The 144,179-nt window shown below is 40.3% G+C and overlaps 1 protein-coding gene and 1 pseudogene across 3 annotated transcripts; both read right to left on the bottom strand.

The window, feature by feature from the left end:
• Nucleotides 1-38,780: 38,780 nt before the first annotated feature.
• On the bottom strand, nt 38,781-123,621 carry RALA (RAS like proto-oncogene A). 2 transcript variants are annotated; one of them, XM_081244437.1, is made up of 6 exons: nt 123,404-123,621; nt 70,095-70,169; nt 59,345-59,497; nt 56,672-56,880; nt 52,613-52,787; nt 38,781-40,737 (listed from the first exon to the last, which is right to left on the bottom strand). In XM_081244437.1, exons 3-6 carry the CDS (start codon nt 59,456-59,458, stop codon nt 40,615-40,617), a joined length of 621 nt encoding a protein of 206 aa, XP_081100563.1. In that variant the 5' UTR covers nt 59,459-59,497; nt 70,095-70,169; nt 123,404-123,621; the 3' UTR covers nt 38,781-40,614. The 2 variants fall into 2 exon arrangements, with proteins under 2 accessions (XP_081100563.1, XP_081100564.1); XM_081244438.1 differs by lacking the exon at nt 70,095-70,169.
• Nucleotides 123,622-127,241: 3,620 nt separating this feature from the next.
• On the bottom strand, nt 127,242-128,072 carry LOC308622964 (translationally-controlled tumor protein-like; annotated as a pseudogene). The gene has a single exon. The product of its transcript is annotated as a translationally-controlled tumor protein-like (transcript).
• Between the last annotated feature and the right edge of the window lie 16,107 nt (nt 128,073-144,179).

The raw sequence follows: 144,179 nt of genomic DNA, 5'->3' as shown, positions 1-144,179 counted from the left end.
CTGACTTTCCTCCCTCCCGTTTTAGTATAAAAGAAGCCTGAGTTCTAACTTGGGACATGAATCCACCATCTTCTGTCTCTGCTGGCTTTCCAAATGAAGTAGCTACTCCTTGCCCCAACACCTCCTCTCTCGATTTATTGGCCTGTCATACAGCAAGCAGTACAAGATTGGACTTGGTAACAAGACTTCATTCACCTTACAGCTGGAAGTTTGTTCTGTTTACCCACCCCACCCTATTTCCCCCACACCCCAGCCCCTAGCAACCACTTGTCTACTCTGTTTCTATGAGTTTGACAGTTTTAAAGATTCCACATGAAATTGATTCCTTGTTTCCACGTGGTATTAGTCTTTCTCTGTCTGGCTTATTTCACGAAGAAGGTATCCTTTCTTGATGCATCCTGACTGCATCCTGAAAACAGCCCCTGGGGGCTGTGCAGGGGCTGCCTCTCCAGGCCCCTGGATGGTATCCATCCCCCACCCTCCCCTCAGTATGTTCTGTTCCCTCTGGTCTCAGACCAAAGGATTCACCCAGGAAGACTGGGTTCAAGGAGCCCTCCTGAGCTGCCGTCCCTGGAAGCAGTCAGTGGGGCAAGGCCCTGGGACACGATGATGAGATTCAAGGGGCTTGGGGGTGATCAGGGGAAAAAAATATGACCACGTGGGAAGCAGTTGTACCGGAACAAGTGTGCACATGCGGAGAAGTTCATCACAGTATAGACCGTGAGAGGCTTTTGGTGAGTGGGCCACCCTCCAGAAGTGGAGGAGAACAAGGGAAGTCCCAGGGACTTGGGACTGGGAGAGAGGGGTCGTACATGGCTCAGAGCATGGTGAGGAGTGTCCGGGTCAGAGAATGCCAAAGGTCACTTGGGGGCTTCTAACTACCAGGCTCTATCTTATCTATAGCTGGCAGATGTGAAGGAGCCCCGTCTTGCAGGGTATGCAAAGTAGGCAGCCTCTAAATTGCTAGAAATGTGCTGGTTTGGGCTCTGTTTAAAATAACTGGACATGTAAAATTTTGAGTTTCTGACTGGCAGGCTTTGGGCTGGTCTTAGTCCGCAGTGAAGAAATACACCTGGCAACCACGACACAGGCTGTCTTTGGCCCATTTATGTAACACATGAACTGAAGGAGGAGAGAAAGGGTTTTCCCGATGGCCTTGCCTTCAGGCACAACCTTGACACAGGCTCCTCTCAGATAGGAAATGAGGGCATCTGATTATGGGTAATTTCCACCCTCGGAGGACTACCAAGGCTGCTGTTCAAGGTCCTTCAAGGTCTGGTCTCTGCTGGCTCTTAAAGTGGCTGCTAAGTGTTCAGTGGCTCACTGGGTAGATAGTCTCCTTAAAATACAAATTTCTTCCTGCTGTTATCCCACCTGAAAACCTTAATGCCCCCTATTGTCCACGTTGTCCTACAAACTGGGTGGCTTAGAACAACAGAAACGTATTGTCTTACAGTTCTGGAGGCTGGAAGTCTAAAATCAAGGTGTCACAAGACTGCGCTCTCTCTCTGGACTGGAAGGGAGGAATGCTTCCTTGCCTCTGCTGCCTTCTGATTTTTGCCGACAACCCTTGGGTTCCTTGGCTTGTGCAGGCATCACTGCAGTCTCTGCCTCTCTCACCACATGGCTGACCTCTCCCTGTGTGTGTCTGTGTCTCTTCCCTTGGTACAGGGCACCGGTCATATCAGATCAGGGTCCACCCTTACTGACCTCATCTTAACCTGATTACATCCACAAAGGAAGTCCCATGCACAGGTACGGGGGTTAGGACTTCAACCTATAGTTTTGAGGAACTCAACTCAACCCATAATACCAAGCGGCTAACTTCTGGTTAAACATATGTGGTGGAAATATACAGGAGCTTCTGTAGACCTTTCTTAGGAAAGAGCATGTGGGTTCCTTTGCTCTTTCTCTGTCCCCTCCTCCATCCTGCTGCCCAGGACTTGGACTCGGATGTTAAGGCCACATGAGGCGAAGCAACAACACAGAGGGGCTTGGGTTCTTCATGGTGTGGAGCATGTTTCCGGTCTCGGACACTCAACCCGGACTTTAAGGAGAAATCCAGGACTTCCCTGGCGGTCCAGTGGTTAGGACTCCGAGCTTCCACTGCTGGGGCCCGGGTTCGGTCCCTGGTTGGGGAACTAAGATCCGATAGCCATGGGGCATGGCCAAAAAAGAAAGAGAGAGAAATCAATGCCTCAGTCTATTGAGGGTTTGTATCCCTTGTGGCGAACACAGTTCTGATCAACACACTTGGTGCTGTCCTGGACTTGTGGCTTCTCCATGAGGTTTGGATTCCCCTTCGAGTTACCAAGGGGAAGTGAGCACGGGTCCTTCTGCTTTTACATCTTCAAACTGACTTGGGGATTCTATCACATGCTCCCTTTCTCAGGGACACTCACCTGTGCCTGATCTCTCTCCTCTTTTTTTTCTCCTTTCCTCAATCAGAGGGCCTTAATCTCTTCTAGGTCAGGAAAAAAGTATTCTCTTACACTCATCCAAAGCTATTCATCCAAAGCTACTTCCTGCTCTGAGTCCCCTGGGGCTTTGACTTTTGAGATTCAAAACTGTTATTTCATTATGTTGTCTCAAAGATGTAGCTTAAAAGTCAGAAATCTAAAAGACACTTTCGTGTTGCTGTAACCCTCTGTTTCTGGGGCTGTGAGCCCGGAATGCTGTAGCTGATGCCCCATTAGGGGGAGGATCACAAGGGACCAGGGATGTCCAGGAATGAAGACACGTATTCGAATTTATCAGCTGTGACCCAGCCATGTGAGCATTTACCTAGATAAGGTGCCCGAAAATGCCAGTACTGGAAAAAGTCTTAAAGGAATCCCCCCCCAAAGAAGAGTTCTATGTTCAAAAAGTTTGAGAAACACTCAGAACGTTTTTTTCAATTGAAGTATAGTTAATTTACAATGTTGTGTTAGTTTCAGGTGTACAGCAGTGATCCAGCTGTGTGTGTGTGTATATATATATATATTCTTATATTTTCCCTTATAGGTTATTACAAGAGATTGAGTATAGTTCCCTGTGCTGTACAGTAGGTCCTTGTTGTTTATCTATTTTACATACAGTAGTGTGTATATGTTAATCCCAAACTCCTAATTTATCCCTCCCCCTTTCCCCTTTGGTAACCATAAGTTTGTTTTCTATGTCTGTGAGTCTGTTTCTGTTTTGCAAATAAGTTCATTTGTAGTATTTTTTTAGATTCCACATATAAGTGATGTCATATGGTATTTGCCTTTCTCTGTTTGACTTCACTTAGGATGATAATCTCTAGGTCCATCCATGTTGCTGCAAATATTTTTCATTCTCTTTTATGGCTGAGTAATATGTCACTGTGTGTATTTATATACCACGTCTTCTTTATCCATCCATCTGTTGATGGACATTTAGGTTGTTTCCATGTTTTGACTAATGTAAATAGTGCTGCTATGAACATTGGGGTACATATATCTTTTCAAATTAGGGTTTTCATCTTTTCTGGATATGTGCCTAGGAGTGGTATTGCTGGATCATACGATAACTCTAGTTTTAGTTTTTTAAGGAACCTCCATACTGTTCTCCATAGTGGCTGTACCAGTTTACATTCCTACCAGCAGAGTAGGAGGGTTCCCTTTTCTCCACACCCTCTCCAGCATTTATTGTTTGTAGATTTTTTGATGATGGCCGTTTTGACCAGTGTGAGGTGATACCTCATTGTGGTTTTGATTTCCATTTCTCTAATAATTAGTGGTGTTGAGCATCTTTTCATGTGCCTCTTGGCCATCTGTATGTCTTCTTTGGAGAAATGTCTATTTAGATCTTCTGCCCATTTTTTTGAGTGGGTTGTTTGGTTTTTTGATATTGAGCTGCATGAGCTGTTTGTATACTTTGGAGATTAAGTCCTTGTCGGTTGCTCCGTTTGCAAATATTTTCTCCTATTCTTAGAGTTGTCTTTTCATTTTGTGTATGGTTTCCTTTGCTGTGCAAAAGCTTTTAAGTGTCATTAGGTCCCATTTGTTTATTTTTGTTTTTATTTCCATTTCTCTAGGAGGTGGGTCAAAAAAGGTCTTGCTGCGATTTATGCCAAAAAGTGTTCTATGTTTTCCTCTAAGAGTTTTATAGTGTCCAGTCTTACATTTAGCTCTTTAATCCATTTTGAGTTTATTTTTGTGTATGGTGATTTTACATGTAGCTGTCCAGTTTTCCCAGCACCACTTATTGATGGCCATTCTGACCAGTGTGAGGTGGTACCTCATTGTAGTTTTGATTTGTGTTTCTCTAATAATTAGTGATATTGAGCATCTTTTCATGTGCCTATTGGCAATCTGTATGTCTTCTTTGGAGAAATGTCTATTTAGGTCTTCTGCCCGTTTTTTGATTGGGTTATTTGGTTTTTTGATGTTGAGCTGCATGAGTTTGGACATTAATCCCATGTCAGTTGCTTCATTTGCAAATATTTTCTCCCATTCTGAGGGTTGGCTTTTCATTTTGTTTATGGTTTTCTTTTTTTTTTTCTTTTTTTACATCTTTATTGGAGTATAATTGCTTTACAATGGTGTGTTAGTTTCTGCTTTATAACAAAGTGAATCAGTTATACATATACATATATTCCCATATCTCTTCCTTCTTGCATCTCCCTCTCTCCCACCCTCCCTATCCCACCCCTCTAGGTGGCCACAAAGCACCGAGTTGATCTCCCTGTGCTATGTGGCTGCTTCCCACTAGCTATCTATTTTACGTTTGGTAGTGTATATATGTCCATGCCACTCTCTCACTTTGTCCCAGCTTACCCTTCCCCCTCCCCATATCCTCAAGTCCATTCTCTAGTAGGTCTGTGTCTTTATTCCTGTCTTACCCCTAGGTTCTTCATGACCTTTTTTTTTCTTAGATTCCATATATATGTGTTAGCATACAGTATTTGTCTTTCTCTTTCGGACTTACTTCACTCTGTATGACAGACTCTAGGTCTATCCACCTCACTACAAATAACTCAATTTTATTTGTTTATGGCTGAGTAATATTCCATTGTATATATGTGCCACATCTTCTTTATCCATTCATCCGATGATGGGCACTTAGGTTGTTTCCATGTCCTGGCTATTGTAAATAGAGCTGCAATGAACATTTTGGTACATGACTCTTCTGTAATTATGGTTTTCTCAGGGTAATGCCCAGTAGTGGGATTGCTGGATCATATGGTAGTTCTATTTGTCATTTTTTAAGGAACCTCCATACTGTTCTCCATAGTGGCTGTGTCAATTTACATTCCCACCAACAGTGCAAGAGTGTTCCCTTTTCTCCACACCCTCTCCAACATTTATGGTTTCTAGATTTTTTGATGATGGCCATTCTGACTGGTGTGAGATGATATCTCATTGTAGTTTTGATTTGCATTTCTCTAATGATTACTGATGTTGAGCATTCTTTCATGTGCTTGTTGGCAGTCTGTATATATTCTTCAGAGAAATGTCTATTTAGGTCTTCTGCCCATTTTTGGATTTGGTTGTTTGTTTTTTTGCTGTTGAGCTGAAGGAGGTGCTTGTAAACTTTGGAGATTAATTCTTTGTCAGTTGCTTCATTTGCAAATATTTTCTCCCATTCTGAGGGTTGTCTTTTGGTCTTTTTTATGGTTTCCTTTGCTGTGCAAAAGCTTTGAAGTTTTATTAGGTCCCATTTGTTTATTTTTGTTTTTATTTCCATTTCTCTAGGAGGTAGGTCAAAAAGGATCTTGCTGTGATTTATGTCATAGAGTGTTCTGCCTATGTTTTCCTCTAAGAGTTTGAAAGTTTCTGGCCTTAACATTTAGGTCTTTAATCCATTTTGAGCTTATTTTTCTGTATGGTGTTAGGGAATGATCTAATCTCATACTTTTACATGTACCTGTCCAGTTTTCCCAGCACCACTTATTGAAGAGGCTGTCCTTTCTCCACTGTATATTCCTGCCTCCTTTATCAAAGATAAGTTGACCATATGTGCATGGGTTTATCTCTGGGCTTCCTATCCTGTTCCATTGATCTATATTTCTGTTTTTGTGCCAGTACCATACTCTCTTGATTACTGTAGCTTTGTAGTATAGTCTGAAGTCAGGGGGTCTGATTCCTGCAGCTCCGTTTTTCATTCTCAAGATTGCTTTGGCTATTTGGGGTCTTTTGTGTTTCCATACAAATTGTGAAATTTTTTGTTCTAGTTCTGTGAAAAATGCCAGTGGTAGTTTGATAGGGATTGCATTGAATCTGTAGATTGCTTTGGGTAGTAGAGTCATTTTCACAATGTTGATTCTTTCAATCCAGGAAAATGGTATATCTCCATCTATTTGTATCATCTTTAATTTCTTTCATCAGTGTCTTATAATTTTCTGCATACAGGTCTTTTGTCTCCTTAGGTAGGTTTATTCCTAGATATTTTATTCTTTGTGTTGCAGTGGTAAATGGGAGTGTTTTCTTGATTTCACTTTCAGATTTTTCATCATTAGTGTACAGGAATGCCAGAGATTTCTGTGCATTAATTTTGTATCCTGCTACTTTACCAGATTTGTTGATTAGCTCTAGTAGTGTTCTGGTAGCATCTTTAGGATTCTCTATGTATAGTATCATGTCATCTGCAAAATGTGACAGCTTTACTTCTTCTTTTCCAATTTGGATTCCTTTTATTTCCTTTTCTTCTCTGATTGCTGTGGCTAAAACTTCCAAATCTATGTTGAGTAAGAGTGGTGAGAGTGGGCAACCTTGTCTTGTTCCTGATCTTAATGGAAATGGTTTCAGTTTTCCACCATTGAGGACGATGTTGGCTGTGGGTTTGTCATATATGGCCTTTATTATGTTGAGGAAATTTCCCACTATGCCTACTTTCTGCAGGGTTTTTATCATAAATGGGTGTTGAATTTTGTCGAAAGCTTTTTCTGCATGTATTGAGATGATCATATGGTTTTTCTCCTTCAATTTGTTAATATGGTGTATCACATTGATTGATTTGCATATATTGAAGAATCCTTGCATTCCTGGAATAAACCCCACTTGATCATGGTGTATGATCCTTTTAATGTGCTGTTGGATTCTGTTTGCTAGTATTTTGTTGAGGATTTTTGCATCTATGTTCATCAGTGATATTGGCCTGTAGTTTTCTTTCTTTGTGACATCCTTGTCTGGTTTTGGTATCAAGGTGATGGTGGCCTCGTAGAATGAGTTTGGGAGTGTTCCTCCCTCTGCTATATTTTGGAAGAGTTTGAGGATAGGTGTTAGCTCTTCTCTAAATGTTTGATAGAATTCTCCTGTGAAGCCATCTGGTCCTGGGCTTTTGTTTGTTGGAAGATTTTTAATCACAGTTTCAATTTCAGTGCTTGTGATTGGTCTATTCATATTTTCTCTTTCTTCCTGATTCAGTCTTGGCAGGTTGTCCATTTCTAAGAATTTGTCCATTTCTTCCAGGTTGTCCATTTTATTGGCATAGAGTTGCTTGTATTAATCTCTCATGCTCTTTTGTATTTCTGCAGTGTCAGTTGTTACTTCTTCTTTTTCATTTCTAATTCTATTGATATGAGTCTTCTCCGTTTTTTTCTTGATGAGTCTGGCCACTGGTTTATCAATTTTGTTTATCTTCTCAAAGAACCAGCTTTTAGTTTTATTGATCTTTGCTATCATTTCCTTCATTTCTTTTTCATTTATTTCTGATCTGATTTTTATGATTTCTTTCCTTCTGCTAACTTTGGGGTTTATTGTTCTTCTTTCTCTAATTGCTTTAGGTGCAAGGTTATGTTGTTTATTCGAGGTGTTTCCTGTTTCTTAAGGTAGGATTGTATTGCTATAAACTTCCCCCTTAGAACTGTTTTTCCTGCATCCCATAGGTTTTGGGTCATCGTGTCTCCATTGTCATTTGTTTCTAGGTATTTTTTGATTTCCTCTTTGATTTCTTCAGTGATCACTTCGTTATTAAGTAGTGTATTGTTTAGCCTCCATGTGTTTGTATTTTTTACAGATCTTTTCCTGTAATTGATATCTAGTCTCATAGTGTTGTGGTCGGAAAAGATACTTGATACAATTTCAGTTTTCTTAAACTTACCAAGGCTTGATTTGTGACCCAAGATATGATCTTTCCTGGAGAATGTTCCATGAGCACTTGAGAAAAATGTGTATTCTGTTGTTTTTGCATGGAATGTCCTATAAATATCAGTTAAGTCCATCTTGTTTAATGTATCATTTAAAGTTTGTGTTTCCTTATTTATTTTCATTTTGGCTGATCTGTCCATTGGTGAAAGTGGGGTGTTAAAGTCCCCTACTATGAATGTGTTACTGTTGATTTCCCCTTTATGGCTGTTAGTATTTGCCTTATATATTGAGGTGCTCCTATGTTGGGTGCATAAATATTTACAATTGTTATACTTCTTCTTGGATCGATCCCTTGATCATTATGTAGTGTCCTTTGTCTCTTGTAATAGTCTTTATTTTAAAGTCTGTTTTGTCTGATATGAGAATTGCTACTCCAGCTTTCTTTTGGTTTCCATTTGCATGGAATATCATTTTCCATCCCCTCACTTTCAATCTGTATGTGTCTCTAGGTCTGAAGTGGGTCTCTTGTAGACAGCATACATATGGGTCTTGTTTTTGTATCCATTCAGCCAATCTGTGTCTTTTGGTGGGAGCAGTTAATCCATTTACATTTAAAGTAATTATTGATATGTATGTTCCTATTCCCATTTTCTTAATTGTTTTGGGTTTGTCATTGTAGTTCTTTTCCTTCTCCCTGTTTCTTGCCTAGAGAATTTCCTTTAGCATTTGTTGTAAAGCTGGTTTGGTGGTGCTGAACTCTCTCAGCTTTTGCTTGTCTGTAAAGGTTTTAATTTCTCCATCAAATGTGAAATGAGATCCTTGCTGGGTAGAGTAATCTTGGTTGCAGGTTTTTCTCCTTCATCAGTTTAAATATGTCCTGCCAGTCCCTTCTGGCTTGCAGAGTTTCTGCTGAGAGATCAGCTGTTAACCGTATGGGGATTCCCTTGTGTGTTATTTGTTGTTTTTCCCTTGCTGCTTTTAATATGTTTTCTTTGTATTTAATTTTTGACAGTTTGATTAGTATGTGTCTTGCATATTTCTCCTTGGATTTATCCTGTATGGGACTCTGTGTTTCCTGGACTTGATTAACTATTTCCTTTCCCATATTAGGGAAGTTTTCAACTATAATCTCTTCAAATATTTTCTCAGTCCCTTTCTTTTTCTCTTCTTCCTCTGGAACCCCTATGATTCAAATGTTGGTGTGTTTAATGTTGTCCCAGAGGTCTCTGAGACTGTCCTCAGTTCTTTTCATTCTTTTTTCTTTCTTCTTCTCTGCAGTAGTTATTTCCACTATTTTATCTTCCACGTCACTTATCTGTTCTTCTGCCTCAGTTATTCTGCTATTGATCCCTTCTAGAGTATTTTTAATTTCATTTATTGTGTTGTTCATCATTGCTTGTTTCATCTTTAGTTCTTCTAGGTCCTTGTTAAATGTTTCTTACATTTTGTCTAATCTATTTCCAAGATTTTGGATCATCTTTACTATCATTATTCTGAATTCTGTTTCAGGTAGACTGCCTATTTCCTCTTCATTTGTTAGGTCTGGTGGGTTTTTATCTTGCTCCTTCATCTGCTATGTGTTTTTCTGTCTTCTCATTTTGCTTATCTTACTGTGTTTGGGGTCTCCTTTTCACAGGCTTCAGGATCGTAATTCCCGTTGCTTTTGGTGTTTGTCCCCAGTGGTAAAGTTGGTTCGGTGGGTTGTGTAGGCTTCCTGGTGGAGGGGACTGGTGCCTGTGTTCTGGTGGATGAGGCTGGATTTTGTCTTTCTGGTGGGCAGGTACACGTCTGGTGGTGTGTTTTGGGGTGTCTGTGGACTTATTATGATTTTAGGCAGCCTCTCTGCTAATGGTTGGGGTTGTGTTCTTGTGTTGCTAGTTGTTTGGCATAGGGTGTGCAGCACTGTATCTTGCTGGTTGTTGAGTGAAGCTGGGTGTTGGTGTTGAGATGGAGATCTCTGGGAGATTTTCGCCATTTGATATTACATGGAGCTGGGAGGTCTTTTGTGGACCAGTGTCCTGAAGTTGGCTCTCCCACCTCAGAGGCACAGCACTGACTCCTGGCTGCAACATCAAGCGCCTTTCATCCACATAGCTCAGAATAAAAGGGAGAAAAAGTAGAAAGAAAGAAAGAGGATAAAATAATATAAAGTAAGATAAAATAAAATAAAGTTATTAAAATAAAAAATAATTATTAAGAAAAAAAAATTTTTAAGTTAAAAAAAAAAAGGACGGACAGCACCGTAGGAAAAATGGTGGAAGCAAAGCTATACAGACAAAATCTCACACAGAAGCATACACATACACACTCACAAAAAGAGGAAAAGGGGAAAAAATAATAAATCTTGTTCTCAAGGTCCACCTTCTTAATTTGGGATGATTCGTTGTCTATTCAGGTATTCCACAGATGCAGGGTACATCAAGTTGGTTGCGGAGATTTAATCTGTTGCTCCTGAGGCTGCTGGGAGAGACTTCCCTTTCTCTTCTTTGCACAGATTCCGGGGTTCAGCTTTGGATTTGGCCCCTCCTCTGCGTGTAGTTCGCTCAGACAGGATGGGGTTAAAGGAGCCACTGATTTGGGGGCTCTGGCTCACTCATGCCGGGGGAGGGAGGGGTACGGAGACGGGGCGCGCCTGCGGTGGCAGAAGCCAGCATGACATTGCACCAGCCTGAGGCATGCAGTGCGTTCTCTTGGGGAAGTTGTCCCTGGATCACGGGACCCGGGCTGTGGCGGGCTGCACAGGCTCCCCGGAAGGGGGGCGTGGACAGTGACCTGTGCTCATACACAGGTTTCTTGGCGGCGGTAGCAGCAGCAGCAGCCTTAGCGTCTCATGCCCGTCTCTGGGGACCACGCTGATAGCCGCAGCTCGCGCCCGTCTCTGGAGCTCCTTTAAGCAGCGCTCTTAATCCCCTCTCCGTGCACACCAGGAAACAGAGAGAAGAAAAAGTCTCTTGCCTCTTTGGCAGGTCCAGACTTTTCCCCGGACTCCTATGGTTTTCTTTTCTGTGCAAAAGCTTTTATTTTTGTTTTTATTTCCATTCCTCTAGGAGACAGATCCAAAAAATTATTGCTGTGTACACTCAGAACTTTTAATATGCACTGTGCAGCAGATAGGGTGCAGTATCTGCTAAATGAATCTTGTATCTTTCTACCCAGAACCCTTTACAAACACATTGAAGCACACGAGGGTCTGTCTTCTAAAACGCATCTCTACATGAGTATATGCGTGTGTGTTGCTGCAGAGTGTTCAGGAGGAAACACCAGCTGATACAAATGGTGGCCTCTGGGGAGCCAGGGTGGGAATTAGACTTTCTTTTCATGGGACAGCTTTTGGTGTTCTAGGCTTATGTTTACTATGTGCATGTGTTAAGATAGATACAATAAATTTGTGGAAGCTTAGATGAGCCCAAAGCTGGATGTGCAATTGACATCATATTTAACTGAATCTTTCTTAGGAATGACAGCTGCCACCCTCCCCTTGAGAGCCAGAGTAAGAAATAGCCCTCAGAAACTCATTATCCAGCCTGACATAAGAGTAATATTAAAGATGCTATAAAATAGAAAAGCAAAAGCAAAAACGAACACCCAAAACTGATTTAACTGCTTTAGTGTGGAACTGGATCTGCCACATTTTTAAAAGCTCTGATGTGCAGCCAGAGTTGAGACCCACGGGGACTGAGTGATATTTAAGACGTGCTCCTTTGCGAACCATTCCCGTGTTGGGCAAGGCACTTGGCACGGGGAATCCAAAAGTGAGTGAGACTCAGTCTCTAACTTCCAATGGCTCCTGAAGCTGTAAGTTGCTTTTGATCTTAGAAAAGAATTTTCCAGAAAGAGCCTTCTCCCAATCCCCTTAGCTTCACTGCTTGTACTGGGGCTGGGTTTGCCCAGAGAGAACTGAGCTGAGTGTATCATGTCAGCCTCGGAAGATAAAGAGCTTTGGGTCACCTGGAACCCTAAGGGCAGCCTGGCCCGTCCAGGCACTTCTGAGAGCCTCTGCATTCTAGATCCCATTCTCAGGCCTAAGAACTAAAGAACTATACAAGCCCTGGCTTGTATAACAGCCAGATCCAGATTTGGCTGTAGAAAAAAGCTTTCCAGTTGCCAGCCTGCTACAATTTTTAGCATCCCAGATGCAGGTTCACCCAGTCCTTTTTAATTTTTTAAATTAATTTAATGTAATTTAATTTTTTATTGAAGTATAGTTGATTTACAATGTTGTGTTAGTTTCTGATGTACAGCAAAGAATCTATGTATTTTTTGTATTCTTTTTCATTATGGTTTATTACAGGGTATTGAATATAGTTCCCTGTGCTATACAGTAGGACCTTGTTTTTATCTATTTTATATGTAGTGGTCTGTATCTGTGAATCCCAAATTCCTAATTTATCCCTCCCCCAGCCCCTTTCCCATTTGGTAACGATAAGTTTCTTTTCTATGTCTATAAGTCTGTTTTTCTTTTGTAAATAACTTCATTTGTATCATATTTTAGATTCTGCATTATAAGTGGTATCACATGCTGTTTATTTTTCTCTGACTTACTTCACTTAGTATGATAATCTCTAGGTCCATCCATGTTGCTACAAATGGCATTATTTCATTCTTTTTTTTTTTTTTACTTCTTTGTTGGAGTATAATCGCCCCACAATGGTGTGTTAGTTTCCGCTCTACAACAAAGCCAATCAGCCATAAACATACACATGTTCCCACATCTCCTCCCTCCCGCATCTCCCTCCCTCCCACCCTCTCCATCCCACCCCTCCAGGTGGCCACAAAGCACCGAGCCGACCTCCCTGCGTCACGCGGCCGCCTCCCACCAGCTATCCACTTCACGCCTGGTAGTGTATATATGTCCATGCCACCCTCCCACCCCGTCACAGCCTACCCCTCCCCCTCCCCACATCTCCAAGTCCATCCTCTAGTAGGTCTGCATCCCTATTCCTGTCTTACCCCTAGGTTCTTCATGACATTTTTTCCCCTTAAATTCCATATATATGTGTTAGCATATGGTATTTGTTTTTCTCTTTCTGACTTACTTCACTCTGTATGACAGACTCTAGGTCCATCCACCTCACTACAGATAGCTCAATTTCATTCTTTTTTATGGCGGAGTAGTATTCCATTGTAGCAATATACCACATCTTCTTTATCCATTCATCTGTCAATGGATAATTTAGGTTGTTTCCATGTCTTGGCTATTGTAAATAGTGCTTCTATGAACATTAGGGTGCATGTATCTTTTTGAATTATGGTTTTGTCCAGATATATGCCCAAGAGTGGGATTGCTAGATCATATGACAACTCTATTTTTTGTTTTTTAGGGAATCTTCATACTGTTCTCCATAGTGGCTGTACCAATTCTCATACCCACCAACAGTGTAGGAGGGTTCCCTTTTCTCCATACCCTCTCTAGCATATTTTAATTGTGAATTTTTAAATAATACCCAGTCTTTTTTTAAACTCTGGCAATGGAAAAATCATTTCATGGGTGAAAGCATTCCAGTTTTGGACAACTCTAATTCTATCTTAAAATGTTTATCTTGAAATAATTGCAGGCTTGTAGGAAACTGCAAAACTAGTCCAAAGAGCCTCCTGTACCCTTCACCTATCTTCCCCCAGTAGTGACATCTTACATGGGTGTAGTACAGTATCAAAGCCAGGTTACCATGCTGGACTACAGGTCTTAATCAGTTTTTATCACTTAAAGACAAAACCAAACCAAACACTGCATTCATTTTTGTGTGTGTATATTCTATGCAGCTTGATCACCTGTAGAAACTCCCATCACCATCACCACAATTAAGATACAAAACTGTTCCATTGCTGAAAAAAACTCCCTCCTCCTGCCTTTTTGTATTCACGGCCACCCCTTCCTGGAAACCACTAATCCATTCTCCATCTCTAGATGGAGAATGTTATATAAATGGAATCATACAGTATGCAGTCTTTATTTTAAAGATAACACCTTTATTGACATATATTCACATACCATTGCAACTCATCCATTTACAGTGTTCAGTTCAGTGGTTTTTAATACATTAAAAGAGTTGCACAGCCATCACCACAGTCAATTTTAGAAACTTTTCATCACACCCAAAAGAAACCTTATACCCATTAGCAGTCACTCCCTATTTTTCCCAAACCCCCAGCCCGCCAACCACTAATCGGCTTTCTGTCTCTATAGATTTGCTTATTTGGGACATTTCACATAAATGGAATCATATAATGTGTGGCCTTTTGCAACTGACTTCTTAGCATAATAGTTTCAAGGTTCATCCATGTTGTAGCAACTGTAGGACAAGCTTAAACTGGTCCCACTCTGTCAGTAACAAGATACTGAGTTTTTCAGACAACAGAGCAAAACCATAAATCATGCAAAGCATGCACAGAAGAGAAAATTTTGACCTCAACACCTGGAACCAAAGTCCTCCCCCACCACCCCCCAGAACTAAACTGTGGGGACATGACTGGAACTTGAACACTGGAACCCTTTCGGAAATGAAGCGTCCATTGCCCAAGAAGATCCAGTGCCAAAGTCTCCTACCATATCTTCCCATAAATGCCAAGTTCCAAAGCCCTCCAGTCGAAACCTGCCCTGCCAGCGTTTCTGCTTACCAATCCCTCCTCCTCTAACTTATAAAAGTTTGACTGAATCCCAGATTGAGGAGACAAATTTGAACCATGGCTCCTGGCTCCTTGCAGGTTGATGTTGCAGTAAAGCCTTTTCTTGCCTCAAAAGCCACTGCCACACTCTTGGCCTCTATGCACATAGACGGCAAGCCTTTTGCTCAGTAACATTGTAGCATGTACTTCATTCCTTTTAATTGCTGAATAATATTCCCTGTATGGATATAGCACTTTGTTTATCTATCCACCACTTGATGGACATTGGGTTGTTTCCACTTTCTGGCTGTGATGAATAATGCTGCTGTGAACATTTATGTACAAGTTTTTGCATTGATGTATGTTTCCAGTACTCTTAGGTATACACCTAAGAGTGAAATTGTTGGATCATAGGATCACTGTATGTTGGACCTTTTCAAGAACTGCCAAACTGTTTTCCAAAGCAGCTATACTATTTTACATTTTCACTAGCAGTGTGTGAAGATTCTAATTTTTCCACATCCTCACCAATACTTATTATCTGTCGTTTGGATTATAGCCATCCTAGTGGGTGTGAAGTAGAATCTCACTGTGGTTTTGATTTGAATTTCCCTAATGACTAAAGATATGGAGCATTGTTTTTTGGGTTTTTTGGCTTTTATAAAGTCTTTAATTTTATTTCCATCAGAAGTATATGAGACTTCTAGATTTGATATAACCTTGCCAAGCCTGCATATTATATATGCATATATATGTATATATGTATATGTGTATATATATATATATTTAGTATAGTTGATTTACAGTGTTGTGTTAGTTTCTGGTGTACAGCAAAGTGATCCAGTTATATAATTTTATTACAAGATATTGAATAGTTCCCTGTGCTATACAATAGGACCCTGTTGTTTATCCATTCTATATATAATAGTTTGCATCTGCTAATCCGAAGCTCCCAATCCATCCCTCCCCCACCCGACCCCTTGGCAACCACAAGTCCATTCTCTACGTCTGTGAGTCTGTTTCATAGTTGTTTGTTTGTTTGTTTGTTTATTTATTTGCTTTCTTGCTTGCTGCACTGGTGGCTTGTAGGATCTTAGTTCCCTGACCAGGGATCAAACCTCAGCCCATGGCAGTGGAAGCGTGGAGTCTTAGCCACTGGACCACCAGGGAGCCTTGTGTCATATTTTAGTTTTTAATTTAATTTAATTTTTTAATGATTATTTATTTTCTTATTAGTCATCCATTTTATGCACATCAGTGTATACATGTCAGTCCCAATCTCCCAATTCATCCCACCCCCACCCCCTGCTGCTTTCCCCCCTTGGTGTCCATACGTTTGTTCTCTACATCTTTGTCTCTATTTCTGCCTTGCAAACTTGTTTATCTGTACCATTTTCTAGGTTCTACATATATGCATTAATATACGATATTTGTTTTTCTCTTTCTGCCTTACTTCACTCTGTATGACAGTCTCTAGATCCATCCATGTCTCTACAAATGACTCATTTTCGTTCCTTTTTATGGCTGAGTAATATTCCATTGTATATTTGTACCACACCGTCTTTATCCATTCATCTGTCAATGGGCATTTATGTTGCTTCCATGACCTGGCTATTGTAAATAGTGCTGCAATGAACATTGGGGTGCATGTGTCTTTTTGAATTATGGTTTTCTCAGGATATATGCCCAGTAGTGGGATTGCTGGGTCATATGGTAGTTCTATTTGTAGTTTTTTAAGGAACCTCCATACTGTTCTCCATAGTAGCTGTATCAATTTACATTCCCACCAACAGTGCAAGAGGGCTTCCTTTTCTCCACACCCTCTCCAGCATTTGTTGTTTGTAGATTTTCTGATGATGCCCATTCTAACTGGTGTGCAGTGATACCTCATTGTAGATTTGATTTGCATTTCTCTAATAATTAGTGATGTTGAGCAGCTTTTCATGTGCCTCTTGGCCCTCTGTATGTCTTCTTTGGAGAAATGTTTATTTAGATCTTCTGCCAATTTTTGGATTGGGTTGTTTGTTTGTTTGTTTGTTTGCGGTACGCGGGCCTCTTACTGTTGTGGCCTCTCCTGTAGCGGAGCACAGGCTCTGGACGTGCAGGCTCAGCGGCCATGGCTCACGGGCCCAGCTGCTCTGCGGCATGTGGGATCTTCCTGGACGGGGGCACGAACCCATGTCCCCTGCATCGGCAGGCGGACTCTCAACCACTGTGCCACCAGGGAAGCCCTGTTTGTTTTTTTTAATATTGAGCAGCATAAGCTGTTTATATATTTTGGAGATTAATCCTTTGTCCAATGATTCATTTGCAAATATTTTCTACCATTCCGAGGGTTGTCTTTTCGTCTTGTTTATGGTTTCCTTTGCTGTGCAAAAGCTTTGAAGTTTCATTAGGTCCCATTTGGTTTTTTTTTTTTATTTCCATTACTCTAGGAGGTGGATCAAAAATTATCTTGATGTGATTTATGTCAAAGAGTGTTCTTCCTACGTTTTCCTCTAAGAGTTTTATAGTGCCTGGTCTTACATTTAGTTCTCTAATACATTTTGAGTTTATTTTTGTGTATGGTGTTAGGGAGTGTTCTAATTTCATTCTTTTACATGTAGCTGTCCAGTTTTCCCAACACCATTTATTGAAGAGACTGTCTTTTCTCCTTTGTATATCCTTGCCTCCTTTGTCATAGATTAGTTAACCATAGGTGTGTGGGTTTATCTCTGGACTTTCTATCCTGTTACATTCATCTGTATTTCTGTTTTTGTGCCAGTACCATATTGTCTTGATTGCTGTAACTTTGTAGTATAGTCTGAAGTCAGGGAGTCTGATTCCTCCAGGTCCTTTTTTTTCCCTCAAGACTGCTTTGGCTATTCGGGGTCTTTTGTGTCTCCATACAAATTTTAAGTTTTTTTGTTCTAGTTCTGTAAAAAATGCTATTGGTAATTTGATAGGGATTGCACTGAATCTGTAGATTGCTTTGGGTAGTATAGTCATTTTCACAATATTGATTCTTCAAATCCAAGAACATGGTATATCTCTCCATTTGTGGGTATCATCTTTAATTTCTTTCATCAGTGTCTTACAGTTTTCTGCATACAGGTCTTTTCTCTCCCTAGGTAGGTTTATTCCTAGGTATTTTATTCTTTTTGTTGCAATGGTAAATGGGACTGTTTCCTTAATTTCTCTTTCAGATTTTTCATCATTAGTGTATAGGAATGCAAGAGATTTCTGTGCATTAATTTTGTATTGTGCAACTTTACCAAATTCATTGATTAGCTCTAGTAGTTTTCTGGTGGCATCTTTAGGATTCTCTATGTATAGTGTCATGTCATCTGCAAACAGTGACAGTTTTACTTCTTCTTTTCCAATTTGTATTCCTTTTATTTCTTTTTCTTCTCTGATTGCCATGGCTAGGACTTCCAAAACTATGTTGAATAATAGTGGTGAGAGTGGACATCCTTGTCTCGGTCCTGATCTTAGAGGAAATGCTTTCAGTTTTCCACCATTGAAAATGATGTTTGCTGTGGGTTTGTCATATATGGCCTTTATTATGTTGAGGTAGGTTCCCTCTATGCCAACTTTCTGGAGGGTTTTTATCATAAATGGGTGTTAAATTTTGTCAAAAGCTTTTTCTGCATCTATTGAGATGATCGTATGGTTTTTATTCTTCAATTTGTTAATATGGTGTATCATATTGATTGATTTGCGTATATTGAAGAATCCTTGCATCTCTGGGATAAATCCCACTTTATTATGGTGTATGATCCTTTTAATGTGTTGTTAGATTCTGTTTGTTAGTATTTTGTTGAGGATTTTTGCATCTATATTCATCAGTGATATTGGTCTGTAATTTTCTTTTTTTGTAGTATCTTTGTCTGGTTTTTGTATCAGGGTGATGGTGGCCTCATAGAATGAGTTTGGGAGTGTTCCTTCCTCTGCAATTTTTTGGAAGAGTTTGAGGAGGATGGGTGTTATCTTTTCTCTAAATATTTGATAGAATTCACCTGTGAAGCCACCTGGTCCTGGACTTCTGTTTGTTGGAAGATTTTTAATCACAGTTTCAATTTCATTACTTGTCATTGGTCTGTTCATATTTTCTATTTCTTCCTGGTTCAGTCTTGGAAGGTTATGCCTTTCTAAGAATTTGTCCATTTCTTCCAGGTTTTCCATTTTATGGTATAGAGTTGCTTGTAGTAGTCTCTTAGGATGCTTTGTATTTCTGTGGTGTCTGTTGTAAATTCTCCTTTTTCGTTTTTAATTTTATTGATTTGAGTCCTCTCCCTCTTTCTCTTGATGAGTCTGGCTAATGTTTAACAATTTTGTTTATCTTCTCAAAGAACCAGCTTTTAGTTTTATTGATCTTTGCTGTTGTTTTCTTTGTTTCTATTTCATTTATTTCTGCTCTGATCTTTATCATTTCTTTCCTTCTGCTAACTTTGGGTTTTGTTTGTTCTTCTTTCTCTAGTTCCGTTAGGTGTACGTTTAGACTGTTTGAGATTTTTCTTGTTTCTTGAGGTAGGCATGTATAGCTATAAACTTCCCTCTTAGAACTGCTTTTGCTGTATCCCATAGGTTTAGATCATCGTGTTTTCATTGTCATTTGTCTCTAGGTATTTTTTGATTTCCTCTTTGATTTCTTCAGTGATCTCTTGGTTATTTAGTAATGTATTGTTTAGCCTCCATGTGTTTGTTTTTTTACATTTCTTTCCCTGTAATTGATTTCTAATCTCATAGCATTGTGCTCAGAAAAGATGTTTGATATAACTTCAATTTTCTTAAACTTACTGAGGCTTGATTTGTGACCGAAGATTTGATCTATCCTGGAGAATGTTCCATGCGCACTTGAGAAGAAAGTGTAATCTGCTTTTTTTTGGATAGAATGTCCTATAAATATCAATTAAATCTATCTGGTGTATTGTGTCAATTAAAGCTTGTGTTTCCTTATTAATTTTCTGTTTGGATGATCTGTACACTGGTGTAAGTAAGGTGTTAATGTCCCCCACTATTATTTTGTTACTGTCAATTTCCTCTTTTAGAGCCGTTAGCAGTTGCCTTATGTATTGAGGTGCTCCTATGTTGGGTGCATATGTATTTATAATTGTTATATGTTCTTCTTGGATTGATCCCTTGATCATTACTTAGTGTCCTTCCTTGTCTCTTGTAACATTCTTTATTTTAAAGTGTATTTTATCTGAGTATTGCTACTCCAGCTTTCTTTTGATTTCCATTTGCATGGAATATCTTTTTCCATCCCCTCACTTTCAGTCTGTATGTGTCCCTAGGTCTGAAGTGGGTCTCTTGTAGACAGCGTATATATGGGTCTTGTTTTTGTATCCATTCAGCAAGCCTGTGTCTTTTGGTTGGAGCATTTAATCCATTTACATTTAAGGTAATTATCGATATGTATGTTCCTATGACCATTTTCTTAATTGTTTTGGGTTTGTTTTTGTAGGTCCTTTTCTTCTCTTGTGTTTCTTAGAGAAGTTCCTTTAGCATTTGTTGTAGAGGTGGTTTGGTGGTGCTGAATTCTCTTAGCTTTTGCTTGTCTGTAAAGCTTTTGACTTCTCCATTGAATCTGAATGAGATCCTTGCTGGGTAGAGTAATCTTGGTTGTAGTTTCTTCCCTTCCATCACTTTAAGTATATCATGCCACTCCCTTCTGGCTAGTAGAGTTTCTGCTGAGAAATGAGCTGTTAACCTTATGGGAGTTCCCTTGTATGTTATTTGTCATTTTTCCCTTGCTGCTTTTAGTAATTTTTCTTTGTCTTTAATTTTTGCCAATTTTATTACTATGTGTCTCGGTGTGTTTCACCTTGGGTTTATCCTGAATGGGACTCGCTGTTCCTCCTGGACTTGGGTGGCTGTTTCCTTTCCCATGTTAGGGAAGTTTTTTACTATAATCTCTTCATATATTTTCTCTGGTCCTTTCTCTCTCTCTTCTCCTTCTGGGACCCCTATAATGCGAATGTTGTTGCATTTAATGTTGTCCCAGAGGTCTCTTAGGCTGTCTTCATTTTTTAAAATTCTTTTTTCTGTTCTGTGGCAGTGAATTCCTCCATTCTGTCGTCCAGGTCACTTATCCGTTCTTCTGCCTCAGTTATTCTGCTATTGATTCCTTCTAGTGTATCTTTCATTTCATTTATTGTATTGTTCATCTCTGTTTCTTTGTTCTTTAATTCTTCTAGGTCTTTGTTAAACATTTCTTGCATCTTCTTGATCTTTGCTTCCATTCTTTTTTCGAGGTCCTGGATCATCTTCACTATCATTATTCTGAATTCTTTTTCTGGAAGATTGCCTATCTCCATTTCATTTGGTTGTTTTTCTGGGGTTTTATCTTCTTCTTTCATCTGGTACATAGTCCTCTGCCTTTTCATCTTGTCTGTCTTTCTGTGAATGTGCGTTTTGTTCCACAGGCTGCAGGACTGTAGTTCTTCTTGCTTCTGCTGTCTGCCCTCTGGTGGATGAGGCTACCTAAGAGGCTTCTGGAAGCTTCCTGATAGGAGGGGCTGGTGGAGGGTAGAGCTGGCTGTTTCTCTGGTGGGCAGAGCTCAGTAAAACTTTAATCCACTTGTCTGCTGATGGGTGGGGCTTGGTTCCCTCCTTATTGGTTGTTTGGCCTGAGGCAACCCAACACTGGAGCCTACCTGGGCTCTTTGGTGGGGCTAATGGTGGACTCTGGGAGGGCTCACGACCAAGAGTACTTGCCAGAACTTCTGCTGCCAGTGTCCTTGTTCCTTGGTGAGCCACAGCTTCCCCCTGTCTCTGCAGGAGACCCTCCAACACTAGGCAGGTAGGTCTGGTTCAGTCTCCCGTGGGGTCACTTCTGCTCCCCCTGTGTCCCGATGCACACACTACTTTGTGTGGGCCTCTAAGAGTGGAGTGTCTGTTTCCCCCAGCACTGCCGAAGTCCTGCAATCAAATCCCGCTAGACTGCAAAGTCTGATTATCTAGGAATTCCTCCTCCTGTTGCCAGGCCCCGAGGTTGGGAAGCCTGACGGGTGGCTCAGAACCTTCACTCCAGTGGATGGAGTTCTGTGGTATAAGTGTTCTCCAGTTTGTGAGTCACCCACCCAGCAGTTATGGGATTTGATTTTATTGTGATTGTGCCCCTCCTACCGTCTCACTGTGGCTTCTCCTTTGTCTTTGCATGTGGGGTATCTTTTTTGGTGAGTTCCAGTGTCTTCCTGTCAATGATTGTTCAGCAGTTAGTTGTGATTCCGGTGTTCTTGAAAGAGGGAGTGAGAGCATGTCCTTCTATTCTGGTATCTTGAACCAATCTCTCTGGGTGTCATATTTTAGATTGCACCTATGAGTAATATCATATGTATTTGTCTTTCTCTTTCTGACTTCACTTAGTATGACAATCTTCAGGTCCATCCATGTTGCTGCAAATGGCATTATTTCATTCTTTTTTATAGCTGAGTAATACTCCATTGTATATACATATACCACATCTTCTTTACCATTCATCTGTGCAGGGACATTTAGGTTGTTTCCATGTCTTAGATATTGTAAATAGTGCTGCTATGAACGTTGGGGGGCATGTATCTTCTTGAATTATAGTTTTGTCTGGAGATATGCTCAGGAGTGGGATTGCTGGATCATATGGCAACTCTATTTTTAGATTTCCTGAGGACACTCCGTACTGTTTTCCACAGTGGCTGCACCAATTTACATTCCCACCAACAGTGTAGGAGGGTTCCCTTTTTTCCACACCCTCTCCAGCATTTGATGTTTGCAGACTTTATTTTTTCTTTTTACATCTTTATTGGAGTATAATTGCTTTACAATGGTGTGTCAGTTTCTGCTTTATAACAAAGTGAATCAGTTATACCTATACATATGTTGCATTATCTCTTCCCTCTTGCATCTCCCTCCCTCCCACCCTCCCTATCCCACCCCTCCAGGCGGTCACAAACCACCGAGCTGATCTCCCTGTGCTATGCGGCTGCTTCCCACTAGCTATCTACCTTACGTTTGGTAGGGTATATATGCCCATGCCTCTCTCTCGCTTTGTCAAAGCTTACCCTTCCCCCTCCCCATATCCTCAAGTGCATTCCCTAGTAGGTCTGTGTCTGTCTTTATTCCTGTCTTACCCCAAGGCTCTTCATGACATTTTTTTCCCTTAAATTCCATATATATGTGTTATCATACGGTATTTGTCTTTCTCTTTCTGACTTACTTCACTCTGTATGACAGACTCTAGGTCTATCCACCTCGTTACAAATAGCTCAATTTCGTTTCTTTTTATGGCTGAGTAATATTCCATTGTATATATGTGCCACATCTTCTTTATCTATTCATCCGATGATGGACACTTAGGTTGTTTCCATATCCTGGCTATTGTAAATAGAGCTGCAATGAACATTTTGGTACATGACTCTTTTGTAATTATGGTTTTCTCAGGGTATATGCCCAGTAGTGGGATTGCTGGGTCATATGGTAGTTCTATTTGTAGTTTTTTAAGGAAACCCCATACTGTTCTCCATAGTGGCTGTGCCAACTCACATTCCCACCAACAGTACAAGAGTGTTCCCTTTTCTCCACACCCTCTCCAGCATTTATTGTTTGTAGATTTTTTGGTGATGGCCATTCTGACTGGTGTGAGATGATATCTCATTGTAGTTTTGATTTGCATTTCTCTAATGATTAATGATGTTGAGCATTCTTTCATGTGTTTGTTGGCTATCTGTATATCTTCTTTGGAGAAATGTCTATTTAGGACTTCTGCCCATTTTTGGATTGGGTTGTTTGCTTTTTGTTATTGAGCTGCATGAGCTGCTTATAAATTTCGGAGATTAATCTTTTGTCAGTTGCTTCATTTACAAATATTTTCTCCCATTCTGAGGGTTGTCTTTTGGTCTTGTTTATGGTTTGCTTTGCTGTGCAAAAGCTTTGAAGTTTCATTAGGTCCCATTTGTTTATTTTTGTTTTTATTTCCATTTCTCTAGGAGATTGGTCAAAACGGATCTTGCTGTGATTTATGTCATAGAGTGTTCTGCCTATGTTTTCCTCTAGAGTTTGATAGTTTCTGGCCTTACATTTAGGTCTTTAATCCAGTTTGAGCTTATTTTTGTGTATGGTGTTAGGGAGTGATCTAATCTCATACTTTTACATGTCCCTTTTACATGTCCAGTTTTCCCAGCACCACTTATTGAAGAGGCTGTCCTTTCTCCACTGTACATTCCTGCCTCCTTTATCAAAGATAAGGTGACCATATGTGCGTGGGGTTATCTCTGGGCTTTCTATCCTGTCCCATTGATCTATATTTCTGTTTTTGTGCCAGTACCATACTGTCTTGATTACTGTAGCTTTGTAGTATAGTCTGAAGTCAGGAAGCCTGATTCCTCCAGCTCCGTTTTTCGTTCTCAAGATTGCTTTGGCTATTTGGGGTCTTTTGTGTTTCCATACAAATTGTGAAATTTTTTGTTCTAGTTCTGTGAAAAATGCCAGTGGTAGTTTGATAGGGATTGCATTGAATCTGTAGATTGCTTTGGGTAGTAGAGTCATTTTCACAATGTTGATTCTTTCAATCCAGGAAAATGGTATATCTCCATCTATTTGTATCATCTTTAATTTCTTTCATCAGTGTCTTATAATTTTCTGCATACAGGTCTTTTGTCTCCGTAGGTAGGTTTATTCCTAGATATTTTATTCTTTGTGTTGCAGTGGTAAATGGGAGTGTTTTCTTGATTTCACTTTCAGATTTTTCATCATTAGTGTATAGGAATGCAAGAGATTTCTGTGCATTAATTTTGTATCCTGCAACTTTACCAAATTCATTGATTAGCTCCAGTAGTTTTCTGGTAGCATCTTTAGGATTCTTTATGTATAGTATCATGTCATCTGCAAACAGTGACAGCTTTACTTCTTCTCCGATTTGGATTCCTTTTATTTCCTTTTCTTCTCTGATTGCTGTGGCTAAAACTTCCAAGACTATGTTGAATAAGAGTGGTGAGAGTGGGCAACCTTGTCTTGTTCCTGATCTTAGAGGAAATGCTTTCAGTTTTTCACCATTGAGGACAATGTTGTCTGTGGGTTTCATATATGACATTTATTATGTTGAATAAAGTTCCCTCTATGCCTGCTTTCTGGAGGGTTTTTATCATAAATGGGTGTTGAATTTTGTCGAAAGCTTTCTCTGCATCTATTGAGATGATCATATGGTTTTTCTCCTTCAATTTGTTAATATGGTGTATCATGTTGATTGATTTGCGCATACTGAAGAATTCTTGCATTCCTGAAATAAACCCCACTTGATCATGGTGTATGATCCTCTTAATGTGCTGTTGGATTCTGTTTGCTAGTATTTTGTTGAGGATTTTTGCATCTATGTTCATCAGTGATATTAGCCTGTAGTTTTCTTTCTTTGTGACATCTTTGTCTGGTTTTGGTATCAAGGTGATGGTGGCCTCGTAGAATGAGTTTGGGAGTGTTCCTCCCTCTGCTATATTTTGGAAGAGTTTGAGAAGGATAGGTGTTAGCTCTTCTCTAAATGTTTGATAGAATTCTCCTGTGAAGCCATCTGGTCCTGGGCTTTTGTTTGTTGGAAGATTTTTAATCACAGTTTCAATTTCAGTGCTTGTGATTGGTCTATTCATATTTTCTCTTTCTTCCTGATTCAGTCTTGGCAGGTTGTCCATTTTTAAGAATTTGTCCATTTCTTCCAAGTTGTCCATTTTATTGGCATACAGTTGCGTGTAGTAATCTATCTTGATCTTTTGTATTTCTGCAGTGTCAGTTGTTACTTCTCCTTTTTCATTTTTAATTCTATTGATTTGAGTCTTCTCCCTTTTCTTCTTGATGAGTCTGGCTAATGGTTTATCAATTTTGTTTATCTCCTCAAAGAACCAGCATTTAGTTTTATTGATCTTTGCTATTGTTTCATTCATTTCTTTTTCATTTATTTCTGATCTGATTTTTATGATTTCTTTCCTTCTGCTAACTTTGGGTTTTTTTTGTTCCTCTTTCTCTAATTGCTTTACGTGCAAGGTTATGTTGTTTATTCGAGATGTTTCGTGTTTCTTAAGGTAGGATTGTATTGCTATAAACTTCCCCCTTAGAACTGTTTTTTCTGCATCCCATAGGTTTTGGGTCGTCGTGTCTCCATTGTCATTTGTTTCTAGGTATTTTTTAGATTTCCTCTTTGATTTCAGTGATCACTTCGTTATTAAGTAGTGTATTGTTTAGCCTCCATGTGTTTGTATTTTTTACAGATCTTTTCCCATAATTGATATCTAGTCTCATAGCATTGTGATCGGAAAAGATACTTGATACAATTTCAATTTTCTTAAATTTACCAAGGCTTGATTTGTGACCCAAGATATGATCTATCCTGGAGAATGTTCCATGAGCACTTGAGAAAAATGTGTATTCTGTTGTTTTTGAATGGAATGTCCTCTAAATACGAATTAAGTCCATCTTGTTTAATGTATCATTTAAAGCTTGTGTTTCCTTATTTATTTTCATTTTGGCTGATCTGTCCATTGGTGAAAGTGGGGTGTTAAACTCCCCTACTATGAATGTGTTACTGTCGATTTCCCCTTTTATGGCTGTTAGTATTTGCCTTATGTATTGAGGTGCTCCTATGTTGGTTGCATAAATATTTACAATTGTTATATCTTCTTCTTGGATCGATCCCTTGATCATTATGTAGTGTCCTTCTTTGTCTCTTGTAATAGTCTTTATTTTAAAGTCTGTTTTGTCTGATTGAGAATTGCTACTCCAGCTTTCTTTTGATTTCCATTTGCATGGAATATCTTTTTCCGTCCCCTCACTTTGAGTCTGTATGTGTCCCTAGGTCTGAAGTGGGTCTCTTGTAGACAGCATATATCTGGGTCTTGTTTTTGTATCCATTCAGCCAGTCTGTGTCTTTTGGTGGGAGCATTTAGTCCATTTACATTTAAGGTAATTATCGATATGTATGTTCCTATTCCCATTTTCTTAATTGTTTTGGGTTTGTCATTGTAGTTCTTTTCCTTCTCCCTGTTTCTTGCCTAGAGAATTTCCTTTAGCATTTGTTGTAAAGCTGGTTTGGTGGTGCTGAACTCTCTCAGCTTTTGCTTGTCTGTAAAGGTTTTAATTTCTCCATCAAATCTGAATGAGATCCTTGCTGGGTAGAGTAATCTTCATTGCAGGTTTTTCTCCTTCATCACTTAAGTATGTCCTGCCAGTCCCTTCTGGCTTGCAGAGTTTCTGCTGAGAGATCAGCTTTTAACCGTATGGGGATTCCCTTGTGTGTTATTTGTTGTTTTTCCCTTTCTGCTTTTAATATGTTATCTTTGTATTTAATTTTTGACAGTTTGATCAATATGTGTCATGGCATATTTCTCCTTGTATTTCTCCTGTATGGGAGTCTCTGTGCTTCCTGGACTTGATTAACTATTTCCTTTCCCATATTAGGGAGGTTTTCAACTATAATCTCTTTAAATATTTTCAGTCCCTTTCTTTTTCTCTTCTTCTGGAACCCCTATAATTCGAATGTTGGTGTGTTTAATGTTGGCCCAGAAGTGTCTGAGACTGTTCTCAGTTCTTTTCATTCTTTTCTCTTTATTCTGCTCTGCAGTAGGTATTTCCACTATTTTATCTTCCACGTCACTTATCCGTTCTTCTGCCCCAGTTATTGTGCTATTGATGCCATCTAGAGTATTTTTAATTTCATTTATTGTGTTTTTCATTGTTGCTTCTTTCATCTTTAGTTCTTTTAGGTCCTTGTTAAATGTTTCTTGCATTTTGTCTATTCTGTTTCCAAGATTTTTACTATCATTATTCTGAATTCTTTTTCAGGTAGACTGCGTATTTCCTCTTCATTTGTTAGGTCTGGTGGGTTTTTATCTTGCTCCTTCACCTGCTGTGTGTTTTTCTGTCTTCTCATTTTGCTTATCTTACTGTGTTTGGGGTCTCCTTTTTGCAGGCTGCAGGTTCGTAGTTCCCATTGTTTTTGGTGTCTGTGCCCAGTGGCTAAGGTTGGTTCAGTGCGTTGTTTAGGCTTCCTGGTGGAGGGGACTAGTGCCTGTGTTCTGGCGGATGAGGCTGGATCTTGTCTTTCTGGTGGGCAGGTCCACGTCTGGTGGTGTGTTTTGGGGCATCTGTGGATTTATTATTTTAGGCAGCCTTTCTGCTAATGTGTGGGATTGTGTTCCTGTCTTGCTAGTTGTTTGGCATAGGGTGTCCAGCACTGTAGCTTGCTGGTCGTTGAGTGAAGCTGGGTGTTCGTGTTGAGATGAAGACCTCTGGGAGATTTTCGCCATTTGATATTTCGTGGAGCTGGGAGGTCTCTTGTGGACCAGTGTCCTGAAGTTGGCTCTCCCACCTCAGAGGCACAGCACTGACTCCTGGCTGCAGCTCCAAGAGCCTTCCATCCACACGGCTCAGAAAAAAAGAGGAAAAGGGGAAAAAATCATAAATCTTGCTCTCAAAGTCCACCTCCTCAATTTGGGATGATTCGTTGTCTATTCATGTATTCCACAGATGCAGGGTACATCAAGTTGATCGTGGAGCTTTAATCCGCTGCTCCTGAGGCTGCTGGGAGAGATTTCCATTTCCCTTCTTTGTTCTCACAGCTCCTGTGTCTCAGCTTTGGATTTGGCCCCGCCTCTGCGTGTAGGTTGCTGGAGGGCATCTGCTCTTCGCTCAGACAGGACGGGGTTAAAGGAGCCGCTGATTCGGGGGCTCTGGCTCACTCAGGCCGGGGGGAGCGAGGGGTACAGAGCGGGGCGAGCCTGCGGCGGCAGAGGCCGGCGTGACATTGCATCAGCCTGAGGCGCGCCGTGCGCTCTCCCGGGGAAGCCGTCCCTGGATCCGACCCGGCCAGTGGCACGCTGCACAGGCTCCCCGGAAAGGGGGCGTGGACAGTGACCTGCGCTCGCTCACAGGCCTCTTCGCGGCGGCAGCAGCAGCAGCAGCCCCAGCGTCCCACGCCCGTCTCTGGGGTCTGTGCTGTTAGCCGTGGCTCGCGCCCGTCTCTGAAACTCCTTTAAGCGGTGCTCTTAATCCCCTCTCCTCGCGCACCAGGAAACAAAGAGGGAAGAAAAAGTCTCTTGCCTCTGCGGCAGGTGCAGACTTTCCCCCGGACTCCCTCCCGGCTGGCCGTGGCGCACTAACCCCTTCAGGCTGTGTTCACGCCGCCAACCCCAGTCCTCTCCCTGCGCTCTGACCGAAGCCGGAGCCTCAGCTCCCAGCCCCGCCCACCCCGGCTGGTAAGCAGACAAGCCTCTCGGGCTGGTGAGTGCCGGTCGGCACTGATTCTCTGTGCGGGAATCTCTCTGCTCTGCCCTCCGCACCCTTGTTCCCGCGCTCTCCACCACGGCTCCGAAGCTCCCTCCCCCGCCACCCACAGTCTCCGCCCACGAAGGGGCTTCTAGTGTGTGGAAACCTTTCCTCCTTCACGGCTCCCTCCCGCTGGTGCAGGTCCGGTCCCTATTCTTTTGTCTCTGTTTTTTGTTTTTCCTTTTGCCCTACCCAGGTACGTGGAGAGTTTCTTGGTTTTTGGGAGGTGTGAGGTCTCTGCCAGCGTTCAGTAGGTGTTCTGTAGGAGTTGTTCCACGTGTAGATGTATTTCTGGTGTATCTGTGGGGAGGAAGGTTATCTCCGCGTCTTACTCCTCCGCCATCTTTCCCCCTGATCTGGAACTATGATTTAAACCTTGTGCAATTTGGCTTCCCTGCTGCCTTGCAAACTTCATGTTGTGTGTGAAGAAGGACGTTTGTAGACTTTTTAATGATGGCCATTCTGACTGTTGTGAAGCGGTACCTCATTGTAGTTTTCATTTGCATTTCTCTGTTAATTTGTGATGTTGAGCATCTTTTCATGTTACTATTAGACCATCTGTTGTCTTCTTTGGAGAAATTTCTATTTAGGTCTTCTGCCCTTTTTTTTTTTTTTTTTCACATGCTTCTTTTATTTTTTATTTATTTATTTTTTTGCGGTACGAGGGCCTCTCACTGTCGTGGCCTCTCCCGTTGCGGAGCACAAGCTCCGGACGCGCAGGCTCAGCGGCCATGGCTCACGGGCCCAGACGCTCTGCGGCATGTGGGATCCTCCCAGACCGGGGCACGAACCCGTGTCCCCTGCATCGGCAGGCGGACTCTCAACCACTGCGCCACCAGGGAGGCCCTGCCCTTTTTTTTGATTGGGTTAGTTGGTTTTTTTTTTTTTGGTATTGAGCTGCATGAGCTATTTGTGTATTTTGGAGATTAATCCCTTGTTGGTTGCTTCATTTGCAAATATTTTCTCCTTGTCTGTACGTTGTCTTTTCACTTTATGGTTTCCTTTCCTGTGCAAAAGCTTATAAGTTTAAGTCCCATTTGTTTATTTTTGCTTTTTTAAAAAAATCTTTATTTTATATTGGAGTATAGTTGATTTATAATGTTGTGTTAGTTTCAGATGCACAGCAAATTGATTCAGCCATACATATACATATGTATGGTTAAAGGACACATAGATGGAAAGAGAGGAGATGGAAAAAGGTATTTCATGCAGATGGAAATGACGAAGTGGGGGTAGCAGTACTCATATCAGACAAAACAGACTTTAAAACAAAGACCACAAAGAAAGATAAAGAAGGACAATGAAACAGAGAAGGAGTCCCTTATAGGCAGCTTACTGTAGGCTCTTGGTTTTCATCCCATCTGCCACTCTGTCTTTTGACTGGAGCATGTAGTCCATTGACATTTAAGGTAATTATTGATAGATACGTATTTGTTGCCCTTTTAAACCTGTTTTCCAGTTGATTTTGTATTTCTTCTTCCTTTCTTTTTCATTTTGTTTCTCCTGTTGTGGCTTGATAGTTTTCTTTTGTATTATGCTTGTGTTCTTTTTGATTTTTGTGAATCTATTGTATGTTTTTGATTTGTGGTTACCGTGTTTCTCAAGTATGTTCATCCCTTCCTATGGCTACTTGCTTTAGACTGATAGTCATGTAGGCTCAAACACATTCTAAAAAAACCAAAATCTACATTTTCTTACTCTCCTCCCCAATGTTTTATGATTTTGATGTCCTCTTTTACATCTTCATGTTTATCCTTTTGCTGTTCATTGTGGTTATTGTTGCTGTCACAAAAATATTTTTATTTTTATTTTTTTTAATTTGTGTACTGTCTTATTTGAGTGATTTAGTTTCCAATTGTGATTTTCTCTTTCCCATAGATTCTTGCTGCTTTTCTATTTAGAGAAGACCTTTCAATATTTATTTTAGGGTAGGTTTAGTACTGCTGTATTTCTTTAGTTTTTGCTTGTCTGAGAAATTCTCTTTCTCTCTCCTATTCTAAATTATATTCTTGCTGTGTAGAGTATCCTAGGTTGCCTATTTTTCCCTTTTAGGACTTTGAATATGTCTTACCACTCCCTTCTGGCCTGCAACGTTTCTGTAAAGAAATCAACTGATGTCCTTATGAGGGTTCCCTTGTAATTAACTCTTCTTCCCTTGCTGCCTTTAGAATCCCCTCTTTAACTTTGCCATTTTAATTACAGCATGCCTTGGTGTAGGTCTGTTTGGGTCCATCTTGTTTGGGACTGTCCTTCCTGTGCTTGGGCATCTGTTTCTTTCTTTAGGTTAGGGAAGTTTTCAGCCATAATTTCTTCAAATACATTTTTGATCCCCTTTTCTCTTTCTTCTCCTTCTGGGCCCCCTATTATACATAGATTGACATGCTTTATATTATCCCATAGGACTCTTATATTGCTTTCATTTTTATTATTTGTCTTTCAGCTGTTCTGATTGGTTTATTTCCATTATTTTATCTTCCAGATCACTTATTTATTCTGCATTATTCAATCTTCTATTCATTGCCTTTAGCATAGCTTTTGTCTTGGCAAATGAGTTTTCTAATTTTTCTTGGCTGTTCTTTATATTTTCTAGCTCCTACAGTAATCTGCATTTCTACTGGTAACCTTTCTTAATTACTTCAGTATTTTCATTATCTCCTTTTTGAACTCGGTATGTATTAGACTGAATAGTTCTGTTTCATTATTCTTTCAGGAGAATTTTCTTGATCTTTTAGTTGGGAGTGGTTTCTCTGCTTCTTCATTTTACTTACATTTTTCTTACTCTATGAATTTAGGAGAAACAGTGATCTACTGTGGTCTTAAAGTGCTGCTTATATGTGGGAGTGTCCCTATGTGGCCTCCGTGAGTCTAATATTTTTGTTGTGAAGGCTGTTTTTAGTAGGGGTGTCTGCTGCATCTTTCCTCAGTGTGTGCTGGCCATTATCCCATTGATGGGGGTTTGACTGGTGTTTTGATGACCACAGCCTGCACTGGCTATTGAGCAAGGCCTCCTCTTTGCTCTGTGGTTGTCACAGCCCTGTCAGGGGCAGGATCTGCTTCCCAGCTGTTGGAGTAGAAGCCTCCACATCTGTTTCTGAGCTTCAGTTTGAGGCAGGAAGGATTGGAGTGCTCCTGCTGGGACAGGAGCCCCAAGGATTCCTCTGCTGGAGATTTCCACCCAGGAGTATTTTCTGTGCTGTCACCTGACACCTGTTGTGTGGACTTACACAGGACACTGTTGTTCACACTGCCCTCGGCCTCACCTCTACTGTGGGGATACAGGCAGTTGGCCTGGGTGTCCCTCAGGTGCTGTGGTCCCAAAGCCACCAGCGCTGATCTGTAGGCACAGACCCACTGAAGTCAGGTATCAGGATCACAGGAGTCACGCACCTGGATTTGCTGTGGGAGCTGTGGAAACAGCCCAGCACCCAGCCCACCCTCCAAGTGTGTGTGCCCACAGTGCCCACAGCTGCTAAGGCCAGACCCGTCCCAGCCAAGGGAGCACCCATAGTCCACTTGAATGCCCACAGGCACTGAGCTTACAAAGTTGCTGGTGGTGGCATAAATCCATGGATGGCATGCTGTGGGGAGAGGGCTCAGATTTCAGCCCCGCTTCCTAAGTCATGCGGCCCCTCAGCTCTGATTTCAGCCCCGCCTCCACGTGTGGGCCAGCCCCTAGTGCTTGAGTGATCCCAAAGCTCGTAGAGGTGGCACCATGCCAGCTGAGAGCACGCTGAGACATAGGCTGCTATGGAGGGCCCCGCCCCTCCCTTCGTGTGCTCCTTAACAATGGTGTTTCGCTTCTGTGGTGGGCCTGGTCTTCTTCCACCTAAGCCACCAGTTGTGGCCTGTGCCATGCTCTAGCCCCTTCAGGCTGTCTCCATGCAGTCAACCCTGTCCTCTCCCTGGGTCTGTCCTCTGAAGCCAGAGTTTCAGCATCCCGCCCCTGTATGTACCAGCTGATGTGAGTCTCAGGCTGGGGAGTGCAGAGAGGTGGCCGGGCCCTCTGTGCAGGTCTCGCTCTCCTCTGCCTGCCTCAAACCGGCTGTTGCACTCTCCTCCCAGCCTCAGAAGCTCCCTTTCTGTCCTGGCTGATTTCCCTTCCAGTGAAGGGCCTTCCCAGGGTGCAGGAACATTTCCTCTTTCACACCTCCCTCCCAGGGGTGCAGATCCTGTCCTGATTCTTTTCCTTTTCTTTCATCCCACCCCTTATGTGGAGATCGCTTGCACTTTTGGGTGTCTGAGATACGTTGCCAGTGTTAAATAGCTATTCTGTGAGAATTGTTCCACATGTAGATGTGTTGGTTTTTTCTAATTTTTTTTTAATTTTTTAAAATATTTTTATTTATTTCTGGCTGCATTGGGTCTTCATTGCTGTGCACGGGCTTTTCTGTAGTTTCAGTGAGCAGGGGCTACTCTTCATAGCCCTTCTCATTGCAGTGGTTTCTCTGGTTGTGGAGCACAGGCTCTAGGTGCGCAGGCTTCAGTAGTTGTGGCTCGTGGGCTCTAGAGGGCAGGCTCAGTAGTTGTGGTGCACGGGCTTAGTTGCTCCATGGCATGTGGGGTTATCCCGGACCAGGGCTCGAACCTGTGTCCCCTGCACTGGCAGCTGGATTCTTAACCACTGCACCATCTACAGGGAAGTCCCTGTAGATGTGTTTTTGATGTATTTGTGGGAGGAGGTGAGCTCCACGTCCTTCTAGTCCACCATCTTGATTCTGTCTCTGAGTATCTTTTCATGTGCTTATTGGCTATTTGCATTTTTTTCTTTTAGGAAAAAATGTTTTTGGATCTTTTATCCATTTTAAATTGGGTTGTCTTTTATTGTTGAATTTTTAAAAATATAGCCTAGATGCAAGTTCCTTATCAGGTATATTATTTGCAAATATTTTCTTCCATTCTGTGGGTTGTATTTATGTTTTCTTGATGGTATTCTTTGAAGCACAAAAGTTTTAAATTTTGATGAAGTTCAATTTTGTTTTCTTTTTTTTTTTTTGGTGTGTGTGTTATAGTGTAGAAGGCTTTGCCTAATCTAAGGTTATAAAGATTTACTTCTCTTTTCTTCTAAGAATTTTGTAGTTTAGTTTTCACATTTTAGGTCAGTGATCCATTTTGAGTTAATTTTTGTGTATGGTATGAAGAAGGAATACAATTTCATTCTCTTATTTGTGGCTATCCAGTTGTCCCAGAACCATTTTTTGAAAAACTATTCTTTCCCATTGAATTGTCTTGGCACCCTTGTTCAAGAGGGATTGACTATAAATGTGAGGATTTGTTTTTTGGACTCTCAATTCTATTCTGTTATCTATTTGTCTGTTCTTATGCCAGTACCACAGACTTGATTATTCTAGCTTTGTAGCAAGTTTTGAAATCAGGACTTTTTTTTCCAAGACTGTTTTGGCTATTCTGAATCCCTTGAATTTATATATAAATTTTAAATTTTTTCTTTATTTTCTTTATTTTTTTGGCTGCGTCAGGTCTTCGTTGCTGTGCACAACCTTCTCTCTATTGGTGGCGTGCGGGCTCTCTCTCTAGTTGTGGTGCACGGGCTCCAGGGCATGTGGGCTCTGTAGTTGCAGCACATGGGCTCCAGGGCACGTGGGCTCTGTAGTTGCGGCGCACGGGCTCCAGGGCACGTGGGCTCTGTAGTTGTGGCGCATGGGCTCCAGGGCAAGTGGGCTCTGTAGTTGTGGCGCACGGGCTCCAGGGCACGTGGGCTCTGTAGTTTGCGGCACATGGGCTCTCTCATTGAGGCATGCAAGTTCAGTAGTTGTGGCGTGCTGGCTTAGTTGACCCGCGGCATGTGGGATCTTATTTCTCCGACCAGGGATCGAACCTGCGTCACCTGCATTGGTGGACCAATGGTGGTGGTCTTTACTACTGGACCACCAGGGAAGTCCCTGTCATCTGTTAATCTTCTTTGGTGAAGTGTCTGTTAGGGTCTTTGGCTCATTTTTAAAATTGGCTTATTTTCTTTTTGTTGAGATTGCAGAGTTCTTTGCATATTTTGGATAACAGTCCTCTAACAGGTGTGTCTTTTGCAAATATTTTCTCTTGGTGGGCGATTTGTCTTCTAACTCTCTTGATAGTGTATTTAATTTGTATTTCCCTAATGGCTAATGATGATGAACATCTTTTCATGTGTTTATTTGCCATTTAGTGAAATATCTGTTTATGTCTTTTGTCCATTTTCTAATTTTTTTTTTGTTTAATGTTGAGTTTTGAGAGTTCTCTATATATTCTAGTTATATGGCCTTTTTTGGCTACATGTAATCATATATTTAAGAAAGTTAATTTCAATTATATGCATAATACATGATTGCATTCTTCATTTAAAAATGAAGATAAAGTTTAAACCCTCAAATCCTTTGCCTTTTCACCATCCTCTCATGGGTAACCATTATTACGTATTTCAGGTACATCCATCCAGATTAAAAATAGCTTTCTCAAGATAAACTCAGAGCATGTATATGGTGTTGTTTGTATATGGGTTTTGCCAAAAAGTTGTAATGTTTGTATCGTGGTGCAAGATGCATTTTTGACCCAAGAATACTGTAGAGATCTCTCTGTGCTGATAAATATCTCTAGTCTGTTCCTTTGAATTGCTGTATAGCATTGATTGTCTGACTATGTTAGGTTTATTCAGCCATTCCTCAGTTCCTAGACATTTAGGTAGTTCTCAGTGTTCCTTAGTAAATAATGCTACAGTAAACCACCTTGTGCATGACTCTGGGCACATGTGCAATTGTTTTCTCAGAGAGAGAGAGAAAAAAAGGGAATTTTGTGAATATTGAGGTATGTGCTTTTTATATTTGAGTAGATCCTGCCATATTGCCCCCCCAGAATGTGTTTTTCCCCCCACCTTGGCCAACAGCCACATATCTTTTGACTATAAGACCCACCCACTACTTTGTATCCCAACTGTCTACCAACTGCAAAGAGGAGGGATATCTGAGGTGGGCCTTGAACAGGAGTGGGATTTAGACATGTTGCTGGTGAGAGTCACACTTACTGAGTGCCTTCTATGTCACAGGGTGTGTACCCAACATGCTTTCGGTCCATCTCTACTTATTAGGAACTGTCATTGACTGGAGGACACTAAGGAGGCATGGAGAGTAAGTTCATAGTGAATTCTAAGGTCTGACTTCTAGGGTCCAGGAAAACCATCTAAGTAGCTTTCCACCGAATTGGCGTCCTTCACAAAGATCAGTCCATAAACAACAAACAGATTTGGCATGTGATGGTGCAACACTCAGGGCGACAGCCTGCAATTCCTTGCGCTTCCTCCGTAGAGAAGCCCTCTCCCAGCAAAGGCCCAGAAGTTAGCTCTCATACCTGCTCCTTTCTCTTCCAATTCAACAAGGCTTGACTCCTACTTCTTTGGCTGTTGCGAACATTTTGCCCTTAGGAGCATTTCCTAACTGCTAGGAGCTTGTGAGCACCTAAACGCTTCAGCTGTTTGCTTTCCTTGGGGCTTTTGATAAAAGTGATCTTGTTTTTCTATCAGATTAGTTGTGCAAGTTATCACAGGTCTCAGGGCCTCTCTTCAACAGATTTTTTTTGGCCGCGTGGCTGGAGGGATCTTAGTTCCCTGACCAGGGATCGAAGCCATGCCCTCAGCAGTGAAGTGTGGAGTCCTAACCACTGGACTGTCATGGCTTCTCTTAAACAGACATTAGATGCTCTCTGGGCCCCTCTCTCTCCCCATAAATGGTGCTTCTGTAAGGACTGAGAATACAGACGGCTGAATTTCCCTCCCCGCCCACCTCCTGTCTATAGGCAGTTGTCCACAACAGCTGCACTCAGGGCTGCTTGAGCAAAGGACTGGGAAATTATTTTGCTGTTAAAGACATACGGGATGAAGGTTTCTGGCCTGCCAAAGAATGCTGCCTCTTTACTGATGTTACGGAAAAAGCACTGTAAGGCTGACTCCAGAGCTGAGCTCTGCACAGGGTTTTCCTTCCCACACTTGATCTTTCTCTTAGCAACCAGGCTGTAAGCGCAAGAGGCCTCTTCTGTTCATAGCAACCTCTGCAAACTCTCTGAAGGCAATCATTGACTAGGTGGCTGCAGCCTTGGGGGAATCCTGGATGTTTCCCACAATAGTACGGGCCACTGAAAAATTAATTCTAGTCTCCACTCTACTCTGTGCGGTGATTCAGAGCATGGACTCGGGAGCCAGACTTCTTTGCTTCCAATCCCAGTTAATAATTTTACCAGTTTTGTGGCCCTGGGCAGGTTATTCAACAGCTCTATGCCTCAGTTTTTCCATCTGCAAAATGGGGGCTAAGGACAGCACCTACCTCACAGGGTTAATATTAGGTTAAAAAGTACAGGGAATTCCCTGGCAGTCCAGTGGTTAGGGCTGTGTGCTTCCACTACAGGGGGCCCAGGTTTGATCCCTGGTCAGGGAACTAAGATCCTGCAGGCCGTGCACGGCACATACAGAAGACACTGTGTTTGCTATTATATGAATTTACAAACATAATAGGGGGTCTAGCCCCATGGAAGGAGACCTAGACATCTCTTAATTCTTTAAAAACTTCTTTTCCTTTCCTTATGCATGGCACACACAGGTACTTTCTTCAGTGTGAATGTCTGTACTTGTCCCAAACTCATGTCTGTCCTTCCATCTGTTGCATTCCCAGCAGTGCCCACAGTAGGTGGTCCATAAAAACCTATCAAACACTAAGGGCATGAAGGAAGACCTCCACTGACCTGCCACTCTTCACTTCCAAAGTAATTTGCTAAACGGGACTTTGGTTCTCCATTAGCTTCAGGTGCAATTCAGACTCCTTAGCCCATGCCAACCCTTAGGACTTCATGAGCTATCTTCCCCTCCTGTGTGGGCAGCCAGGTGAATCTACTCTAACACTGGATTAAATAAAAAGGATTACTCTGAAAACTTTAGAGGACGTTTTGGTAGTTTTACTCTCAGGGCAGTTAGAGGTTGCCGAATTTTTTTACATCCTTGTCACAGAATTTTGAAAATGACATTACAATTCACTGAGACAACTTAATCTAAGCTTTGTTTGGTACCTAACATCTAACATCATGCCCATTATTGGTGTTAAAAATGGGTCCATGGGCTTCCCTGGTGGTGCAGTGGTTGAGAGTCCGCCTGCCGATGCAGGGGACATTGGTTCATGCCCCGGTCTGGGAAGATCCCACATGCCGCGGAGCGGCTGGGCCCGTAAGCCGTGGCCGCTGAGCCTGCGCGTCCGGAGCCTGTGCTCCGCAGTGGGAGGGGCCCCAACAGTGAGAGGCCCGCGTACTGCAAAAAAAAAAAAAAAAAAAAAAGGTCCACACAGTGAGATGCCATTTATAACTTAAATGTGTTAATTCTGGCACTGCTTATGAGTTAAGTAGGAACTTAAAATGAATTGGATTTTGAGGGGCTGTGTTCAGTATTGGGCCAGATCGTTTCTAACCCACAGGCTATGTGATGATTAATAGGCCACAGTTGCCCAGCAGACATCAAATGAGAGAGAATGGCCTGAAGTGTGATGAAATGGTAAGGGGGTGGTTTCTCCTGCCACAATTTGGAAATTCAAGCATCCCTGGAGCTCATTGTGATTTAGAAAATGAATCTAAAGCTGCCACCTACCCACTCCAGAGTGGAGTAGCATTCTACCAGCAGTGTATACATTTGTGACTTTTGTGACAGATGCAGTTCTGCACATGGGGCTCCTCCATTTCTGAGCCTCGATTAAACCTGAGTACTGACGATCCCGACGGAGGAAATCTGGCACAGAATTCTTCTCACACAGAAGTCCCTAAACTAATGGCTCAAAAGATTTAGTTGTAGTCGTCTCTGGTAAGGATGCCCAGGTTGATAAATCTGAATTTTACCTGTTATATTGTAAACATCAAGTAACACCACAAACATTTAAAAAAAGAAAGTTTATTGGTCTTTAAATGGCTCAAATTGCAAATAAACCGATCGGGTAGTGGCATCAGCCTAAGACATGTGATGCATCTTTGTCATTTGGCTTCATAGCACCTCAGTACCCAGGAGAGGAAAGGTCTCAAAGCAAAGTCACAATGTTAGTGGTTAGGACCCCTGGTTAAATGAGACTGCAACAAGTACACACAGAGATCGCTGGGCCCACGGGGCCGCGCTTACATTGGTAACTTTAATTCTGCACATGGCACAGCCTATGAAAAATATGAAAGATGTACATCTCAAACCCTTTAAGGACAAATATTTAATATGACAAGCCGGATGTAATATCTAAAGAGTTCAGTTCCTAAATAGCCTATTTTTGTTAACTTTACGTACACATCTGTCACCTGGAATGCCTGAACACATCTTTGACTTGCTGAAATTAGGACTGAGCGAAAAGAAACAAAAACTTTGTTGAATCAAACTGTCCTAGTCCCATTACAAAGAAAAGAAAAATCTGACAGTGGTAAATTTCCTGTTGAAATTATGGCCCTCCAGCGGGCACCCCATACAGTGGGGACACAGCCTACTGTTTGGTGCCAGACACGTTTTCTGCACTGTCCTCGGGTTTGGTTGTTCGATGTTAACTTTAGGAAAACGTAGAACCAGTGCTCTTCATTACGAACACAGCCTACAAATAATCCCAGTAACTCCCGGACAAGCTGTAACCTCGGGAATACAAATTTAGAAGTTAACAGATGGCGAGCACGACTTTTCCGAAGTGTTCTAGTGCAAAACGCATTAGCACTGTCCACGCTTTTCCTGTGCCCTGCTCCAAGGAGATCAGAATCTTAACACACGCTCACCACTTGCAGAAAGGGACTTCCAGGGACCAGCATCTTAAAGAAAGAGGGTTCACTGAGACATAACTGGTACTAAATGCTCATAGTCTAAACTTATTTTACAAGTAGACGCTGGTCCTTCATTTTAAACTACCTTACACTTAATTAAAAGCAATCAAGAAGCTCTGGAACCTTACTTTCAAGAACCAGAGTATGGCACACAGTTTAAATTTGGACAGACTCCTACCAGTAATTTCTCGAGAATCTTCTATACAAACGTTGTCCTCCATCCTGACATCTATTCTCTCACCAGGACACATGGGCAGTGGGCCCACAGCACAGTGAGGACACACCCAGAATAATGTAAGTGGGTATCTTTAGGTTTCTAAATTAAGGCATATTAAAAAATTTCCATGTACAAGTTTACACCACTTTTCTAAGTTAATCACCGGGTAATTAATGCAGGTTCACAGATGAATTACTCTCAATTGAACTATATGCAACAATCATGCCAGTAACTTTCTCTTCTATATTTTGCATAACAATGGTTAAAAAAAGTGGTACAGTTTAACTATCATGTTCACAATTGTCATTTGTCAAGGCAGTAGAATACCAAGACATTTTAAAATGATATAAAATTTAAGCTTTATAATAAACCAGAGGAAGTAGCCTTTCCTCCCATTGCCCACCCCCATCTCACCTCTTGAATAGTTCAAGAAAGACTGCCATCAAAACACAAGTGCCCACGCTACATTCAGGACTGTGATACATGTAGGCAATTATGAAATAAGTTGAACTTTCTTTCTTGGTGAAGCCACACTAATTTCTTTTTTAAGTGAATTTGACTTTCAGTGCAGTTCCAATTCATGCTTTTAGAGATACATAACAATTTCCAAAATGTTAAAGTAATTTCAGTCAATTGAGCCTTCAGTGGCAAAGCTTATAAATTATATTTCTTAGTATGGTCAAGATAAGAAAGGAGTTTGGGCTTTGATTATAAAATGCAGCATCTTTCTCTTATTCTCTTGGCTAAACTTTTCCTCTTCTTTTTCCCATTCTTTTCTTTGCTGTCTTCCATCTTTCTGGCTCGAATTTCCCTCATTAAATCAAAAAATACCTAGAAAGAAGAAAATAGGATAAATAAACCAAGTAGATCATATGTGCCTGGAATTTCTCTGAATCACAACAGTAAACCTTGGGAATATTATATGAATATTCAGGAGCTCTTGTTTGGGGAGTACAGAGAGAGGAAAGCACCCAACTAAAGGCTGCTTCTCCAAGTATATTGAGAAAATGGGAAAAATGAATTTGGTAAAATGTGTTTACATAATATAACCTAATCTTTCCATCTGAATTTTCAAGGTAAAAATGAAAAAAGCACTACAGTAAGTGAGGCTAGCTCCAAAGATATAAAACTCAATGGATTACATTTGAGTAATTTATAATTAGTAAATGTATTTTATCAATTAAATTTTAAAGTAATTTGTGTTTAATAAAATTTACATTTAATAACCTGGTTTTCTTCAGCCCTGTTTTAAAAAACAGCTGTGGGAAATGACTGCTTCCTTTATCGTTTTGATACCAGACACTAGAAAACAATTTTGTTTGTTGTACTATATTTGAGGATTTATCAATTCTTCTTTGATGTCTAGAAATTGGCAAATAATGGGAGATATTAGCATAATAATTTTAAAATTACTACTGTAACAATTCAAAAGTTCAATATCAATAACAAATGTCTGAGTACACACTGAAGGGCCTAGAAGGATGTGGACTCACACTGTACACAAATAGTGATGAGTGGATGAATAACTTTTATGTGTCACACTTTTGCATTCTGGATTTAAAAAATGATTACTTCTAGAATAAAACTTGATAAGACTAAAAACAAATTCAAGAAAACTGAAATCATATCAAGCACCTTTTCTGACCACAATGCTTAGAAATCAAGTACAAGAAAAAAACTGTAAAATAACAGAAACATGTGGAGGCTAAACAATATGCTACTAAAACAACCAATGGATCACTGAAGAAATCAAAGAGGAAAGCAAAAAATGCCTAAAGACAAATAAAACAAAAGCATGACAATCCAAAATATATGGGACACAGCAAAAGCAGTTCTAAGAGGGAAGTTTATAGCAATACAAAATATATCTTGTATACAAAATATAGAAAAATCTCAAACAACCTAATCTTACACTTAAAGCAACTAGAGAAAGAAAAACAAAACCCAGTTAGTAGAAGGAAAGAAAAAAAGATCAGAGCAGAAATAAATGAAATAGAAACAAAAAAAACAACAGAAAAGATCAATGAAACTAAAAGTTGGTTCTTTGAAAAGATAAACAAAATTGATAAACCTTTAGCCAGACTCATCAAGAAAAAGGGTTCAAATGAATAAAATTAGAGATGAAAAAGGAGAGGTTACAACTGATACCACAGAAATACAAAGGATTGTAAGAGACTACTACAAGTAACTATATGCCGGTAAAATGGACAACCTAGAAAAAATGGACAAATGCCTAGAAAGGTACAATCTCCCAAGACTGAACCAGGAAAAAGCAGAAAATATGAACAGACCAATCACAAGTACTGAAATGGAAACTGATGAAAAAACTCCCAACAAAAAAGTACAGGACCAGATGGCTTCACAGGCAAATTCTATCAAACATTTAGAGAAGAGTTAACTCCTATCCTTCTGAAAGCACTCCAAAAAATTGCAGAGGAAGGAACACTCCCAAACTCATTCTATGAGGCCACCATCACCCTGATATCAAAACCAGACAAAGATATCACCAAAAAAATTACAGGCCAATATCACTGATGAACATAGATGAAAAAAATCCTCAACAAAATACTCAGAAAACTAAATCCAACAATACCTTAAAAAGTATCATATACCATAAGCAAGGGGGATTTATCCCAGGGATGCAACGATTCTACAGTATCTGCAAATCAAAACAGAAATACAAATGAATGGAACAGGATAGAAAGCCCAGAAATAAACCCACACACCTGTGGTCAATCTATGACAAAGGAGGCAAGACTATACAATAGAGAAGACAGTCTCTTCAATAAATGGTGAAACTGCACAGCTACATGTAAAAGAAAAATTAAAACATTCTTTATCACCATACACAAAAATAAACTCAAAATGGATTAAATACCTAAATGCAAGACCGGATACTATACAACTCCTAGAGGAAAACCTAGACAGAACACTCTGACATAAATCACAGCATTATCTTTTTCCATCCATCTCCTAGAGTAATGGAAATAAAAACAAAAATAAACAAATGGGGCCAGATTAAACTTAAAAGCTTTTGCACAGGGAAAGAAACCATAAACAAGATGAAAAGACAACCCACAGAATGGGAGAAAATAATTGCAAACCATGTGACCAACAGGGGATTAATCTCTAAAATTTAAAAACAGCTCATGTGACTCAATATCAAAAAAAAACAACCCAATGAAAAAATGGGCAGAAGACCTAAATAGACATTTCTCCAAAGAAGACATACAGATGGCTAAAAAGCACATGAAAAGATGCTCAACACTGCTAATTATTAGAGAAATGGAAATCAAAACTACACTGAGGTATCACCTCACACCAGTCAGAATGGCCATCATCAAAAAATCTACAAACAACAAACACTAGAGAGGGTGTGGAGATAGGGAACTCTCCTACACTGTTGGTGGGAATGTAAATTGGTGCAGCTACTATGGAGAACAGTATGGTGGTTCCTTAAGAAACTACAAATAGAACTACCATATGATCCAGCAATCCCACCCCTGGGCATATATCCAGAGAAAAACATGGTTCGAAAGGATACATGCACCCCAATGTTCATTGCAGCACTGTTTACAATACCCAAGACATGGAAGCAACCTAAATGTCCATCAACAGATGAATGGATAAAGATTTGGTACATATATACAATGGAATATTACTCAGCCATTAAGAATGAAATAGTGCCATCTGCAGCAACATGCATGGACCTGGAGATTATACTAAGTCAGAGAAAGACAAATATCACATGATATTGCTTAATGTGGAATCTAAAAAAATGATACAAATGAACTTGTTTGCAAAAGAAACAGACTCACAGACTTAGAGGATGAACTTATGGTTTACCAGTGGGGGAGGGATAGATTGGGAGTTTGGGATTGACATGTACACACTGCTACATTTAAAACAGATAAACAACAAGGACCTCTTTATAGCACAGGGAACTCTGCTCAATACTCTATGATAAGCTAAATGGGAAAGGAATTGGAAAAATAGATGCATGCATATATATAACTAAAGCACTTTGCTGTACACCTGACACTAACACAACATAGTTAATCAACTATACTCCAATATAAAATAAAAGTTAAAAGAAAAAAAACAGGACTACCAGACTAATGGGTTGAGTTAAAAGGACGCAGGACCAACAGAAAAGGACACGGATAATTAAAGAAGGGGAAGGCTGAGCATAAAAGCTCAGAAAGAAGGTGATGTGGGCTTCCCTGGTGGCGCAGTGGTTGAGAGTCCACCTGCCGATGCAGGGGACACGGGTTCGTGCCCCGGGAAGATCTCACATGCCGCGGAGCAGCTGGGCCCGTGAGCCATGGCCGCTAAGTCTGCGCGTCCGGAGCCTGTGCTCCGCAACGGGAGAGGCCACGACAGTGAGAGGCCTGCGTACCGCCAAAAAGAAAAAGAAAAAGAAAAAGAATGCAATGTACTGAAACACGTGGGTGACAGTTCAAACCCCATGAATTCTTGCCCCACTTGCTGCAGCTTGACGGCCTGAAGGCTGGGGATTTTGGAACACCTCTGATTCAAGTCCACAGCTGACCAGCTGGGGCAGGAAGCCTCCAAACTAACTACGTGTGATTAGCAGAAAACTCCCAGTACTGCTTTCTGATGTGAATACATCACTGCAGAATGGATATTAGAAGATGTGATTTCTAATTTTAGATGAGTATCTGCAATAAACTGCAAACGAATCCCTATTGGAAACCACCAAGGTCATCTTAACTAGCAAACCCAATGGAAAACTTTTAAACTTTACATCAGCTAACTTAATGAATTAAGGTAAAGGAGGCCTTGTTTCAACCGCCAAGTGGAAGGAAATAAGTAATTTGGAGTAAGAATGAAGAATTGGTTTTGATAAACTCAGACAAATGATAATCCCAAAAGTACAGAGCTTCTTCCAACTTTTTAAAAATACACTTTCAAAATTTCTTCTCGCCCTCACTTCCTCCCACCCTCTTTCCTCCTGTCCCCTTCTTTCTCTTCCCCCCATTTTCCCCCCTAGCACGTACAGAATTTGACTCTTCTAATTCCAGAGTAGAGATCACAGAAAATCCCTGTTCTCACGTAAATGAAAGTGAAACGAAACTAGACAGACACAGACTCAAAATGCTTAGCTCAGAATACTTACAGTTGAAAAAATATAAAAATTATTAGAAATGACAAACATCTCTCTTAAAGCATCACAGGCCCTTAGCTTTAATTGTAAACCTTTGCCTTCACCAGTTTCTTCATTTTAAGTACTTAACAGCCCCTAGTTCACAACACAGACAATACTAAATTTTCAAAAGGATTAAAGATCTACTATAAAGGCCAACACAAAAAGGAAGCAAAAATTATACATTAAGTGTTTGTTTGTTTTTTTAAATTTAGTTATTTTTTACTTTTATTTTTGGCTGCGTTGGGTCTTTGTTGCTTGCGCGGGCTTTTCTCTAGTTGCAGTGAGCAGGGGCTACTCTTTGTTGCAGAGCACAGGCTTCTCATTGCGGTGGCTTCTCGTTGTGGAGCATGGGCTCTAGGTGTGCGAGCTTCAATAGTTGTGGCACACGGGCTCAGTAGTTGTGGCTCACAGTCTCTAGAGCACAGGCTCAGTAGTTGTGGCGCACAGGCTTAGCTGCTCTGCAGCATGTGGGATCTTGCCGGTCCAGGGCTTGAACCTGTGTCCCCTGCATTGGCAGGTGGATTCTTAACCACTGCATCACCAGGGAAGCCCTAGGTAAGTGTTTTTTAAGTTTAGGATGGGAGAGCTTTTCTAATGAAGCCACAGAACCCAGAAGTCTCAAAGGAAAAACACTGACAAATTTGACAACATAATCAGACAACATAATCTTTAATGTTTTTTCCGTGGCAAAAGGTAAAAATCAGCAAAGTTAAAGACATGGTATGGGGACTTGCCTGGTGGCACAGTGGTTAAGAATCTGCCTGACAATGCAGGGGACACGGGTTCGAGCCCTGGTCCAGGAAGATCCCACATGCCGCAGGGCAACTAAGTCTATGTGCCACAAATACTGAGCCTGCGCTCTAGAGCCTGCAAGCCACAACTACTGAGCCCGCGTGCCACAACTACTGAGCCCATACTCCGCAACAAGAGAAGCCACCGCAGTGAGAAGCCTGCGTACCAAAACGAACAGTGGCCCCCGCTCGCTGCAACTAGAGAAAACCCAGGTGCAGCAACAAAGACCCAACGCAGCCTAAAGAAATAAATAAGACATGGTATGGAGCAAATCAATCAGTGTGCTATACCACATCAACAAATGGAAGAATAAGAACCATATGACCAACTCAATAGATGCAGAAAAAACTTTTGATAAAATTCAGCACCCATTTATGATAAAAACTCTCCAGGAACTGGGCACAGAGGGAACATAATAAAGGCTGTATATGACAAACCCACAGCTAACATCATACTCAACGGTGAAAAGCTGAAAGCATTTTCTCTAAGATCAGGAAAAAGACAAGGATGTCCCCTCTCACCACTTTTATTCAACATAGTTTTGGAAGATCTAGCCACGGCAATCAGACAAGAAAGAGAAAAGGGATCCAAATAGGAAAAGAAGAATTAAAACAACTGTCAGTCATTGTTTGCAGATGACATGATACTATACATAGAAAATCCTGAAGATGTTACCAGAAAACTACAAGAGCTCATCAATGAATTCGGTAAAGTTGCAGGATACAAAATTAATACACAGAAATCTGTTGCATTTCTATACACTAACAATGAAAGATCAGAAAGAGAAATTAAAGAAACAATCCCATTTACCATCGCATCAAAAAGAATAAAATACCCAGGAATACAACTACCTAAGGAGGCAAAAGACCTGTACTCCAAAAACTATAAGATGCTGATAAAAGAAAACTGAAGACAACACAGATGTAAAGATCTAACGTGTTTTGGGCTCAGAAGAATCAGTATTGTCAAAATGACTACACTACCCAAGGCAATCTACAGATTCAGTGCAATCTCTATCAAATTACCAATGGCATTTTTCACAGAACTAGAACAAAAACATTTTTAATTTGTATGGAAACACAAAAGACCCTGATAGTCAAAGCAATCTTGAGGAAGAAAAATGGAACTGGAGGAATCAGGCTTCCTGACTTCAGACTATACTACAAAACTTCAGTAATCAAAACAAATATAGATTAATGAAACAGAATAGAAAGCCCAGAGATAAATCGACCATAGGTACGTGGGTTTATCTACAACAAAGGAGGCAAGACTATACAATGGAGAAAAGACAGTCTCTTCAATAAGTGGTGCTGGGAAAACTGGACAGCTACATGTAAAAGAATACAATTAGAACATTCTTTATCACCATACACAAAAATAAACTCAAAACTGATTAAAGATCTAAATGTAAGACTGGATACTATACAACTCCTAGAGGAAAACCTAGACAGAACACTCTTTGACATAAATTGCAGCAATATCTTTTTGGATCTGTCTCCTAGAGTAGTGGAAATACAAAAATAAACAAATGGGACCTAATGAAACTCAAAAACTTTTGCACAGCAAAAGAAACCATAAGCAAGATGAAAAGACAACCCACAGAATGGGAGAAAATAACTGCAAACCATGTACCAACAGGGGATTAATCTCTAAAATTTACAAACAGCTCATGTGACTCAGTATCAAAAACAAACCCAATGAATAAATGGGCGGAAGATCTAAATACACATTTCTCCAAAGAAGACATACAGATGGCCAACAGGCACATAAAAAGATGCTCAACGCTGCTAATTATTAGAGAAATGCAAATCAAAACTACAATGAGGTATCACCTCACACCAGTCAGAATGGCCATCATCAAAAAGTCTACAAACAATAAATGCTGGAGAGGGTGTGGAGAAAAGGGAACCCTCCTACATTGTTGGTGGGAATGTAAATTGGTGCAGCTACTATGGAGAACAGTATGGAGGTTCCTTAAACTAAAAACAGTCACCATATGATCCTGTAATCCTACTCCTGGGTATATATCTGGAGAAAACCATAATTCAAAAAGATATGTGCACCCCAATGTTCATCACAGCACTATTTACAATAGCCAAGTCATGGAAGCAACCTAAATGTTCATTGACAGAGGAGTGGATAAAGAAGATGTGATATATATGTGTACACACACACACACACACAGACACGTTACTCAGCCATAAAAAGAATGAAGGAATGCCATGTGCAGCAACAGGGATGGAACTAGAGATTATCATACTAAGTGAAGTAATAAGCCAGACAGAGAAACATAAATATCATATAATATCACTTATATATGGAATCTAAAAAAAAAAAAAGATAGAAATGAACTTATTTCCAAAAAAGGAGACTCACAGACATAGAAAACAAACTTATGGTTACCAAAGGGGAAGGGGTGAGAGACAGATAAATTAGGAGATTGGGATTAACATATACACATTACTATATATAAAATAGATAACCAGGAACAGTGCTTAGAGCTTTCTGAGATGCTCTACGCAGTTATAATCCTCAAATTTGGCTCGAATAAAAATTTCTATTTCTTTTGTAGGGGAAAAAAAAAAAGACAACTAACAAGCACCTGCTGTATAGCACAGGGAACTATCCTCAATATTTTGTAATAACCTTAAGGGAGAAGAATCTGGAAAAGAATATACATGTGTATAACTGAATCGTTCTGCTGTACATCTGAAACTAACATGATATTATTGTAAATCAACTATACATTCAAAAAAAAAGATAAAAACAGATATGGTATGCATTAGGAGACACTGTCCACAACGGATATAGTGGACAAAGGGTTAATGTCCTTAATATAAAGCAGGCTTATGAATCTAAAAGATAAACCCCCCATTAAATCAATGGGCAGAAGAAAGTAATTTCAGCCTTCACAGAAGATCTACAAACGGCCAATGAATCAACTACAAGATGCCCAGCCTCAGTAGTAATCAGGAAACACAAAAGAAATGATTTCCCCGTCTCGTTGGCGACATTTAAAGGCTCCTTTAATTGGTACTGGCAAGTAGTGGGGAAAGGGTTTCCTCACACTCTTGGTGGGAGTGTAAGGCGGCCTCTCTGGAGGGTGACGTCATTAAAATTTAAAATCACCCTTGCTTTTAGTCTTGTGTGGATGCACGTTCACACAGTTCACTGTATTATGTTTGTAATAGCCCTGCAGACGATCTAAATGTCACTGATAGGCTTTTTTCATAATTCAGCCATTTTCCTAACTATGGAACATTTTGTAGATTTTAAAAAGAATGTGGTACATCTATATGCAACAACATGGAAAGAACTACGAGATCTATTTACTGTGAAATTTAAAAAGCAAACCACAGAAATACACTATACACACACACACACACACACACAAATCCTATTTATACAGATGGAAAACAAGCAAATACAACCCTTCCCTTAGGTTCTTTTTTTTTTTCCCCTTAGATTCTGTATGCCTGTCTTTAAATGCAGGTAAATGTCTGGAAAGATACACACGTGTTAGCAGTGGTTACCTACAGGTAAAGGAGGTGAGTGGAATCTGGGTGGAGTGATAGACTCACTTTTCCTCCTTATACTTTTTCCTCTGCATCACGAATTTTTCTTTATACAATGAGCATACGTTCATGTATTACTTGTATAAAGAAAAAAATTTAAAACATTTTCAAAAACAAGACACTACATTTCTAACAAAATTCTTTCCCCAACATAAAACTGGCTCTCTTGACATTATAAATCATACTTTCATTTTGACATCTACTTGCCTCATTTCTTTCCATTTCCCCCAAGATGTTCCTTAAAATTAAGAGCAACCTTGGAGTTGCGATTTAAAGAGCCAGAGCATTTAGCTAGAAGGGTACTGCAAGGTCATCAGGTGACCTGGCACCCAGTGAGGACCCAAGCAGGTTTCCCAGATGGTCCTCTAGCCTCTGAGTGATTCCTCTGAGACAGGCCAGGCCTCAGCTCAACAGTTCTGATGGTCATGAAGCTTTTTCACAGGGTAGTTTTAAAATCTGCTTCTTTGAAACTTCTACCCAGTGGTCTATTTGGAATCCTGATAAGGATAAGGCATGGGCGTTTAAAGTCTTGTGGGAGCTAGTATTTGTTTTCTGTGACAACACAAGATACCTCTCAATTTAATAGAAGGAGACAGTGTTAACACTTAATCCTGGAAAATCTGATCAGACTTCTGGTAGTGGATGGCACACAACATGGGAGATGCCACAGGTATTCCAACCATTGTTTTAAGTAAAATAGAGAGGGAAGAACACTGGCTCCAGAGCTGGCCACACCCAGAGCCAGCAGGTGCCACTACGACATGGTGACCTTGAGCCAGGTATGTAATCTCTCCACACCTCAGTTTCCTCATCTAAAAAGGCGAAGGCGTCATGAGAGGAGTATCTATGCTTCATAGGGTTAAAGGTGAAACAGTGACTGCTCACCACAGCGCCTGGCTGTTGCAAGCACTCAAGAGTATTAGCTCTTATAACTATGTATTACATCATTGCCTCAGCAAACAAACCCAAAAAACAAAAAAAAATAATCCAAACGTAACCAAATTTAAGAAACTGAAGAGTTGCTGCAAGTTACTTTTCCTTAGCCACTGAGGTACTTTATCTGGTAGCCACTCTTCAGGACACAGCAGTGAAAAATGCACCTGTCTGTGACTTAGTTCTCTGGTGGCAACCACAGGTACTAGAAGCTTACATACTCCCCTGATATATACATACATGTGCGCTTGTGTGTGTGTGAGTGTGTTTCAAACACAGATGGCAGCAAACTAGATGCTGTTCTATACTTTGCTTTTTCATTTACTGATGTTGAAGATCATTCCATATCAGCACATTTAGCTCTACCTTCATTTCTTTTCAGCAGTTGTACAGTATTCCATTATATGGACGCACCATAATTTAAAGCAGTCTGTTATTGGACACTTGGATATTTCCTGTCTTTTGCTTCTACAAATAATGCTTCAATGACTACTGCTGAACATACACTTGTGCATGGATGTATAATTTTATCTGTATAATAAATTTTTAGAACTTGAATTGTTGGGGTCATAACTTTGATAGATAATTGCCAAACTGCCCTCCGTGAACATATGAGAGTTCCTTTTTTTCCCATACTCCTGTCAACAGTATTATTATCAACCTTCTTGCCCTTTTCCAATTGACAGGTAAAAAAAATATGTCATTATATTTTAAAATTGCACTTCCCTTTTTATAAGTAAGACTCATAAGCCTCTTTGCAAGTTTAAACGTGATTTGCATTTCTTTTCTGTGACAGGGCTATCTGTTTTTCGACCATTTTCCCATTGGGTTGTTGGTCTTTTTCTTACTGTCTAGTGATATCTCTAATAATGCACACTACCGTATTTTCCCAGGGCCTCTGATGCCAGCAGGTGACACTACAGGACTGCTTCAAGCCTCAGAGCTTGGACAGTTATTGCTCCCCACTCCCCTTAGATCACGAAGGTTTGTTCTATAACCTGCTCAAGACATCAAACAAAGTATACATATGCTATGACAATCTTCATTGGTGCCTTTCAAAACCCCAAACATGCTGAACCTTAAACTGTATTTCATCAGTACTTTAAAAAACATTTGCCATAACTTTAGAGGAAACTGGTCTACTCAGTAGAAATCTTACAGCAATTTGTACAGATATCTTGGACTTACAGGAATCTGACCGTGTGACTAAAAAAAAAAATTAATCAGTTTAAGACAGTAATAACACTGTCTTAAAACCTACAGTAAACAGGCAGAAACAATCTCTAAATTTTTAACATCATGATTTCTGGACCAGGGCTGCAAATCTACAGGCACAGCAGACGAGCTCACAAGCACCTGCGGCCACCTAGGGCAGTTACTCCAAGTGTGCCGCAGCACCGCCCGTTTGCACATCCGGGAGCTCGCTAGACAGGCAAATTCTCAGGTCCCACCCCAGACCAAGCGAATCAAAATCTCTGGGGAAGACCCAGGAATCTGTGTTTATCAGGCTCTATAGGCAATCCTCCTGCGCGTTAATTTTTGAGAGGCACTCAGTACAGCCTAGATACTTGGGGGCTGAAAAGGCCCCGCCTGGAGGGCTCTCAGAACCTGTGCTGCCCCAGCGCAACCGGCAGGCTTCCTAAATACTGATGATGGCGTCCCGCAGCAGGATGAAAGGAACCTGGGAAGGCTTCTAGAAACGAGGTAAGGGTGTTCTTCACCTGGTCTCCAGGAAGGGCCAATCTGAACACAGTGTGAAGATGAGGGGAGAGGGCACAGGAGGGGGAGAACAGAGGCTGAGGGTAGGGGAAGCAGCTGTGGTGACAGAGATTTCAAAATCCTCTCCCCTGGGTCTGGGAGAATGTAAGTGAGTCTGGGCAGGTGTCAGCTCAGAGGACTTACATAGTTCCTTCTAGATTCTCCAGCCAATCAGGATAAGGAGGAAAAAAAAAAAAAAAAAGGCAGGGATTCAGGTCAGGAATCTATCAGTGCTTTAAAAAAAAAAAAGGTACATCTAGCTGCAGTGTCTCATGTTTTAACACCTCTCGGGAACCTGTAAGGACAAAGTGAAGTAAGAAATTCCTAACACATTGTACTTGAGCATTCAGGGCCGATAAAAAATCAACACGTATTAAACCTCAATTTGAAAGTCTCACAGAATCTCTAGACTAACAGAGCCAAGTTAAAGCACATCAACCTGTTTTTAACATGACGTAGCAGTAGAGCCATCTCTTACCTTGTCAACATTAGCGCGCGTCTTAGCAGATGTTTCCACGTAGTTAACATTCCACTGATCAGCTCTGGTTTTTGCCTCTTCTACAGAAACCTGCCTTTTATCTTCCAAATCTGATTTGTTTCCAACAAGCAGAAATGGAACATTCTCATCTTCTTTTACTCTTAAAATCTGCTCCCTGGATAAGAGAAAATGAGCAAGAAATATTAATGTTATCTCTACATGTTAAAATAACAAAACATGCAATTAGCAGTTATTTATGTTTCTATATAATAACAATTAGCTCACTTATTACACAGTAGGAAACAAGCAGCACTTCTTCCTTTTTCTACCATCAATGAGTTGAGCTCCACATCCACTTCATTCGGAAAAATACACCAAAGAAAAGTATAAATATGGCAGTAGACGTACGAAGTGAATATAAATGCAACTTCCTCCGAAATGCTTTTTTTAAAATAAACTTTTTATATTAGAATGATTTCAGATTTACAGAGAAGTTGTGAAGATAGGACAGAGAGTTCCCATATACCCCACATCCAGTTTCCCCTACTGTTAACATTAACATGGTACATTTATCACAATGTGTAAACCACTGTTGATACAAGTATACCTTGTTTACTGTAATCTGCTTTACTGTGCTTTGTAGATACTACTTTTTTTTTTTTTTTTTTTAACAGACTAAAGGTTTGTAGTCACCCTGCATCAAGCAAGTCTATCAGCGCTATTTTTCCAACAGCATTTGCTCACTTTATGTCACATTCTGGCAATTCTCGCAACATTTCAAACTTTTCCTTTATTATTATATTTGTTATGGTGATCAGTGGTTTCTGATGTGACGATTGTAATCATTATTGGCATTTTTGCTTAAAGTGATGCTCCCTTTAAATAGAGTTTGAGAGGCTGCTACAGAATTTTAGAAGAGGAAAGCACCTTTACAAACTGGTCCAACTTCATTCTTATCAGAAGGAAAGTGAGAATGAAAAAACGTTAACAGAGCTTTCTAATATTTCTATCAAACACTTACTAAGCACTACAAGTTATATGCCAGCAACTGTGCCAAATAGGGGTACTAGGGACACTGAAATGGATAAGAAGAGTTTTTACCATATCAGGAAAAACACATATAAATCAATCTCATGTAAGAGTGGGGCGAGTGTGCTGTTGCAGCTGTGGTAAGCATACCGCGCACACACACATGAGGAAACAACGGATCCTGCCTGGGTGACAGGAGGCCCAGGAAGGCTAAAGGGAGGAGCTGACAATCGCAGAAATGCAAATCAAAACTGCAATGAGGTACCACCTCTCACTGCTTAGAATGGCCATCATTAAAAAAAGTCTAGGGCTTCGCTGGTGGCGCAGTGGTTGAGAGTCCGCCTGCCGATGCAGGGGACACGGGTTCGTGCCCCGGTCCGGGAAGATCCCACATGCCGCGGAGCGGCTGGGCCCATGAGCTGTGGCCGCTGAGCCTGCGCATCCGGAGCCTGTGCTCCGCAACGGGAGAGGCCACAACAGTGAGAGGCCCACGTACTGCAAAAAAAAAAAAAAAAAAAAAAAGTCTATAACAAACGCTGGAGAAGGCATCAACTTACACTCCCACTGTTGGTGGGAGTGTAAGTTGGTGCAGCCACTGTGGAGAACAGTATGGAGGCTCCTTAGAAAACTAAAAAGAGAACTACCCTATGATCCAGCAATCCCACTCCTGGGCATGTATCTGGACAAAACTCTAATTCAAAAAGTTACATGCACTCCTACGTTCACAGCAGCACTATTCACAATAGCCAAGACACGGAAGCAACCTAAGTGTGCATCGACAGATGAATGGATGAAGATGTGGTATATATAGAGACATATATAGATATATATACACACAACAGAATACTACTCAGCCATAAAAAAGAATGAAATAATGCCATTTGCAGCAACATGGATGCAACCAGAGATTATCATACTAAGTCAGAAACAGAAAGATAAATACCATATGATATCGCTTATATGTGGAATCTAAAATATGACACAAATGAACTTATCTAAGAAACAGACCCACAGACATAGAGAACAGACTTGTGGTTGCCAAGGGGGAGGGGGTTGGGATTGGCAGATGTAAGCTTTTATATATAAAACAGATAAACAACAAGGTCCCACTGAATAGCACAGAGATCTATACTCAATAAACCATAATGGAAAAGAATATGAAAAAATAATGTATATATATGTATAACTGAATCACTTCACTGTACAGTAGAAATTAACACTGTAAATCAACTATACTTCAATAAAAAAAATTTAAAAGAGAGGAGCTGACATTGTGCTATACTTTGTAGGTCAGACCATGGGGAGGGCCTACTGTAACCATTTAGACGATCTCAAAAATGGCTTTCCTATTGCTGGTCAGTTAATAGGAACACTTTTTATTTATGGTAGGGGTAACACACTGGAGGTACAACAGACGAGTAATGAATGGTTCACTTATTTTCTGTAACAGCAACAGCCCAAGATTCTTTCTCTTGGCATAAAAATACCTCACTCCCTTGAGATACCACTTTGGCTTTGGTGACTATGGTGACAAAATGTATTCCATTACTTAGTACAGAACCTGCTACATAATAAGCACTCAAAATATTTTTTGAATGAATGAATAATCACTGACATTTACGTAACTTTCAACACGTCTCCCAGGATTACAAAACTCCCTTTGCACTTTATCACATACAAAACTCCTTCCTTATAGAAGCCAACAAACTTAATGTTACAAATAAATTTATATTTTTAAGTTTCTCAATGACATACTTTTTTTTTGCAAAGGAGGTGCTTTTAGAATCTTTTAAGTTCTTGAGAGTTTCACGTATACATAAAAAGGAATGCTTTGTGTAACCCTTGCTTCAGTTTCTTGCTCAACCACCAGCAATGACCTCTTTCCTCATCTGTGGAAATCCTTCTTATCCTTCAGGGTTATCTGTCTCTTGAAGGCCTCCCAGCTCCTCTCCTCTCCTGGATCCTCTGTAACCATCACTGGCCACATCTCCTACTTTGTCACTAACTTGCACTTGGTTTCATGACTTATGCAACTCAGCTGCATGAATCTTGAGAACAGAGGATATATCACATGCTGCCTTGGTGTGCCCCACGCCAAAGCAGACAACGCAGAAATAAAAATATATAAGTAAAGAATGCTTGTGATTAAGCATGCCGTCTTTTTTTTTTTTTTTTAGCGGTACGCGGGCCTCTCACTGTTGTGGCCTCTCCCGTTGCGGAGCACAGGCTCCGGACGCGCAGGCTCAGCAGCCATGGCTCAAGGGCCCAGCTGCTCCACAGCATGTGGGATCCTCCCAGACCGGGGCACGAACCCGTGTCCCCTGCATTGGCAGGCGGATTCTCAACCACTGCGCCACCAGGGAAGCCCTAAGCATGCCATCTTTACGAGATGACTCAAGAACTTATTTATGCTATATTTCTCTCAAGTATGGAGAGAACCCCTCTCCCCTTTACCAGCCCCCCGACCCCCCTGCCCAAAGCCAAATGGAGGACAGATTTTGATGACACAAAAAGTAAATAAGATGTAAAAAAAATACTGTATAACAAAATCTAGTGTGCCAGTCTATGGTGGTATTATTTCTACTAAAAGTTCAGTCCGTGCTATCAGTGAGGTGGATGGCAATGTGCCTCCTGGGCATGACACAGGTGCTGAGACACCAGTGACTAACACAGAGCGTTACAATCTGGGCCAGAGATCCATTACGCAATGCAAGCGTCTACTCGTATGGGAGCAGCGGTACTGTACTTCACAGGGAACTACTTCAGAAGCGCGTGAGGAGAGTCTGGGTGCAGATGCTGCCACGAACTCAGGCTCCAGTGCAGCTGGCACTAGCAGAGCTGGCCGTGAGATTACGCAGGGCACGCCGAGGATGTGAGCACAAGCACGCAGCGGACAGCGTCACACTGATGTCAGAGAGGGAATAAACACGACTAGATGCCGAGGGAAAGGCGATCGGGTAAGAGCCTCTAGGCATCTGTTCGTTTCTGGGGAGCAAGCTGTCCCGCGGTGTAACGGCACGACTGACATACCTGAAGTCGGCTGTGGCCGCGAAGGACTCCATTTCCGTAATGGAGAAGACACAGAGAAAGCCCTCGCCACTCCGGAAGTAGTTGTCCCTGATGGCGGCATAGTCCTCCTGCCCGGCTGTGTCCAAGATGTCGATCTGCACTTCCTCCCCGTCCAGCACCACCTTCTTCCGGTAGCTGTCGGCCTTGGTAGGCTCGTAGTCCTCTACGAACTGCAAGAGGTGAAAAGCACATCCCCTTGAGGATTATCCTTCCTTTTCAGAGCTTCTTACTGTGAAACATAGATCCACATGAAGTTGCCAAAATAGTGCTGAGAGGTCACATGTAGCCGTCATTCAGTTTTCCCCAATGGTAAACACTACATTCATTTAAATTTCCATTTCAGGCAATTCAGTGGCTTCCTCTTTTCCAAAAAGTGGGGACTGAACGGGTCTAGGCCGCTGACAGCTCGAAAACCGTGCCTTTTTTCTTACTTAGAACACTACACCTGCAAAAACTACTACACAGATATTTTATCAAATGTTTAAGAACCCTTTCTGACTCTAAGTATAAATTTTCATGTCAGAATTGTAGAAATAACTTGAAAGTAAGTTAATATTTAGGTAAGCATTGAAAGCACAGTTAAATCTTTTCTTTCTCCAAAATGAACCGTGTCAAGAAAGTGGCTTATACTACCCTGTAAAGTGCCAAATCTTGAACTTTGAAATTTCTCCCCAAACTTCCAATTTCTTAAAATAGTACAATTAAACAACTTTACAGTTGTACTTCTATCTTTTACCCCCTAAATCTCACCTCGATATTTTTGATCAGTGTATCATTGTTGGCATATGGGTATGTATACACACATACTTCAGTGGGTTTTTTATTAGTTCCTATAAATGTTTTCATTATCTGATATTTTCTTATTTATATGCTCAATGTCTAAATCCCCCTATTAGAATTTAACCCCTGGGGGCAGGGACCTTGATTAGTCTACTCATCACTATATCTCCAAAGCCTGGAATATGCCTGGTACATGGAAGACACTCAACAAATAATTATTAAAAAATCAAGCACAGTGTATTTGTAACTGTAAAAGCTATAGAACATTCTATGGCAATTACATGCTAACATTTTACAAATATTAAATATTTATAAATATTTATGAATATTAATAGAAATAGAAATTCAGATAGCATATCTGATAATATTATGAATATTAAATATTTATAAATATTAAATGAAAGCGTAACCATTCCTCAAATGTCAGACATGAACATTCTTACTTTTGACCTATTGTCAAGAAGGGGACTGATCTAAGGATTAGTTTAAAGAAAAGCAGCTATTAAGGTGAATAGCATGAAAAACAGAACTGAACAGATAAATTAGCAATTTCATTTAAAGTACCATTTCAATTTCCCCCTCTCTAAATTGTTTATCATAAGCAACACAACTGATGGATTTAAGAGTTCTGTGTGTGTGAAAGGAATGCTGATGAGCAGGCAATGGAAAGAGACCTTAGGTGGTAAAAGTCTGCAGGATTTTTTTCGTAGAAGACTAGGTTTAATACTTAGTTACTCATCAGAGATCACTCTTCTTGGGCAGGTTGGGAAACCTCTCTGAGGTTCTGTTTCCTCATTTGTAAGATGGGGAAACCACTGCCTACCACACAGGATTTTTTTGAGGATTAAGAAAGAGTAACCATAAATCTTTGCTTCTATTTGGGAGGAAGAAGAATTGAGGATCAATGCTTAAATTTGATTACCAACTCTTAAATCATTTAGCCTTATTAATAGTCCTCTAGGGAAAGAATGTATTGCTGTATATAAGCTGAGACCTTACCTCTGGGACAATAAAGTCTGATACAAATACATGCACAGAAATCTGTAACCTGTCTAGTAATTTTACTTTAGGGACAAAGCCTTTTCCTGCTTAGTGCTGAGTGTGGTGCCATGCCAGTACACAATAACTGACTTTTTCACCAAAGTTATTAAAGGACAACTTATGTATATCAACGTCAAGTTTCAATTAGGTACCATATCCACCAGTTCTATTAATTCAAGGTGGGACTCACCATTAAAACACTAAAAATAAAAAAGCCAGTTAGATTGCTCAAAAATAGGTACTGTTTCCAGGTTTTTTCAAAAAAATTAATTAAATTTTGGCTGCATTGGGTCTTCGCTGCTGCACGCGGACTTTCTCTAGTTGTGGTGAGTGAGGGCTACTCTTCATTGTGATGCACGGGCTTCTCACTGCGGTGGCTTTTCTTGTTGCAGAGCACGGGCTCTGGGTGCGTGGGCTTCAGTACTTGTGGCACATGGGTCAGTAGTTGTGGCTCGCGGGCTCTAGAGCGCAGGCTCAGTAGTTGTGGCACGCGGGCCCAGTTGCTCCGCGGCATGTGGGATCTTCCTGGACCAGGGCTCAAACCTGCGTCCCCTGCACTGGCGGGCAGATTCTTAACCACTGCGCCACCAGGGAAGTCCCTGTTTTGTTTTTTAAAAGCATAAGGATTTTAAGGACCTTGAGTTCGTGACTTGTTAAATCAAGTTGTATACAAATGTTGACTCTGAACAGAAAAAAAATGATCAGTAGCTTTCAAGAATTCAAGGAATCCATCCAAAACAGCACCAAAACTAAGCTAGAGAAATATTCTCTGAAAGCCCAAACTTTGATATCCACGATAACATCAGCACTTACCTCATCATACATGAACTGCAGGGTCAGAGCAGACTTGCCCACACCACCACTGCCCACCATGATGACTTTGTGTAAGGCCAAAGAATTCTGACCCTTTGGCTTATTTGCAGCCATGTTGTGTCCCAGAGTTTTCACCAAAGGATTAAGAAGAATCTGAAAAGAATGAAAGAACAAGTAATGCTCAATACATTCTTCTGCAGAATTCCAGTGTAGGAAAGAGAGATGATGTCCTTAGGCGTCAAGGCATTAGTTTTCATTCTGCAGTGATTTTAAACAGATGGCAAATGAAGTATGCTTATTTGGGGGAAGAGCCACTTATCAGAGAACACCGTGGCACTAAGACAAGTATATGACTCAAGGGCATTTCTCTTACAGTAGTTTTCAGTAATGAGCTTGCTGACCGAAAGTGAAAATTTCCCAGTGCAACCACACGCTGACAATAATGGAGTATTAGTTGTATTAAAATATGGTCACACAGATTGCAAAGCAGGCTGAACGATCACTTTGTTTTCATATTAACCTCTATTGGCAATAATTAAAGAGATGTTTCTTCTAATTTCAGTAAGAAACAACTGATGAAAGAAAGAAAGAAAGGGGGGGAGAGAGGAGAGAAGAGACGAGAAGAGAAGAGACGAGAAGAGAGGAGGGAGGGAAGAAGAAAAGGAAGGAAAGAAAGAAGGAAAGGAAGGAAGGCAGGAAGGAAGGAAAAACCCATCCCGACTACTTGCTGGTAGAAATATAAACAGAACCGAATACCGTATACCCCACCTCCCAAGTATCGCAGTACTGGAGCATCTGTATATTTTGGGGTGGGCGGCTAATCTAACGTAAACGCCTGAATCTAGTGTGCCCTCACTTTCGTTCACTACATTTATATGCTCAGCGTGGAAAGACCAGGTTCCCCCAGAGTTCGTAGGGGTGATGCGTGCTAATGGCACCCGGTTACCTTTGGCCATGGTACCAGGCCTTAGAAAAAGAGGCGGGAGGTCACAGCAAACACTGCGTCTGTGTGGAGGCCCAGGAGAGGAGACTTGTTTTTCGAGGCTCAAGGGGGCTGCACCTTCCTTCTCAGCATCTCTGACCTGTCTCAGTCACTGCACACCTTTCTCAAGCTGCAACTTACAGAACACCCCCGCCCTGCCTACTTCTGTATCTCAGGCCATCTCTCCCAGCCTGCCGCATCAGCCCACACTGGGCTCCTTTGATTTTTCATACGCTCTTCTCTGCCTCTTGGCCTTTACCATGCAGTTTCCTCCATTTGGCATGTTCTTAATTTGGCTAACTCCTCTCAGTGTTGGGGTTTCAGCCTTACCTGAAACACTCAACCTAAATTAGGCTCTCCCCTGCCCTGTGCTCACACAGTACGGGATACTTTTCTTTCATAACCATTATCACAAGTCGGAATTGCCTGAGAGTGTTAGTTGTTTAATACAGGTCTTCTTCCTAATATACCAGAAGCAACTTGAGTACAGGCGCCATGTCTATTGGTTTACTTCATGCTTAATGTAACTAATACGCCTTGGCAAAAATCAGCCATTCAGTATGTGTGTGTGGAATGAACAAATAAATGTTCGAGTCTGACTTAACCTTGGGAGTGCTTTAGAGTGTACTGGTGTAAGGCAGCTATTGCTACTAGAGGCTCCATCACAAGCTTATTAGGCAAGGACAGTCTGCTGTGGGCTTGTGCACCACACACTGGCTGTGCAGGGCACCCAAGAGCTGGGCACTGCTCAGGCCTCCCCAGAAGTCATGCCCATAAGCCTATTTGCCCAATACAGAAAAGTCGTAAGAAAAAAAAAATCCCATAATCTTGCTATCCATTTAACAACACGAATACATTATATTTTGTTTGAGACAGCTTCAATCTGCACGGAGCATAACTGAGATCACACCATATATGTGACTTTTGATCCTGTTATTCTTACATTATATCGAACATTGCAGTAGAGGCAGCTTAAACTGTGCAGCATATGGTAAAGAATCCACATTTGGAGGCTAGATGTTCAATTTAATTCAATAAACAAGGATTGAGCCCCTCTTTTTCCTGGATACCAAGGAGATGATCATTGGATTCTGATGATTACCACTGCTGAGAAACAGCGAAAAGTAATATTGTACTTCAGATAAGTAACTAAAAGTCGAAAAGATACCTCGTCTACGCGTTTATGGAGCATGCTGTTGCTGGCGTCCCTAAGTAAGGCAGGAAATGACTTCTTTCTCACCATTATGACCCTTACTTGTTGGCAGCTGTAATCACTTCACGGCTATGCAACTACTGTTATATTTTTAAAACAGTTAATACCACAGGAGCTCAGGGTGTTAACATATCAATTAATACTCTAAGAGTTCAGTGTGTGCGTTTTTAAAGCAAAACATTTAGCAGTTACACCAACTGGGTTAAAACACTTTCCCTTCCAGAACAATTTACAATATAGTCTGTGACTTAGAAAAGGCAGAGATTCCCAGAGACGTTTTTCCAAAGTGCAGCCTTTCTTCAGTAACTGTTAGCTGCTCATCCCATACTTTCAAGAGGCTATCCAGGAAAAGAAGCCCCCGCCAAGGAGACACCCTCTGCCCCATTGCAAAAACTTGGCTTCCCATAACTTAGGTCCCGATTCCTAGTCTAGATGTTGGAACTTAAGACCACATACATGTAAATAAGAAAATTCCATCAGTGCTAAGTGCAATGAAGAAACTAAGGGGCACTGGGAAAAAAGGGGGGAGGGGCTACTTCAACCAGATGGTCAAGGGCGACTCCTTTGAAGAGGCAGCATTTGAGCTGCGACCTGAACTTTATAAAGGAACCAGCCAGCTCTGAGGGAAGAACGTTCTAGACACAGGGAAGAGCAAGTGCAGAGGCCTAAGATGGGAGACGGTTTGCCACGTTCTAGGGGCCAGAGTGGACGGAGCCTACGAGTATCAGGGAGCATTAACAGGAGGTGAGGTTGAGAAGCAGGAGAGGCCAAATCAGAAAAAGCCTTGAAGGCCGTGTAAAGGTTTTCGAGTTTTATTATCATTGTAATGGGAAGCCTCTGGAGAGTGTGTAAGCAGGACTGTGACATAATTTCATTTATGTTTTTAGAAAGATTGCCATGGCCAGTGTGTGCAGAATGAATGGCAGAGGTGCAAGAGCTGAAAGCAAAGGAGTCCATCCCATAGTCCATGACGAGGTTTGGCAGATGGAGGCTGCCAGTGACCTTGGGAAGTCACCTCACCAACGAGGTAGGAACCATAGCCTGAATGGGGTGGGTTGAGGAGAAAACAGAAGGTGTAGAAATGGACTTGACTCAGAAGACGAACGGAAAAATGGGGTCATAGATGGACACGGTTTTTTGTTTGGGTCGCTTTTTAATTATTCTTAAGGGACGTTTATATGATAATCATCTAAAAGAGGCAGAAATTAATGATGAAGAAGAGAAGGTGCCTCTAGGAGTAGACCAGGGAAGTAGAGACCCAGGGCACACAGGAGGAGGGACAGCTCTTTCTTTGTAAAGCAAAGAACAAGGTACAGGCGCAGGCTGCAGACAGATCTGGCTGTTTCTTTATTTAACTGCATCTATTATTTCCTCCATGAAATATGATTCACACAGCAGTTTAGTGAGGAGTTGGAATTCAAAAGCACGCCTGTCTAGATAGATCAGTGGAACAGGATATACAGAAATAGATCCAAATACACACTATAGTTTAGTGTGTAATAAATGTGGCATTTCAAATGGAGGGTCGGGGAGGGAAGCATAGAGGATAATTCAGTAAATGGTTCTGGGACAACTGGTGAGCTATCTGGGAAAAAATTAAGTTGGACCCATTCTCCTCACACCAATACAAATTGTAAATTTATAAAATAAATTTATATAAATCTTTGAAAGTGGTTCAAAGATTTAAATGATAAAATGAAATCACAAAAGCACCAGAAAAAAAAAACCCACAAAATTTTTGTTTTATAATCTTAGAATGGGAAAGGCATAAAGTACTATCTAAAACTCAAGTCATAAAATAACTTTGATAAATTTTACTACTCAAAACAATTTCTACATGGCAAAATCTTCTACAAGCAAAATAAAAAGATAAACTGAGGAAAATATTTGTGATTTATTTCAAAGAGAAGAGGTAATTTCCCTATATAAAAAGTTACTATAAATAAAATCAACAACTCTAAGAAAATGGGCAAAAAATACCAACAGTCACAGAAAAGGAAATACAAAGGGCTCTAATATGCTCAACCTTGCTGATAAGAGAAATACAAATAATATTAGATTGGATCTCAACTGTTTTACCCATCAGATTGTTATCAGTATGTTTGCAAGGACCAGCAAACTATAGCCCCCTTGGCCTGCTTTTTGTATGGCCTGTGGCTAGGAACCGTTTTTTGTTTTTGAAGGGTTGTAAACAAAACAAAACAAAATAAAACCAAGAATAATGTGAAACAGAGAATGTACGCGGCCCACAAGTCTAAATGTTTTCTTTCCACCCTCTACAGAAAAAGCTTGTCCCTCCCTGGTAGACAAACAGGCACATTCCTTCACTGCAGTGGAAGTGTAAATTGGAAACATGGACTAATTAGCGACCATAAAAAAACAGATGCTCTTTTACCCATTGATATGGAGGGAACTAAAACATACTCTTTTTTCAAATTAATTAATTAATTGGCTGCATTGGGTCTTCGTTGCTGCATGCGGGCTTTGTCTACTTGTGGTGAGCAGGGGCTACTCTTCGTTGAGGTGCAAGAGCTTCTCATTGCGGTGGCTTCTCTTGCTGCGGAGCACGGGCTCTAGGTGCGCAGGCTTCAGTAGTTGTGGCTCACGGGCTCTAGAGCACAGGCTCAGTAGTTGTGGCGCATGGGCTTAGTTGCTCCGTGGCATGTGGGGTCTTCCCAGACCAGGGCTCGAACCCGTGTCCCCTGCACTGGCAGACGGATTCCTAACCACTGCGCCACCACATATTGTTAAAGTGGAAAAAGTAAGATATAGAGCAATGTAACTTGTATGTTATGAACTGCATAAAAAGATGAGAAAAAAGGGATTTAGAGGTTTATTTGTTTATATACTGGAAACGATATAAAAAATGGTAACACAGGGTTGCCTGTGAGGATGGAAACTAAGTCACTGGTGGACAGGAGTGGGATAATGGCTTTTTGCTAACTACCAGTTTGATTTTTGTATAATGTGGACATATAACTTGTTTTTAAAATTAAAATTAGTCATAAAATAAATAACATTACCCTGTTTATTTCCTGAGCTCACTTGGTAAAAATACAATTAACTACTTTCCTGGCACCTTATACAAACTAGGAATTGGAGGACTGAACCTGAATTTTAATTGAAATACTTCTCCATGTATGTGTATGCAATTGTGTTTTCCTCCTTCAAGTAATGAGATAGGGATCCTTGAACTTCAAATTGTTTGGTTTGTAGGGTTCCTCGATTATTTTCTATCTTCTGCTGTTCAAACAAATATTTTTTAATTACACCATGGCCTCCTTCCCCCTACCCCCACCTTTTGGGTGACATGACGTCCCTGTGACTGACGTATTTTATAGCTGGGAGTGTGTCTGCACCTTCTGACCCCCTTCACCCATTCTGCTGCTTCACCCCCATCCTGGCAACCACCAGTCTGTTCTCTGTATCTATAAGCTTGGTTTGCTTTCCTTTGTTTTTTAGATTCCACATATAAGTGAAATCATACGGTATCTATCTTTCTCTGTCTGACTTATTTCTCTTACGATAATGCCCTCAAGGTCCATCCATGTCACAAAGGGCAAGATTTCATTTTTTAATGGCTGAATAATATTCCATTGTACATATATGCCATTATCATGCTGATGGACACTTAGGTTGTCTCCATGTCTTGGCCACTATAAATAATGCTACAATGACATGGGGGTACATATATCTTTTTGAGTTAGTGTGGATCATATGGGAGTTCTATTTTTAAAAAGCGATGTCCTAGAACAATACTATAAAATCTATTTGGTTATGGGTGGGCTTCAAGTTTTCAACCTTACTGTTTTCCTCTGCTTCACCCAGAAGCTAGACACCTACACCATGCTCACCATGTGGATTTAAGTTATGAATTACCTGATTTTTCCTCCCTCTCTCCCTCCTATCCTCCATTAACAAATATACTGTGCCTTATTATGTAAGGCACAGTTCTAGGCACTGGGGATATGGAGTTGAATTCCATAGGCCTAGGTCCCTGCTCTCATATGTTTAGTTAACAGGTACCCATACTGTATTGTTTCCTGTTGCCGCTATAACAAACACTATAAATTTATAGGGGCTTAAAACAACACAAAATTTATCATCCTGTGGTCAGAAGTCCAAAATGAATCTTAAGAGGCTAAAATCAAGGTGTCAGCAGGGTGGGTTCCTTCTGGACACTCCAGAGGGGAATCTGTTCCCTACTTCTCCCACTTCTAGAGACTGGCTTTCCTTGGCCCCTGGCTGCATCACTACCATCTCTGCTTCCGTAGTCAAACCTCTCTCTGCCTCCCTCTTATAAGGAGACTTGTGATGAGGAGACTTGTAATTACATTTAAGGCCCACAAGGATAATCCTGAAAATCATCCTCACACCTGCAAAGCCCCTTTTGCCATAAGAAGTAACATTCAAACATGCAGGGGACATGGATTCGTGCCCCGGTCTGGGAGGACCCCCCTTGCCGGGGAGCGGCTGGGCCCGTGAGCCATGGCCGCTGAGCCTGCGCGTCCAGAGCCTGTGCTCCGCAACGGGAGAGGCCACAACAGTGAGAGGCCCACGTACCGCAAAAAAAAAAAAAAAAAAAAAAAGATTATGGGGATGAGGACATGGATATCTTGTCGTCGGGTCATTAATCAGCCTACCACACACGGGAGGAAGTGGGTCAAGGAGCTTCAGACCACAAATCTCCAACCCAAACTCTAGGCTCTCTATTTTAAATTTTATGAAAATTTCTAAGAAGTGCTCAATCTAGTTCTCCAATACTTAATAAGGAAAACTCTACCAAGTAAGATCTCAAACACTCCCTGTCCACTAAAAACAATAAACCCAATGATCTTTGTATTTCCAAAGTTCATTATTACCTTTTTAAGACTTTCATAATAAAGACACTTACTATTAGGCTTTAGTTTAATAAAACTATTAGCTGGCAGAAGTTCCTACTGAGAGATTCCTTGTTAATAAAGAGATTAAATGGAGCATGCCTCTCCCCTCCAATCTGAATAGCGCATTAAAGGCTATCGTCACTAAAGTTCAGTTCCTATCAAAGCATTATAAACCACTACTAAGCACAAGCAGGTAGAGGCCACAGTAGTGACTCATCCTTCAAAATGAAAAATAGTTCATATGGACAACTCACAAATGACACTCCCTTATCTGCATTAAGAATACCTGCTCAATAAAGGAATTTAGTATAAAATGAACAATTTTAGAAGAGTTAGAATATACCTGACCAAGAAAGCAAGATACACAATTCTATTCTGAAAGGGATTTGAGACTATTTCAGTTGACTACTAGGCACAGATACAGATAATATCACTGGCGTATTTTTCCAACCATTTAAAGAACAGGTATTATTAATACTATTTAATGTTTTGCAACATAGAGAAAGCCTCCAAATTCCTTTTTGAGAGCTAGCTTAACATTGATGCAAAGTTCCTAACAAAGAGAGACTAAAGGAAAAACAGACTGACTGACCTATCATATAAATATGGTACAAAAATTCTAAATAAAAAATGTTAGAATCCAGCACATTAAAAGAATAAACCAAAGTGACCAGGTGGGATTCAACCAGATATGCAAGAATGTCTTTGTATTTTAGGAAGTCAATGTAATTCTTCATATTAATAGAAGAGAAAAATCATAGATTATCTCTACATGATCTGGAATGATATTTGATAAAATTCAAAGTCCACTGCTTATACCAATAATGATTTCATACTTAGGCCAAAGGAATCAACTGAAAAATTACTATAAACAAGAGATTTCAAAGATAATGGTTATATAATCAATATATTATATAAAAATAAATTTCTTTTCAAATAACCAGTTAGAATATATAATGGAAGGAAGGACTCAATTTACAACAAGACTCACAAAGAATACATAATTAAGAATAAAATTAACACAAACTGTAATATATTCATGAAGACAATTCAATCATGATATTTAGGTAACAGAAAGGGTGACTTTATGAAGATAAATGAAGGTAGATCCTGTTCTTGGGACAAGAAGATTGTATACTGGTAAAGGCACAAAACTCTGATAATAAGAAAGACTATTAATTTCTAATATATAAAAATCTCTTCACATAAAAAAATTTTTGACCACTGAGTCAAAAGACAAAGGACTTGACTTTGGAGTCATCTGATCTATCGCCTAGTCTTCTTTACCCTTAAATTTGTGAAGATAATTTCTGATGTTGAAAACTGGCTTTAACTTTTTCTTTAAAGGCAGGTTGATTTATATACAATAAAATCCCCCTTTTAATGAGTTTTGATAAATGTATACAGTCATATAACACCACCACAATCAAGACACAGAATAGTTCCATCACCTCCAAAGGTTTCCCCTTACCTCTTTGCAGTCAGTCTCCTCCCATCACCCCATCCCATGGCAGCCACTGATCTGATTTCAGTTCCTATTGTTTTGCCTTTTCCAGAATGTTATATAAATGGATCATATTGTACATAGCCTTTGTGCCTGTTTCTTTTCACCTAGCTAAGGCTTTTGAGATATATTCATATAATTACATGTATCAGTGGCATGTGCTTTTTTTTTTTTTTCCACTGTTTGATAGTATTCCGTTGTCTGGAAGTAGCATAATTTGTTTATCCATTCACATTTATTTGGGGTGTTTCCATTTTTACAATTTTATAAATAAAGAAGCTATAAAGAGTCGTGTACCGGTCTTTGTATATATATACATATATATACATATATATATATATATATATATATATATATATATATATATATATATATATGTTTTCATTTCTCTTGGATAAATACCTAGGGTGAGACTGCTAAACTGTATGATAAGTGTGTGTTGAAATGTTTTTCGAACTGGCTATACCTTTCTGTATTTCCACAATGAATGAGATTACCAGTCGCTCCACATCCTGGTACAGTCACAGCCAGTCTTTTCATGCTAAGTGGTCTATTGGATGTCTAGTGGTATTATGCTGTGGTTTTAATTTGCATTTTCCTAATGACTAATCATGTTGGGCATCTTTTAGTGTGGTTATTTACCATCTATGTGTCTTGGAGTTCAAATCTTTTACCCATTTTTAAAAATCGGGTTTTTAAAAGTGAGTTTTAAGAGTTCTTTAGGTATTCTGGAATCAAATCCTTTATCAGAGACATACCTTGAAAATATTTTCCCCCAGTCTGTGGCTTATCTGTCCATTTTCTTAACAAGTTTTTTGAAGAGTAGAAGCTTTTGATTTTGATGAAGTGCAAATAATCAATTTTTTCTTTATGTTTCAATGCTTTTGGGGTCCTAATCTTTGACAAATTTTAAATGATGAAGAAGCTACTGTAATTTGAATATTTATAAACAAAACCTTACTATTTAGTTATTAATTATTAAAAATAGAAAATGGAAGGAAGTCCAGGTGAAACATAACTTGTAACTGACACCCTGAACTCTTAGAAGGGCCTCCTTTATTTCAAGATATGCAATCAGCTCAAAAGGAGCAACAGTCAAAGCCAGAAGGTCCCTGAGGCGATGTTTTACTTCTAAAATGTAATAACTTAATATTTTCAAATTACCGAGACTTCACTGAATAAGGACAACATAAAATTATAACAAAGACTGAGCTAAAGAAAATAATGTTCTGTTTTAAGGGTACAATAGTTGAAAGCTGCTTAAAGATGGCTTAACAATTTGCCTGGTCTGCATAATAAAATTTATTTATATGACTTGCCAGACATGTTGTCAGACATCAAAGCACAGACTCTTAAAATCATGGGAAGGCTCAAATTACTTTACCTCTTTGGGTCTCGACTTGTTTGTAAAACTAAGTTTAAGACGAATAATTTAGCACGTGGAAGATGTCTAAATACACATAGTAAGTTCGGGTAATGTAAACATTCAGGCATCTTTTTAGAAGACCCTACCTTTATATGCAGCGTATATGCAGTCCCCAGTCAGTACAAAATTATTGATATTACCAGCAGCACAAAAGTAAAGCCCTCACCACAGTTAAAACTAACAAAACATTTCTAGAACTCAGGAGGAAGTCATGACTAAGCTGAGACTTGAAAGACAAAGCATTTTAGCAGACCAGGTGAGCCTGGGGGTGTTGGTGAGAGATGAAGGTGTAAGAAGTAAAAAGGGCCAGAAACAGACGTTTACATGACAGCAATTAAGATTTTTTTTTTTTTTTAATCCTTAGAGCAAAGAGAATTACCAGGAGTTTTTAAGTGAGAGATTATGACTCAGAAGGCAGGAAGAGCAGCCGCAGGCTACAGGGCAGTGGTGACTAGGGAGAAGATGGGGATGGATTTGAGACATTAAGAAAAAAGCATCAACCAAAGCTGGGGACAGATTAGATATGAGGGGTGAAGGGACAATTCAAGCCAAAGCACCCAACTTCCTGGCTTGAGTGGATATGGGTTAGGAAAGGAAGAGGAACAAGCAGCATTTTTAGGAGGGGTGGTGGTGAAAAGAGTTGGTGCAAGGAAATGATGGAAATCTACACTGATTTTTTAATGGATCAAAATATTTTAAAAGAAGAATCTAAGTATAGCCTAAGTATAAGCAGTTTTCTTACCCTAGTCACAGAGGTTCTGCTACCACACTATGACTTGATTTCAGCAATGTTGAGAAATAAGCAACGGGGCGGAACCTAAAAGGTGGAAGATAAAAAGACCGATAAACTACTATTTATAGCTATTTTAACATTTTTCTTTGAACCACTAAATGTGCTTTTAAAATAAGATTACCAGTAGAAAAATATTTAAGTTATTAATTATAAAGAATATACATTTTGCTTCTGTATTCCTGTGCTAACTATGGCAAGACACATAACAATAATCTTTTGAATTTTGAAACATGTCTTTTACCTATTTGAAAATTCAATACATGTTATTTACTGAACATACCAGCTACAAAATTGGATGAAGAAGTAATATTCAAGCCTGAATTTAACAGAACTACTAAAAAAGTGTGATTTATATAATTTATACCTGCTTTAGAGTCTACTGCATCCAAGCTATAAATTGGGTGTATAAATACTGTTATTTTGAGTTTCTCTTATTGATATATTATAAATCTGATATTGCCTGTGAAAACTCTGCTGATTTAAGAAGCAGAACCAGAAAAACATAATTGAATTAACCATGCCTGGGGCTTCCTTGGTGGCGCAGTGGTTAAGAATCCGCCTGCCAATGCAGGGGACACGGGTTCGGGCCCTGGTCCGGGAAGATCCCACATGCCGCGGAGCAACTAAGCCCGTGCGCCACAACTACTGAGCCTGCGCTCTAGAGCCCATGAGCCACAACTACTGAGCCCACGTGCCTAGAGCCCATGCTCTGCAACAAGAGAAGCCACTGCAACGAAAAGCCTGCGCACCGCAAAGAAGACCCAACACAGCCAAAAATAAATAAATAAAATAAATAAAAATGAAAAAAAACCCATGCCTGAATGATCCAACTTAAAAATGAACTGGGCATTTGATTAACTGAATAAGACATATCAAACTAATATTAGAAGAAATACTGACAAAAAGTTTAACAGAAATAGTCATTAGCAAATGAAATATTGTAAAAGAATCTAAGTATGGCCTCTGGTTTACATGAAGACATCTGTTAAATCCCACTTTGGGAGGGACTTCCGGGAAAGATGGCAGGAAGAGTAAGACGCAGAGATCACGTTCCTCCCCAAAGATACATCAGAAATACATCTACACGTGGAACAACTCCTACAGAACACCTACTGAACGCTGGCAGAAGACCTCAGACCTCCCAAAAGGCAAGAAACTCCCCACGTACCTGGGTAGGGCAAAAGAAAAAAAGAATAAACAGAGACAATAGGATAGGGACGGGACCTGCACCAGTGGGAGGGAGCCGTGAAGGAGGAAAGGTTTCCACACACTAGGAGCCCCTTTGCGGGCGGAGACTGTGGGTGGCCGAGGGCGGGAGCTTCAGAGCCAAGGAGGAGAGCACAGCAACAGGGGTGCGGAGGGCAAAGCGGAGAGATTCCCGCACGGAGGACCGGTGCCGACCGGCACTCACCAGCCCGAGAGGCTTGTCTGCTCACCCGCCGGGGCGGGCGGGGCTGGGAGCTGAGGCTTGGGCTTCGGTCGGAGCGCAGGGAGAGGACTGGGGTTGGCGGCGTGAACACAGCCTGAAGGGGGCCAGTGCGTCACAGCTAGCCAGGAGGGAGTCTGGGAAAAAGTCTGGGCCTGCCGAAGAGGCAAAAGACTTTTTCTTCCCTCTTTGTTTCCTGGTGCGCGAGGAGAGGGGATTCAGAGCGCTGCTTAAAGGAGCTCCAGAGATGGGCGCGAGCCGCGGCGAAAAGCGCGGACCCCAGAGACAGGCGTGGTACGCTGGGGCTGCTGCTGCCGCCGCCAAGAGGCCTGTGTGCGAGCGCAGGTCACTGTCCACGCCCCCCTTCCGGGGAGCCGGTGCAGCCCGCCACTGCCAGGGTCCCGGGATCCAGGGACGGCTTCCCCGGGAGAGCGCACGACATGCCTCGGGCTGGTGCAACGTCATGCCGGCCTCTGCAGCCACAGGCTCGCCCCGCACTCCGTGCCCCTCCCTCCCCCCGGCCTGAGTGAGCCAGAGCCCCCAAAGCGGCTGCTCCTTTAACTCCATCCTGTCTGAGCGAAGAACAGACGCCTTCAGGCAACCTACACGCAGAGGCGGGGCCAAATCCAAAGCTGAACCCCGGGAGCAGTGAGAACGAAGAAGAGAAAGGGAAATCTCTCCCAGCAGCCTCGGGAGCAGCAGATTAAAGCTCCACAGTCAACTTGATGTACCCTGCATCTGTGGAATACATGAATAGACAACGAATCATCCCAAGTTGAGAAGGTGGACCTTGAGAGCAACATTGGATTTTCTTCCCCTTTTCCTCTTTTTGTGAGTGTGTATGTGTATGCTTCTGTGTGAGATTCTGTCTGTACAGCTTTGCTTCCACCATTTGTCCTAGGGTTCTATCTGTCCGTTTTTTAAATTTATTTTCTTACTAATTATTTATTTTAATAACTTTATTTTATTTTATCTTACTTTATTTTATTTTACTTTATCTTCTTTCCTCCTTCCCTCCCTCCCTCCTTTAGACAACGAATCATCCCAAATTGAGGTGGACTTTGAGAGCAAGATTTATGATTTTTTCCCCTTTCCCTCTTTTTGTGAGTGTGTATGTGTATGCTTCTGTGTGACATTTTGTCTGTATAGCTTTGCTTCCACCATATGTCCCAGGGTTCTACCCATCCGTTTTTTTTTCTTAATAATTATTTTTTATTTTAATAACTTCATTATATTTTATCATACCTTACTTTATTGTACTTTATCATCTTTCTTTCTTTTTTCTTCCTTCCCTCCTCCCTCCTTTCTTTTCTTTCTTTCTTTCATTCATTCTTTCTTTCTTTTCTTCTACTAACTCCTTCTTTCTACATTTTCTCCTTTTTATTCTGAGCCGTGTGGATGAAAGGCTATTGGTGTTGCAGCCAGGAGTCAGTGCTGTGCCTCTGAGGTGGGAGAGCCAACTTCAGGACGCTGGTCCACAAGAGACCTCCCAGCTCCACGTAATATCAAACAGCGAATATCTCCCAGAGATCTCCATCTCAACACCAACACCCAGCTTCACTCAATGACCAGCAAGCTACAGTGCTGGACACCCAATGCCAAACAATTAGCAAGACAGGAACACAACGCCACCCATTTGCAGAGAGGCTGCCTAAAATCATAATAAGTCCACAGACACCCAAAACACACCACCAGACGTGGACCTGCCCACCAGAAAGACAAGATCCAGCCTCATCCACCAGAACACAGGCCCCTCCACCAGGAAGCCTACACAACCCACTGAACCAATTTTAGCCAATGGGGACAGACACCAAAAACAATGGGAACTACGAACCTGCAGCCTGCAAAAAGGAGACCCCAAACACAGTAAGATAAGCAAAATGAGAAGACAGAAAAACACACAGCAGTTGAAGGAGCAAGATAAAAACCCACCAGACCTAACAAATGAAGAGGAAATAGGCAGTCTACCTGAAAAAGAATTCAGAATAATGATAGTAAAGATGATCCAAAATCTTGGAAATAGAATAGACAAATGCAAGAAACATTTAACAAGGACCTAGAAGAACTAAAGATGAAACAATCAACGATGAACAACACAATAAATGAAATTAAAAATACTCTAGATGGGATCAATAGCAGAATAACTGAGGCAGAAGAATGGATAAGTGACCTGGAAGATAAAATAGTGGAAATAACTACTGCAGAGAAGAAGAAAGAAAAAAGAATGAAAAGAACTGAGGACAGTCTCAGAGACCTCTGAGACAACATTAAACGCACCAACATTCGAATCATAGGGGTTCCAGAAGAAAGAAAAAGAAAGGGACTGAGAAAATATTTGAAGAGATTATAATTGAAAACTTCCCTAAATTGGGAAAGGAAATAGTTAATCAAGTCCAGGAGGCACAGAGAGTCCCATACAGAATAAATCTAAGGAGAAATACCCCAAGACACATACTAATCAAACTGTCAAAAATTAAATACAAAGATAACATATTAAAAGCAGCAAGGGAAAAACAACAAATAACACACAAGGGAATCCCCATAAGGTTAACAGCTGATCTTGCAGCAGAAACTCTGCAAGCCAGAAGGGACTGGCAAGACATATTTCAAGTGATGAAGGAGAAAAACCTACAACCAAGATTACTCTACCCAGCAAGGATCTCATTCACATTTGATGGAGAAATTAAAACCTTTACAGACAAGCAAAAGCTGAGAGAGTTCAGCACCACCAAACCAGCTTTACAACAAATGCTAAAGGAACTTCTCTAGGCAAGAAACACAAGAGAAGGAAAAGACCTATAATAACAAACCCAAAACAATTAAGAAAATGGGAATAGGAACATACATATTGATAATTACCTTAAATGTAAATGGACTAAATGCTCCCACCAAAAGACACAGACTGGCTGAATGGATACAAAAACAAGACCCAGATATATGCTGTCTACAAGAGACCCACTTCAGACCTAGAGACACATACAGACTCAAAGTGAGGGGACGGAAAAAGATATTCCATGCAAATGGAAATCAAAAGAAAGCTGGAGTAGCAGTTCTCATATCAGACAAAATAGACTTTAAAATAAAGACTATTAGAAGAGACAAAGAAGGACACTACATAATGATAAAGGGATCGATCCAAGAAGAAGATATAACAATTGTAAATATTTATGCACCCAACATAGGAGCACCTCAATACATAAGGCAAATACTAACAGCCATAAAAGGGGAAATCGACAGTAACACAATCATAGTAGGGGACTTTAACACCCCACTTTCACCAATGGACAGATCAGCCAAAATGAAAATAAATAAGGAAACACAAGCTTTAAATGATACATTAAACAAGATGGACTTAATTGGTATTTATAGGACATTCCATTCAAAAACAACAGAATACAGATTTTTCTCAAGTGCTCATGGAACATTCTACAGGATAGATCATATCTTGGGTCACAAATCAAGCCTTGGTAAATTTAAGAAAATTGAAATTGTATCAAGTATCTTTTCCGATCACAACGCTATGAGACTAGATATCAATTATGGGAAAAGATCTGTAAAAAATACAAACACATGGAGGCTAAACAATACACTACTTAATAACGAAGTGATCACTGAAGAAATCAAAGAGGAAATAAAAAAATACCTAGAAACAAATGACAATGGAGACATGACGCAAAACCTATGGGATGCAGCAATAGCAGTTGTAAGAGGGAAGTTTATAGCAATACAATCCTACCTTAAGAAACAGGAAACATCTCGAATAAACAACCTGACCTTGCACCTAAAGCAATTTGAGAAAGAAGAACAAAAAAATCCCAAAGTTAGCAGAAGAAATCATAAAAACCAGATCAGAAATAAATGAAAAAGAAATGAAGGAAACAATAGCAAAGATCAATCAAACTAAAAGCTGGTTCTTTGAGAAGATAAACAAAATTGATAAACCATTAGCCAGACTCATCAAGAAAAAAAGGGAGAAGACTCAAATCAATAGAATTAGAAATGAAAAAGGAGAAGTAACAACTGACACTGCAGAAATACAAAGGATTATGAGAGATTACTACAAGCAACTCTATGCCAATAAAATGGACAACCTGGAAGAAATGGACAAATTCTTAGAAATGTACAACCTGCCAAGACTGAATCAGGAAGAAACAGAAAACATGAACAGACCAATCAGAAGCACTGAAATTGAAACTGTGATTAAAAATCTTCCAACAAACAAAAGCCCAGGACCAGATGGCTTCACAGGCGAATTCTATCAAACATTTAGAGAAGAGCTAACACCTATCCTTCTCAAACTCTTCCAAAATATAGCAGAGGGAGGAACACTCCCAAACTCCTTCTACGAGGCCACCTTCACCTTGATACCAAAACCAGATAAGGATGTCACTAAGAAAGCTACAGGCCAATATCACTGATGAACATAGATGCAAAAATCCTCAACAAAATACTAGTAAACAGAATCCAACAGCACATTAAAAGGATCATACACCATGATCAAGTGGGGTTTATTCCAGGAATACAAGGATTCTTCAATATACGCAAATCAATCAACGTGATACACCATATTAACAAATTGAAGGAGAAAAACCATAAGATCATCTCAATAGATGCAGAGAAAGCTTTCGACAAAATTCAACACCCATTTATGATAAAAACCCTGCAGAAAGTAGGCACAGAGGGAACTTTCCTCAACATAATAAAGGCCATATATGAGAAACCCACAGCCAACATCGTCCTCAATGGTGAAAAACTGAAACCATTTCCACTAGGATCAGGAACAAGACAAGGTTGCCCACTCTCACCACTCTTTTTTTTTTTTTTTTTTTTTGCGGTACACGGGCCTTTCACTGTTGTGGCCTCTCCTGTTGAGGAGCACAGGCTCCGGACACGCAGGCTCAGCGGCCATGGCTCACGGGCCCAGCCGCTCCGCGGCATGTGGGATCTTCCCGGACCGGGGCACGAGCCCATGTCCCCTGCATCGGCAGGCGGACTCCCAACCACTGCGCCACCAGGGAAGCCCCTCACCACTCTTATTCAACACAGTTTTGGAAGTTTTAGCCACAGCAATCAGAGAAGAAAAGGAAATAAAAGGAATCCAAATCGGAAAAGAAGTAAAGCTGTCACTGTTTGCAGATGACATGATACTATACATAGAGAATCCTAAAGATGCTACCAGAAAACTACTAGAGCTAATCAATGAATTTGGTAAAGTAGCAGGATACAAAATTAATGCACAGAAATCTCTGGCATTCCTAAAATCTGAAAGTGAAATCAAGAAAACACTCCCATTTACCACTGCAACACAAAGAATAAAATATCTTAGAATAAACCTACCTAAGGAGACAAAAGACCAGTATGCAGAAAATTATAAGACACTGATGAAAGAAATTAAAGATGATACAAACAGCTGGAGAGATATATCATGTTCTTGGATTGGAAGAATCAACATTGTGAAAATGACTCTACTACCCAAAGCAATCTACAGATTCAATGCAATCCCTATCAAACTACCACTGGCATTTTTCACAGAGCTACAACAAAAAAATTTCACAATCTGTATGGAAACACAAAAGGCCCTGAATAGCCAAAGCAATCTTGAGAACGAAAAACGGAGCTGGAGGAATCAGGCTCCCTGGCTTCAGAATATACTACAAAGCTACAGTAATCAAGACAGTACGGTACTGGCACAAAAACAGAAATACAGATCAGTGGAACAGGATACAAAGCCCAGAGATAAACCCACGCACATATGGTCACATTATCTTTGATAAAGGAGGCAGGAATGTACAGTGGAGAAAGGACAGCCTCTTCAATAAGTGGTGCTGGGAAAACTGGACAGGTACATGTAAAAGTATGAGATTAGATCACTCCCTAACACCATACACAAAAATAAGCTCAAACTGGATTAAAGACCTAAATGTAAGGCCAGAAACTATCAAACTCTTAGAGGAAGACATAGGCAGAACTCTCTATGACATAAATCACAGCAAGATCCTTTTTGACCCACCTCCTAGAGCAATGGAAATAAAAACAAAAATAAACAAATGCGACCTAATGAAACTTCAAAGCTTTTGCACAGCAAAGGAAACCATAAACAAGACCAAAAGACAACCCTCAGAATGGGAGAAAATATTTGCAAATGAAGCAAGTGACAAAGGATTAATCTCCTAAATTTACAAGCAGCTCATGCAGCTGAATAACAAAAAAAACAACCCAATCCAAAAATGGGCAGAAGACCTAAATAGACATTTCTCCAAAGAAGATATACAGATAGCCAACAAACACATGAAAGAATGCTCAACATCATTAATCATTAGAGAAATGCAAATCAAAACTACAATGAGATATCATCTCACACCAGTCAGAATGGCCATCATCAAAAAATCTAGAAACCATAAATGCTGGAGAGGGTGTGGAGAAAAGGGAACACTCTTCCACGGCTGCTGGGAATGGGAATTGGTACAGCCACTATGGAGAACAGTACGGAGGTTCCTTAAAAAACCACAAGTAGAACTACTATATGACCCAGCAATCCCACTACTGGGCATATACCCTGAGAAAACCATAACTCAAAAAGAGTCATGTACCAAAATGTTCTTTGCGGCTCTATTTACAATAGCCCGGAGATGGAAACAACCTAAGTGTCCATCATCGGATGAATGGATAAAGAAGATGTGGCACATATATACAATGGAATATTACTCAGCCATAAAAAGAAACAAAATTGCGTTATTTGTAGTGAGGTGGATGGACCTAGAGTCTGTCATACAGAGTGAAGTAAGTCAGAAAGAGAAAGACAAATACCATATGCTAACACATATATATGGAATTTAAGAAAAAAAAATGTCATGAAGAACCTCGGGGTAAAACAGGAATAAAGACACAGACCTACTAGAGAATGGACTTGAGGATATGGGGAGGGGGAAGGGTAAGCTGGGACAAAGCGAGAGAGAGGCATGGACATATATACACTACCAAACGTAAGGTAGACAGCTAGCGGGAAGCAGCCGCATAGCACAGGGAGATCAGCTCGGTGCTTTGTGACCGCCTGGAGGGGTGGGATAGGGAGGGTGGGAGGGAGGGAAGGAGAGGCAAGAGCAAAGGGATATGGAAACAGATGTATATGTATAACTGATTCACTTTGTTATAAAGCAGAAACTAACACACCACTGTGAAGCAATTATACTCCAATAGAGTTGTAAAAAAAAAAAATCCCACTTTGGGATGCACGTTTCATTTAACTTAGCTCTCTCTTTGTATAGTGGCTTCCCTGATCTTTTGGTTTGCTTTTGGATTTCCCTTCTGTTTCTGTTTCTTACGCCCATATTCTGAGTCAACATATATTTATTAAGAGTCAGATACTGTAGTAGGCATTGAGGGGAAGGGGGTAGGGGTAGGGGAAGGGGGTTCAGAGATGAGCAAGTCAAAATCCCTGACTTTGAGATCTTACAACAAAGTAACAGAGATGTGGGGGAGGATGGTATTGAGTTGTAACAGACAAGTCTGCCTCCTGCATCCCTTTCCACTTAAGTCACACTTGCTTTTTCTATGTTGCTTTTTGACTTCATAGCTTCAATTTTTATTTTTTAATTTAATTTTAATTTAATCATCCTGTAGAGGTAGAGCAGTCTATTTACCAGCTCTTGTAACAGAAGACATCATAGCTGTTCGGAGTTCTTCTAAATTCTAAATGGATAACCATCTGTTTCTATATTTAAAATGCTTTTCATGAGGTAGGTTTTAAGGAATTGTAATGAACGAACGGATTGTTTAAGGTTTATTAGACATATTGTCCAATGCTTTTCAAAAGTGCTATACAGCTGTTCACGACATTCCTATTAGCAATGGGCATTCTTTTAAAAAATCTGCTAATTATATACTGGGGAAAAGATCTCAGTTTTTCTAATTACGTCTTTGATTACATGATGAGGGTGACCGTTTTTTCCATGTATTTATTTATTTTGTGAATTGTTAATTCGCATCCTTTACTACTCTGGCAATAGCATCTCATATTATACTTTCATGTCACCATTGGCTAGGCTTTTTTTCCTCTTGCTTTCCCAGTCCACTGTAGCAGGTTTCTTCTGTTGCTGGGTAGATCTACTTCCCATGACAGATGAGGAGAGGTAACAGACTATGTTCACTGGCATTTTAGTGGATGGGCTTTACTTCAGGGTTCATGGGCAAGGAACAGGTTGACAGGGTAGGATCTTTCTCCACATATCAAAATAAGGAGCGTATTCCCTGGAACACTACCTCTTGCATTAGAACGCCTAGTCCTCCTCAGGCTGAGAGTTTAAAAACAAGGTCTTTTTGAAAGTAGATTTCCAACATTAGCATGGTAACCACTGTTGTGTGATCTCTGTAGGGGCTGAGTGAGTGGGTAGCATATCCAATTAGCTCTTGATATACCCTCCTTTAATTACTACCATGTCCTATCATCTCTTCTGCTCTCTGTTGCTACTGGCTCAAGCTTAGAGTCTCTTCAGGACTCTAAGGGGAAAAATAGATTCCACGTGCAGTTTCCCTCATGGGTATGCTGGGCTGGGGCTTCCTCCACCCTGGTTCAGCCATCAACGCCATCTGTTTTCTGTCTTCTGGAACCTGGAAGTGTCTGCTTTGCTCACGGTCACTCCATCTGTTCCCATTCTCAGTTATGGATTTACAAATTTCCGCCTCTAACTTTTTTTCCTCTCTGTCATTTCACAGGGGGTCGGGGCTACAGAGGAGTAGGACACATTAATTTAGTCTATTGGCTTTCCCTGCAGATGAGTTAAAATCCAGAGCTGACTTGATTTGGAGTGCCAAAATATTTCAGATTTAGAAACTATGAAAATCTCTATTAAAGAGATCTAATTTTAAAATTAGCCTCAGCTTTTTTGCACAGCAAAGGAAACCACTGACAAAATTAAAAGACAACCTACTGAATAGGAGAAAATATTTGCAAATGATATGACCGATAAGGGATTAATATCCAATATATATAAATAGCTCATACAGCTCAATATAAACAGCTCATACAACTCAACATCAAAAAAAGCAAACAACCCAATTTAAAAAATGAGAAGAACTGAATAGACATTTTCCCAAAGACAAAATGCATATGGCCAACAGGCACATGAAAAGATGCTTGACATTGCTAATCATCAAGGAAATGCAAATCAAAACCATAATGACATCACCTCACACCTGTTAGAATGGCCATCATCAAAAAGACAAAAAATAAATGTTAGTGAGGATGTGGAGAAAAGGAAACCCTTGTACCTTGTTGGTGAGGATGTAAACTGGTGCAGCTACTATGGAAAACAATACAAAGGTTTCTCAAAAAACTAAAAATAGAACTACCATATGACCAAACAATTCCACTCCTGGGTATATATCCAAATAAAAACAAAAACACTAATTTGAAAAGATACATGCACCCCAAGGTTCATAGCAACATTATTTACAATCGCCAAGATACAGAAGCAACCTACATACACACTGGAATATTACTCAGCCATAAAAAAGAACGAAACCTTGCCATTGCAGCAACATGGATGGACGTGGGGAGCATTATGCTAAGTGAAGTCAGACAGAGAAAGATAAATACTGTAAGAAAAAAAAAAAACAAGCTAGTGAATATAACAAAAAGAAGCAGACTCACAGATATAGAGAACAAACTAGTGGTTACCAGGGGGGAGAGGGAAGGGGGAGGGGTAATATACGGGTAGGGGAATAAGAGATAAAACTATTAGGTATAAAGTAAGCTATAAGGACATATTGTACAACACGGGGAATATAGTCAGTATTTTAGAATATCTATAAATGGAGTATGACCTTTAAAAATTGTGAATCACTACATTGTATACTTGTAACTTATTTAATACTGTACAACAACTATACTTCAATTAAAAAAACAGCCTGAGTTTTAAAGAATACAATTTATTCAGTACCAGTTATGAGAATAAATCCTTTTCCTGATGTCAACCGAAGGAAAATGCACAACCTTAAAGTTGCATGTGATGTTTTATTTGGGGACCTTCCTGAGGATGACAGCCCAGGAGACAGCCTCTTAGATAGCTCTGACGAACTATTCCAAAGAGGCAAGGGAGGATATCTAGGAGTTTTTGCTGGGGGGGAAAAAACAGCAACAACTGCTAATCACAAAAACCAGACATCTCAAGTTAATGATTTTAGTGCTTTTCTATGTATGGGAAGATGCAAGAGTCTGGGCTCACTGAAATTATTCCTTAGATATGCACCTTAGCTATCTAGGGCCAGTATCGTTTTTTTCTATGCCCTGAATTCCTCTCAGGGCGCACCGTCGGGGTGGCCGCAGCGGCTGACAGCTTTATGGTGGGCAACAGTCACTGTCTACCAGGATGGCAATCTTTGTTTACTGAAATGACAGGCAACTTTTTTCTGTCCCCACCAATATGGGTGACCAAAGAATCACAAATAATGAAGCAGCTAGGACTAGGCAATATCTGGCATAAAAAGGAGTTAAGGGTGAGACACAAGTGGGAGAGAAGAGAAAGGAGAGCCAGTAGTGTCTGTTGCTGTAGAGAAGGGTTGAAATGATTTATCTTTAATGTTTTCTTTACAGCATTGGGACTGGTTAGCTAAAACTCAGTTTATAAGGGAACATATTGATCAGTCATGGCCCTGCAAATTACGCACTGAAACCATTTTAACAAACCAGGAATTTAAGGCTAAAGTTTAACTCCACAGCAACAAAGAGAAATTCCCTTTGTACCAATTAAGCTTTACTACAGCTCTTTCATAGACAACCTGCTGAGTTTCTACTTTGTGGAATTGTGGCTGAACAGCCAATTCTTTTTAAAGGAATAACAAGGAGCCGCTAAAAAACCAGAAAGAAAGAAAATATAAACTAGTAACCTTTGAAATTCTGACTTGCTATGCATGGCACCCCGTACCACTCCAGTCAGGTTAACCTCTTGTTATGTACTGTAAGATGCTCACTGTTAAATAATATGGCATAGCAAATATACAGAAAATATCATTTTAAACTAAAAACCTCCTCTGATAATGAATATATTATCTGAACTTACATTTAGTGACAACTTGAATATTATCAATTAAATTCTCCATTGCAAACCTGTTTACCACGGGTTCACTTCCAAGGGCTACGCTGAGTGGTGTTGAATAGTCCTAATCTTACAGTTAGTGTTGATCACCACGCCATGCACGCATGTAGCATACATGCATGCATGCATGGGACTTGAGCTCCCTCCCCACTCAACAATTTTTCATGATCCTAAAAGTAACATGTGCTCATCGTATATAATGTGGAGAGTAAAGAGAAGAGGGGAAAAGTCACCTGTGTCGTCCTATCATCCACTGTTAATATTTTTGAATTTTTATCTTCTTCTAGGACTATCTTATACAAAGCATCCAACCAGTCATATGGTTCAAGAAACTGGAGAAAAATTCTGAGGAGAGCAGAAAAGAAGAGAAAAAAGGAGATTTAAAAAATCACAGGGCTTCCCTGGTGGCGCAGTGGTTGAGAGTCCACCTGCCAATGCAGGGGACGCGAGTTCGTGCCCCGGTCCGGGAAGATCCCACATGCCGCGAAGCGGCTGGGCCCGTGAGCCATGGCCGCTGGGCCTGCGCGTCTGGAGCCTGTGCTCCGCAACAGGAGCGGCCACAACAGTGAGAGGCCCGCGTACTGCCAAAAAAAAAAAAAAAAATCATAATACCTGGAGATGGGACAACAACATTGGAGGAAAATAAATATTTTCATTTATTGAGATACTTTTTCAACTACTGATTATCTCATGAAACTCTCAAGGCCTCTTTATAACTATTATCCACATTTTACAGGTGAAAAAATTGAGCCATACAGAGCTTTTTAAAAGGTGCCCCAAGGGCTTCCCTGGTGGCACAGTGGTTGAGAGTCCGCCTGCCAATGCAGGGGACACGGGTTCGTGCCCTGGTCCCCGAAGATCCCACATGCAGTGGAGCTGTTGGGCTCGTGAGCCATGGCCGCTGAGCCTGCGCGTCCGGAGCCTGTGCTCCGCAATGGGAGAGGCCACAACAGTGAGAGCCGCGTACCAAAAAAAAAAAAAAAAAAGAAAAGAAAAAAGTATATATGCCACTAAAGCAAGCACATTTCATGTGTAGGGAATGCAAATTAGAGAGACAGTGATAGCGGGAGGAAGAAAAATAGCTCTGAATTCTCTTTTCTGGGTTTTAATATTCTTGTCTATGGCTGCCGATGAATGAAGCAAAAAATTCTGCTCATAATTTTGGGCTTATCTAGCACCTACTTACCCAGAGATTTCAAAACACTGGTTAATAATAAAAGCACAACACACAAGTTAACAACAGCAAAGGGAGATAGCTAGTGTTCAAAGAAACTGCTCCCATCTTCTCTCGGCTACATTAAAATCATGAATCATGTAGGTAAGCTGCATTGTGAGTCATGTGAGTCAGGTAAGTTAATACTGAACTGTAGCCAGCTTACTACTGTTCATTCTCTTCTTCATGAAAAGGCAAAAGTGTATTTAAAAAGTACAGAATTCTAAGTTTAAGTTATGTGAAAGATAATGTGAAGTTACAAACTAGGAGAGGAAAAAAAAGACTCTGGAATTCCCTAAAAATCATGAAAACATCTTGTAGCACCTAGATTTTTCTTCCCAAGATTGAGTACTGATAAATCTTAATTTGAGATTTGATCATATCTTAAAGTTAAAAATGACAGTAATTTGTAGAGTCATAAAACTAAAGTTTCAGTTCATGACCAGACAACGGACTATATAGAAAACATAAAACTTCTACAGTAAAAGAAAAATGACCTGAAGGGAAGATCCTCTCTACAGGTGGTTTTAAGCAGGAATTCTGATTCACTGGTCTAAGACGGGGACAGCGTCTATGTATTTTGTAAAAAGCTGCCTAGATAATCCTAATTGCATCCTGGTTAGGAATCATCACTCTGTATGTATATCTATAAAGTTGAACCATATCAAACTGCCAACATGAGATTTCCTTTTTTACATACAAAAAAAGAGCAATTTCATATGATTCACCTAATAGAAAGTGGCCAAGGATTAAAAACAGCGAACACTTACTGAATGCTGTATGACTTCGTACCAGGCACTAAGTTCTTTATACCTGTTGTTGAAAGTCTGACAACACCAGGCAACAGGTGGGCAGAAATTAACCTAGACCCTGTATGGGGAGGTGAGCCGGGCAGAGAGGCAGCTGAGAAAGAGGAGGAGCTGAATCAGGGGTGATGCCATAGGGCAAATTATTGTTATGTTTGGGATAAAGACCACTGGGGGTTACAGATGGATTGATGGTGTCAGGAGAAGAGACTGGAGAACATTAACTTAAAACAAGTTCCGCATTTAGCAATTTATGTGGTCAAGGAAGGGACCACCCTTCTGAGTAATTTCCAACAAGTCTTTAACTGCAGGAAAACGGACTAGAACGCAAGTCCTGTTCCTCTGAAGGGGGGAGGTGTTGGGGGTGGGGTAGAGAGAAAGGGAGTGCGCTCTCTCTTTAAGGAGTTTTTTGAGTACAGTCATGGCTCGTCAGGAATGGTCAGGAATAGTAGGCTGGGCAGCAGCCCCATGCACAAGGAAACCCCTAATCTTTTCAAACTGTATCACTAAACACCCAATCATACATTTAAAATTAAAACATTAAACATGCGCACCTAAATTCAAACCAGCGGTTAGAAGCACAATTGTAATATCTCAATATCATTTAAGGTTACCGGCTTCAGCTAATATAGAGGACAACTTCATGATCAAAGAGAGAACATTTGGAAGGTCCAGGCCCCAGAGAAAGTGAGATTTTCCTGGAGACCTCATCCAAAACAATATCCTTTGGTATACTCGTCTATTTCTTCCAATTTTACATGTGATATGATTTTAACAAGTTACTTTCATTTTTACCTAAAAGTTTTACTGCAAGATATTTTTTAAAGTCAGGTAAATATAATGCAACTTAAGAACCACAGAAGAAGTCTTAATAATAACCCAGCCCTCTTATTTTTCAGATGAGGAAACAAGGGCTTGAGAAGAGTTAAGTCATTTGCCAGAAATTCAACAGGAACTTGTGGTAGAGTTAAAACTGGAACTGACCCAGGACGGTATGATCCAGCAGATTCTACGTATCTGTGCCAGTGTAGTTAGACCAGATGTGAAATCACTGTGTACTCGCAAATGACTTTTGAAGCAAATACCCCTAACCCGCTCTCACTGTTTTGCTCTATCCCCAAATCCGGGGTTCAGTTCAAGGGATGGGCTGAGCATGTTTGCTCTCCTTAGTAACCCGTACCCACTTGTCGGTCTCCACACCCACCAACCCACCATCATACTGGAGGGCCGTTCAACTAATGGGGTCAGTTTAACTAACCTCCTGAGGGACTGGCTTCAATGTGATCTAGTAGTTTTATGTTACGCCAGGTGTTCAAAAATGTGGTCTTGGTTACGCAGTGACAGGTGCTGAATGAAGACAAAGAGACCTGTTACAACAGACTCTCTGTAACAACAAAGCATTCATAAATCACCTTTTTTCCTTTTTGGGTTCTTGCTGTCATCAAGAATCAGTAGTGGCCTCACACAGGTTATACAGTTATGGTTATAACTAACCAAATTAGTGAACCTTAACTCTATAAAGGTTTGAAAGGAAAAAAAAAATTAAAGCTCTTACATGCTATTTTATAAGATTTCTTATTGAGAAGCAGCCAGCATGAAGAGATGAGGCCTGTATTTGTTTAATTCCAGCAGACTAAATTCTCAGGCCTAAATATAGTTGTCATTCTCATAAAGCCAAGAAATAGAGGCAAGAAAATTCAAGTAGTTCTGAACTATGAATTGCTAGTTATACTTTGGTTGACAGGATGCAACTATAATGTACAAAGCATGAGAACAAATTTAAGATATCAGAATAGAGGTTTTGATCTTGCCATGCCCCCCAAAAGCTATATGCATACGAACTAAAATACCAAAGGGACTGACACAAATCCCCTTATTATTAACACTGCCTGCCTTTTATATAAGCACCACCTATCACAATAAAAAGGAAAATCAGTTTGACATGGCTTACTTAAAATTCTTCAGACTCCATATTGCTCTTGGGTTAAAATTTAAATTCCTTAATACTGTCTACCTGTGTTATTTACCCCTTTACTACGCTTGTCCCTTAAACCTTTATATAGCGCAATCCTGATGCATTTTTCAAATTCTACTAACGAAATATGTGCAGACAATTTGGGGAAGTTTGGATTAAATGATAACAGGTAAAGTGGATTTGTAGGTAGTTGAACAACGTGGTACCAAGGAAGGTTAATAGACTCTATAGGGACTGGCATGACATATTAATGACTTGAATATAGAAATAAAAGGTATGGTTGAAATGAGTTTACAGTCATCACAACATTTTCTGGATGCTACGTTCAGACCCATACATCTCTTTTCAAATAGGAATAATAAACTGCAATTACAGCATGAAGAAAAGATTAAGGAATGGGAAAAGAAAAACTCTGGCTATCAAAAGTTTATCTAACTACTGTGTTAGTCTATATACTTTTTAGAATTTTATTTGTAACAGCTTTGAGGTATAACATAATAAACCGCACGTATTCAAGTTTGCCCCATTATAATCCCCTCTTCCACTCCCCCACCAATACATCAATCTGCTTTCTGTAACTATAAATAAGTTAGCATTTACTAGAGTTTCTAGAATTATGTAATATGTACTCTATCTGGCTTCTTTCTATCTGGCTTTCTTAATTTTGAGATGCATCCCTGTTGCTGCTGTATCAATAGCTCATTTCTTGCGTTGTTGCACAGTATTCCATTGTATGGATACACTACACTCTGTTTATCCATTCACCTGCTGATGGATGTGAATTTAGTTTTTGACACCTGTTGACAAAGGTGCAAAAGGCAATGCAGAAAAGAAAGAATAGTCTGTCAACAATGATACTGGGACAACTAGATATCCATATGCCAAACAAAATGAAGTTAGATCCATATCTTCCACCATATACAAAAATTAAGTCAAAATGGACCATTCCTATATATAAAACCTAAAACTTCAAGAAGAAAAGCATAGAGTTAGGCATATGATCTTGAGTTAGACAATTTTCTTAGATATAATACCAGAAGTAAAATCCAGAAGAACTGGTACTAAATTGAACTACATCAAGTACTAGTTTTTTTGTTTTTTTTCTGTCTGGGTAATTTGGATCAGTACCAGTTTAGTTCTGTTGTTTAAATTTTTTTTCTTGTGTGTTTAAAAGCAAGGCATGCTTGTGATGACTGTAACAGACTAACTTGGATTGCTGAAGCTGGTTCTACTCTGGAGAGTAGTGGGGTTTCTCCTCCTTTTCTTGTTTTTGGGGGGAGGGAGGAGTATGGGGTTTGTTTTTAGTCTTTTTTTTTTTTTAACGATTGGACAGCCTTTAAGGGGGGGACAGATAGATTCCACATTCCACATCCTAGATCTAGTTTAGAAAATGTGTTCTCCACCTGGTGCTCTTAGGAAGAAGTATAGAAACGTTGTATGTAACACTGTCCTTTTTGAAAGTTGCCTCTTCTCTCCACCCTCGAGTAGGTCCAATATTTGATGAAACTCATGAAAATTGGTGGAACTTGACTAGCCTCTTTTCTAGGATGCATTCTCTATGTGACTTTCAAGAAAATCTGTCTGCCATTTGATGACTTTTTTAAAGTTAATTTCTAACTTCTTCCACCGATAAATGAAGAAAAGTATTGCCCCTTTTGAAATACATCAAATGGATTAAGTTAATTATTTTAAAATTTTTCCCTGTCAGAAAGAAAATGGAAGGTAAGCCACAGACTGGGAGAAAATTTTTAGAATTTAAGACTAAAATTACTGAGGAAAAGAGAAAGAAAGACGATTTTGGCTCACTGGCAGGATCTCAAAAATGAACTGAACTGTCTGCAAGCTCCCATCAAAGAACTGAAACAAAGAAAGAAAGGGAGGTGGTAGAGACTGCGCTGATTAAATTTAAATTCCTTCTTAATCTATAAATACACATTTTAGCTACTTCTAGGATGACCGATTTAATCATATTTGATATCATATTAAATCAATGGTGAAAGAAGTTCTTGATCCATACAACTCAATAAAAACGTCTTCAGTTAAAACATTTTGGCTTAATAGGGTGATGTAAATGTGTAAGGAAAGAATGCTACCTAAACAGAACCTTTCTTTGTTTTTTTTTGGGGGGGCCACGCCACTCTGCATGTTCCACTGGCCAGGGATCAAACCCGCGTCCCCTGCATTGGAAGCGCAGAGTCTTAACCACTGGACCGCCAGGGAAGTCCTTAAACAGAACCTCTTCTGTGTAGCATTCCCAGCCTTCCGACTGCTATCCAGGCCTGGGTGGGTAACTCCTCATTGGTTCCAGAGCATTTTGGACAAAACTTCTTCCGGGGCTTCCCTGGTGGCACAGTGGTTGAGAGTCCGCCTGTCGATGCAGAGGACGCAGGTTTGTGTCCCGGTCCGGGAGGATCCCACATGCCATGGAGCAGCTGGGCCCGTGAGCCATGGTCGCTGAGCCTGAGCATCCAGAGCCTGTGCTCCGCAACGGGAGAGGCCCGCGTACCGCAAAAAAAAAAAAAAAAAAAAACCTTCTTCCAGTGCTTCTCATCACATTAATTACTGGGAGCTTTTCAGTAGCGAAGAGCTTCGCCCCTCCCCCAATTCTATAATGCCACCATTTAGCACAGGATCTAGCAGATAACTAGTATATACATGCACATTTGAAAAAGAAATTAAACTCTTGAAAATGACTTTGGAGAAGAACAGGTGATCAGGATTGATAAAATTCTGAGGCATTCCTGGAGGAAGAACAGGAACCCCAGTTAAGAATTGTTGATTGAGGGGATGGGCAGGGAAAGGAGAGACAGCAAAGGAGACAGGCAGACTGCTCCCATATCTGATAACGCTTTGTTGTATTACCTGGAATTACAATGTATTATGCATTATGGACAAATTGAGCACTGGTCTCAGAGGCTAAGTTAACTTTCACGAGACTAATGTTGAAAAAGAAACCCTGAAAAAAAATAAAATGGAGTTGTCAGAGATAATTCTGCTGAGCTGAGCTGATACTTCATGCAATTTTCTTAATAAATTAATACGACCATGTCAATGTTATATAACATTTGACTACAAAGAAATTTAATCTTCTGATAATAAGGTCATTTACTAAAATCACTATAGCAAGTTGCAAATCTCTACAAAACTTTTTGCTTCTTACCGTATGTATGTATTAAAAGGTTATATATGTATTATTAGACGTGCTCTGTTCTTATACCCAGCCCAGCAGGTTTATTTATGTAAGCTATGTTTATAGTGACTGAATTATTTTCACAAATCAACCAAGGACATAAATATCCCAGTCCACTTTGAGAACCCGATAAAGTCCATGGACCCTCAGTACAGAAGCCCCACCATGGTTCTAGTTAAAAACTAATATAAATGCTATAAAGCTATACCTACAGTTATTGCTTTTGCTGGGTATTTTTTGTGTGTGAATTATTAGTAAAAACCGATATTTGTTTTAAAAAATGGTTAACATCACCATGGTTGTCACAGAGAATTAATGACAAGGATGTTTACCGTCACATCCATAATAATAAAAAATGAAGGATTAAATTATGAATAACCATATAATGGAATTACAAAGCAATCATTAAAAAGTGACACTGAGTACTGAATGACACTGAAAAATGTTCACAAAATATGCGAAGTAGCTTACACGCAGTATTTATGTATGAACTTTTTAAACAGATACGTATTAGTACAATCAGGAAAAACGTTAGATAGCAAAATAATTGAATAAGAGTAATGTAAAGAGGGGAACATGAAAAATTAATTTCCAGGGCTTTTCATTTATCTCTATTCATAGTATTTTACTATGAAGATTACTCTTGTAATCAGAAATGAAAAGCTTAGTAAAAAAGAAAAAATATTTAAAATAGTGTGGATGGGCTTTAATAGAATCAAACTGTTGAAAATTGCTGTGGGCAATCGTGAAGACATTGGTCACACACAGCCAAGCTGGAAGTACACAGCGTAATGCACAGGATTCCGTAGACACTCAAGTGGGTCTGCAGTAGTCAGCCTCCAGGCTGAGTCCCAACAGCCCCCTCCCCCCATATTCACACCCCTGGGTTGTCCTCCTGTATTGTACCAGCCTTGATCTGTGTGATCAATGTAGTCAGCAGAAATGAAGGCCTGTCCCTTCCTAGAAAGGTAAGAAAAGACTGAGAACTGCATCCTGGACAGACGCTCTCATTACTGTCTAAATGGGAAACCATGCCGTGAGCAGTCCTGTGTGAGAAGCCCACGTGGCAAGGAACTGAAGCCGCCTACCAACAACCATGTAAGCAGGATAGGAAGCTGACCCTCTAGACCTAGACAAGCCTCAGGTGCCCGCAGTCCTGGCTGACACCTTGATGACAGCCTCATGACAGACTCTGAGTCAGAACCATACAGCTGAGCTACTTCTGATTCCTGTCCCACAGAAACTGTGAGATAATAAATGTTTGTTGTTTTCAGGTTGCAGTCATTTGTAACGCAGCAATAGCTGACTAGATACAGCTTACAGCTTTGGAGACTAGCGCCCTTTTAAGAACCTACCTTAGAGAAAAAGCACCTAGGCTATAACTCATTTTGCTCAAATTCAAGAATCTGATTTCCTTCTTGGTCTGACCCAAATGAGAAAAGATATTTGAATACCTTTGCAAAATGTTCAGTTCCTTAGATGTGCCTTCTACTTCTTTCCCCCTCCCACTCATATTTCATCCCATCTTCTCTTTCAGTTATTGTAAAGCTAGGGTCGGCAAACTCCTGTAAAGAGCCAGATAGTAAATATTCTAGGCTTCTCTGGAGCAACTACTCAACCCTGCTGCTGTAGTTTGAAAGCAGCCATAGACAATATCTAAATAATTGGGCGTGGCTGTGTTCCAATAAAACTTTATTTCAAAAACAGACAGTAGACTGAATTTGGCTCCAGAACTGTGGCTTGCCAAGCCCTGCTATAAATGAAACTGATCAAGACCCTAGGAAGCTCGTGCAGTATATCCCATTCCCTCTAGCTGACTCAACAGATACTGTTCCAGAAATTCCCCACCCTTCCATGTATCAATTTGTCCCTCTCTACTGGATGCAAACATGTTATTCTCCTGTCTTAAAAAACAAAACAAAAATTCTCAACCCTGCTTCCATTTCTTGAGCTCTCTGTATCGAATTCTGCTTCTTTCCTCTCCTAAGCCTGCTCTTATCAGGCTTTTGTTAAGGTCACCAATGATCTTCAAATCACTAAATTCAACCATCAATTCTCAATCTTCATTATACTTCACTTAGCAGCAGCAGTTGACCCAGATGATCACTCCCTCTTTCTTAAAATAAATTTTTTTTTGACTTCCAAGATACCTTGATCACTTTTGGGTTTTTTTTTTTTCTCTTTATCAGTAAATGGCAACCCATTCTTTGAGTTGCTCAGCCCAAAACCATTGGAATCATTCGACTCCTCTTTCACAGGCCACATCTGATCTGCTGGCAAATTTGTAGGCTCTACCCTCAAAATATATCCACTCCTGAGAATACTCCCCATGTTACTCAGAATAAAATTCTTACAATGGTCGATAAGGTCCTAAATTATCTTGCCATTCCTTCTACTAGAAGATAAACACATGGTCACTCCCTCATATCCATTAGGACTCCCCTCTGTAGAATATAAGATCCATGAGGACAGGGAATTTTTCTTTGTTTACTGTTACATCTCCATTAACTTAGTACCTGACACATAGTAAGTCCTTAAGAAATATTTGTTGAATGAATGAGTTAACTGTGAAAAGAGCCCAAAAACAAAAACAACCCCCCCAAAACAAACAAAAAAAAACCCCAAAGCAAGAAACAAACCATTTTCAAAGTTGATGGGAAACTTATTAGCAAAACAAATTGTGTATATTAACTTTCTTCTCAATTTCCATTTTCATAGTGTTTGTAAAGCATAATCAAAGCCCCCAATAACTTACAGCAGAAAGACTGGAACACGAGTCAATGCACCTGGATTTTGCAGCATACTAGCCTCTAAAGACTTTAGTTTTTCTGACACTTACTAACCTCTGACGACCATGGTTTTCAGATCTGTAAAATGACGACTGAACCAGGAGTCTTGGACCCCTTTGAAATCTACAAACTTCCACAATTTTACATATAACTTCAGAGGCTTATGAGATGACAGATGCTCCCCAAACCCACAGGGATCTGACCACAGCTTCCATAAAGGTGTGTTGATAGGGAAGTGCAAGTTTGACTTCCTGGAAAAAATCACGCTTTATAGAAGTGTCACACCAGCTGATAAGCTGGTGACACAGAAGTGAAACAAACACTTATTTAAGGGCTTAAAATGTCCAAGGTGTTATGTTAGATATGGAAAAAGTTATCTTCTGGTCTCCAACAATAACAATGGAAAGTAAATAGGAATTTTCATCTTTTCAGATTTTTGTAGGAGACCATGTAAATGAGTCCCTAAAAGTTATGTAACATGTATAAGGTCACACAGCTAATAAATGGCTGAGCAAGAATTCAAATATAGGTCTATGAAACCCCAAACCTACACTATTTCCAATGTACCATACATATACCACACGTTTTAGTTCAAGGACACAACATCTGAGATTGCCACAGAAACTGAAGGAATCTTGATTAGACAGACAACTAGCTGTACTCTACCTCTAGTATAGTTATAAAAAATCATCTTTATAGCTGAGTCATAGGTCATTATGAAGGATATTTCCAGAATTCACAGGTAAGTCCCATAAGGGCAGAGGCTATGTAGATTTCCTACTAGAAAGAATCTGCTCATAAGCTAATAGGAATACTCAGTTATATTTCTGAATATAAACTAATAGCTATTCCTGCATATTTTTAAAGGAAAAGATGCTAAAATTTGTGGATGAATGCCGACTGTATTCTAATATTTTATGGTATTTATCAAAATGAGTCTATAAGGCAGGCGTCAGATAGATTAAAAAAAACAAGACTCAAGACTGAGCAAGGCATTATGCATCTTGAATATTAACCAGCTGAGTAGAGATGTGAATAGAGCCCATCTGCTTCCAACTGCTGCTGCTCATATCCACTTGGATATTCAAAGAGAACCCAAACTCAAAATGATTAAAATAACCTGTTCTTTCTCCTATGTTCCTCATTTCAGTGAATGGCATCATCATCCACTTGGGCTCAAGAATAACTGAATAAATTCATACTTATTAGGATGGCTGCTACTACAATCCCCCCTCCCCCAAAACAAAAACAGAAAATAACAAGTGTTGGTGAGGATGTGGAGAGATTGAAACCCTGTGCACTCTTCTTGGGAATGTAAAATGGCACAGCTACTATGGAAAACAGTATGGTGGTTCCTAAAAGAATTAAAAATAGAATTAGCATATGATCCAGCAATTCTACTTGTGGGTATATATACCCCAAAGAATTGAAAGCAGGGTCTTACTCCCTGCCATCTCTGCCAAAAAAAAGAAAAAAAGAAAAAAAGAAAGCAGGGTCTCAAAGAGGTATCTGTACACCCAGGTCCATAGCAGCATTGTTCGTAATAGCTAAAGCATGGAAGGAACCCAAGCGTTCATCAACGGATGAACGGATAAGCAAAATGTGGTATATACATACAATGGAATAATATTCAACATGAAAAGCAAGGAAATTCTGCAGTTTGTTACAACATGGATGAACCTTGAGGACACTGGGCTAAGTGAAATAAGCTAGTCACAAAAGACAATACTGTATGATTCCATTTGTATGAGATACTTAGAATAGTCAAAATCATGAAGACAGAAGGTAGAATGGTGGTTACCAGGGGCTAGGGGGAGGGGAGAATGGAGAGTTCTTGTTGAAGGAATACACACTTTCAGTTTTACAAGATGAAAAGAGTTATGAGGATGGATGGTTCGTGGTGATGGCTGCACAACAATGTGAATGTATTTAATACCACTGAACTGTACACTTAAAAATGGTCAAGGGGGCTTCCCTGGTGGCGCAGTGGTTGAGAGTCCGCCTGCCGATGCAGGGAACACGGGTTCGTGCCCCGGTTTGGGAAGATCCCACATGCCGCGGAGCGGCTGGGCCCGTGAGCCATGGCCGCTGAGCCTGCGTGCCCGGAGCCTGTGCTCCGCAGCGGGAGAGGCCACAACAGTGAGAGGCCCGCGTACCGAAAAAAAAAAAAAAAAAAAAAAAAATGGTCAAGGGCTTCCCTGGTGGTGCAGTGGTTGAGAGTCCACCTGCCGACGCAGGGGACACGGGTTCGTGCCCCGGTCCGGGAAGATCCCACATGCCGCGGAGTGGCTGGGCCCCCAGGGCCACTGAGCCTGCCCGTCCGGAGCCTGTGCTCCGCAGCGGGAGAGGCCACAACAGTGAGAGGCCCAAGTACCGCAAAAAAAACAAAAACAAACAAACAAAAAAAACAAATATAAAACAAACTCAACCCTAAAACGAGGCCTTTGAGTCCCCATATCACAAAGTGTTGTTAACCTTTGCTAGAAAGAAGACTCCATGTGTGCAGGGATTTTTGTATATATTATGGTCTGGCAGCATCTGGAAGAGGGCCTAGATAATTTATTCTTTATTTAATTTTTCCAGCTTTATTGAAGTATAATTGTATGTATTAAATAGAAATTGTATGTATTTAAATATTGTATGTATATATTTAAATATTGTATGTATTTAAAATATTATATATATGATGATTTAATATACTAATTATTTGTTTTATTGAATGAACCAAGAAAAGCTGTAACGAAGCATATTCAACTACACTGCTCTCACTAACCAATATTTTGGTGCAAAGTATATTTTTACTAGTAAAAATAAAAATTTTTAATTTAAAATAGCTTATACAATCTGTTTGTATCTTTGTATTTATTTACAGTGTACAGTGCATATAATATAACTGCACAGCAGTACATTATATGATTTAAAAGTAAATACACACACGGGAGTTTGTAGAATTCTGTACTGATGGGGTACATGATCAAACATAGATTACTCCTCTGCAGGAGAGGCGCTCAAAGCGTAACTAGTTCATGAATAGGAAAGAAAAAATTTGAGAGTATACATTTAGAAACTTATAGAGGAACGTGACAGAGTAATTTTATGTTTGTTCAATTTAGTTTTTAAAATGGGCTTGTTTTCTGTCTTTTTTAAATTTCATTTTTCTAGTAATTTATTTATTTATTTATTTTTGCAGTACGCGGGCCTCCCACTGTTGTGGCCTCTCCCGTTGCGGAGCACAGGCTCCGGACGCACAGGCTCAGCGGCCATGGTTCACGGGCCCAGCCGCTCCGCGGCATGTGAGATCTTCCCAGACCAGGGCACGAACCCGTGTCCCCTGCATCGGCAGGCGGACTCTCAACCACTGCGCCACCAGGGAAGCCCTAGTAATTTATTTTTTATTGTAATTTATAAAAGTATCAGTCTGCTATGTATAGAAAATTTTAAAAATGGTCCTTCATCAGAGATAATCTCAGAAGCACTGCTGCAGAGAACAGTCAAAAGGCAAATCTCATCATGATGCATCTTATATGTTTTCAATGGCTCCCCAGGGGCCTGAGATGAGGGGCTTTAACCTTCTCCCCTCGGGCCCTTTTTGCTTCCCTTCCTCACCCCTCAGGAATACCTCACTCACTCTAAAGGCACAGGATGAATTTTATTCCCTGGTCTGAATACTCAATGTCCAACTCAACCTGACATATCTCTTTTACCAAACTCCTACTCATCCTCTTTGCGGTCACTTCTGGAAAGCGCTCCCCGTTCCTTAAGCCTAGGTTAAGTGCCTGTCCTTGTACATGTCTAGCACAGTGCCTGGTTATTCATTCAATAAACATTTTTTTAAACTTGATTGTGGCAATCTTTTTTAAAAAAATAAATTTATTTATTTTTGGCTGCGCCTAGTTGCGGCGAGCAGGGGCTACTCTTCATTGTGGTGCGTAGGCTTCTCCTCGTGGTGGCTTCTCTTGTTGCAGAGCACAGGCTCTAGGCACAAGGGCTCAGTAGCTGTGGCTCACGGACTCTAGAGCGCAGGCTCAGCAGTTGTGGCTCAGGGGCTTAGTTGCTCTGCGGCATGTGGGATCTTCCTGGACCAGGGCTCAAACCCGTGTCCCCTGCAATGGCAGGCAGATTCTTAACCACTGAGCCACCAGGGAAGTCCCCATTCAATAAACATTTTATCAAACAAAATCTATGTTCCTATCACTATACCTACTGTCTTCCCCAAAATGTTTTATACTTTTATTCAAAACTTTAAACGCTACTGAGAATAAATGGATGTCTATCAGCTTCAAATATTAAAGAAAAAACAAGCAAAACAAACGATAATTTCTAAAGGAAAAAAACCTCTCAATTACTATCTTTCCTCCCTTTCTCACTTCATTTATGAGACCATTATTGCCATCATGTCCCAATTTCGGAATGAAGAAAACACGTACTAGTAACAACTTTCATCTCAAAATACTTTCATATGACTGCCTTAAAAGGGAATGCTTCTTTCTGAGCCCATCTGCCCGACCTCCCACACTGTGACACAGATTTAAAACATAGGTTTATTGACTGATATAACAAAAATAAGCTACAAAAAGGAAATCTGCTGCTGTTTATCCTTGGCCCAAGCATTTTATTGTAACTGATAACATTTTATACTGACATTAAGTTAAAAAAAGAGTTCTGAACCCAAATGATGTTAAAATTATAATCAGTATTTTAAACCAAAGAGCACTTCACATTTTTAAGATTTAAGGAAGCCTGGTAATATCACACTTCTTGATTTATCAATAAAGAAACAGCAAAAAGTAATTTATAAGCAGAAATTGGGTTTCCTACATTTTGCACAAATCTGTCAGGTGATGATATACATTCTATACTGCACGACAAAACTGTTCTTCAGGGGGACGACACTGGTGGCGCAGTGGTTAAGAATCTGCCTGCCAATGCAGGGGACAAGGGTTCGGGCCCTGCTCCAGGAAGATCCCACATGCCGCAGAGCAGCTAAGCCTATGCGCCACAACTACTGAACCTCTGCTCTAGAGCCCACGAGCCACAACGAAGACCGCGCGCCACAACTACTGAAGCTCGCACGCCTACAGCCTGTGCTCCGCAACAAGAGAAGCCACCGCAATGAGAAGCCCACGCACCGCAACGAAGTGTAGCCCCCGCTCGCCGCAACTAGAGAAAGCCCATGTGCAGCAACAAAGACCCAACGCGGCCAAAACATTAATAAATAAATAAAAATAAATTTATAAAAAAAACTGTTCTTCATATGAAGTTACTAAAATTTCACTAAGATAAGCTTACTGTCTTACAGTTCTCTGTGGTGGTAATGCTCTGACAAGGATTACTACTAGGTTCTAAACAACCAAAAAAAGACCCCATAAATATTCTAGACTGTGCATTTTAACTCATCTTTTTGGATTGAAGAACAAATTGTCAGTATTTGTATCAAAGCTTTAAAGATGTGATAAAATTAGATACAGTTTAAACTCATGAGAATAACGGACAGTAGTTATGTCACTACTTATACCCAAAGAGCAACCAAGTGAACGGCTGGGATTTGGAGGAAAATCAGATGAAGGCTGAAACCTAAACTACTTCTGGAGTAATACAATCTTCTTCTTTTACTTCCTAATTTAAGAGGAAGCAAGCAACTGTTAACTAGATAATCTTAAAAGTATTCACATCATTTTTATATGAAAATTTAAACTATGTTTCACTTAGCCTAATAACAACATTCTTTAAATACTTAACAACTGGTGGCAGGGGAAGTGAACCAGAATGTGCTAGTCAAGTTGTGATAAAACAACACATCCGAGATAGGAAAACCCTGGTAATTCAGCTAAGGTTATAAGAGATAAGTTCTAACTGCATAGATTACCTCCCAAGATCATCAGTGAGTGATACCTACTACTTACCAAGTAAGTACCTTATTATACTTACTGCTCAATATACACACATCAAAAAATAATAATAACCATGGGAATTACTCAACAAAACAATAATCAATGAGAAATAAGCAACTCAGCCACCAGAAGCAGTATTAGAATAGGATGGTATTTTAATTTTTGAGTTGTATTCGACAAAGTTTTTTTTTTAATTTTATCAGCAGAATGAGTTTGTCGACGAAGATTTTGAGTTCAGAATTTTATGTCTCACAAAAAATTGTTTTTTCTTGATAACGCAGCATCATAATGATCAACTATTATCCTGTCCTCAGAGGCTATTATGAATTCAGGGCAGTTTTCCCTGGATTCAATAGCCCTAGAAGGTGGCACTCTGAACTCTCCTACTATCATTTGATCGTCTTTCTGCCTCTTCCCTTCCTTTCATAGTTGTCCCTCACTGATCACTACGGCCTGGGTGCCTTCAGAGCACCCCTTCAGCCCCAAAAACTGTTTGGAAGCAAACTACCAGGCTTATTGTAATTAGATTAAAAGTAAGAATTAAGTAGGTTCTGAAAGATTTATTACTCTCTTGAGCACTGGATGGATAGTAGTCTTTAGTGCTAAGACCTTACATTTCTACTTTGGATGTTCAAAGGTATGCTGTTGTTGTTGGGGTTTTTTTCGATTTGTTTGTTTTTAAACTTTACTTCCTTATTCTTAATGGGTAGCCTTAAGGTTCCTCATCTTCTTCCTCATAGGGTTGTGTTTGGATGATTAAATGGAAATAATGAATCAAATTGCTTGGGTCAGGGCCTGGCCATGGAAGGAAATCTACAGATTCTAGTCGTTTCCTCCTCCCTCTTTCAGTGCATTTCATATTTCAAGCTGTAAAATTTGACCTCCAAATAAGTGAATGTTACTGTATTATTTTTAGAAGCTTGTGACCAAGATGGTTAGGGAACTAACTAAAGACATGAAGGATGTGTCTGAACAGGCAGACACTGGGGAAGCTGGCAAGGGAGTTGTCTGACTGCCACCTTCAATTATTTGAAGAAAGGTATATGTAAAAATGACTATTCTTAATTCTGTCAGCAGATGCACTGTTTAACAAGGGCTCAAAAGCATATTTGTGCTTGCATAAGTGCTTCTCCAGAGAAAACAGGAATAAAGAGAAGTCACAGGATAATAGACTTCAGTTCAAAAGAAGGATGGAATTTTAATTTAAAACATCCAAAAATAACACAGATTTCCACACTATCACTACAAGTTTTTAAGCAACGGCTAGTGGCCAGGTAGTTTTGAGGGGATTTTTGTGAAAGATGGAAGAATGTATCAGGTGCCCTTTGAAGGCCCATTCTAATTCTATAAGAGACGATACATTTTATACAGATAGTCCAAAACCAGACGTTCTTGTTTCTGCATTTAATTTGCACACTAAAAAATAAATCCTGAAGAATACTGGAAGAGTATGGAAGCAACCCAAGAGCCACGCAGTATCCAAAGTTCTTTGTTCAACTTAATTATACAATAGTACTTACATATCAGTTGTATCTGTCTACAAAGAGTTTAGATTAGAAACACTCCAGGTGATTAAAAGTAGTTTCTTTTTTGAGCAGGAAAATCACAACTACATCAACAGCATCGTCACCATCGCCATACACACTCGATGTCATGAAAAGGAACTGGGAACCAGCCTTACTTTTTAAAAAATCACTTCAAAGATGAATCACATAACATATGGACACTGACAGAGCTTGAGAATCCAAGTAAATGAACGAAGAGAGGAAGGAAACTCATTATAAACATGGGTCTCAGCAATCTGCAGGGATGCAGGAACTCCAAGACAGTTGGCTATAACCCCCAGTCACAGAGCTAAAGAAAGCTGCATAAAAGCAAGCTCAAGAGGAGTACAGAAAAATCGACCAGATTACCGAGTGGTTATCACTGTTAATGTAGATCCTCCCCTCACTTGCATGGGAGGTAGGAGGAGGTACGCGGAACGTTTTAGCTTAAACCAAATATCACCTGAGTTTGTTTAGGTAAGAAAAGTGCTACTAGTAAAGGCTAGAGTTAAAATTAATCATAAAACAAATGTGATTCCCCCCCCCAAAACTCCAGATATTAATCTCCTATTACTTTTGGTATAATTTCATAAAAGTGGGCAAAAAATGACCCAGTGCCCCTAAAGAGGCATACATATGATTTGTCTGCCAAACTTCTTCTTCTAGTGGGAACCACCCTCTCCTGCTGCATTACAACAGGACTGTAAATCAGGGCCCGACTAGAAAGCAGGACAAGAGACCCAGGCTGGCCAGAGTCTCTATTCCTTAAACTAGTGAGGAAGGTTGGCTCTTTGATGAATCTGGAGATGAAAGTGGCCACCACACAGTCTGCCAGTTTAAAACAAGAAGCAGAGCTGGGGAAGGAGAGAAAGCCAGCACGTTTCTGTTTCACTTAAGGTAGCCTCAACTGGATTTCTGACTCTTACAATTGAAAGAACCCTAATACCTACAGGTTCTCTATTTGCTTGTTGTGGTTCAGAAAGGAAGAGGTTCTCACTGCTTAACTGAAGAATGAAGATGAAGGTGACTACACGGTCTTTAATTAATTAGTCTTTAATTAATCTAGGACTTCAGTACTAGACATGCAAAAGAATTATGAACAGAAGATTTAGCGTTTATTCCAACCCTCCAAAAAAGCCCCACATGACAAATGAGAGAAATTAAGCAAAGCTCATGGTTAACATCACTACAAAAAAATAGCACTGAGAGAAAATCTCCGCATATCACACATCTCATTGACTTGTATCCAGAACACACAAAGAACTCTTAGGACTCAATGAGAAGAAAAATAACCCAATTTTTAAAAGATGGGCAAAAGATTTCAGTAGACATTTCACCAGAGAAAACAAGTCAAAGACTTATTAATAAGCACATGAAAAGGTGCTCAACACTATTATTCATCAGAGAAATACAAATTAAAACCACGAGATACTTATTTATATCCACCAGAATGGATATAAATTTTATTTAAAAAGACTCTAACAACTGCTAGTAAACATGCAGAGAAATGAGAATCTCCAAACATCGCCATTGGGAATGCAAAATAATGTATAGCCACTCTGGAAAACAGTTTGGCAGTTTCTTAAAAGATTACACATAAATCTACCATATAACCTGGAGATTTCACTCCATGATACTCATGAGAAATGAAAACATACATCCATGCAAAGACTTGCACATGAATGTTCATAACAGGATTATTCATAATAACCAAAAAGGGGAAGCAATCCAAATGTCCATCAATTGTAAAAGGAGAAGCAAAATGTGGTATATCCATAGAATGGAATACGGGGCTACTACTGACACATGCCACAACGTGATAACCAAAAAATATGCTAAGTAAAAGAAACTCAAAAGGAATACATATTGTATATTTCTATTTATACATAATGTCCAGAAAAGGGAAATCTATAGAGACAGAATATAAACTAACGGCTGCCTGGGAATGGGAATGGGAATTAACTAAAAAGGGGAATAAGAGATTTTATACTGAAGTGATGAAAATGTTTTAAAACTGGATTATGGTAATGATTTACACAAGTCAGTAAAGTTACTAAAAATCACTGTAAACCTAAAATGGGTGAATTTTATGATATGCAAATTATGCCTCAAAAAAGTTACTTAGAAAAAGTGAAATAAAAGAGACTAGAGAAGACATAATAAGCAAGCAGAAATTATGAACCTTGATTGGATCCTGGATTGGGGGAAATAACAGTTATTAAAGACAATAGGCAACAACTAACGAAATCTGAATTTGGACTAGATATTAAATGATATTATGAAACTATTGCTGATTTTCTTAGGCGTTACAATACTATTATGGTTATACAGGAGAATGTCTTCATTCTCAGAAGATGTCAGCTCAAGTACACAGAGGTGAAGTTTCATGTCTCCAACCTTCTTTCAAATAACTCAGAGAAATAAAAGCATCTGTACTTAGAAAGTTAAAGCAGGGACTTCCCTGGTGGTCCAGTGGTTAAGAATCCACCTTCCAATGCTGGGGAGGTGGGTTTCATCCCTGGTCTGGGAACTAAGATCCCACATGCTGCGGTGAGCCCCGCGCGCTGCAACTGAAGACCCCGCATGCCGCAACGAAGACCTGACACAGCCAAAAATAAGTAATAAACAATTTTAAAAAATAAGATAAAGCAAACGTGGCAAAACAATAATTGGTAATTGGTGAATTTAGGGTGATTAGTAACTACCGGCATTCAATGTAATACTTTTTTTTTTTGTAGGTTTGAAACATTTCAAGGCAACAAGGACCTACTGTATAGCACAGGAAACTATAGTCAATGTCCTGGGATAAACCATAATGGAAAAATGTATATATAAAAGAATATAGAGAGGGGGAAGATGGCGGGAGAGTAAGACCCGGAGATCACCTTCCTCCCAACAAATACATCAGAAATTCATCTACACGTGGAACAACTCCTACAGAACACCTACTGAACGCTGACAGAAGACCTCAGACTTCCCCAAAGACAAGAAATTCCCCACGTACCTGTGTAGGGCAAAAGAAAAAAGGAAAAACAGAGATAAAAGAATAGGGACGGGACCTGCACCAGTGGGAGGGAGCCGTGAAGGAGGAAAGGTTTCCACACACTAGAAGCCCCTTCGCGAGCGGAGACTGCGGGTGGCGGAGGGGGGAAGCTTCGGAGCCACGGAGGAGAGCACAGCCACAGGGGTGCGGAGGGCAAAGCGGAGAGATTCCCACACAGAGGATCGATGCCGACCAGCACTCACCAGCCCCAGATCACCCGCAGGGGCGGGCGGGGCTGGGAGCTGAAGCTGGGGTTGGCGGCGTGAACACAACCTGAAGGGGTTACTGCACCACGCTAGCGGGAGGGAGTCGGGGAAAAGGCTGGTGCTGCCGAAGAGGCAAGAGACTTTTTCTTCCCTCTTTGTTTCCTGGTGCTCGAGGAGAGGGGATTAAAGGAACTCCAGAGACAGGCGTGAGCCGCGGCTAGTCTATAAGCACGGATCCCAGAGATGGGCGTGGGACGCTGGGGCTGCTGCCGCTGCCGCCGCTGCCGCCGCCAAGAGGCCTGTGTGCCAGCACAGGTCACTCTCCACACCTCCCTTCCGGGGAGCCTGTGCAGCCCGCCACTGCCAGGGTCCCGGGATCCAGGGACAACTTTCCTGGGAGAACGCACGGCGCGCCTCAGGCTCATGCAACGTCACGCCGGCCTCTGCTGCCGCAGGCTCGCCCCGCATCCGTACCCCTCCCTCCGCCCGGCCTGAGTGAGCCAGAGCCCACGAAGCAGCTGCTCCTTTAACCCCGTCCTGTCTGAGCGAAGAACAGACGCCCTCAGGTGACCTACACGCAGAGGCGGGGCCAAATCCAAAGCTGAGCCCCGGGAGCTGTGTGAACAAAGAAGAGAAAGGGAAATCTCTCACAGCAGCCTCACGAGCACTGGATTAAATCTCCACAATCAACTCGATATACCCTGCATCTGTGGAATACTTGAATAGACAACGAATCATCCCAAATTGAGGCAGTGGACTTTGGGAGGAAGACTTATTATTTTTTCCCCTTTTCCTCTTTTTGTGAGTGTGTATGTGTATGCTTCTGTGTGAGATTTTGTCTGTATGGCTTTGCTTTCACATTTGTCCTAGGGTTCTATCCGTCCGTTTTTTTTTAAACTTTTTTCTTAATAATTATTTTTTTATTTTAATAACTTTATTTTATTTTACCTTACTTTATTTTATTTTCTTTTATCTTTCTTTCTTCCTCCCTCCCTCCCTCTCTCTTTCTTTCTTTTCTTCTTTTTCTCCCTTTTATTCTGAGCCATGTGGATGAAAGGCTCTTGGTGCTGCAGCCAAGACTCAGTGCTGTGCCTCTGAGGTGGGAGAGCCAACTTCAGGACACTGGTCCACAAGAGACCTCTCAGCGCCACATAATATCAAATGGCGAAAATCTCCCAGAGATCTCCATCTCAACACCAGCACCCAGCTTCACTCAACGACCAGGAGGCTACAGTGCTAGACACCCTATGCCAAACAACTAGCAAGACAGGAAAACAACTCCACCCATTAGCAGAGAGGCTGCCTAAAATCATAATAAGTCCACAGACACCCCAAAACACACCACCAGATGTGGACCTGCCCACCAGAAAGACAAGATCCAGCCTCATCCAGCAGAACACAGGCACTAGTCCCCTCCACCAGGAAGCCTACACAACCCACTGAACCAATTTTAGCCAATGGGGACAGACACCAAAAACAATGGGAACTATGAACCTGCAGGCTGCAAAAAGGAGACCCCAAACACAGTAAGACAAGCAAAATGAGAAGACAGAAAAACACACAGCAGATGAAGCAAGATAAAAACCCACCAGACCTAACAAATGAAGAGGAAATAGGCAGTCTACTTGAAAAAGAATTCAGGATAATCATAGTAAAGATGATCCAAAATCTTGGAAATAGAATAGACAAAATGCAAGAAATATTTAACAAGGACCTAGAAGAACTAAAGATGAAACAAGCAACGATGAAGAACACAATAAATGAAATTAAAAATACTCTAGATGGCATCAATAGCAGAATAACTGAGGCAGAAGAACAGATAAGTGACGTGGAAGATAACATAGTGGAAGTAATACTGCAGAGCAGAATAAAGAAAAAAGAATGAAAAGAACTGAGGACAGTCTCAGAGACCTCTGGGACAACATTAAACACACCAACATTTGAATCATAGGGGTTCCAGAGGAAGAAGAGAAAAAGAAAGGGACTGAGAAAATATTTGAAGAGATTATAGTTGAAAACTTCCCTAATATGGGAAAGGAAATAGTTAATCAAGTCCAGGAAGTACAGAGAGTGCCATACAGGATAAATCCTAGGAGAAACATGCCAAGACACATATTAATTAAACTGTCAAAAATTAAATACAGGGCCTCCCTGGTGGCGCAGTGGTTGAGAGTCCGCCTGCCGATGCAGGGGATACGGGTTCGTGCCCTGGTCTGGGAGGATCCCATATGCCGCGGAGCGGCTGGGCCCGTGAGCCATGGCCGCTGGGCCTGCGCATCCGGAGCCTGTGCTCCGCAACGGGAGAGGCCACAACAGTGAGAGGCCCGCATACCGCAAAAAGAAAAAAAAAAAAAAATTAAATACAAAGAAAACGTTAAAAGCGGCAAGGGAAAAACAACAAATAACACAGAAGGGAATCCCCATAAGGTTAACAGCTGATCTTGCAGCAGAAACTCTGCAAGCCAGAAGGGACTGGCAGGACATATTTAAAGTGATGAAGGAGAAAAACCTACAACCAAGATTACTCTACCCAGCAAGGATCTCATTCAGATTTGATGGAGAAATTAAAACCTTTACAGACAAGCAAAAGCTGAGAGAGTTCAGCACCACCAAACCAGCTTTACAACAAATGCTAAAGGAAATTCTCTAGGCAAGAAACACAAGAGAAGGAAAAGACCTATAATAACAAACCCAAAACAATTAAGAAAATGGGAATAGGAACATACATATCGATAATTACCTTAAATGTAAATGGACTAAATGTTCCCACCAAAAGACACAGACTGGCTGAATGGATACAAAAACAAGACCCATATATATGCTGTCTACAAGAGACCCACTTCAGACCTAGAGACACATACAGACTCAAAGTGAGGGGATGGAAAAAGATATTCCATGCAAATGGAAATCAAAAGAAAGCTGGAGTAGCAGTTCTCATATCAGACAAAATAGACTTTAGAATAAAGACTATCAGAAGAGACAAAGAAGGACACTATATAATGATCAAGGGATTGATCCAAGAAGAAGATATAACAATTGTAAATATTTATGCACCCAACATAGGAGCACCTAATACATAAGGCAAATACTAACAGCCATAAAAGGGGAAATCGACAGTAACACATTCATAGTAGGCGACTTTAACACCCCACTTTCACCAATGGACAGATCATCCAAAATGAAAATAAATAAGGAAACACAAGCTTTAAATGATACATTAAACAAGATGGACTTAATTGGTATTTATAGGACATTCCATCCAAAAAAGACAGAATACACATTTTTCTCAAGTGCTCATGGAACATTCTCCAGGATAGATCATATCTTGGGTCACAAATCAAGCCTGGGTAAATTTAAGAAAATTGAAATTGTATCAAGTATCTTTTCCAATCACAACGGTATACGATTAGACATCAATTATGGGAAAAGATCTGTAAAAAATACAAACACATGGAGGCTAAACAATACACTACTAAATAACGAAGTGATCACTGAAGAAGTCAAAGAGGAAATAAAAAAATACATAGAAACAAATGACAATGGAGACACGACAACCCAAAACCTATGGGATGCAGCAAAAGCAGTTCTAAGAGGGAAGTTTATAGCAATACAATCCTACCTTAAGAAACAGGAAACATCTCGAATAAACAACATAACCTTGCACCCAAAGCAATTAGAGAAAGAGGAACAAAAAAACCCCAAAGTTAGCAGAAGGAAAGAAATCATAAAAATCAGATCAGAAATAAATGAAAAAGAAATGAAGGAAACAATAGCAAAGATCAATCAAACTAAAAGCTGGTTCTTTGAGAAGATAAACAAAATTGATAAACCATTAGCCAGACTCATCAAGAAAAAAAGGGAGACGACTCAAATCAATAGAATTAAAAATGAAAAAGGAGAAGTAACAACTGACACTGCAGAAATACAAAAGAGCATGAGAGATTAATACAAGCAACTCTATACCAATAAAATGGACAACCTAGGGCCTCCCTGGTGGCGCAGTGGTTGAGAGTCCGCCTGCCGATGCAGGGGATACGGGTTTGTGCCCCGGTCTGGGAGGATCCCATATGCCGCGGAGCGGCTGGGCCCGTGAGCCATGGCCGCTGGGCCTGCGCATCCGGAGCCTGTGCTCCGCAACGGGAGAGGCCACAACAGTGAGAGGCCCGCATACCGCAAAAAGAAAAAAAAAAAAAGGACAACCTGGAAGAAATGGACAAATTCTTAGAAATGCACAACCTGCCAAGACTGAATCAGGAAGAAAGAGAAAATATGAACAGACCAATCACAAGCACTGATATTGAAACTGTGATAAAAAATCTTCCAGCAAACAAGCCCAGGACCAGATGGCTTCACAGGGGAATTCTATCAAACATTTAGAGAAGAGCTAACACCTATCCTTCTGAAACTCTTCTAAATTATAGCAGAGGGAGGAACACTCCCAAACTCATTCTACGAGGCCACCATCACCCTGATAACAAAACCAGACAAGGATGTCACAAAAAAGAAAACTACAGGCCAATATCACTGATGAACATAGATGCAAAAATCCTCAACAAAATACTAGCAAACAGAATCCAACAGCACATTAAGAGGATCATACACCATGATCAAGTGGGGTTTATTTCAGGAATGCAAGAATTCTTCAGTATGCGCAAATCAATCAACATGATACACCATATTAACAAATTGAAGGAGAAAAACCATATGATCATCTCAATAGATGCAGAGAAAGCTTTCGACAAAATTCAACACCCATCTATGATAAAAACCCTGCAGAAAGTAGGCATAGAGGGAACTTTCCTCAACATAATAAAGGCCATATATGACAAACCCACAGCCAACATCGTCCTCAATGGTGAAAAACTGAAACCATTTCCACTAAGATCAGGAACAAGACAAGGTTGCCCACTCTCACCACTCTTATTCAACATAGTCTTGGAAACTTTAGCCACAGCAATCAGAGAAAAGGAAATAAAAGGAATCCAATTTGGAAAAGAAGAAGTAAAGCTGTCACTGTCTGCAGATGACATGATACTATACATAGAGAATCCTAAAGGTGCTACCAGAAAACTACTAGAGCTAATCAATGAATTTGGTAAAGTAGCAGGATACAAAATTAATGCACAGAAATCTCTGGAATTCCTATACACTAATGATGAAAAATCTGAAAGTAAAATCAAGAAAACACTCCCATTTACCGCTGCAACACAAAGAATAAAATATCTAGGAATAAACCTACCTAAGGAGACAAAAGACCTGTATGCAGAAAATTATTAGACACTGATGAAAGAAATTAAAGATGATACAAACAGATGGAGAGATATACCATGTTCTTGGATTGAAAGAATCAACATTGTGAAAATGACTCTACTACCCAAAGCAATCTACAGATTCAATGCAATCCCTATCAAACTACCACTGGCATTTTTCACAGAACTAGAACAAAAAATTTCACAATTTGTATGGAAACACAAAAGACCCCTAATAGCCAAAGCAATCTTGAGAACGAAAAACGGAGCTGGAGGAATCAGGCTCCCTGACTTCAGAATATACTACAAAGCTACAGTAATCAAGAGAGTATGGTACGGGCACAAAAACAGAAATATAGATCAATGGAACAATATAGAAAGTCCAGAGATAAACCCACACACATATAGTCACCTTATCTTTAACAAAGGAGGCAGGAATGTACAGTGGATAAAGGACAGCCTCTTCAATAAGTGGTGCTGGGAAAACTGGACAGGGACATGTAAAAGTATGAGATTAGATCACTCCCTAACACCATACACAAAAATAAGCTCAAAATGGATTAAAGCCCTAAATGTAAGGCCAGAAACTATCAAAGTCTTAGAGGAAAACATAGGCAGAACACTCTGTGACATAAATCACAGCAAGATCCTTTTTGACCCACCTCCTAGAGAAATGGAAATAAAAACAAAAATAAACAAATGGGACCTAATGAAACTTCAAAGCTTCTGCACAGCAAAGCAAACCATAAACAAGACCAAAAGACAACCCTCAGAATGGGAGAAAATATTTGTAAATGAAGCAAGTGACAAAGGATTAATCTCCTAAATTTACAAGCAGCTCATGCAGCTCAATAACAAAAAAGCAAACAACCCAATCCAAAAATGGGCAGAAGACCTAAATAGACATTTCTCCACAGAAGATATACAGACTGCCAACAAATACATGAAAGAATGCTCAACATCATTAATCATTAGAGAAAGGCAAATCAAAACTACAATGAGATATCATCTCACACCAGTCAGAATGGCCATCATCAAAAAATCTAGAAACAATAAATGCTGGAGAGGGTGTGGAGAAAAGGGAACACTCTTGCACTGCTGGTGGGAATGTGAATTGGTACAGCCACTATGGAGAACAGTATGGTTCCTTAAAAAACTACAAATAGAACTACCATATGATCCTGCAATCCCACTACTAGACATATACCCTGAGAAAACCATAATTTGAAGAGTCATGTACCAAAATGTTCACTGCAGCTCTATTTACAATAGCCAGGAGATGGAAACAACCTAAGTGTTCATCATTGGATGAATGGATAAAGAAGATGTGGCACATATATACAATGGAATATTACTCAGCCATAAAAAGTAATGAAATTGAGCTATTTGTAATGAGGTGGACGGACCTATAGTCTGTCATACAGAGTGAAGTAAGTCAGAAAGAGAAAGACAAATACCGTATGCTAACACATATATATGGAATTTAAGGAAAAAAATGTCATGAAGAACCTAGGAGTAAGGCAGGAATAAAGACACAGACCTACTAGAGAATGGACTTGAGGATATGGGGAGGGGGAAGGGTAAGCTGTGACAAAGTGAGAGAGTGGCATATATAAAAAATACCAAACGTAAAATAGATAGCTAGTGGGAAGCAGCCTCATAGCACAGGGAGATCAGCTCGGTGCTTTGTGACCACCTAGAGGGGTGGGATAGGGAGGGTGGGAGGGAGGGAGACGCAAGAGGGAAGAGATATGGAGATATATGTATATGTATAACTGATTCACTTTGTTATAAAGCAGAAACTAACACACCATTGTAAAGCAATTATAGTCCAATAAAGATGGAAAATAAAATTTAAATTACAGTTATAGAAGAGAAAAAAAGAATATATATATATATATGTATAACTGAGTCACTTTGCTGTACAGCAGAAATTAAAACAACATTGTAAATCAAGTATACTTCAATTTTTAAAAAAATGTTTCAAAACACAAAGTTAGGGGGAAAAGAGCACTCCTATTTTCTCAAAACATTTTTAATTGAGGTAAATATTGGTTTACAACCTAAGTTTCATGTGGACAACTTTATATTCCTACTTCTGTACCTACAACGGGCTCACCAAAAATTTACTTTGTATCTGTCACCATACAGTTGATCCCCTTTATCCATCTTGCCCTCCCCTCTGCCCCTTGCCCTCTGATATCCACTACTCTGTTCTCTGTATCTATGTATTTGTTTTTGTTTGGTTTCTTCATTTTTTCTTTTTATATTCCACATATGAGTAAAATCAAAAGGTATTTATCTTTCTCTGACTTAATTTCACTGAGCATTAATACCCTCAAGGTCCATGTTGTCACAGATGGCAAGACTTCATCTTTTTTATGGCTGAGTAGTATTCTGTCGTGTGTGTGTGTGTGTGTGTGTGTGTGTGTGTGTGCGCGCGCACACACACACCACATCTTCTTTACCCATTCATCCGCTGATGGGCACTAAGGCTGTTTCCAAATCTTGACTCTCATAAATAAGGCTGTGATGAACACAGGGGTGCGTATGTGTTTTCAAATCAGTGTTTTCACTTTCTTTGGATAAATACCCTGAAATGCAATGGCTAGATCATAGGGTAGTTGTATTCTAGACTTTTTAAGGAGCCTCCATACCGTTTCTCCACAGTGGCTGCACCAACTTACATTCCCACCCACAGTGCAGGAGGGCCCCTTTCTCCACACCTCAACACTTGTTTTTTCTTTGCCTTTTTGATAACAGCCATTCTAAGGGGTGTGTGAGGTGATACCTAATTGCGGTTTTGATTTGCATTTCCCTAAAAATTGGTGACGTTGAACATCTTTACACGGAGCGCTCTCATTTTAAAGTGTAACCAAATGTAAAAGGGCTCACCAATGTAGTTCTCTGGACATTTCAGAAAGAGGCACACAGTTGAGGTTTAAAGACTCTCATGTCGTTGGTCTATGACTGTTAATATACAGCAAATAATGGAGGGAAGAAACGAGAACTCAAAGTATGAAATAATTATGCACAGACTCAGCAAATTAGAGCTTTCTAGAAATGCTACTGCCAACTAATACTTTTTGAAGTAGTCATTTAAGACAAAGCAACATAGTTATTAGTTGGTGCAGAAATCTTCAGTTATATAGCAGTGCCTGAGAAAGCATTTTTGAATGAAGGTCAATAAATTTTCCCACCTGAAAAAGCACCCATTCCGACCTATATCTCTTGGCTGATATAAAGATCAAATGAAATCATATACACAAAAGTGCTAAATTTTGATTTTAAAAAATTTATTCATTTATACTTTGTACCTTCCTAGTAAGAATAGGAATAAAACATAGATTAAACCTAGCATATTTGGTTACTCTTGTCTATAATTGGATTTCCTCAATTTTGTAGTCAACACTGCACTAACAATTCTTCAAAGCATTGACAGTGTTCATTATGAATAATTCTCTTTCACTACTCTAACCTGGGCGTTTTGTCTTACTACTTAACTATGCCATAATTTGTTAACAGTGTATTTCTGCTGTTGGTGGTGGGTTTTTTTGTTTTTGTTTTTACATATACATGTATCTATTCTTTTTCAAATTCTTTTCCCATTTAGGTTGTTACATAATATTGAGCAGAGTTCCCTGTGCTATACAGTAGGTTCTCGTCGGTTATGCATTTTAAATATAGCAGTGTGTACATGTCAATCCCAAACTGCCCAACTATCCCTTTCCCCCAGCTAACTCTAACAGTGTACTTTTGTTGTTGTTTTTGGCCGTGATCCTAGTTCCCCAACCAGGGATCGAACCCATGCCCCCTGCAGTTGGGAGTGTGGAGTCAACCACTGGACTACCAGGGAAATCCCTTTAATAGTGTACTTAAAAAAAAAAAAAAAATTATTTATTTATTTTTGGCTGTGTTGGGTCTTCACTGCTGCGCGCAGGCCTTCTCTAGTTGCGTCGAACGGGGGCTACTCTTCATTTCAGTGCGCAGGCTTCTCATTGCAGTGGCTTCTCTTGTTGCAGAGCATGGGCTCTAGGCATGCGGGCTTCAGCAGTTGTGGTGTGAGGGCTCAGTAGTTGTGGCTCGCAGGTTCTAGAGCGCAGGCTCAGTAGTTGTGGCACACGGGCTTATGTTGCTCCACTGTATGTGGGATCTTCCCGGACCAGGGCTCGAACCCATGTCCCCTTCATTGGCAAGTGGATTCTTAACCACTGTGCCACCAGGGAAGCCCAACAAGTGTACTTTTAACAATTTATAGTTTTAACAGCTTAAACTCATCAGACACACTAATGTAAAACAGGAATCTTGTTATGAATCAAAAGGAATGTTCACCCGGAAGTTCAAACAAAAAGTCACATTTATAGTTTTTACAATAAAGGAAACATTCTTGGAATTGGACCTTGAAATAAAATATCTAAGAAGAAAAAAAGATATGCTAAGATGTACATAGGACAGCTTAGACAAAGTACTCTAGCAGATGGCAGAAGACAGAAATTGTTCCCACTATGATAGCTATAATCAAAAAGAGGGACAATAACATACACTGGTGAGGATGTGGAGAAACTGTAAAATGATCGTGGGGATGTAAAATGGCACAAGTACCTCAGAAAACAGTTTGGCAGTTGCTCAAAATGTTAAACATGGAGTTATCATGTGACCTAGTAATTTCACTCCTAGATATATACCCAAGAGGAGTGAAAACACATGTCCATGCAAAAACATGTCCATCAACTTTTATGGCAGCATTAGCCAATATAAGCCAAAAAGTAGAAATATCCAAATGTCCATCAACTGACGAAAGGATAAACAACATGTGATATATCCATTGAAGGGAACATTACTCAGCCATGAGAAGGAATGAAGAACTGATACATGCTAGAACATGGATGAACCTTGAAGCATTATGTTAAATGAAAGAAGCCAGAAACAAAAGACCACATATTGTATGATCCGTTTATGGTATCCAGGAATGACCAGAATGGGCAAATCTCCACAGATGGGGAGTAGATTTGTAGCTGTCTGGGGCTGGGGGGTGGAGGGGATCAGGAGTGATGGTTAACGAGCATGGGGCTTCTTTTGGGGGTAATGAAAACGTTCTCAAACTAGATAGAGGTGATGGCTGCACAACTCTGCGACTATACTAAGAACCACTGAACTAATACCCTTTAAAAGTAAATTTTATCGTATGTGAATTATATCTCAACAAATCCGTCATTTAAAAAAAATCCAGGGCTTCGCTGGTGGCGCAGTGGTTGAGAGTCTGCCTGCCGATGCAGGGGACACGGGTTCGTGCCCCGGTCCGGGAGGATCCCACATGCCGCGGAGCGGCTGGGCCTGTGAGCCATGGCCGCTGAACCTGCGCGTCCGGAGCCTGTGCTCCGCAATGTGAGAGGCCACAACAGTGAGAGGCCCGCGTACCGCAAAAAAAAAAAAAAAAAAAATCCAGCCTCCTCACCACCCCCCCGATAAGCAAAGGACATAAAAAGACAACTCACAGAGCAAAAAATATTAATGACTAATGAATCTACAAAAAGTTCAAATAGTTGTAACCAAAAAAACATAAACTTTAACAAAACAAAACACAAAAACGAGAATGGGTTAATGATCTGGGCCAAAGCAAGGACAAGAAGAGACAGGCAGAGCAAATGATCAAGTTTTATTTCATGCTGAGGGACCAAGAAAGCTACTAAAAGCCACAATCAGCAAATAAGAATCAACGAAGTCACAGACATAGAGACTTACCTTAGGTGTAGTGTACAGCCACATGAAATAGGGAGATCTTAGAGATTAAAAGGGTAGTGGGAAAGTTACTGCTAATCCAAGCACTAAGAGACTGCGGTTGGTGTCCAGAAACTTAAGACCTTGGGGGATAGGGATTTTCTGTCACAGACGAAATGTCTTAGGGATAAAGATGAAGGAAGACAAAATGTCCTCAGACTAAAAAGGTGGGGGTAGGAGAAGTAAGGCAAACATGAGGCAACAGAAAAGATCAGCCTCCTGCAAGCCCAGACATCAGGGTGTCAGCAGGTAGCAGAGGGTGAGACCTGAGGATCTTCAAGGCAGGAGAGTCCCCAACCACCACCCGCCAAAGACTGAACTGTGGGCCAAGACCCAGATAGAAAAAGGCAACATGGGTCCCAGGAGAAGTGGAGATGAACAACTGGCCACAGACCAAGAGTACTACCTGGTGAGTGAGAGCTCCTCAACCTAGAGACCTACCAGCATTTATGGGACAATGAAGATGGACTATAGTTATAGACTGGGAGTTGTAGGGACTTCTAGGGAGGAGCTCCTTGGCATAAGGGACAAGAAATTAATACACATCATACCACCCAGCACTCCTGGGAAAGGAAATATTTGGAATGACTCAGACAGAAAACGGGATGTGGGCTGGGAATTCACAAAATGGACCTAGATAACCTTGAAATTATAAGAATCTACAGAAAATATGCTACTTGAACTTTCTGGGTGAATTAGATGGCAGTGAAATGAAAATACTCTGCAGAACATGGGAGACTGAGCACTGGTGTGTGTCTGTAATTGCCATGTGGAGGGAATGTGTGTAGGATGCTGGTCTACACCTGATTCCACACCAACATATACCACCAGCCAGAGGACTATATCTTTATAAATGAATTCTAGAGAAAGAACTGCCTCAAGGCCAGATGGACCCAGGCCCTACAAACTTGTCTAGAACTACCCCATATCTGGGTACCACGGGCCACCCCATCGATAAACTCATCTAATTACAAGCCTGACTTGCTATGTGACCTACAGACACAAGGACTCAAGCCATAATCGCATCAATACAAGGTGAGCCTAATTCATCTGTAAAGCACAGAAACCACTTAAAGACTATGAAAGCCTAGAGGGAAATAGATTTTCATAGACCTATGGCTGCTTTAGCCTAGAGGAGAAATGGAGGTCACCCCATGGCACCCACGACTGGCTGAGTAAAGATTACAATGAAGTTCGGGAGAGGTAGGAACAAAATTCAGGAATGGTTGTATGAACTGGGAAACTACGGATCAATACCTTATCTTGATTATCATTATATCAATCCTTTGCTGCTGCCCACTAGGAAATTCAACCTTCCTGCCTCTTACCATATCTATCTCTTACAGAAATAGTGAAGGACTTCAGTCTTTGAAAGGTATTTCCCCCGTTAAATTAATATCTAGTACAATGTATATCCACAGAGAAGATAATACAATAAAACAATCAGCATCTCTATTAAAGATACTGTTATATCACTATTTAGCATTGTTCTGGAGACAGTAATCCATGCAATTAGATAAAACAGATGCAAAAACACTGGAAAAGGAGAGGATAAAATCTCTATTTACAGGTGACATAACTGTGTATCTGGGCCACAGAGAAGCAATGATAAAAGTACTGAAATAATAAAAGTACTTAAACAATAACAATAATTCAGCAAGGGGGACATCCCTGGTGGCGCAGTGGTTAAGAGTCCGCCTGCCAATGCAGGGGACACGGGTTTGAGCCCTGGTCCGGGAAGATTTCACATGCCGCAGGGCAACTAAGCCCATGCACCACAACTACCGAGCCTGCGCTCTAGAGCCCACAAGCCACAACTACTGAGCTCACGCGCCACAACTACTGAAGCCCGCGTGCCTAGAGCTCTGCAACAAGAGAAGCCACCTCAGTGAGAAACCAGCGCACCGCAATGAAGAGTAGCCCCTGCTCAACACCACCACTAGAGAAAGCCCGTGTGCAGCAAAGAAGACTCAACGCAGCCAAAAATAAATAAATAAATAAATAAAAATTTTTAAAAAAGTAACCAAAAAACATGCAGAAATTAGCAATATTCATATACATGAATAATAATCAGTTGGTAAATATAACTAATAAGAAAATTCTATTTATAATAGTAACAACAAAATTACGGTAAAACACAAAATACATAGGAATAAACAATAAATGTTCAAAACTTATATGAAGTAAATATAAACCATTCCGCAGAGACAGAAAAGTAGATTTAAGAAAATGAAAAGACATCGCTTGTTCTAGATTAAGATGTTCCAACACCATCAAGAGATCAGTTCTAAGTTATACAGTAAGTTTAATGCGACCTCAATAAAAATAATAGTGCGTTTTTTTTTTTTTGTTTTTTTTTTTTTGCGGTACACGGGCCTCTCACCGTTGTGGCCTCTCCCGTTGTGGAGCACAGGCTCCAGATGCGCAGGCCCAGCGGCTATGGCTCACGGGCCCAGCCGCTCCGCGGCATGTGCGATCCTCCCGGACCAGGGCACGAACCCATGTCCCCTGCATCGGCAGGCGGACTCTCAACCACTGCGCCACCAGGGAAGCCCAATAGTGCGCTTTCTAAAGGACTTGGACAAACTGATGCTAGAGTTCATACAGAAAAATGAAACACGCAAGACTAGTACGGAAGACACTGAAGAAGAGGAGCGATAATGGGGAACTAGCCCTACCAGATACTAAATCATATACAAAGCCTCTATGATTAAAACAGTGTAGTACTGGTGCAGGAACAGTCAGACCATAAAAGTATAAAACATACCCAACGACATACGGAAATCGAGTATATGATAAAGGGGGCCAAGATTTTTTTTTAATTAAATGGTATCGGGACAACTGGACAGCCATGTGGAAAATATAAAATTAGACCCATTCACACCATATATAGAAATGTACTCCAAATGGATCAGAGGACTGAATGTGCTCTATATTATAAATGAAACTGTATTAGTACTAGAAGAAAGCATGGCTGAATTCCTCTATAACCTGTGGGAATTGAAAGGCTCTCTATGATGAAAAATCCAGATGCAATAAATTTAAGATTAATATACTTGGCTACACAGAAACAAACTTTTGCAAGTCAAAAAAACACATACCACAAGCAATGCCAAAAGATAACTGGGCGAAGTATTTGCAATATATATCAAAGTTAAATGACTAATATACTTAAATACAAAGAACTTTTAAACTCTGAGGGGAAAAGACCAAAATTTATTTAGAAAGTGAGCAAATAACATGAACACTGTAAAAAATGTAAAAAATGGCCGGGAAACATATGAAAAAAAGTGTTCAATTCACTTGTGATAAGAGAAATACAAATTAAAACTAGGCTGAGATACAATTTCTCACCTATTCGATTAGTAGAAATTCAGCAGCTTGACAACATGCTCTGCTGCTGAAGCTGTAGCACTCATATACCACTGGTGGGAATTCAAAATAGTACAACCCCACAGGAAGAAAAATTTGGCAAATCTAACAAATCTTATATATACACATTTATCCTGAAGATATACTTCCAACAATACAAAGAAACAAAGATTTGCATTACAACACCACTTGTAATTGAAAAATATTGGGTATTACTTAAGTGTCCAAATACAGGAGAAATGGTTGAGTAAACCGTGGAGTACTAAGTAGTTAAAAATTAAAGTTACTCAATTTGTGTATTACTTTTTTCAAATAGTTACTAAATTGTCAGTACATAAATACTTATTAAGTTGTTTGGACCTAAATTAATAAATTAAACCATTAGGTGTTTCTCCTGACCTAGGGATGCTGTGAAAAAATTACTGATATAATAAGGATGTCAGGAACTGAGAAAGTTTGGGAACTTCTGATAAAGTCCTGTGAAGACTTTTAAGAGGGCATGTGTACCTGGAGATATGCGGTTACTATAGACTGTGGTCAACAAAATTTACAATAGGCTAATGAAGTAACTGTCCATAGTAGTAAGTACTATCGTAGATTTTATGGCAGCTCGCAAGGGGAGCAACTAGCTCAGTCTTTTTTAAAAATTTATTTTATTTATTTATTTTTGGCTGTGTTGGGTCTTCGTTGCTGCACACGGGCTTTCTCTAGCTGCGGTGAGCAGGGACTACTCTTCATTGGGGTGCACGGGCTTCTCACTGCGGTGGCTTCTCTTGTTGCGGAGCACGGGCTCTAGGCGTGTGGGCTCAGCAGTTGTGGCACACGGGCTCAGTAGTTGTGGCTCACGGGCTCAGCAGTTGTGGCTTGGGGGCTCTAGACCGCAGGCTCAGTAGTTGTGGCACACAGGCTTAGCTGCTCCACGGCATGTGGGATCTTCCTGGACTAGGGCTCGAACCCGTGTCCCCTGTACTGGCAGGCGGATTCTTAACCACTACGCCACCAGGGAAGCCCTAGCCCAGTCTTAAAAGTTGTTTTTTGTTGTTGTTGTTTTGTTTTGTTTTTTTGGAAGGATGGAGTTGAGAGAAAAAATCAAATCAAGATACAATTTTTGGAGAGGTATAAGCTAAACTGAGTTCTGAAAAGCAAGTAGGGGTATATTAGGCTGGGGGAAGGAGGAGTGGTTAAAAATCACAGGAAGAGGAAATGAGGGACTGAAAAAACGCTAGCATTCCAGAAGCCTGGATTGCTGGAACTGAAGGCCCTGGAAAACAAGAAACGAGGCTACAGAGTTAGTTAGGTACAGAGCAGACCTTAAAAGTTTTATATATGAAATTAAGAATAAAAGGAATTTGGATTGTATTAATTAGCAAGAAGGAGCTGTGGAAGGGTTTTAAGCACGGGAGTATCGTGAATACTCTAACCAAGTGTGGAAAAACGTTGGGTGGGGGGGATCCAACCAGAGGCTAAAAGGCTGCTACAATAATCCAGAATAGATCTAGACAGGGCCGCTGAACTAAAGCGCCTGCAATCACTCAGTAGTGGGGCAACCTCATTTTCAATGGATTACTACGCTAGCTTCTCAACTGTGAAAGAAAGCAACAGATCCTGTGGCTTCGAAGACTACAGTCATGATCTTTGTGGAAACTGGGGATCTTTGCCCCGCCTTCACAATGTGTCTGGGAGTAGAAGTCGTTTCATAATCTTGCTGTGTTTTATTCTCCAAGATGACACTGACAAACCCTGATATTTAGTTTCAATAAGGGACTTCTGCGATGAAATTAGATCCCAGACTTCAAAGAGATTATGTGTGTCAAGCGTTATGTCTGTCTACTGAACCTAATACAGGCCTCTAGCTGTGAGGGCCTCTAAGAATACTAACATGTTTTCTGGAAGCTTGCTTCTTGGCTTGTACAGAATGCCCTCTTGATGTCGAGGAATACGTTTTCACCATCAGGTATAATTAAATCAAAGATGCAAATTCTCTTCTAAAATTTACTCAAACATCTTTTAAGAACACACAGAGCTTTAACTGAGTTTTTTCTACATTGTAACCAAATCCTTATGAGTGCAATAGGGTAGTAAGAAAGGTGTTTTAGAGCTAAAAAACAAACAAACAGAAAAACACAAAGAATAACTGTTACTAATGGGGGCTGGAGAATAAGCTTTTTTTTTTTTTTTTTTTTTTTTTTTTTTGCTGTACGCGGGCCTCTCACTGCTGTGGCCTCTCCCGTTGCGGAGCACAGGCTCCGGACACACAGGCTCCGCGGCCATGGCTCGCGGGCCCAGCCGCTCCGCGGCATGTGGGATCTTCCGGGATAGGGGCACGAACCCGTGTCCCCTGCATCGGCAGGCGGACTCTCAACCACTGCGCCACCAGGGAAGCCCAGAATAAGCTATTTTTAACTTGAGCTCTACACTTCTTTTTTAAACCAAGAGCTGAACACATCCTTAGAATTAGGCCCAGTGAAAAGGGCATTTTTTTAAAAAAAAAGTGCACAGCCTTGGGAAGAGTGAAGAGAATTCTACTGGCACCGAAGAGCAGTTAGACCCTTACAAGAATTCTGCCACCTTTAAGCCTCCATACTAAACCCAGAGAGAAAATAATGTATGGTCTGAAATGGTAAAAACAGACCCATGTCTACACCTCTGCTTTTTTACCATTCTTTCCACTCTCCCACAACCTCTCCCCCATGTCCTTCGGTCCAAGAAAGAACTAAAAAAACAACAAGATTGCAGGAAAGGTCACTACAAACAGGTCTCCAACAGTCCTCTCAAATAGGGACTGTTCGGGTACTTGAAAGGTAAAAAGTAATAATCAAACACCGAAGTTGAGTTCCTTATACTCTGCTCTCCCGGGACACTTACATGAACAATGCCCAACCATTTTTTCATCGTGGCACACGCAGAAGGTGATAACATGTGGAAGGTCATAAACAGAAGACTGGCTGCTATCTGAGGCCACCTGGCCAGGGTCACTGGTTACCCCAGGCCCCATGTGACGGCCAAGAGTACTGAGGAGATCAGTATCTTTGCTTTCTTAAAGCTCAGCTCAATCAGAATCGAATTCTTTTCTCAGTCTTTTAGGATTAATTGCAATAGCCAATGTTCTCAGAAATTTTCACTTCAAAATCCAGACCCTATTACGTACTAGCGGCCCAGCTTCCAGCAAATAACTACCCTTAGCCTTAGTAAAGTATGGAAAAACTACCTATCTTGCAGAAATAGTGTGGAGATTAAAAATTATAAGCTCTTATCACAGTGCTTGGCAGGAAATCAATGTAGGAGGACTGTTATTACCAAGAGAGTTGTTGAAATAAGGGAAATATGACCTCTGTATAGTGGTTACGTCACTGAGATAAGAAATTACAGGCTTCACTCTCCCTAGTGTCTAAAATTAAAACATTTTATAAAACAGTGAAAACCACGAACTGTCTCCCTACTTCCTCAAAATCATAATCTTTTTCCCCATTAATATTCACAGCCTCTTATTCCAGTATTTTAAAAGTGATGGTCTTCGCAACCCATGTACAAATGCATATTACACTGACACACACATATACAAGAAGTGATATTGGTACATTTACCTATGTTCTGTAGAAGCTGAGCTTGGAAAACCAGTGTAGGACCAGACATTCAGAGAGGAAAGAAGATATCGGCACTTTTTTATTTGAACCTCACTACAGTGAAAATAACCCAACCATCTATAGACAAACATTATCTCCCCACACAAATGGTAGACAAGTTTCTTTCCTGTAATTAGCCCCTTTTCCCTGAAAAGAGCTGTATGAAGAATTAACTGCAAAGAAAGTGTTGTATGAAGAATTACCTCAAAATAATTTATACAGATGACTGCACACTCAGCAGCCACACTGGAGAACAGCATCTGGATCTCTGGAAAAAAGTGTTAAAGTGGCTACTGGTAAATCACGTCAAGGTCATAAGAGGATGTCAGAGGACTTCATGTACCCGTGGAAAAAAATGAGCCACTATAAGCAATTCTGCGATGTACCACGTTATCTCAACAGTGGTAACTCCCAATTTCCTCTATTTGATTAAGACAGGGTATGGTTATCAACTCCAAACATAAACTTCCTATCACCAGGAAATCTCTTCTTGATAACCCTGGGCAAAAAGGCTCAAGTAGTAAACATTTAACACTGAAATGTAAGTTATTATAATGCCCAATCACAATACCCCAAATATAATTTTAATCTTTCAGGGGAGGATAGTTTTGGAAGGATGGCAAAGGATTCTTCTTGATTTGTCCTTTGACCATGTTAAAGAACAGAAAGACAAAGCAAAATCTGCATCCAAACTGAAACAAAAACACAAACAAAAAAACCTTAGCCCCCCCCCCCCCGCCAAATAAATGACTACTGGAAGGCAATTGTGAGATCACCTTCACATTCATTCATTCACTGAAAAGCTGTGTGAATAACTTCTATGTTCTGGCCACATCGCATGGAAACACAGGGATGAGTAAGACATGGCTCCTGCCCTGAAGAAATTCATAATCTAAAAATAATGTTTTAAGAGTCACAGGAGTCATTTTATAATAATATTGCATTAACAGAGACAGAAACATAAGCGCATAAGACATATTTAAATACATTAGTAAACATAAGCTAAAAGGAATACCTTTGGTGAAAACTGAGTTCACTAACGACATTTAGTATATACTTTTTGGAGCATAATTAAAGTTGTAATTTACTTCCAGGACAAGAATTAACTCATGACACATATTTTATAATGATCTCCCCCCCCGCCCCCCTCCCCGCGGCCCCCAAACACAATTCGTAAATTAGGTGCTTTTCAGCTTGACAGGCAGGGCGTGGCCCTGGAGTTCTCATACAACCTCAATGACACTTGGATGTGCTCTCGCAAGTCTGGACATTCAGGTTTCCGAGAAAAGGCCAGTCAACTCCCTAATTCTCCCTAAACCTTGAAACAACACTGCCACCTCTCTGCGCCGTCACCCCCGCCCACTTACACACATATCCCCAGCCTAAAGCACACAAATCACATCTTCCACTTCTGGAAAACCTTCAGGAACGAACCACGGAAGAAACACCTCCCTCACTCAAAATATCCATATTCTCGTCCTCGTTTCAGAGGCTTGATTCCCGATTATTGGCTAAACCTGTGCAAGAGCCCAGGACCGGCTATTCAGTTAAGTGCGGACCATCTAATGACTTCAACCTGAAACAGCTATTCCTTTAACTGGCACAAAACCCTACCGGAGACGCTTAAAAAGCAACTGCTCGCACACAGACAAGGAGTGAAAGAAAGGGAAGGAGGGGAGAGGGGCGCAGTGAGGCGCGGGGACTGCGGCGACCGGTCCCCCCAGGTTGCGGGCACCGCCCAGGCGGGGACCTCGGCGCGGCGGGCCAGAGATGTGGGGTGACCTTCCGACGAGGCCAGCTCGAGGGGGTACCGGGGTCGGGAGACCTCGCCGCAACTGTCCGCTCTCGGGAGTGCACTCGCCCGCACAGCGGCGAACCCGGCGCCCCGGATTCCAGCCCGGGCTAGTCCCGCAGCTGGTTCCCGGGCAGAACGCGGGAGGTGCAATTTCGGCGTCCGGGCCCGGCGCCTGGGCCTCGGCCCGCCGCCGCCCAGACACACCCCCGCCGCCACCCCGGCGGCCCCAGCCCCTCCCCAGGCGGCCCGGGCGGGCATCCCTCACCTGCACCGCAAGCCGGTCCACAGCCCCGCGGGCTCCGGAAGTCGCGGCTGAGCTGGCTCCAGCTGGAGAGTGCTCGGCCCTTGTCGTCCAGGAGGCTCCGCGCCGGGAGCGGCCGAAGGAGGAGTCCGACAGGAGGCGGTGGAGTCTGGGCGGCAGCAGGAGGCGGAGGAGGGCTCGGGGCGCCCTGCTCTCGGGAGATCCACCCTCCTGCTGGCCGCTCTGCAGCAGCAGCCGCAGATCACTTCCGGGGCGCTGGGAGCGGGGCGGAGCCTGAGGGGAAGTAACTTCCGGTCCGCGGGCTGAGAGGAGGATGTGGGGGCCGGAGCTGGAGAACAATGGCCGGAGGGAGCGGGCCAGCTGGCGTCCACCCTCCGGGCGCTGAGGGCGGGCTGCACTGTCTCTCGGGCGACCCCACCCCCGGCTCTCTGCGCCCGGCGAGGTGAAGTCACCTCCCCGGAGCCCGGGAGGGGCCGCGGGCCTCGCAGAGTTTCCTGGATCTCGGCGCCGGCGCCACGACGTCCTTGTCTCTTCTGGGGACCAGGAGGGGGTTCTTGGGGAAGGAGGGGGAGAGCGGAGGCCGCCATCTTGCTTCCAGGGGGCGGCCTCTTCTCCCGGGGCGTCCTAGGCCACTCCGTCCCGTGGCCGGGATTTTCCCGAGTGGAACCGGCGACGTGGCTCGTCGCGGGCTGAATCCCTGGAGACGGATCAGTCGCCTGCCCTGGCTGGAGGGTCTCCTGTCTAACAGCTGATCCCGGGAGAACTCGCATCCGCGGATAGTCGGGGATCCTTTTCTGAGGATTCTCGAACCCCCTACGACACTGCGGGTCTGATGTCTGGTATGGCACTGAGATCATCCCGCGGCCCCATCCTGTGATTTGGGAACCTAAATTGGAAGTAGTTCCACTAAATCGTTTGCTTTATTTAATCCCTCCACAAGTTCGAAATCGATCGTTAGACTAACATGCGTTAGCAGCTCCCCTCTTAACTGTAGATATTTATTCCCTTATCCTCCTCCCTCCCCACCTCGCACCTGAGTAGCAACACTCATTGCTTGACACAGTCCATTCAAGGGATGCCCAGACTAACGGAAGCAAATAATTACGGTTGGAAGTATGGCATAGCAAGGTATACAGAGAAAGGAATGGATGAGTTTCCTAAAACTGTGTCAGATTTTCAAGATAAACAGGGATTTTACAGCACCAAAAAGGGATTTTGCAACACATCCAGATCCTGACAAAAAGGACATGAAACAAAGGAACAAAGAGTATTGAGAAGTCTTAGTAATTACAGGACTTAAAAGTTCAAGCCTGGGCTGCTGAAAAAGATGAAGCTGAAGAAGCAGTCAGGAGTCAAACATGAACTGTCTTTCATGCCGTGGTGAGGCAATGAATAGAGGAATGACCCTGGACAGACTGACAAGCTGTTGGTGGAGGACAGGTTAGTTGATGGGAGGAGCAGGTTAAGCAGAGAGCTTGTAGACAAGGAGCCATTACAGAAATCAAGAGAAAGGATAACCATAATGTGAGTGGCAGTGAGCATCCGAAGAAGATGGACTCCTAAAATGTTCAGGATGCCAAATCAACTAGTTATGATGATAGATTCTTGGGAAGCAGGTGCTTGCTGGATAAAAGAATGGAAGTGACAATACTGATACTCTGCTTTTGGGAGAGGATAAAAGTGTACTTTACCAAATGAAATAAGGATTGGGATGGGGTTGGGGCAGAAAATGAGTGCCATTTTGGACCTGGCGTGTTTTAAGTACCGATGGTGGTGTCTAATGGCAGTTGCTGTGTGGGTCTACAGCTCTGGGTAGGATGGGGTATGAAGTTACAAACACCACAGGCTTGTATTACCACACCCGAGCCAACTGCAGTCTCACTTTATTGAGCACAGATTCAAAGCCACTTCTCCTTTCTCCCTAATTTTTCTTGGGAAAAATGCTGAAATATTACATTGAAAAAAATCCCCATGTGCTGATATATGCATAATGGTCTTCTAAGGACCATATTTCTTCTAAGGGCCATAAAGTTTAGGCTTACAAGAAACTGAATATGACAAAAGTATAAGTAGTATAGCATCATAAAATAATATCATTGTTACCTTAATTAAAAATTTTAAAATTTAATCATTGACAAGACAGGTTAGTTAAAATGGCCACAGATGGAGGATTGAGGATGGTAGGTTACACAAATACCTGTTGAATGGAGAACTAGGAGGAGGATCGCTTTAACAAGAGTGAGCAAGGGGAACGCAATGAAAGACAACCTCAAGTTCATTAGTCAGGCTGTCTCAGCCGATTCTTGTTTGTTCACAGCTATGCTAACCTAGCTTAAAGCAGTCAGAAATAGAACGGATCATTTTTGAGCAGAAGCTTCAGAAAGCCACATATAGCAAAAGCCCTATAAATAATAGGTACACTGGCAAACCAAAGACTAATTATTAGTTGTTATTCTATATTCCTGTATAACAGGATTTTTTGAACACAAAAAATAAGGAACTCTCACCTTTAGTTCTTAGATTATTCAAATACATTTATTCTCAATTCTCCTAGAATAGAATTACATTTAGGTGTATTGACCAACCATGTAATGGATAACATACTGAACTAGAAATGAGAGCAATGATCTTGAGTCCCAAAGTTCTTTTCACCATATGACCCAAGCAAAGTCATTTAACCTCTCTAAGTCCTAGTTTCTTTGACTATAAAATAGAGATTATAATAACTTTCTACCAGCCTGCCTCTCAGAGATAAGAAATAACAAATTAATGCTTTAAAAGCTCTTTGAGGTACTTGGATGAAAGGGCATAATTTTAAGTATATATTATTAATAATTAGCACTAGTGTCCAGTAGAACTCATGAGCATTTCAAAATTTCCTGCCTGGGCACCTCAAAGAACATGAAAGTTTCTGTTTTAAAATATACTTAGATTTGGGAATTCACTGAAAGTCCAGTGGTTAAAACGCACTTTCACTGCTATGGACCCAGGTTAGATTGCTTGTCGGGGCACTAAGATCCCACAAGCTGTGTGTTGTTGCCAAAAAAAATTTTTTTAATAATAATAAATACACACACACACACTTAAGTTTCTTATTGATGTTAATTTTTATTATTTATAAACCAACCTTATGTACTAACATATGGTATGAGTAAAAAGTAAGAGGAGAAGGGTTTTAGTAACTACAATTCTTATGTTTGCTGCTACTTATAGCTAATATATACATTGGGGAGGCGTATGAGATAGGTATGCTTTTGTCAGAATCATGTTTTAGAATTAAAGATTAGTCTACTACAGTCATTTAACTGGAATTTTGCATTAAAGCATTACTCACGTCCCCACAGAATAATAAGACTTAGCATGCAGTTACATGTTTGTCTGTAGTATGAAGGTGAGCATTCCTGTAAATCTTCTGTCATTCTCATCATTGTTTAATCAGAAATACAAAATAAAATACATAGTCCTCTGAGGTTTTGTCCAGTGTCTATCCCTAAAGTAGATGCAATTTTGCCTCTTAGATTGGTTTCTTCAGTATTTCTCTTTTGAAAGGTGTATGCATATATAAACACATACATTTAAATATATTCATGGCTATATAATGTACATATTTATTTTTATATACGTGCTTATCGTATACCAATTTATAAACATATCAATGTACAAAAGCTATGCATATAGTAGTAACTGGTAACAACAAAAGCCTCCCAGATGTATTGGGGGTCAGATGACCCATGCTTCGAGTTTTGAATTTTGAACTTTTCCTAGGCTAGCCATATGGGCATGATTCTCTCTCTCTCTCTCTCTCTCTCTCTCTCTCTCTCTCTCTCTCGAGTTTAAATGCATTTTATTTTTAGACAACCTACATGACATGTTGTCTTTTTCCTCCAAAACAATGCCTCTGCTCCAAACAAATCAACATCAAAACGAAGAGCTCAAGATGACATCAGTCCCATTCGTCTAAGTCCTGGTGTTGTGTGGATGAAAAGCAGCAGCCAGCCAGTTATGACGAGCAGGTGATAGGTCCAAACAACCAAATTTGTTAACATTTTTCCATTTCTAGACCATCCTTAAAGAAAATCATATATATGGGGTCACACCTTCCTCTCGGTAATCCAGCAGAGCAACCATGCCATCTGGATTCATGTTTTCACCAATAAAGGACTGATAGTTTTTGAAATTAGCAAGGATATGTTTGATTTGTTCTGCAGCACCTGTTATAAAAGGTTTTCCTCTTTCTGGTCTCTCTTCTTCAAACTTCCCTTTGATTGACTTCATGTAATCTTTGATGTACTTCTTGTAGGCTTCTTTTGTGAAGCTGGTTTCCTGCAAGTGATGGTTCATGACAATATCCACACCAGTGATTACTGTGCTTTCGGTACTTTAGCCCTCGGGGCCTTCAGCAGAGGCATTTCCACCAATGAGCGAGTCATCAATGTTACCCTCTGTCCTACTGACCATCTTCCCCTCCACCTCCAGACACAGCCCATCCGTGACCTCCCAGATCTTGTAGATGTCGGAGAACATCTCATCATGGCTGATTAGGTCCCGGTAGATGATCATGATGGCGACTGGAGGGAAACAATGGTAGCACTAGCTTAGGAGCACGGAGCTCAGAGTGAGCGCGGTGCAGCCGGAGCAGCGCTCGGGGGAGGGGGGGGCGGGCGGAAAAGGCCGAATCTGCCACTCCCCAACCTCATATAGAGGGCACCTCTCTTTCTCTCTTGATGAAATGCCGGCTCCCAGTCCAATACACTTCCAACCACGCTGCACCCAGACAACCATTCACTTGTGCATTTGTAGAGCAGTATTCACTAAATTACATGAGATAGTCAATACTTTATTACAAAGCGGTTTTTTGTGTTAGATGATTTTGTCCATCTGTAGGCTAGTGCAAGTGTTCTGAGCACATTTAAAGTAGGCTCGGCTCGGCTATGATGTTCAGTAGGTTAGGTGTATTAAATGCATTTCTAACTTACAATATTTTCAATTTATGATGGATTTATTGAGACATAACCCCATCATAAGTTGAGGAAGATCTGTAAAGCTTTAAAGGAAATTCAGATTCTTGAGTCCCACTCTAAACAAAGTCAATTAGAAAGTCTTGGGTGAAGCCTTACATGTATATAAATTTAAAAATATAACAAATATAAATAGTTATATTTGTAGCTATAACACCCTCCTTCAAATTCTGATCATCAGTTTAGGTTTGGGAGGTTCTGGTTTCAGTAACTTATCCAATGTCACACAGAACCCTAAATAGAGCCAGAAATGAACTCAAATCTTATAAGTCCAAGTTAAATGCTTTTCACTGGACTTTTGCTGTCCTTTTACTGATTACATACAATGCGGTAGGATGGAAAAGTGGAGAAAAAACAGCAATTTCAATTAAAATTTTTTACCATATTCTGTTACATGGTTTAAAGATTAAAAGAGCTAATATCAGGCTTCCCCGGTGGCGCAGTGGTTGAGAGTCCGCCTGCCGATGCAGGGGACAAAGGTTCGTGCCCCAGTCCGGGAGGATACCACATGCCGCGGAGCGGCTGGACCCGTGAGCCATGGCCGCTAAGCCTGCGCGTCCAGAGCCTGTGCTCCGCAACGGGAGAGGCCACAACAGTGAGAGGCCCGCGTACCGCAAAAATAAATAAATAAATAAATAAATAAATAAATAAATAAAAAGAGCTAATATCTTAGTGAACTTAGAACAATATCTGGCACATGGCAAGAACATGTAAGTGATAAATGTTAAATGAGTAGGTTAAATGTTAAGTGAATGTTGTTGTCTAATTACAGCATTCACTTTGCCCAGGGTTAAAGTGAAATTGAATTAGATATAAACATTTTCTATGTAGAAAAAAATGTATGTAAATAACAGTGGCATCCTCAGTAATTTTTTTTTTGTCTTGGAAGCCCTGAATTTGTATAGCTGAAAATATTTCTATGTTGTTTCTTTTCATCTTTTTGACATTAAGAGAAATGTTAATAATACACTTATTCAATGAAGTTTTGGATTTGCAGCTGTGTAGTATTCTTATATTATTTTATTTAAGATATAGTTATAGTTAAGGTGCATGGGATGATGTATTTTACATTGTCCTTCTATCACTGAACTAGCTCCAAAATTGATTTTTACTGCTATGAAATCAAGTATTCATTTTTCAGAAGCCATTGTCTGCCTGGGTTGATCATCGAAATGAAATATTTCCCTTGAATGAGGTAATAGATATGCTTGGTTCTATCTAATTTCCCTACCTCTCTACAGGTTTCTTCAGAGTCTTTCAACCTTGAATAAGTTTTTATACTTATTAACTATAAATAAAATTGTACATTTTCATCACCAGTAAATGAAGAAGCCACTTTGATATTTTAAAGGGCTCTTTGATACATTTTGACAAAGTCTGTGAAAATATGCCTTTGGTCAGAATCTATCATTGTGAAAATTGATACCCATTTCAGTTTTGTTCATTTTATAAGTTGTATTATTTTTCAGAGGAATCACCACATACCCAGCATCGATTTCTAGTGGCTCCTGATTTTTGCGTGTGTATGTACACATACACAGAATACCTTCATATCTTCATGTAGAATACAAATTTAGTCTTTAATATACTTCATTAAAATGAATTATTCTATCATAAATGAATTGATTTGTCCTCGAAAAGTGTAGAGGTAGAGATAGACTAGAACAGAAGGTATTTATAAAGTCAGGAGGACTCTGGTAGGTAGTGAGGATTAGACCAGAAAGTACCAGATCTGAGAAACCAGAAGGAAGAATTAGATGCCATCAGTAGGGAAGCAGCTGACTATTTGAGTCCAGCCAAGGAAAGGGAATTAAATTAGCATTTATCAAATATTTACTATATTTCAAATGTTGTCCCAGGTACCTTACAAAAGAAGGAATGTCTGGCTAGGTCCCATAAATCTAGATGTTTTGAGTCTTGGGGAGTCAGAGAAAATAGTATTAATAAGTAAGATACTTGAACAAATTATATTATTGTCTGCATTTTATTTTTTATTTATTTATTTTAGGTTATAAGTCACATCTTTTTTTTTTTTTTTTTTTTTTTTTTTTGCGGTACGGGGGCCTCTCACTGTTGTGGCCTCTCCCGTTGTGGAGCACAGGCTCCGGACGCGCAGGCTCAGCGGCCATGGCTCACGGGCCCAGCCGCGCCACGGCATGAGGGATCTTCCCAGACTGGGGCACAAACCCATGTCCCCTGCATCGGCAGGTGGACTCTCAACCACTGCACCACCAGGGAAGCCCTAAATCACATCTTTTTATTAAATAATATTAGTACTTAAACTTAGGCTTTTAATTAATTGATTTTAATAGCAATACTTAGATAGTCCCCGATTATTCTCACTACCTTTGAAAAATTTTATTGTCTGCATTTTAAAATACTTATACTGTGTTGTAATAATTAAAAATTACATGAGAACTATATATTAGTTATTATAATCAAACCTATAACTTTTGAACCATGACCATCCCTTCCTTCATTCTTTTCACAATAGAAAGCCATCGTTCCGTCTGGATTCTGGATCTCAGCTCCTCCTGTCTACCTGAGGACCTTGCTCCATCAATTACTCTCTTTTTGTTGTGTCTTCAACCTCTCACTCTACTGGTTCCTTGCCATTAGCATTCTCATTTGTTTAAAGTGTCTCCCTCATACATATCCTCTCTCCCTCCGGCTTCTACCCAAATTCTCCTTCCTTTCACTAGAGAAAAATTTTCAAAGAATTTTCTGTGCTTGCTATCTCCACTTCCTCACCTCCAAGTTACTCCTCAAGCGTAGGTAGTCAGCCTTTCATTCCCAACACTGCTGTGAAACGACGCAATAAAGTCACCAATATCGTCCCTATTATAAGATATCCCCTAGTTCTTAATGTTTCAACAGCATTTGAAGTTGTTGACCGTTCGTTCCTTTTTGAAACAATCTCTTCTCTCAGCTTCTGGAAAACCACACTTCATGTTTGTTTCCTTTCTGGCCACTCATCATTGTCCTTTGGACACTGCTGTCTTTGCTTAAATACTGCCATTTCAAGGAGCTCTAAGGCTCTATCACTCTAGTCTAGTCTACACATTCCTCTTGGATTATCTCATCTATGCCATGGTTTTATTTCTATAGGTTGATGACTTCTAGACATGAACTCACTCCTAAGCTTGAAACCTATGTATTCAATTCCCTAGTTGATACCTCTTGGATGTTTTATAGGAAACTAACTCAAACACAGCATGTCCGAACTGAGCTGATGCAATCACCCACCCAAATGCGGGAAGCCAGAAATCTACATGTTTACTTTGAATTTTCTCTTTTCCTCAACATCCACTCCATCACCAGGCTCTGTTAAAACTTCCTCCTTAGCACATCTCAAATCATCCATTCCACTCCATTTCTTCTTCTTTTTTATTTTGAAGTTGCCTTTAAAAAAATTTTTTTATTGAAGTATAGTTGATTTACAATGTTGTGTTAGTTTCTGCTGTACAGCAAAGTGAATCAGTTATGCATATACATATATCCACTCTTTTTAAGATTCCTTCCCCATATAGGTCATTACAGAGTATTGAGTAGAGTTCCCTGTGCTATACAGTAGGTCCTTATTAGTTATCTGTTTTATATATAGTAGTGTGTATGTGTCAATCCCAATCTCCCAATTTATCCTTTCTCCCCTGGTAACCATAACTTATTTAAAAACAGAAATAGAGTCACAAATGTAAAATAGTCTTTGAAGCCATTACATTTTGGTGTTTTGTTAGCAGCAGAACACCAGTATTCTTTGTTGTTAGTTATAAAATGATTCCTATCCTCTCAATATCAGTTGAACAGGTGGCGGTATTGACACAACTGTGAAAATTTGCAAAAAAGAATTCTGTCTGGAGAAATGAACAGTTTTCTCACTTCTGTATAAAGGTAATGTGCCGTGGGGAACTAGGGCCAGCTCACACTGGCTTATGAGGTACCCATTCCCAATGTGTACATCTCTTCCCAACCAGCCAAGGTGGAAGTAATTACACCATGGAAATTGGCAAGCATTATAAATAAGGGCTATCCACACCCCCTCCGCCCCCGCCCCAGAGAACTGGCTTACCAGCCCACCTCCGGGAATCCACTCCATTTCTACTGCCACTTCCCTAATCCAAGGCATTATTACCTGCTTACCATAATTGCAGTACAGATCAAACAGGTTCAGTCTCCACCCCACCCCACCCAAATCCACTCTTCCCATTGCAACCATCATGATCTTCTGAAGGCGAATACATCATATAATTCCTCTGCCTAAACTCCTTCAACACTTCCATTAATCTCAGGATAGTCTGAATTCCTTTATGTGTTTTATGCAGCTTTACACAATCTAATGTCTGCTTATCTCTGTAGTCTCATCTCTGATCACTTACTGTTCCCCCCCCCACCCCCCCCACCCCCCCCCCCCGCTCACCACACACACACACACACACACACACACACTCACTCATGCACAGCTCTAGCTCCAAGAATATAAGTAGCTGCCTGCTTTGCAAAAAGAAGTATGAATGTTAAATAAGCAAGTTAAGACATATTATACCAGATTTTTAAGATTATAATATAAATAGTATAAAATTCCCAATATAAATTTTAGTTTTATAATATATAGATTTAGTATATAGATTACTATATATAGATGATATATAGTATACTATAGTATAGTAAATCCAGTATATAGATTTAGTTTTTAGTATATAGATTTTAGTTTTTAAACACCTGTCATATGTATATGTATATACTTAAAACATAGATTAAACATTAAATATGATTAATTTAACTCACATTCTAATTCTCTCACTCATTTGTGGTGACATTTGGTAGACAAAAGTTGGTTATGTATATTTGCAAGGTATTGATCATTTTTGCTAATGTCACAATCTTTGGAAAATTACTGAAATTTGAATTCTAGCTTTTCCTGATAACAGATTCTTTAGTAAGTTGCATTTGTATTCCCATTTATACCATGTTCTTTCTGTGTTTGGATCACTGGAATACTTATGGATGGTAATTATCAATTCATAATTTTAACAGTCTCTCCATTTCCTTTGTCATTGTGGTTTATAATATGTTTTAGATACAGTGGTCGAGGATAAATTTCTAGTATTTCCTAAATGTGCTTTAATATAGTTATTTTCCTTCACATTTGAACTCACAGGCAGTCAACTTCAAGTCCAATGAACATCTGAACTGGGATAAAGGTTCACAACTTTAGGCAAATCTGATTTTTTTTGTCTTTGTCTAAATTATACTGTTGTTAATAGCAGCACTCATTTTTTCATTAATTTGTATAAAATATTAAGTTCAAATGAAGTAAAATATTCAAATAATTGCATAAACACTTGTACAAAGATGGCATTGCTCTGAAGTTAAGCTGCTAGTTGGCAATTAATGCCGTTATGTGATAACAGCTTCACATTTTTATCAGTGGATATACTGCAATCCCAGTTCAGCCTAGAAAAAGTGGATGATGGGGTGGGAGGGGATTAATGTGTAACATCCAGTATCACCTCTCTCTGTGTTCTTATCCCTGTGTTTCTTCTGCCTGGGGAAGATCTCTCCATGCCTCCCCCTCAACCTCCAACTTCCCCTTTGTTCATCTCTCACATCACATCAGACTTTCACATAGCAACTGCTCATCACTAATTCTTACTCTTTTTTCACGTCATAACTTTGATGTCCCTTCATCCAGCAAGCCTTTGCACACCTTCCCTACTGTAGGTGACTCTTTTTCCAAATCTGGTCTCTGTTTCTGTAGGTTGGTTTCACGCTCTTCCAGTACAGAATGACTGACTGTTCATATGGCCACTGATGTCTTCCAATCCTCACATCTCATGGCTCTCATCACACCAGAGAGGGCCAAATGTGGGTTTTTTTCCAGTTTCCTTAGTAAGTCTTAGGCAAGGCCTCTGAATGGTCTAGTGGGAATGGTGTGTCCACCCTTGAACCAGCCAGCCATCTGTAAGTAAGAGTCAGAACAAACATGGTGCCTGCTACCCACCTCTTAAGAGTTGGGGGCTCTGATGGTTCATTTTATGTGTTAACCTGGCTACACTATAGTATTTAATTATTTAATTAAACTCTATTCTAGGTGTCCCTGTGAAGGCATTTTGTAGATGTAGTTAACATCTGCAATCAGTTGATTTTAAGTAAAAGAGATTACTCTTGATAATGTGGGTGGGCTTCATCCAATCAGTTGAAGGCCTTAAGAGCAAACCAGGTTTCCTGGCAAAGAGGAAATTGTCTCAAGTCTGCAATGTCACCTCCTGCTGAGTTTACAGCCTGCCTGATGGATCTGTGGATTTGGGGCTTGCCAACCCCACAATCATGTGAGCCAATTCATTAAAATAAATCTCTCTATATATGATTGGTTCTGTTTCTCTGGAGAACGCTGACTGATACAGGGACCTTCTAGGATATGATAGAATCACTGGACTGGGAGCCAGGCAGCTATCCCAACAGTGCATCAGTAACAGGAAGAAAAGATACACAGAGAAATGGGGGAAAAAAAGGGGGGGGGGGCGGGAAGGGGAATGAAAAGTACACAGGGTAAAGAGTATTAGAATATGGCTAAGCACTGACTCATGTATAGCTATCCTTAAGTTACCTAACCCTGTCCTAATGATAATAAGGAGACATAAGTTCATGAAATTATCATCCCTTTCTAATTCAGATTGATTTATTCGTTCATTTTGAACCACCTTTGTCAATAGACGGTAAGTTTTCTATAATTCATGTCTTACCATGTTTTACTTTTTCTTATTTAACATTCTTAGTCCTTATTTTCTAAGTAACTGTATTCGTTTCCTATTGCTGCCGTAACAAATTACTACAAATTTAGCGGCTTAAACCAAAAGTAAATATATTATTTTACAGTTCTGGAGGTCAGAAGTCTAACATGGTTTGGCAGCACTGTGTTCCTTCTGGAGGCTTTAGGGGAGAATCCTATTCTTTGCCTTTTCCAGCTTCTAGAGGCTGCTCACACACCTGGGCTCATGGCCCTCTTGTCTTCAGTCAGCAATTGCAGCACTTCAGCCTCTGCTTCATATCTCCTCTCTGACTCTGCCCCTCCTGCCTCCTCCCTCTTATAAGGACCAGTATCACTTCCTGATCTTAAGAACCCTGAATTAATCATATCTGTCAGTCTTTTTTCTTTTTTTGCTATGTGAAGTAACATATTCAAAGGTTCCAAGGATTTAGGACATGAGCATCTTTGGGTCGAGGCATTATTCAGCCTACCAGAATAAATAATTATCAAACTGAAATGCATAAATAAAAATCAGATAATATTGAAAGTCTCCATCGTCTCTGCTATAGGTGTGGGCAGTGTGTGTACATATGTGTATTTGTGTATATCACCCAGCAGCGTGACTGCTGCCGTCCGGGGCAAAGCGACAGTACAATAAAAGTGGGCTCCAAAACAAAACAAACAAACAAAAAATATTCAAAGACTCTCTCTCCCAGGCTAGAATTTTTAGCTTTTATATCTGTTTCTTCTAGTATTTATCTTTATCTTTCTCAATAATGGGCCTTCACTGACATTTCTTACTTTTTCAATTGTAGGCGTTAACTGTTGACTTACAATTTAATAGATAAAGATTTGGCTCTATTGTAAACACCCCTTCAACTTTCTCAATCCTCGCAATGGGGTAACATCATTATTTTTGATAAACCAATAATGAATGTTGATATCATTATGATGTTATAAATATTATTTACTATAGATCCAAATAGAGAAGTATGACTGCATTTTCTTTTCTAAACGCTTATTTGTCTCTGGGTATTTGCCTGGTTGTTTCACTTATATAATTTGCTATCCAAATATTCTCAATGCTTTCAAAATGTTTCATCGTATTATCTATCAGGTTTCCTTTTTCCTGGAGCCCTTCCTCCTGGGCCTTCTGTCCTCTTGATCTCTGGCCTGGCTATTCTCTAGGTCTATGGCAGAGCTCTCATCCTGTGATTTCTATTCATTGCCTTCTTAGATAACTTGCATTGAAAAAACAGTGGAGAGGGAGCAAAAAATGTGACAACTTTTCTGAAAGTTCTATTTCTGATATGTTGGACTATTTTCTATATGTTCTACTGCGATGGGAAGAATTTTTAAATCAGACTTAATCACTAGGATCATATATCAGGCTTGACTTGGGTATAAAATGAATCCTGACTCAGTATTTCTGACAACCAAGTAATACTCAGAATGAGTACTGGTTGTTTTTGTCCCAGCTTTATTGAAATATAATTGTTATGTAACATTGTGTAAGTTTAAGGTAGACACCTAGTGATTTGATATATGTATGACAGTATTACAAAATGATTACTACAATAAGATTAGTTAACACATTCATCACCTCACATAGTTAATAGTTTTTTGTATGTGTGGTGAGAACTTCTAAGGTCTACTCTGTTAGCAACTTTCAAATGTACGGCACAGTATTGTTAACTAAGGTCGCACCATGTTGCACATTACATCCCCAGAACTTATTCATCTTATAACTGAAAGGTTGTACCCTTTGATTGCTTCACCCATCACCCTCCTTCCCCCACCAGCAACCACCAACGTGCCTTCTGTTTCTGAGTTTGTTTGTTTTAGATTTCCCATATGTGAGATCATACAGTACTTGTCTCTGTCTGACGTATTTCGCTCAGCATAATGCCCTCAAGGTTCATCCACGTTGTGACAAATGGTAGGATTTACTTCTTTTTCAATGGCTGAATAATTTTCCTTTGTGTGTGTGTGTGTGTGTGTGTGTATCACATTTTCTTCACCCATTCATCCTTAGATGGACATTTAGGTTGTTGCCATGTTTGGTTATTTTAGATAATGCTGCAATGAATATGTGGGCACAGATCTCTCTTCAAGATAATGATTTCATTTCCTTAAGATATATACCCACAAGTGAAATTGCTGGATCATATGGTGATTCTATTTTTTCTTCAGTTCCAAGCCCCAAGTCTTTTATACAATGAATGAAAGAATTGTTGAAAAACATTTGTTTACATTCGAAATCTGATTGCTTTCTGAAGAGTAGATAGATCCCTTATCAGTAATACTGAGAATTAATTATTGCACAATTATTAAAATCCTGTAATGTAGAATGAAATACCAGAAAATGTAAAATTTTAATTAGACCTCACTCATGTCTAATATGTATGCTAAATAACATAAGCCTCTTTCCTGGCTTTCCGCTGAGAAGGAATCACAGCACACAAGTCAGTCCTGTAAAGTTTTGTTGGGTACTTAATACAGTCAAGATCCAAGTGTCCTGAGAGTTCTTATTTTTGCCACATTCTCCTCTCTCAGTCTTCTTTCTCTTTTTCTCCATTCTAAAAATCACCCGTCGAACTTCCTCTACCTCCCATTCCATCTACCTTTCACTTCCTGTCTCTCCATCTCTACCTCTTCTCTCAGCTGTCATTTGCTCAACACAGGTGCCTTCTATGTATTCCCAGGGACTTTGCCATATGTATCATCCCGATTTTTAACTTATATAGAGTGCTGTGCTGAATATTTCATAGGCATTCAAGATATTATTGGCTATTGAAAGATTTTAGAACTATAGGCAAATGGTATTTCACTTATATCCTTGCATCTAAGTCAACTTTAAAAAACTGCATATCTTTATACCCTTATAACAATAGGCATCTTCGTTGACTTCAGGATTATTCCATAGTTTCATTAATTTTCTGACAGAAAGAGAAATCAGGGAGGATGAATAGATACTGTGATCTTTGGATTTGGCCTGAAGGTTATTAAGGATGTCAATGGAGATGGAATCCGTGCAGAGGAAAGGCCAAAAACAAAACAAAACAGATGTATTAGTTTTCTAATGCTGCTGTGACAAGTTATCATAAACTTAATCTCTTAATACAACACAAACTTATTTCTTTTTTCTTTTTTGGCCGCGTTGCACCCCATGTGGGATCTTAGTTCCCCGACCAGGGATCGACCCGCACCCGCTGCAGTGGAAGCGCAGAGTCTTCACCACTGGACCCCTGGGGAAGTCCCAAAACAACACAGACTTATTATCTTACAGTTCTGCAGATCAGAAGTCCTACCCAGCTTTCAGTGAACTAAGGTCAAATTGTCAGCCAGGTGCATTCTAGAGGCTGCCTGGTTTCCATGACTAGTGGCCTCCTTCCTTCACCTTCAAAGCCAGCAGCATAATGCTGTCTGCCATCTCTATGCTTCTCACAATTCTCTCTTCCACTTCTAAGGACTCTGGTGATTACACATTGAGCCCATGTGGATAATTAAGGGTAGCTTCCCTATCTTAAAATCAGCTGACTAGCCGATTAATTCCTTCTGCAACCTTAATTTCCATTTGCTATGTAACCTAACACATTCAGAGGTTCCAGAGATTAGGATATAGACATCTTTGGGGAGATGGGTATTATTATTTTTTATGTATGTATATATTTATTTTAACTGAAGTATAGTTGACTTACAGAGAGGGGTATTATTCTATCTGCCACAATGAACAAACAAAGGAGAGGACTCAGGCAGTCCTAAAAAAGGGACAAATTATGGCACTAAGTAAACACCATAATTTGGAGGAGTAGATGGTAACAAAGAAGCGCTGAAGACAGGATAGTTCATGATGTTGGGAATACTTAACATTTTCATAGGCTGGAGAGAACTTGGATATGTCATGTAATTGTTGACAGAAAATAAAACACCAAAGTCAATTTGAACTGGCAAAAAAAAAAATTAAAATTTCAGAAAAGAATAAAAAGTGTACCACTTATCTCTTGAAAGACTCAAACTTAAAATAATGACAGTAGGCAACTTAATGCAAAACACTCTGAAACAAGAAAGCCTATTTCTCTCAAGTTCAATAAAAATACAAAAGGCTTATACTCCACAATTGCACAATTTGATGGATTTTGGATTGTAAATTGCTAAACAATTTTATATGACTTCTCATGACTGCTATATAATTCTTTCCTGGAGTTTGATTTTTTTAGTAGTATTTTGGTATTATGTCTGGGATCTTCTAATTTGCTTCTAAACCTAGAGAGAAAATCCTGGGCATATCTTCATGTATGTACAAACACAGCAGCTGGGGTGTTCTCTGTTTCCCACCATTTACCCCATTCTACCTCCATGCTCAGAAAAAACCACAAGGGTGGAGTAGATTTATGCAGCACGGAATAACAGTTTCACTTTTTCCTGCTGTTCTCACTGTGAGCCACAAACTAATCACTGTCAAAGAGAGTGAGATTAAAAGTCTCTGTTCCTTTTCAATTTGCCTCAGGTTTTCTAATGTTAAAAAAAAAAAGCTTCACTACAGGTGGAATTTAATACACTAGCATTCTCTTAGTTGCTAAAATTTTATTAAATGAAAAACAAAGTCTAAAACCTAAATTTCTGTGTATTTTTGAAATGGCTATTTTAAAAATACAATCTATAGCTCTCTTCTCTCTCTTCTGCTTCTGAGTCATTGTGCTTACATTTTCTCTTTTCTGAGCACAAGAAAGCAAATCTAGACATCCCAAAGAAATAAATATGGAAGCAATAGATAAATATAATAATGGAATTTTAAAGTTGTAGAAGACTTTGGAAGTAGTCTAGACCAGAGAATTTCTCAAAAATTCTTTTACTATGATCCCTGAAGGAAGGGCAAAAGATCCTGAAGCCCACGTATTTCCATTTTCTAATGAAAATAGATAGTGATGGTGAATGGATCCATAGAAGTTGAAGTAGAACCAGAATTCTAGTCATCCTCAAACCAGCAATATGTAAAAAGGATAATCTACAGAATATGAATCACTCACCTGTAAGAACTGAAGAAAGGACTTGCTTTCTGGGGACCCACAGGAGCTAATGGTGTAGTTCCAGTCCAAGTCCAAAGGCCCGAGTACCAGCAGAACTAATGATGCAAGTTCAGTCTGAAAGCCAGCAGAGTAAATACTCAAGAAGAGCCAACCTTTCAGTTTGACTCTGAAGGCAGGAAAAAAGCTGATGTCCCAGTTCAAAGGCAGTCAGGCAGGAGGAGTTCCCTCTTACTCTTACTCGCAGGAGGGTCAGCCTTTTTATTCTATTCAGGTCTTCATCTGATTGGATGAGGGCCACCCACATTAGGGAGGGCAATCTGCTTTACTCAGTCTATTGATTGAAAGGTTAATCTCATTCAAAAACACTCTCACAGACACGCTCAGAATACTGTTTGACCAAGTATCTGGGGACCTTGTGGTCCATTCAAGGTGACACATAAAATTAACGATCACAGCCCATAAGGTAGGGTGACATCTCACAATAGGTTGCAGACTATGCCTATAAAGTTACTTTCACCTGGTCTGGTTTCCCACCAAAGAAATCTCTCAACAAAATTGCGGCTGCAGGGCCATGTTACATTGACCTGAAGAGTGTCTCACTGTAAATTTCAATTTGTCCTACTTCTAACCTGTGGAACTACTCAGAATAAATCTATACTTTATTCCACATACTAGCCTTTCAAATAAATTAAGACCCCTGTTATATTCTCCCTAGTGTTTTTTTCCCCAAGTTAAATATTCCCAGTCTATTCCTTTAATCCTCACAGAATATGATTTCTTTGATGCACTGCAGTTTTGTCAGTTTTCATAAAATATGATGCCTTAAACTGAACACATTCTAAATGCGTTCTCTTTTATACTGAAAAATAACAACTTTGAGTCTCCATTTATGTTCTTCCCATAAAACAAAAGGAACTTTTATTGAGAGAACTGCTGAAACCATTATTTGTGACTATAATACCAATAATGAAACTAGCCTTAATATAAGTTGTCCAAGTACTTTACATAAATGATCCTCATATATATATATATATATATATATATATATATGAGTCTATTGATTGAAATATATATAATCTCACATTTCCTGCAATGTATCATTTTCCTTGAGACTCAAAGTAAGTGGAGGTCACACTGAATACCTAACCCCACCCTGATTTTCTTAGGTATCTACCCATCCCTCTTGTGACTCAGGTGAAGGTGACTCATCCCCAGCCCAGGAGTAAATCCTGATTGGTCTAAGCCAATTAGGGTGTTTCCAAATGGGAGCAATCCCCCTTTCAATATTGGTTTAATGGCAGGCATGTGATACATTTCTGGCCAATTAGACATGTAGAAAAGTCTGCTGGGGGCTTCCCTGGTGGTGCAGTGGTTGAGAGTCCGCATGCCGATGCAGGGGACACGGGTTCGTGCCCCTGTCTGGGAAGATCCCACATGCCGCGGAGCGGCTGGGCCCGTGAACCATGGCCACTGAGCCTGCGCGTCCGGAGCCTGTGCTCCGCAACGGGAGAGGCCACAACAGTGAGAGGCCCGCAAAAAAAAAAAAAAAAAAAAAAAAGTCTGCTGGAGTTGCTTCTTGGAAAGATTTCCTCATTCATAAACAGGAGTTCCCAAGAAATGGCCTCTTTCGTGCCTCTGGATGTTATAACTGGATGTATTGCCTGGAACTGCTATAGTCATTTTGCTGTCAGCTGAAAATGTCAGAGTGAAGATATCAAAAGAACCTGAGACCTTGATACTACCCAGCCCCTTCTCCAAGTTTTCTGCCCTTCCTCTGTAACTTCCTATTATACAAGATAACGAAGTCCCTTATTGTTTAAGTCAAACTGAACCAGGGTTTTCTGGTACTTGCAGCCAAAGTCATCTTAGTTGACAAATTCTGCCCCTGAACATTTCAAAGACTGAGTTAACCTTCAACTCACAATTGGTGGGAAATCCAATATCCTCCCAATATTTCTTTGAATTTCCTTGGGTTGACATTCTCCAAATCCAACTTCTTGATTCTACAGAACTCTTGCTCTCTCATCTCATACCCTTTGGCGAAGTGTTTCCTTATGCAGCCATGAAGCATGACTTCTTTTCCTCAATATAAAAAAAAAAATCCACTCACATAAAACACACAGAGTTGTGACTATGTGTAGTGTGTGTGTGTGTGTGTGTGTGTGTGCGTGTCAAACTTTATTGAAGGCTTAGGGTAAGGGAATAGAGTTTACATCACTCCAGTAAAACGTCTTAAAGCGGATTATTAGACATTCTTGTTTTTAAACATCCTCAGCAATTCTATCTATTGGAATTTTTCACTGGTCGCCTTCCATAGTCACTAGTCTCTGGTTTCATTCTTCAGGCTAATCTCTTCAGGAAGAAGCATTTCATCACAATCCTCAGACCTTGTTTTCAAATCAGTTTAGTTTTCCACCTACTTAGGGGCTCCAGTTTACTTTTGCATATCAAAACTCAGTACATGCACTGCTAAGTTAAGAGCCATCTATCTACTCTGGATCTTACTTTTGAGGGGCATGGAAAAATTGGCAGATACTTAAAATTTTCAGTCTCTCCGTTCTTCCTCTTCTACCAGACTTTGCAAAAGGAAGGAAACAACATAGTGAGTAATTTCCCCACTGATATGGATTCTGCCACCCCACCTTAGACGAAAGAAGCAGCTATAGTCACTCTGAGTTTTAAATAACATTTTCTTTCCTGTGACACACAAGAATGCTAATATAAGAGTAATTGTGCCAGAATATTTGCAAAGTGAACCCCCTTAGAAACTTTGGATTTTTTGTGTGTTGCCAAAGAGCTCTGCAACTTGGAAATTCCTCATTTCACTGGTTTTTACTCGTGGTAAAACTTTGAATAAAATCAAATTCTACTTTTAAAACATCTCAGAAATTTATTGTCTAATGAGCTATGGCAAGTTTCTTAGGTATCAAAGAAGCCGAACTGTGTCACTGTTTTTGCTTCAGTGGTCCATTGGCTGTATTGGGCTGGAGGGTGATGTCTTTCTGGCATCAGCAAATTGATGAATTTTCAGGGAGAGACTATAAAGGCTTAGTCAGTGCTAAATTTAATTGTGCATCTTTAACCAGATATTCTTTAGTTTTCTTATGTCTTTTCTGACTGGCTGTCTGTTTGAGTCCCTCTAGTCTGCTCCCCAAAAGGATGGAGGTGGCAAACATGATCCCAGGACAATTACTACTCCATAAAAATTCCTGTTAATTACTCCTCTGTGGTTCAGTTTTCAAAGGAAATCTGTTCTCTTAATCCATTCATTTTTTCCTTCATTCCTTCATTTAATATTTATTGAGTGTCTTCTACGTGTAGCTAGTTACTAGGTACTCTTCATCATTACTCTCCTTGAAGCTAGACTATTCATGAAAATACTTCAAACTCTTCTCATTTCATATCAATGTCAAATATAATGCTCCACCTAAGTGCCTGCTTAATTTAAATGAGATTCAATGCTGCAAAGACCAGCTAAGTCAAGGAGTTGGACTGTTCTTTATAGTTTATTATTACACTTATTGTCAGTTATACTTGAGAATTCAAAAGAAATACTACTATAAGCAGAAGATTTGGTTACCAGTGTTCTTGGCCCTATAAACCTTTTATAGTGTTTTTGTAAAAATGTTAAAGGTGATTACAGAACTTCAACTTAAGTAATACTAGACAATGAGAATTATTCTGTTGCTGATCTCAGCCTGCTTACTGCACTACCAACTTAGTCAGCTGTGATGTCAGAAATTAAACATGCTTCTGGCTTAGAGTTTAGTAATATGATGCTCTTTCCAAAAAACTGACTTAGATAACTTTTCAGAACTATGCCTACCCAAAAAGCTATTTCGTTTTGCCCTTATGTTTGGTTTGAATAGTGTTTGCTTATACAAAGTAATACTAACTAAAGTCTCTCGTTCAGAATGGATTCAAACCATGAAAAACTCTACTTATAGTATTAGTATATATGGTTATTTTCAAGATGATGATGC

Source organism: Mesoplodon bidens (genome assembly GCF_964165515.1).
Source record: "Mesoplodon bidens genome assembly, chromosome: 9".
NCBI lineage: Eukaryota > Metazoa > Chordata > Mammalia > Artiodactyla > Ziphiidae > Mesoplodon > Mesoplodon bidens.
The sequence above is the reverse complement of the archived record's forward strand: the minus strand, read 5'-3'. Positions and strand labels throughout refer to the sequence as shown.

Coding starts and splice junctions, on each gene's coding strand:
- RALA (XM_081244437.1), bottom strand. CDS start 59,458: ATGGCTGCAAATAAGCCAAAGGGTCAGAATTCTTTGGCCTTACACAAA. Junction 52,788..56,671: donor GCGGCCACAGCCGACTTCAG/GTATGTCAGTCG, acceptor TCTCTTATCCAG/GGAGCAGATTTTAAGAGTAA. Junction 40,738..52,612: donor CGCGCGCTAATGTTGACAAG/GTAAGAGATGGC, acceptor TCTTCTTTCTAG/GTATTTTTTGATTTAATGAG.